Here is a 141,256-nt window from a genome sequence, read left to right as displayed (position 1 = left end):
TATGACTCCCGACGGCAGCGTAGGATCTGTAGCACAAGTCTCTCTGGAGCTCCACCATTATGAAATATAGCATTTGGAGAAATTCTTCGGTTATTTAGTGATTTTGAATCTCTTTCTATTGTTAGTGAGCACAAGCCGAAAACTGGGTCACAGAGAAAGCAAATGAAGTCAGGCCTTCATCAGATAGCATGTTTTCTGGTTCATGTAAAGACGTCTGGTGTATCAGCAGAGACATGCATCACCCTGTTGACGTATAGCATCTGTGCTGAACGCTGGATTTGCAGCCCGGGGGCTTTCACCACCCAGACCTGGTCTGAAGTGAAAGGAACTGGAGTGTTGAGAGGGTAAGAAACAGTGCGAAGGCCAAAAGATATCAGACCGCTTTCTCACATGAGGCCCTACATGAAACCAAAACAAGACTTCAATGTGAGCTTAAAGGATAAAGCGCGGTTCACACTAATAATGAGAACTATAACAATAACTAGATTAGAATCCACACCGACAGATAATGGTGTACTTTTTATTCCAATTGCTATAAATGCTTTTTAAAGTCTGATGTATTCTAGTTGTCAATGTTTTTATCATTCATTAGCGTTTTTCGATTACTACAAAAACATCTCGAACAATAGAGAAGGACTTCTATAGCTATAATATCAATAGGTTCTGATAAAGATGAGAATTTATTGCACTCAGGCTTTCATCCTTACTTCCACAATCCCAATGAAGCAACATCGAGTCCATCGATCAAGTCTTCAATCCAGGATGCTCTCACCAAGTCCAGTGATTTATTAGGACAGCCTTGTGAGACTGATGAACAGCCATGGCATAGTTAAAATCATGGGGCCAGAGATAACCAAGGGTAAAATCATGGCATTGATGTAAAATGCATTCATATCAGATCGTAATGCATGTCAGAACATCTCCATCTGTCCTTGTCATGGGAAGGCTGGATTGTCCAGTGGGGGTTTGGGAGCCTAATCTGTAACTAGGACTGGAAAATAACTTCCAGCTGTCTAATCATTAGGACTGATAAGGCACCCAATTCCCTTCACCTACAGCCCGTCTGTGGGAAAAGGTAAGAGTCCCACTGGATGGTCTGGTCCACCAAGCCACAGCTCCCTCACCTGCATTTTTTCTCCATATGGAAAGTATTGAGTCTTGTGGAGAGCGGCTGTGTGTTACGCAGAGGGTCTGTGCCGTCTCAGGGTCCATCTTTCTCATTATTTGTTGACAGCATGTAAATGTGTCTGTCAAGCTAAAAACCTTCAAATATTTATTTAAGTTGCACTGGATTGATCTCACTTCATGCCCTATGTGAAGACTCCTACTAAACAGTAGTATGATGACTTTTGACTCTGTCTAAAACATTGGTAATTAATGAAAGTCCAAACTGAACACAAGGACTTATTACACTGAACGGCCTGAAGCACAGGTCTTTCTTTTAGACTGTCTCTGTGTTGTTAGTTCATTCAGATCTGTCAGTGAAAAACACAAGGTACTTCTACAAGTGATCTTCATGTTACAAACATTGAGACAGACGGGGAGGGTTTTCCTCCAGTTACCATTTATGTTTATAGCATGTTTTCCAGGACACAAAGCAGCTTTACAGATACTAGAAACTGTACATAAACAGACAAGGAAAGCAGAACAGTACCTTATGGTGACAGACAGTCACAAGGAAAAGATCCCTAGGATGTTCATGTAGATGAGGAAAAAGTTTTGATGGGAACCCTCGTTCTCAAGCTGATACCAGAATTGCATTAACCATAAAATTTCTGTCATTCACCGAATTTAAAAGAACACTTGCAAATTATATTAAGTTTAATCATAAAATAAATCGCCTCATATACCATGCTTAAGGGAAGTTGTGGCCTAGTGGTTGGAGAGTTTGACTGCTAACCCTACAGTTGTGGGTTCGAGTCTTGGGATGACAATACCATGACTCAGGTGCCCTTGAGCAAGGCACTGAACCCCCAACTGCTCCCCGGGCGCCGCAGCATAAATGGCTGCCCACTGCTCCGGGTGTGTGTTCACAGTGTGTGTGTTTTCACTGCTGTGTGTGTGAGTGTGCACTTTGGATGGGTTAAATGCAGAGCACGAATTCTGAGTATGGGTCACCATACTCGTCATTCACTTAAACTTTCATCCTGAGAGTTGTCATGACTGCACTTATGATTTCTTAACAGTTAGCCAAAAAGTGAGTATAACAATTAAATGGGGACACGAAAGATTATATGCATATGCTGCAGTCTCAGCTATAAACCTACAGTAAATACAAATATGTTTCCAGAAGAAATGCATTTTATCTGGAGCTCTGGGATGATTATTTGTTCCCAGACTGTCAAGAACAGGGGTGTCCAATTCTATAATAATTTGCGAACATTAGTTACCATTAATAATGAACAATACTTCTACAGCTTTTGTTAATCTTATAGGGGCCATGAATTGAGAAATCAAATGATCTTTTGATATATAAGAGGTCTTATACTATAAAAACTTACTGCAAATTTCATAACTCAAAACCTCCTTGCTCATCTAAATACAGTTTTTATTGAAACTAAGCTTTTCATCCAGTGATCTTTGATATGTAATGACTCCTGGCAGTCAAATGTCCTCACAGAATCATTTATTGCTGTTAATTAGTCAGTACATCAAGCTAGTGACTAAACAGTCAACATTGTTCAAACTAGTGTATTCCAAAGTGCTATACATATACAAATAAAGAAAACTGACAAATGGACAAGTTGCTTTAGATAAAAGCATCTACCAAATGCATGAAAAAAATTCATGGTGCTAACCAAGGCTATCTGCTCACTGTATTAACAGCGGTCTGAAATCGATGCAGGCCTATCCCTCGACACACAGCCAGCTGTTCTTTGAGGAGTATTGATCTCCCTAAATGTAGGGGTCTGGAAGCCTCTTCCTCTGGTGGGAATGGCAGTCTGTGGGCTGTCTAAACACACAAGCTCCTGCCACAGCATGCCGAACAAGACAGCAAGGAACCTCGGAAGAGGCTGATGTGTGACTTGATGTTATCAATAAAAGCGCCTCCCACTACAGACTGGAGTCACGACCTGCCACTGTCACACAGACTCGCCACAGCAGAGAGCCTCTCTCTAGGATGCCAACACTCAATATCTTGCTGGTAGGTCTGCCCTCTCCATCCATACTGCTCAATGTCTCGCTGTTGTCATTGTTTTGCCGCATGTGTTTTATGCCCTCTGCATTCTAGAAAGTATGCTGGCACTTTTCCTCACTGGCATGAGCATCAAACAAAAATAAGAAATACATGCACAAATTGAAACTGCAATAAAAATAAGTACAAATAAATACATTAAAAAAGTGTATTACAAGAGATGGGCAAATCATTTACATTGGCCAACATGGTGGCTGTAGAAAATGAAGTCCCACCTTGCATTTGAAAGGCCTTGAGTGCTCTATTTGCTCTAGAACACACATTAGCTGGACTAGTATTTGACCGTTTTGAACTAAGGGAACAACAATTTAGGAAGGACACCCCTGCTTAGATGGTTTGCTAACACTTTTTTTTTGATGGACCACTATATACATTCTACTAACTGTAAGTAACTTTACAACCACGTTAACTTGCAGTCATTGTAGTACCCGAACCACGTCTGTTTAATATCTGCTAACACTTTATTTTGATGGTTTCCAAACACATTTTCTACTGACTATAAGTAACTATGCAAATGCACCAACTCATTCTACTAACCCTAATCTAACAGTCTACTAAAACTCTAATGAGAGTTATTTGACATGTAGTTGCAAAGTATTTATTAGAATTAATAAAGTAGAATATCAAAATTAATATTGAAACGAAACCATTACCAGTACATAATGCCATGATTTTACATAACTGTCGGTTTTTACTGCAGTTTTACTGCGGTTTTTACTAGTGGCCTCTGCGTTATGGAGGGATTTCATGACTATACCACTGTATGACAGTATAGGTAGAGGAACAGGTTTACATTATGTAAGCAACATGTACAATATTCAGCATTGTTTGCTTCATCTAACTCCAGAAATGTGTAGTGTAGTTCAGTGTAGTGTAATACTGAAACCGTCTATCCAATCCTGGTTAGTTACTATATACAAATGAACACTCTCAACATTTATGAAAGTTGATGAAAAACAAGATGATTCCCTCAAAAAGATGAAGCATAGCTTCTGTTCAAACATTTCCAGATTATCATGTTTTCCTATAAAACAAAAACAAGCTTTTATGTCAAGCCCAGACATTTTTAATGAGACACACTGCATTCATTCAAGAGCCACAATCACAGACATTTGAGTTTATTGCTGTTCATAGCTGAGACAGTTTGCTGGCAGATTTAGTAGCAGAAAATAGAACAAGTGGCCTTGCGAATAAACACAGCCTTGCTCTATTACACTTTTCTTTGAGCAGAATAGCGCTCTGAAGATTGCTAAACTCCAAGCTTGCCAGTGTTTTCAGAACACCATAGCTATTTTTACAGTGGAGAGAGAGTGGATTGACATTAAGTACATTCTTCAAAATATATTCTTTTGTGCTCAGGAAAAGAAAAAAAACGAATACAAGTTTGGAACATATTGATGGCGAGTAAATGATGACAGTATTTTCATTTTTGGCTGTATTTTCATTAGATCAACAAACTCTTTTCTGTTACACGTTCAAATGGAGCATATGAGTTCACTTTTACAGGTAAAATGAACATTATGCTGTAAGAAGCAACATTATGTGATAGTCTTTAAATGCATTCCAATAAAGCATTTCATAAACCATTTCGATTATATCTCGAGACAAGAACTAAATTGAACTAGTGATAATTTTTGTTATCCAAACTGACTTAGAATTTACAGCTTACAGCAACAAAACACCTGATTTTTTTTTTTTTTCAAGTTTGTTGATCAGGGTTCAAGATTCTTTGTTACATTACAATCAACTAATAAAGGTTTTGTTTGTGAGAAAAAATAATAATTTCAATAAATCATCAATTTCTTATTTCAAGATATCATCTGAAAAAAGCTCATAGTGTAAGATCTTCAGTCATGCAAATCCTGACAGTGTCGTCTATCAGTGATGACAAAAACAAGACTGTGAAAACACAAGCACTGAGGACTCACTGCAGCTTTATCATGATGGATTGGCAGAGCAGCTCGTCGCTGATTGGATGACAGTGATGAGGGTCAGCAGGAATCTGCCAATCACAGGACTGACATGCTGTTCTCAGAGCATACGAAAAATCTCCAGGCGCTTCATTTATTCTGTGAAGTTTATTCTTCTTCTAACTTGGCAAAAGAACCACTGGGAAAAATTCTATTTGTATTGCTGTTTTGTTTGTTAAATATGTGTTTTGTTTTATATGAATGCAAAGAAAAAGAAAGTAGTACACTCAGAATCTAAAACTCCTTAGAAAAGTTTATAATGAAACCATATACACTCATACATACATTGCATTCTCTCTAGTCCATCCACATGAATAGGTCTGTTGGCTATAAAAAGGAAACTTGGCCACTGCCACATTCAAGACATATGAGATTGTGACAGCTTTCTCCTCTGTCTGCTCTCTCCATGGGAGGCTCATATGAAAAGTGTATGTGTGCGTGTCATACTGTGTAAACTTGTGGCAAGAGATCCAGGCTTGGGGAAGATAAAGACCTCTCGCTAGAATGTAAACACTCTGTGAAGTGGCGGTGGGATCAGTGGCTGTCATACACACACATTCGGATCAGGGTTAAGCAGTGTTCTCTTTAAGGGTCGTTTTCCCTCTTAACCCCCTCGGAGGGCAGACTACGGAGAAAGATGTTTGATAAAGAGTGCTGTGGTGCTGGAATGAGTACGCATCAGAGATCATCCTGCACACATACAGATGTTTGTAGAGTTGACTTCTATGGCTGTGTCAGAAACATTTTAAGCCCAAAGTTTACATCGTTTGTCATGTTTCGCTCCATCTCATGGACAGTATGAGTGACGTCATGTTCGATGCTTGACGACATGTTTGAACACTCAAAAAGAAGGTGGCACTAGGTGGCAGCACTTAAAGCGGGAAACTATGAATAAAAAGACTAAAAACAACATGTCCATCAAGTTGACTTTTAAAGGCTTGCACAACCAAAACAATGTTACAGAGAGAAAGCTCAAAATTACCATAATAAGGTGTTTAACTGGGCCGGAACAATGTTCTGGCAAGCTTAATTGAAAAAGGTAAAACAAAGTCTAAAAACAAAAGTCGGCTACCACATAGAATCCAAACCAATTCCTACAAAGTAGTTCAGTTTTTCTTTTCTTTCGAGACACAATTTGTGTAACGTTAAGTGTTCAATATTCATATGCAGAATCACTTAATTGACTTTTTAAATGAAATATTTTTTCATATGCAATTTTACAACCTGAACTAGCCTTGTAATGTCACAAAAAGGTCATATTATCTGATATCTTCAGGTTTATTGTCTACGAGTGAACAGAATTTCATGTTAATATGAAAAAACCTGCATGATTTACAGGTGGAGTCTGGTTATCAGTCGCCATACTGGAATGATGAAACGTTGTCCTCACTGAGCATTAATCAAGAAGCATTACACGGCCAAAACACAAGTTGTGCTTCTTAAGATAATGCAATAAGATTAACTTGATTTAAAACCCACATCTGATTGGTTGAAGAGAACATTTACTCAAAAAAAGTAAACTGAAAAGAAACAGTATCATCCTGTCCTGGGGTTCTTCTTCCTAATCACCAGAGCACCTTGGGAATGGCCTGTTTCAAGCTTTCACATCTGTCATTTAACTGCAAATTGGTCAACTCTACAAAGAACAATTACAGTTTTACATTGTTCAAAGCCCCAGAAATCCCATTTTTCTTGGTTATCCCTGGTAAGCCCTCCACAATCCCAACATTCCTTGGACCGAGGGAGAACTCTGCCAATGGTCAATCATTGTTTCACTGTCTCCAATGCTTTCCACAATGCCATGCTAATATACTCACAGTGAGCACCATAAACTCACAACCACTTAACTACCTTTCTAGAGTGTTATCAAGATCTCTCAGTGGCCTTCAGCAAAATCAAAGCTTCACAACCTCCTCCACAAGACTATGGGATTGTGCCACTGATCTACTGCCAGGTACTGCCTTACCCAAGAGCAAAGTATACCTCTTATCGATACCCCAAACAAAGGCTATAGAAGAAGAATATATCAAAGCACTCAAGACTGTTTTCATCACAACCACTACATACCCTTCTGTGTCAGTGTTTTTCTTTGTTGAGAAAAATTTGCCATATTCCAATCCTAGACCTCCCTGATAAATGACAACCCCAAGACATTATAATGGATCCATGCTAATAATACATCTTTCCAAACACTCAAGACTCAAATTCTTCATTATCCAGACCCTAACAAAACTTTCATCATTGAAGTGGTTACTTGAGACATTTTGATTGGAGCCATACTTTTGCAACATGAAAAACCAGACATGATCTGGTCAAGCTTTAAAGTTCCCATATTGTCAAAGTTGAAATTTCCTGACTTTTTCACGATAACTGAGGTATAGGGGCTATTTAACTACCATATAAATTGCAAAACAGGCAGTCCACAGTAAATTGCAAGGTCTGTATAAAGTAGCTGTGATTTTTTTAAGAACCGTTGTGATTTCCATAAAAAGTTGATGTCAGAACTACATAGTCACCTCCTTCGGTCACCACCCGAGCACTGCCCACCTTGTGCCTTCTATTCCTGTAAACTATCCCTTGACAAGCTAAACTATCACACTGAAGACAAAGAACTACTATGATTCAAGGCTTCCTTAGAAGAATGGAGGTACTGGTTGAAAGGAGCAAATTCGGGACACCTGTTATCAGTCGCACAAATGCCATGGTCAAACTACAATTCTGCTGTCCAACACCATCCATGTTCATCTCCAGATACGTCCAAGGGTACCAGGTATGTGCTCAAACCCATACACCTCAAAAACTCCTAGCAAAACATTTTCAGTTTATTCAAAATCTATGTTCTACCTGAGGATATTGTCTCAGACAAAACACCCCAATTTACCTCCTGGGTATAGAGAGCTTTCTGCCATCAAATTAACTTGCTTAACCTCAGGGTAGCACCCTCAATCTAATGGACAAGTTGAAAGACTTAAACAATAAACTGGCAGATTCCTACTTTCCTATTACTATATATCCCAAGATCAATAGAACAATTTCTTATGGGCAGAATATGCACAAAACTCCACCATCCATTCCTCCACAAGTCTCGTGCCTTTTGAATGTCCTAGATTACCAACATCCATTGTTTCCCTGGACTGGGAAGCTATCTGACGTTCCTGTAGTGGACACTTTACTATGACACAGTGAGGAGGGGTGGGGTGTTGCTCATGTAAGACTCCAATTCAATGTCATGGATCAATGTTGACTGCAGACAATGACCAGCACCTTCATTTCTACCAGGTCAGATGGTCTGGCTTTTAACTAAAGATTGCCTCCCCTGTAAGAAGTTAATTCTTAAATTGATTGGTCCATTTAAAAACATAGAGTCAGAGAGTTACTGGGAAGGATATGGCCCAGAGGAAAGTTTTTGGGTTTCTGTCAATGTCACCCTTGTTGACCCTTCTCTCATAATTGATTTTCCCCTGCACAATGCAGCTCCCAGACCATGAGGACAGCCCAGTAAGACTCAAGGAGTCATCCACAGAAGATAAGATTATGAAACATCCCAACCCGAGCTTCTCTCTTCTAACTTCCAGAGGGTGACCTATTGAGAATATTACATTTTATCCTCATTCTGTCACATGTTCCATATTTCCTATTTAAGCCGCCTGGTCCCCACAGTTCCCTGCAAAGTATTGTTTGCCCTGGCTGCAATTCTAAGAGTTTTCTTTTTGTTTATAATTGACTTGTTTTGGATTATCTGCCTTGCTATCTTTTTTCTCTTGGTTTTGTGTTTTGTATATGGTTGCCTATTTGGATTGCTCACTTTTTGGTCTGACCCTGGACTCTGTTAAATTGGCTTACAAATGTGTATTTTTGCTTCAAAATAAACCTCTGCATATGTACTAGCTCCTTTCTCTCAGAGTCCTCCATATTACTGAAATATGAAAAAAAATGTGTAAACATGCTTTTGTATTTATTTGCTTTGCGTTTATGAAACTTATTTTATGAATATAACCTTGGTTGTGCATTCGCAAATCGTATGCTGTGAATTGAACTAAATTTATTAATTTATTATGTGTTTGCTTAATTCATTTTTTCTAATGAATTAATAGACTATTTAAAATAAATTAGATTTAATTAAAGTTAGACTATTTAAGCACAATATTATAGCACCATGTATTATAGTACCCTGTAATAAAGTATCTAGCTAAAAAAAGTGATCCAAATATGAATGAATGACACCACAAAACACAAGCATAGAAAGAGAGCTGAAAACAACTGCATTAGCATGGAAGAGCATGAAAAATACTGTCAAAGGTGCAGTCTGGTCAACTGACACAAGTGAAAGCTTTTGTTCCCTATCATTTCTGCAGAGTTCAACTCTTCTGGGATGGTATATACAATCACACGCTTATCTCTCAATGTGACTACATCTGAGATTGATGAAAGCACAGGTGGTTGGTCAGCACATATGTTTGAAAAATCCTTCCTGTTCGTTTAGTCTGCCTATGAGGATCAGCCACGTGTGCACATATAGAAGGTACTTTGATGTGTTTAAGAGTCAGTGATCCTGTTATTTTTAGATAAGGAAAGGCAACATTAAATGCTCTATTGGCCAGCGCCTTGGTTGGGGATATTTGTACGAGCACATTTGTTTGACTTTATGTCACAGATTGTTTATTAAGTATCTTTGTACTAATATGCTTCACATTTTTCAATTTTTTCATAAGGTTCTTACAAATAAACCCATTTAATTCACTTCTACTGTCCGGCCCAGTCCAAATAAATCTCAGGCACCACAACTCAAGTGCATCCGTTTGACTCATTCTAAACGTTCTCATAACCAAAGCAGAGAGAAATCCTTCAGTGCACTCGGTGAAGTCATGGACATGCCCATCTTAACATTAGTTCTCGTAGTAATATACACACGGCCTCTTGTGTAGAGAGAGGTGTTTATACTCTTGTGATCAAAGTTTTCAAGTGGTGCACAACATCTATTCTGCTCCCATGTCTCTCTCTATCCTAAAGGCTCCAATCACCAGGGTGATGCTTCTATGTGTCCCATACAACACACTTAACAAGTACTTAACAAAGCAGCTTCTGTGTTGATGAACATAATCCGAAATATGACAGTGGCTGAATGAATGCAACCATGACCAGCTCTAAGACCATCTTTGTTATCTGACGTGGTGGACAGTAAGTAGATCCTCAGGGCAAAAATAACACCATCTGCATTTTGTCAGACTTATCTGTCCTTCAGCATTTGCTTTGGACAGACTACTATTGGGTTAACACTATTTTGGTCTCCAGCCTTGCAGGCATTTCCATATGTGAAAAACCAGAGCGTGGCCAATCATTTTATAAGGTAATGAATATAAAGATCACCATTTGAATGAGTAAATTCTTAAACCAGACAAATTTCACATTTCAATGCCAAATAAACAAAGAAGCAGCTTATTTATTTATGAAGGACACAGTGGACGTACGATCATTGCTGTTCATTTGATCGGTTTACATAATTTGTGGTCTTATTTTTGTTATTTGTTAACATGTGGTTGTATTTATTTTTTTTATTTTTTATTTTTTTACATTGCTTTACTTGTTACTTTTATATGCACATCTGGTTTGCCTAATGTTATGCTCATTAAACCTAGACTAAGGAATATAGTTCCATCTTGAATGTTAATGTTAATATTTTATTGTTTATGCACAAAAAAACTGAATGGTGTTGTTGTTGCTGCATTGTTTTTAACTATTTTTGTAAATAGCAAAAAAAAAAAAAAAAATTGTTATATTCCAATTACGTTCCAATAGGCTACATAGTGAAAGCATGCACTCTAAATGTATGTTTTCTCTCTCTCTCTCTCTCTCTTTTTTTTTAGTGAGAGAAAATGTCAGATTCCACATCATTAAAACAACAATTACGGTAATGTACATATGGAACAGCCCTAATCTATAGGCAAAAAAATCAAAAGAAAACCCCTTCAGCTGAAGTGGATCCACAACATGTGCAAGTGAGTCAAAGCAACTAAAAGTCTGCCCTGTCTGCAACAGATATCAATCCAGGGCACAAAACATGAAAAAACATTAGCTGAGTTTCAGTATGACAAGGTGCAAAATGGAGTCTCACAACCGCCCATGGTTCCACTCTAGTGGATTATTGATTCTGTGATCAGACAAGCAGAAGACAGCGACGTCTCAGGGGAGCTGGTGGCACTTTAACTGGTCCTCTGGAGTACGACAAACACTGTCATACCAACAGTGTGAGGAGATGGCCATGCGAACCCTTTATAAACTGAGACAATAGTCTGAAACAGATGGACTTGTGTCCCAGAACAACTTTCACCTAGGCTGGAGATCCTGCTTCACTGGATCCATTCCCAAGGTTTTAAGTACAGGTCTGCAGTAAGGTGGTATGGATGAGGGCACTCAAGCACAGGGAGCTAGAAGCCACCAGCCATTGGAAATCAATATACAAGACAGTTTTTATCAATGATGGCAGCTACAAGGATGTCCCCATTCAGGTTCCACTGGAGCATGTCGGGAGGAGTTATTCTCATTTTGATCATACATTTGCAATGCAACATACTATCCTAACAGACGAATTAAAGGTGTAAATTGTAGTTTTGTTCAGCAAGCTCCAGTATGTAAAAGCAAAATGCTTAAATCAGGAGTATGATGAACATGCAAAGACACTGAAATCTAAACATGATTACTTTTACTACCATTTTGAAGCCATTTTGGCTTACTTGGGCCAACTAGACAGTTATATGTCCCACTGAAAGATGTGGTAGATCATTCCAGCAGAACAAGAGGCCATGTGACAGGCCAGTGGAAGGAAGAGACAGTGAAAATAAGATGTGTCAAGACAATGCGGGTCAGATTCCGTTAATGGTTGAACAGCCACAACACACAGGCGGGGCAATTAGTTTGCCTCATTATCAGTGGAGTCTCATTATCAGAGTGAACAGGAGCTTAGACTGCTGGAGATCGATGAGGAAGGTCAGTGTAATCATCAACAAAAGGCAAAAGTGCTGCAGAGATAAAAGGGATCTTTCCACGGCCTTATCCTGCTGCCACGCTTGGAATTTGTTGGAGCAAAATTCCTTTCATGAGACACAATAGTGAATGCTCCTGTACCTAAACTGACTTCTAATTAAATTGTCTTGATTGTGCGCAAGAACCAACATACATCTTCTTACTTACAAAAGTGGGTCTCTTCAGAAGGGACACATTTGAAATTGAACTCCATTAAAACGCTTTTCACTCTCTCACGGTTTGTCTCCTTACAGTAGACATGCATGATCACAAGTGAATTCTGAACCCATGAACAAACAATTTACAACACATCCTAAATCATTATTCATTCTATGGTGGAAATGTCATTGTCACAACCTGGCTCATGACAAAAGAGGGAACGAGGCAGCATAAATAATCAAAAGTGATTTATTTAACAAAAGAGTCACCAAACATAACTATTTAAGTGCAGATGGTAAGTCTCTATAACACAAATTAACCTAAAACAAAATATAGTCGTCTGAGTGATCAGGCCATGGATGACGTCTGGATTGCAGAGAAGAGAATGCCTGAGTAGTTTGACCAAGTGGAGCTTTATCTCCACTGGTTCATAGGTTCCAGGTGCACCACTCACAGGTTCCAGGTGCACCCAATCAGCAATCACCTCAACAGAACAAAGATGATTAACAATCACACAAGGGCCGTTGCTGACACTCATTAGACCACACAAACTTTACCTTAGCTTTTAACAACTCAGTCATATGAAAAATAACTGTAGAGAAGTTCTTACAGAAACTCCTGTAGTATCCAACGAGGCCCAAAAATCGTTGTAACTCTTTTTTAGTTGTAGGCCTAGGAAAATGTTCTACTGCCCTGACTTTGGCCTGTACCGGAGCTACATGGCCCTGCCCCACTACACGTCCCAAATATGTCACCGTTGCCCTCGCAAACTCACACTTGGCCAAATTTACAGTCAAACGTGCCTCAGACAACCTGTCAAACAAAGCTCGAATGAGTTTAAGATGAGCATGCCATGTGTCACTATAAATAACCAGATCATCTAGATAAACGGAACAACCTTCTAAACCGGACACAACGCGATTCATCAAACGTTGGAATGTCGCTGGAGCGTTCCTCAAACCAAACGGCATGACTCTATAAGACTAGAGTCCAGATGGTGTAACAAATGCCGACACCTCCTGAGCATGCGCAGACAGCGGAACCTGCCAATATCCTTTAAGCTAGTCAAACTTGCTAACAAATTTGGCAGAACCAGCCTGATCTATACAGTCGTCCATACGTGGCAACGGAAAGGAATCCGGTTTAGTGACTGAGTTTACCTTTCTGAAGTCTGTGCAAAATCTAGGCGATTTATCAGCCTTTGGAACCAAAATACACGGTGAAGACCAACTAGAAGGTGACGGGATTGCAATATTATTTTCCAACATGTAAGCAATTTCAGAGTCTAGATATTTAAGTTTCTCTGGAGACATGCGGTAAAAACGCTGTTTAATTGGTTGTGCGTTTCCAACATCAACATCATGTTCGATCCAATTTGTGCATGTAGGAACATCAAACAGACATGGATATTTCTGTATCAGATCAAACAACTCACCACGCTTCGATTCAGTCAAATGAAACAACAGACTATCAAGGTTACGAAGTGTCTCAGAATTTTTTAGATGACCATATAACAAACTGTCATCTGGTTCTGGCACTCCATCTACCTCCTGTGATTCTGACACTGAACTCACACGCAGAACCAGATGCACCTTTGCCTCTTACTGTCTGGCTTACCTCAGCCTCACGTTTATAATATGGTTTGAGAAGGTTGACATGACATAACTGTGTTGACTTTTTCCGTCCTGGTGTTGATATTATATAATTCAGGTCAGACCTTCTCTCAACAACTGTTTAAGGACCAGCATATTTAGCCTGAAATGGCGAGCTCACAACAGGCATCAGTGCAAGCACTTGATCTCCCGGGCTAAACTCTTGATGCTCAACAGGGCGATCATAGATTTTTTCGTCTTACTCTGTGACACTTGCAATTTCTCCCTCGCCATTTCACCTGCTACAAACAGACGATGTTTAAAGCCATTGACAAAATCAACCAAATTTCTGGGCGGTTCTGCCTCCACCAGACCATCCTTTAAAACAGCCAAGGGTCCACGCACTTTGTGTCCAAAAACCAAGTCATTAGGACTAAAACCTATACTTTCCTGCACAGCTTCTCTTGCAGCCAACATAAGCCAGGGAAGACCCTCCTCCCAGTCTCTATCCAGCTCTGTGCAATATGCACGCAGGAGAGACTTCAAAGTCTGATGGAATCTTTCCAAGGCCCCCTGACTCGATGCATCATAGGCTGATGACTGGTTATGACGGACACGCAACAACTTCAAAATTTGACCAAACATGTTCAAAGAGAAATTGGACCCCTGATCGCTCTGGATGACCTTCAGAATGCCAAAGACCGAAATGAACTGACTTAGAGCTTTCACTACCGCCTTAGTGGTAATTGCCCTCAATGGATACGCAGCAGGATACGGAGTATTTTGACACATAACAGACAGCAGGTATTTACAGTCAGACTTAGAGCATGGTAACGGACCCACACAGTACACAATCAGGTGCTCAAATGGCTCATTCCGAACCAAAATGGGTTGTAATAGAGCAGGTTTAACATACTGATTGGGCTTACCCGTTAACTGACACACGTGACATGTCTTAATGTATGCTGCAACATCTTTTTTCAACCGTGGCCAAAAGAAATGCTTCAAGACACTAAGATAAGTCTATTTCACACCAAAGTGCCCACTCTCATCATGAGCGACTTTTAAGACAAGGGGACGAAATTTAGTCGGTACCACCAACTGAACGATAGCATCCCCAACAAAGTCAGTACCCAGAATCAACCATTTCCTAAGCAACAAGCCTTTTTGTACAAAATACCCACTTGCTACACTGTTGATCTCCTTAGCAGATACAACACAGTCAGTAAACATTTCTTTAAGGGAAGAGTCACTTTGTCAAAAATTTAGTTGAGCACAGATAGTGAAAATTTAGCACAGATAGTGGAAAGTCCGACATCGATGGAGTCACAAACTCTACTTCACTCTCATCAGATTCCCTCTCAGACTCAGCTTTACTCATAGCTCGTGTACTTACACAGGCTGAGAAAACTTGAGGTAAATCAGCAGCAATATGGTCAACAACGGACTTAACTGGGCAAGATGCAACGACTGGCAAGGGAGTAGTGTCAGCCCAAACATGGCTACCGGCCAGCCCGTTACCCAGAATGAAATTAATCCCTTCAATGGGCAACGCTGGACGCACTCCTACATCTACCTCTCCTTTTACCAGTTCACAGTCCAAGATCAACTTATGTAACGGTATGGGCAAAACAGATAAACCCATGCCACGACTTAGTATGCAGTCACCCGTATCAGTTTCTTCTGACAACGACAACACAGATCCCACAATATAAGAGTCATAGGAGCCTGTGTCCCTCAGAATTTTTACTGGAACCCTAACCTCACTTCTTACCAGTGACACAAACCCATCTCTAATAAAAGGGGCATAAGCTGCCAAGACATCCGGTTAAAGCTCCGCTGTAAGTAACTCAGACACACAGTCCGTAAGAACCAGTGCAGCTGCTGCCACAGGATTAACCTTAGATAGTACAGTCGTGGCCACAAGTTTTGAGAATTACATAAATATTGGAAATTGGAAAAGTTGCTGCTTAAGTTTTTATAATAGCAATTTGCATATACTCCAGAATATTATGAAGAGTGATCAGATAAATTGCATAGTCCTTCTTTGCCATGAAAATTAACTTAATCCCCAAAAAACCTTTCCACTGCATTTCATTGCTGTCATTAAAGGACCTGCTGAGATCATTTCAGTAATCATCTTGTTAACTCAGGTGAGAATGTTGACGAGCACAAGGCTGGAGATCATTATGTCAGGCTGATTGGGTCAGAATGGCAGACTTGACATGTTAAAAGGAGGGTGATGCTTAAAATCATTGTTCTTCCATTGTTAACCATGGTGACCTGCAAAGAAACGCGTGCAGCCATCATTGCGTTGCATAAAAATGGCTTCACAGGCAAGGATATTGTGGCTACTAAGATTGCACCTAAATCAACAATTTATAGGATCATCAAGAACTTCAAGGAAAGAGGTTCAATTCTTGTAAAGAAGGCTTTAGGGCGTCCAAGAAAGTCCAGCAAGCGGCAGGATCGTCTCCTAAAGAGGATTCAGCTGCGGGATCGGAGTGCCATCAGTGCAGAGCTTGCTCAGGAATGGCAGCAGGCAGGTGTGAGCGCATTTGCACGCACAGTGAGGCGAAGACTTTTGGAAGATGGCCTGGTGTCAAGAAGGGCAGCAAAGAAGCCACTTCTCTCCAAAAAAAACATCAGGGACAGATTGATCTTCTGCAGAAAGTATAGTGAATGGACTGCTGAGGACTGGGGCAAAGTCATATTCTCAGATGAAGCCCCTTTCCGATTGTTTGGGGCATCTGGAAAAAGGCTTGTCCGGAGAAGAAAAGGTGAGCGCTACCATCAGTCCTGTGTCATGCCAACAGTAAAGCATCCTGACACCATTCATGTGCGGGGTTGCTTCTCATCCAAGGGAGTGGGCTCACTCACAATTCTGCCCAAAAACACAGCCATGAATAAAGAATGGTACCAAAACACCCTCCAACAGCAACTTCTTCCAACAATCCAACAACAGTTTGGTGAAGAACAATGCATTTTCCAGCACGATGGAGCACCGTGCCATAAGGCAAAAGTGATAACTAAGTGGCTCGGCGACCCGAATGTTGAAATTTTGGGTCCATGGCCTTGAAACTACCCAGATCTTAATCCCATTGAGAACTTGTGGTCAATCCTCAAGAGGCGGGTGGACAAACAAAAACTCACTAATTCTGACAAACTCCAAGAAGTGATTATAAAGGAATGGGTTGCTATCAGTCAGGATTTGGCCCAGAAGTTGATTGAGAGCATGCCCAGTCGTATTGCAGAGGTCCTGAAAAAGAAGGGCCAACACTGCAAATACTGACTCTTGGCATAAATGTCATGTAATTGTCGATAAAAGCCTTTGAAACGTATGAAGTGCTTGTAATTATATTTCAGTACATCTCAGAAACAACTGAAACAAATATCTAAAAGCAGTTTAGCAGCAAACTTTTTGAAAACTAATATTTATGTAATTCTCAAAACTTTTGGCCACGACTGTACTTTTTTATTTCTAAAATGCAGCAGCGGACAATCAGCCTTCCAGTGACCCTCTTCATGACAGTGGTTACAGTTAGTGTCAACATTACCTCGCGATACTGCTTCTAACTTCGGTGCACCAGCTCTCCAAGAACGCTCACGTGTTATAGCACGCTCTCTAAAACTCCCTTTATGGAGTAACAAATACTCATCTGCTAATGCAGCCGCACCTGCCGCCAGGAAGCATGTATTTGAACTGCTCCAAAACAACAAGTTCACACAGATGCCCAAAAGTAGTGACCTCCAGCGCATCCAGCCAACGTTTAAAATGACCAGTTATGTCCAGAGCAAACTCCATATAAGTTTGACCAGTGCGTCTTTCCCAGGACCTAAAACGTTGGCGAAACGCTTCTGGTACCAGCTCATACGCCTTTAACACAGCAGACTTGATTATTACAAAGCTAGAGCTATCTTCTGCGCTCAAGGATGAATAAGGTTCCTGCGCTCTTCCTGTCAGCACACACTGAAGCATCAAAGCACAATCTGCATAAGGCCAACCTCTAGCTTTAGCAACACGCTTAAATAATATAAAAAAGTATCCGGGTCCTTTTCATTAAACTGTGGCAGTAGTCTTAAAACTACCTTAATGTTCTCAAATTCTAAGACCGAGTCGAGCCCCCATTTTGTCACAACCTGGCTCACGGGTCATGACAAAAGAGGGAACGAGGCAGCATAAATAATCAAAAGTGATTTATTTAACAAAAGAGTCACCAAACATAACTATTTAAATGCAGATGGTAAGTCTCTATAACACAAATAAACCCAAAATAAAATATAGTAGTCGGAGTGATCAGGCCATGGATGACGTCTGGATTGCAGAGAAGAGGATGCCCGAGTAGTTTGACCAAGTGGAGCTTCCACTGGTTCATAGGTTCCAGGTGTACCACTCACAGGTTCCAGGTGCACCCAATCAGCAATCACCTCAACAGAACAAAGATAATTAACAAACACACAAGGGCCGTCACAGTCATTTTAATTTTTTTTAAATAAAATGGTCTTGCTAAAGCTAACTGTACAGCTAGCATTTTATGTATCCTAGAAATTGATTGGAAATTACTACAAAATGGTCTGTTTAAAAGTGTCACAAAATAGTGAGCTTAATTTTGCAGAATGTGCACTCATAGTGTATTTCAAATATTACTAATTATTACATAAAAAAAACTTTTGCCAATAACATATTAATAATAATATATTATATGACATTAATACAATTTAATATTAGATTAATACAATTTAAATTGTTTTATTAATTCATTATCATTGTTTTATTAATATTTCGTCAAAAACATCCTAAAGTTCAACTAACTGCATTTAATATGAATTTTTAATCTCTAAATTGCAATTAACAAGCAAATTACACTAAAACTGAGGGATGTGTTTAAAAAAAAAAGCTAAATCATCTTCACAAAATAAGTATGTATGTAGTATGTAGTTCTTTGTATATATCAACATCATTTTAAACATGCACATTGCTGTAATGATTTTCTACATTTTAATAATAGAATTGAAACATAAAATACAATTGAAAACACACACGTTCATGGTAAAATGTTTCCAAAACAATAATAAAAGTGCAGCTGAAAAAACACCAAACGATTTAAGTTTGTAGAAAGTTTATGTAAAGATCCAAAATACACTAGTTAAATTAGATGCCTGACATTATGGTAACATGGATTAACAAGAGCACTAGCCTTCATCTCGTGTTCACTACCTTAATCTCCACCCTCTTCCCAAACACACGCGCACACACACTCATCAGACAGTCTGCATGGCAACAGACAGCAGTGAACAGTCGCATAGGATGTGTGAGAGCCCCCTGCTGCCAAGAGGCGGGCAGGAGGAGGAAACAAACCCCTGCTAATGGAGACATAACATGCTCACCAGAGCAGAAACTCAAACAAACGATTAATGGGCAATGGACCCTCTACTCCCACTCCTCTTCACCATCTCTCTGTCTCTCTACTCATCTCTGTTCCTCCTTTCGCTGCTGAGACTGGCATCTCAGAGTCACGGCAGAAACACTCCTCCTTCAGCGGCTAAGAGCATTGCCCACAGGATCAGCGTTACCGAAGATCCAAGAGCATATGAGCCAAACCCTGGGGAACAGCATATTAGAACCAACAAGTATGAAACAAAAACTATAATATCAAACAATTCTGTTACACTTTGAGGAGCATACATGCAAAAATGGACAGCCATTAAACTCATCTGGAGCAACGAGGTGAAGTGGCATTTTCTCAGTCAGTACATTTGAAGAGAAGACGTCAGATTGCTGTAGTCTGTGCAGGATAAAAGGGCAAACATCTATAAGCAGACTCCATGTCTCACAAATCCCTCATGAATCTCCAAGTCGCTTTGCTGCACTCAGATGGAAGAAGTGACCTAATGAAGCAACAATGGCATAGGCAAAATAGGATTAGAGTTGAGGTTATTAGGCCAGAGCTCAAGCCCCAGGCCCCCATCAGGACGGAGGTCCCTTCGAAAGCACATCAGCCACAGAAGCAGATCTGAGATCAGCTCCGCTCCTGAGATAGCAATGACTGAGATGAGCAGACAGTGGAGATGATGGTCTCAGATCAGCAGCTTGGGGCAAGTTCAACTAGAGTGCACCACACACACCATAACACCGCCTCCGATTATATCACACGACGTCGCGCTATGCTTTGCTGTCGACCTTGATTCCACTAGCCAAGCTTTATTCATAGAAGTTTCTATGTGATGAATTCAACTTGCTCAGAAATTTTCTGGCAAATATGAAACTGATTTAACAATCACTAATCGCTAATAATATGTGGCTTCCAACTACGTGTGAAAGAAAAGACAACAAATCCCTCATGAAGCATTCCTGTAGCTCAAACAGCATGGCGCTAGCAGTGCCTATGTCACGGGTTTGTTTCCCAGGGAATGCATGAACGGATGAAATGTGTACCTTGACAAAATGTGTCTGCAAAATGCATAAATGTAAATCTAATAAGATCAAAGAGATTTTTGGAAGATATTTTTGGTAGAACACTTGCTTTTCAAAGGCACAATCTCTGGTGTAGCTAGAGCTAGTGCCGCTTCGCATGTGTGCGGTGGAATCGGCATAATTGTTCTCTGTGTGCTGAGTAGCTCTGATCCGGTAGCTGTCGCCAAAGTACTGCATAAAGGGGGAGCCTCATGCTCATGTGTTTTGATTAGCAGGTAATGATCTTTGATCTAATGCGCTGACTGGGAAAGTGCGGCTCCGATAGAATTCCGGTAGATGCTTGGTCGACCTGGAGCCAGTGTCAGTTCTCATTAGGGCTGCCGTCTCCGTGACCTCCCATCTGCCTGAGCAGGGCCCCTCCTCCCAGCTGGAGAGCCCCGCGTAATGATATCAATAGCAGCAGGGGTGCAATGAATACAAATCCGCGTGCAGAATGTTTGGACAAGAATTCCCTCCGAAGCCCCCCACAAACGAGGCTCTGTCCCTCTCCCCGACACAAAGGGCAGATTCAGTCCTAATCTGCACAGTCAGTCAGTGGACACGAGGACACACTGATGGTCAAACTCCCTCCAGTGGTGGTTCAGTTTGACATCTAGCACAGCATCAAACCTCTGGGTAATCCTGTCAAATGACAAATTTCTGCTGTCCCTGTAAAGAGTTGCTCGTATGAGTTTGTTAAAGATTACTTGCAATTAATAGCATGTATCAATATTTGTTGAAAAAAAAGGTAATGAGACATTAGGCTAGATGATTAAAACATTAAATAGAAAAGGCTTTAGAAGAGCAGTTCACATCCTTTTTTTTATTCCAAAACTCCATTTGTCCAAGACAACATTTGAAAGCCCTGTACCTCTGGAACTTCTGTTGTAATCATACCTGCAAACTCCAGACCGGTGAAAAAGGGTTTTTTTTTTTGTAAAAATATTCTGGTATTAGCTATTATAAACAGTTTTGGAACTGTAAAATGACAGTATAAACCATGGCTTAAACAACTTTATAGTTCAAGTACGAGTTTTTACAGAAACAACGGTTAAGAAAATTCAAAATCTTACAGTTCAGCCTAATAAATGATCAGTCTGAACAAAAACAGTAGAACAGGCTGAAAGAAAATGCAAAGTCTCAAAGTCTTTTTCCAGTCACCAACACATTTAAGAAGGTGTGTCAAGTCACAAAAAGTTTTCAACTATGACCTCTCCACATAATGTTTTATTAAAAAGATTCGAGAGGAGCACACAAGATACTTAGCCTAATTAACACCGGTGGAGCGCACTCAATTTAATCAAGTCAAGTCACCTTTATTTATATAGCGCTTTAAACAAAATACATTGTGTCAAAGCAACTGAAAAACACTCATTAGGAAAACAGTGTGTCAATAATGCAAAATGACAGTTTAAGGCAGTTCATCATTGAATTCAGTGATGTCATCTCTGTTCAGTTTAAATAGTGTCTGTGCATTTATTTGCAGTCAAGTCAGTGATATCGCTGTAATCAACACTGTGGCATAAATACAGCTGACTTACCTCTATCCATTGACGGTTTATCAGCATCCCCCCTCCGCCCCACCTCCTCACTTCGAGTTCTTACTACACTTATACAGGCAGGGGGTACTCTAGGTTCGAGCCATTCCCGAGCTCGGAGCCCTTCCCCGGACAGCACGCCAAATATGCTATATGTAAGCGTGAAAGTCCATTATATTCTGTTGTGTTTCTTCATGTGTCCTACATCTGCACTGACTTGCATAAACATAAAAGTGATATGTAAAGCTTGATTTGTTTCAATGGTGAGAAAATTATTTACAGAGTTATCATAAACTGCACTTAACTGACTCTAATTAAAATATCTGTTTTGACACATAATTTACTGCAGAACACAACGTCCTGTGTAAGAGCGAGCATGCCAGAAATTTGATTTCCGCCTCTGGTATTGACACAGCCGGTTTGGATTCCAGCCACAGATTCTGGTAACAAAAGCATGTTCATAGTCCTGCTAAAATGACCCCCAATTAAAAAGCAATGGTAAAGGGCCACACATCTCTGCATTCATATTACCGTCAGCAGAAACACCATAAAATGTGTCATTGATAGACCTGTTTACAATCAGCAGAGGAGCAGAGCAGAGTCTTGCTGTACCTAAATAAGTTATTCTTGTTAAGTACTGTTACTGGAAAAATGTCTAATGGTTTCAGATGAAAGCCTCGTTAATATATGTCAATATGTATGTGTATGCTTCCACACATGCATATATCTTCTTTTTGGATGAAAGGATTAAAATGATAATTGTTACAAAACTGCATAGCATCTTCAATGGGTATTTCACTTTTAAAAGCAGTTATCGGTATTATTATTTTTTTTTTTTTCTGATGCAGTTTTCATTGATTGATGTATTTAATGCATCTTCAGAGACAGCAGCAAACACAACCATCAGACAGACAGCTGCCAAAAACGTTCACATTATTTAACTCTTAAATAAATTAACTGTCTGCTACCTCATAATTATAGCCAAATATTTTGTACTCTTCACTTAATGCATTATTCATCAAAAAGTCCTTAATCATTTAAATAAGGTTCATTTATAGAGTGTCAAAGAGTTTCAGCAATCATGTAATATGCGTGATGAATGCTTTCTAGAACCATCAAAATCTCACTTATGAGAATCACTTTTTCCTTTTAAGTCACTTTTTAATCAAATAAGATTATTTTAAAACATGGCAATAGCACAATGACACATGTGGTTGCTTGGTCTCATCCCAAAAATAAAAGTTCATTTGTCAGTTCCCTGGAACGAGTAAAAGGCTGCACAACCCTTCTGTGGTGGGATGTGATTGTCATTAAAAATGAACCAAGCTGCATGTAATCACTTCAGAACAGGCCTGCTGGATGTGAACAGGGGTGTGAGGATGTCATCTCCATCACTCTCACACTCAATGGCTCCTCCAACAGAGAGCTTTTTATACAAGTACAGCACAAATGCATTAGCATGAATTAAACGTAGCCCCTTAACCCTTCACAAATAATACATTAGAGGTACACTGACATGCAATGCTAGTGAGTATCATTATGCTCCTCTGTTATTGGAACCTAATAAGGAGACAGACCATTATCAAATCTCTCCAAATAACAAAAAATTAAAATTAAAATAGTTACCAATATTAATCTTGCATATTAAAGTCAGCATGAGATAAAAACAGAGCCCATTTACTGTTGCTGGTTTTATTGTGAGTGATTCATCAGTGCACATTTTTATGTAGTAAGACTCTCTCGTGACTCTGACTTGCTCAGCTTTGAAACAAAGTTAATATTTTCTTCTTTGTCTTTTCTCTTTTTTTGCCTGAAAACTCTACAGGTTGAGAAAATATAAAGATGCCTAATCGAAGATATTTTTAGCATATTATGTATGTAATGTATTCATTTGTGTGTGTGTACATGCACTCATGTTATTCAGTTGTGTTAGTGAGTCTTTCAGAAAGTATCACAGTATGTTGGAATAGTGCCAATGGCAAACACTTTAACTGAAGTGTCTGCTCAAAGCAAAACCCAAAAATGTTGTAGAATAGTGTTATCAGTGACCCATTAGAGCCTTTGAAGTGGCTGGGGAAAGATTCTCATTCATTACACTGCAGCCCTGAGTTTGGGCACTGTCATAGAGAGAGGCTTCCACAGAGGACGCCTGTTCTTCGTCTCCCATCATCCCCGACTCAGAGTTTCGCTAACACACGCCACACAACCGCGAATAACTCGCTGCAGATTTCTGCTTTACAGCTCTACCAGGTTCATCTTCATTTCTTTCTGCTCCATGCTGGCCAGATTTGGAGCACGATAACTCACATCCTGACAGCGTTTGATGTCTAAGTGCCTTGAGAATTGGCCTTTTGTTGTATGATGCCATACGTGCATTGTAATAAGTAAGGCTGGAACAACTAATGATCTGATATGAGGCATGTGTTGGACATCCCGTCGATTCTTCCCAGCCCTCCTCAGACCCACCGCACGAATCTCAGTTTAAACTTTGCCTGAGAAGTTGCATTACAGAAAATTAAGAATTAATGACAAGAGGGTGGTCAAATGCAATGCACTGGGAATGAGATCATACTCTGGCTGGTGTTTGGGTGAAGAGCTCTGGGATGTCCGGTATCCCCAAAGGAACCACTGAAGGAGGAGAGAGGGAAGCCTGGCAATGCAGCTGTCGTGTTCCCAGGAGTGTGGGAAGATGTACTGCTGGCAGATGCAGGGAGGCGGATTCATGCCCCCTGTACACACTCATGGACACATTTAAAAATAAAACAGGATTAACTGTAAATGCACTGGGATGACACTTTAACAGGTTTGAGACCTTTTACAGACATGCTATGGGTAAAGTAAGACAAGGAACATAATCACATCAAATGCTTTCTTCATCCTTCTAGTCGCTTCTTCACAGTCATGTCAGATTTCCATTGAAGCCACTAGGGAGGATTTTCCAAACACTTTCACTGTCCATCTGCCATCCTGAGGTCAGAGCTGTGTCGTGCACATGTTTAGGACATACAGTGTATAGAATAGAATAACCCACCTTTAAAATAATCACGTTTTGTTGCTTTGCAGCCTGTAATTAAGACATTTTTGTTCTTGTTTTATCCAGCTGTATTTACTCAGCTTATAACATCCAAGTGAAGATATAACACCAACATGTCAGAAAGAAAATTATATAATTAAAAAAAACAATAACTGAGTTAGAAAAAGAATGACCCCAGCATATAAGTATTTTGTTAAAACACCTTTTGCTTTAATTACAACCTTTAGTCTGTTGGGATTTGTCTCTACTATCTTTGCACATCTAGCCTTTGCAATATTTGCCCACTCTTCTTTGCAGAATTGCTCAAGTTCAGTTAAATTTGATGGTGACTCTTTGTGGACTGCAGTCTTCAAGTCATTCCACAGAATTTCAATCAATTTGTGATATAGTTGTCCCATGCATACAATAACCCCTCTTTGTCAAAAATTCCTGCAGCTGCCTCTTGGTCACATATCTGACCAGTTTCCTCCTGGCTCTTTCATCCAGTTTGGAGCGAGGTCCTGATCGAGTGAGGGCCTGTTTTGTACCAAATACCTTTCACTTCTTAATAATAGACTTCACTGTGCTTCTAGGCATTGATAAAGCCTTGGAATATTTTTTTTTTAATTCATCTCCTGACTTGTGCCTGTCCACAACATTATCCCAGAGATACTTTTGATACTGCCTTGGTTTCTTCAGATGCACTACCAAGGACTGAAATGCTCCAAGAAAGCTCTTTTTTTTTATGCTGAGCTGATAATGGCCATAGCTGATCACAGTTGAAAGTCAAATGGCTTTGTGTGCCATTGAGAATTAAGGTGATCAGTTTCAGCTGATTTTTTTCCAACGCAACCTTTTTTTTATAATTATTTTTTTTATTGACATGTAGTAAATGCATATAGTCATGTAGTCATCCAGTATAAAGCATATAGTGACCTCATATAGACATCTTTTTTCAGCTCAGAGTTTTTCAGAGTCCAAATACAAAGAAATCTGAATTCCCATGTTAGAGAGTTACATATTGAGCAATACTGATGTATAAATGTTAAGGGTTTTTGAGTTCCTAGTATGTTATAAATCATATTTTTGCTATTTGTCAACTTTTGTTATTGTTTTGTCACTTTTTTGCATTTGTTGACTGTTACCATTCTTGAGTTTTGTGTGTCAAGTGTTGAGCACTAATGTAAAGTACAACTTGAACATTATCCTAAAAATATTTTGTTTGTTAGGTGATTCCTTTCTAGAAATTTAGATAGCACTGTTCACTTCCTGTAAAACTACACATATGGTTATCAAAATTAATTGTAGTTGTCACCACAAAGATGATCCCCAGAGACAGATCCCCAGTGAAGACCTTGTCTCCTAGACTGCCATCAGGACAAGACCATGGAACCAGATGAGTCCTCTGCACAATCTAACTTTTCTGCAGTATGGATCAATCTGCAGATTCGTCTGGCTGGATGAGAACTGGCCCCCCAACTGAGCCTGGTTTCTCTCAAAGTTTTTTCTCCATTCTGTCACCGATGGAGTTTTGGTTCCTTGCTGCTGTCACTTCTGGCTTGCTTAGTTGGGGAAACTTCATTTCCAGTAATATCGTTGACTTGATTGCAAAGATACTATTTAAACTGAACTGGATGATGACATCGCTGAATTCAATGATGAACTGCATTTAACTAAAAATTTAGGTTTAATTGTTGGCATTTTGCATTGACACACTATTTTCCTATTTGAAAGCTGTAATATGTATTTGTATTGTTAAAAGCTCTATATAAATAAAGGCAACTTGACTTGACATGACGTGCATGATGTGCAGGATCTGGACTGGACACTCCTGATATACAGGATCAGAGCTGATAAATGAACTTCAGCCATAAATGCCTCTGAGATAGTTCTGCAATAGTTATGTAACAGCATATGCTTTCAAGAATACGTTTACATTCTTGAATTGTGTAACATTTTGCACAGTCATGTTTGTGTGACAGATCTGTCAGCATATAGCATGACGCTGACAACGGTGCAGCACATTCATCCAAGACATCAGTAGCAGCGTTAATCAGCATCTAGTGCAGTGTATCTCCTCTGTGGCCTCAAGGGGTCCTCTGGATAACTTAAAATAATTTAAAATGGTCATGAATTGGAAAATCAGCTCTTACTTGAACTTTTGATATTTAAGAAATCATCATACTAAAAGAATATCCTGTAAGTTTCAGAACTGAAAACATCCTTGTTACTGAAATAAATGCTTTTATTGACACGAGGCCCAGTGAACGCCAGATCCTGGAATGTGCCTGCCTATGACGTAATAGATAGATTTAACACTGCCTCCACAGAAGAAAATAAACGCCTAATTCTGTAGCCCCGCCCACTGACTCGAGCATGACATAGTAAGGAAATAAGATAAGTGGGGTTAAACCAAGCAATAAACATGATATTGTGTAATGCCTGGTTGTGGAAGAACACAGTCACTGCATAACCTACTTCAGATTCAAGATATTTCAGGAATGTGTTTTTGAACTTTGAATGAAGTTTTACCTCATTTGAGTAAACATTAAGCATTTGTTCGCTTCATTTTACCGTGGATACCTTTGTAAAAAAGACGCAGGTCAACACTGGATTTGCAGAGAGACTGGGATTAAAAAGCAATGCTGTGGCATCTATATTGGATCCGACAGAGTGGCGCAGACATTGACTGTAAAAAAACAGGGACGTAGTGTCTGTGGCGTCACCTGTAGGTTTCCGAAGAGCGTTTTTGAAACCTTAAAGGGATAGTTCACCCAAAAATCTAAATTATGTCATTAATAACTCACCCTCATGTCGTTCCAAACCAGTAAGACCTCCATTTATCTTCAGAACACAGTTTCAGATATTTTAGCTTACGTCCGAGAGCTCTCAGTCCCTCCATTGAAGCTGTGTGTACGGTATACTGTCCATGTCCAGAAAGGTAAGAAAAACATCTTCAAAGTAGTCCATGTGACATCAGAGAGTCAGTTAGAATTTCTTGAAGCATCGAAAACACATTTTTGTCCAAAAATAGCAAAAACTACGACTTTATTCATCATTGTCTTCTCTTCCGTGTCTGTTGTGAGACAGTTCAAAACAAAGCAGTTTGTCATATCCGGTTCACGCACGAATCATTCGATGTAACCGGATCTTTTTGAACCAGTTCACCAAATCGAACTGAATCGTTTGAAACGGTTCGCGTCTCCAATACGCATTTATCCACAAATGACTTAAGCTGTTAACTTGTTTAATGTGGCTGACACTCCCTCTGAGTTAAAACAAACCAATTTCCCGGAGTAATTCATGTACTTTAAACAGTACACTGACTGAACTGCTGTGAAGAGAGAACTGAAGATGAACACCAAGCCGAGCCAGATAGTCAAGAACCGGGTCAAGAACCGGTTGCATCGGTTTTCAGATCACCAATAGTTCTTTCTGACAGTTCGATTCAATAAACCGGTTGAAGAAAACGGTTCACCGGTTCTTTTGCGCTTGACGTAATGCCGTCATTGGCGATGACTGCAAGCCTTCGGTTTACCTGGGCTCATAACATTAGCACAGAATCAGTTCAGAATCAATCACCAAAAGAATCAGTTCGGTTCAGACGCTCTGTGTGTCGGTTTGCTTCATGCTGAATCACACATGCACAGTATCATCAGCTCCTCGGTTCTCGAATCGGACACGTATGACAGAAACATTTCTTGACTCGTGAACGAGTCATTATCTGGCTCGGCTCGGTGTTCATCTTCAGGTCTTACGGGTTTGGAACAACATGAGGGTAAGTTATTAATGACATAATTTTGCAAATTGGGCGAACTAACCCTTTAAGTAGACAGAGCGGTCCATCTCTATCTTGGTAGCGCGTCACTGCACGTCACTCCCGGATAATCGAAAATTGTCAAAAAGGCAGGAGCTGGTTGCTGAAACCACGCCCACCTATCTCGAAGGAGGCGGCAACAGCGGCAATCCACCTGTCACTAAAGTGGCCGCGCTCTTAATTATGCAGAACTGTAAGGCTTAATATAATTTAAACGGATGAGTTATAAAAAAAAATTCACCCCCTCACAGTTGTCATGAAGGGGAAAATTACCTATATAGACAAACATAATTTTTTTAACCATGCTGTAAAGGTTTTTTTTATTATTTTTTTCCGCTGCAAAGGTGGGCATTTTAGCATGGGGAGTCTATGGGATTGACTCCCTTTTGCAGCCAGCCTCTAGTGGCCAGTCGATGAATTACAGTGTAAGTCACTTCCGTGTTGGCCTCACGAGAGAGAGCGGGAGGTTGTATTAATTGAGCATCACAGTCCCGCCCACAGCCGGTGCGGGAAGTAAAAATTCAATACAATTTCTGCATTGACAGTTGGGGTATAAGCCAGAAAAATGTAACCATACATGGTAGACTTAAAACCAGCTACGGCTGTACTAAGCGATAGTATGTGCTCATATAAATGCCAAAAGTTCATGGGGCACTAACCTTGTTTTGAGATAAATGCCTTTTATTCGCGATGTCTTGGATAAGTACTTCATTAATACCCACAATCCTGAACAATCCCACAATCCCACAGTGATGCATCTGATTGGTGGAACTCGTGTAACTGTCTTGTTAAACCCCGCGAAGGTCCGTAAAGACTGAAGATCGTTAATAAAAAAATGAAATAAAATAAAAACCTCTGTTGCGTTTTTGCACGGTAGACTTATCAGTGCAATCATGATCTCCTTGGCTGCCATAATGGCTTTTTTCAAGGAGGAAAACAAAAGTGTTCTAGGGGGTGAAAACCACTTCAGATCGGGTCTTGTAGTTGAGTGTAGCGTGTCCAAGGGTCAGCTTGTGGGTTTTATAAGGGCCAGCATGAGGGACAAGACCTACAAAGTTTTGCTGAGTTTTGCAGGGAGGTTACTAGGCTACTGTAGCCTTCATTTGGTATGAGTCATATCAAGACTGTGAAAATATGTACACAGTCTTGTACCTTTGACTTTTTTTGGATTTTCTCTTCGTTTTTTCACTCGAAATGATATGTTGTATGCTTATGAATTCAGCCGTAGCTGGGTATCCTCAGACATGCTCTAAAACTCTTTAGATACGGATATTTCCAAAAGTCAATGGGAGAAATGAATGGGAAATTTACTTCCGGCACCAAAGCTCTCTTGGGCTGTGGGCGGGACTGTGATGCTCTATATGAGTAAGTGATGACGTAAGAAGCGCTGTTTCACAAATATTTTTTATATATTTTTTTTATATTTATATTTTCATTTTCTGGCTATCTGGGACTCGGTATGGAGTTAAAGGTTAAGATTATAACTTTTTCGCTAGTATTCTATCACATTGTGAGTTTATATTAGCACCTTTTATTGTTTTCTCGTGGTAACTGATCAGGGCCAGCTTTGCCGACAGGCGACACAGGCGACACAGGCGGCCGCTTGGGGCGCCATCTGCTGGACGGGGCGCAAAATTGCAGAATTAAAAAAAAAAAGTTAATTAAATGTATGTATCGTATTATGAAAGCTGCGCACATGCTGTACACTTTTACTGTGCACTGTCCACACACTGCTTGTGTTTGTCCATTTCTTTTACTAGATTTACAATCCTAAAAAACGACTGAGTCACTCTGACAGGCAGCTGTCAAACTCCAAACCGGGAGTGGCGCCAAAACATCTGACAGCTGGTTTTAGCGCTTTAAATGATGGGGTAAATGAAAACACGTAATAAAATGAAAACACTATAACTGCTTCCTTGAGATGAGATCTTAATGCTTCTCTATTGTTTTCTACTGTATCCTTCAGGTTGTTGCTTTTAAAGAGTTGTTGTGTGAACATTTAAAATAAAAATAGAATAACTATGGAATAACCTAGAGCCGGCCCTGTAACTGATAGAGCGTTAGGACCGAGCGCCAACCTCCCGCTCTCTCTCTTGAGGCCAATAAGGGAGTGACTAAAACTGCAATTCATCGACTGGCCGCTTGAGGCTGGCTGCAAAAGGGAGTCAGTCCCATAGACTTCCCATGTTAAAATGCCCAACTTTACAGCAGGAAAAAACATGTTTACAGCCTGCTGCAAAAAATTATTTTGGTCTAAATAGCTAATTTGGCCCTTCATGACAACTGTAAGGGGGTGAATTTTTTTATAACTCATCCGTTTAAATTATATTAAGACTTAAAGTTCTGCATAATTAAGGGCGTAGCCACTTGAGTGACACACTTTAGGCTTCAAAAACACACTTCAGGAGTCTACGGGTGACGTCTCGGACACTACGTCCATGTTTTTATACAGTCTATGGTTAGGACACGGAAGCGCTGCTACGTGACTTCAGACTTAACAAGCGATTATGTGTATTTGTCAAACCGTCACAGAAGGCTCCAACTATGAAGGATGTAGTTTGTCAAACAGATACACAGAAAGTTAGTTAACTATGCAAAACTATTATCCAATCATAGCAGTGGGCGTTTACTTACGAGTCTTTACCATAGACTGTAAAAAAATATGGACGTAGTGTCACCCATAGACTCCTCAATAGCGGTTTTGAAGTGCAAAGTGTGCAGAGCGGGCCGTCGCCATCTTGGCAGCGCGTCACCGCGCGACTCTCCCGGATAATCGAAAATGGGCAAAAAGGTGGGAGCTGATTGCTGAAGCCACGCCCATCTAGCGCGACGGAACTCAAGTGGCCACGCCCTTAATTACGCAGAATTTTAAGTCTTAATATAATTTAAACGGATGAGTTTTAAAAAAAATTCACCCCCCTCACAGTTGTCATGAAGGGCAAAATTAGCAATATAGACCAAAATCATTTTTTGAACCAGGCTATAAACATGTTTTTTTCTGCTGTAAAGTTGGGCATTTTAACATGGGGAGTCTATGGGATTGACTCCCTTTTGCAGCCAGCCTCAAGCGGCCAGTCGATGAATTGCAGTTTTTGTCACTTCCTTATTGGCTTCACGAGAGAGAGCGGGAGGTTGCCGATCGGTCTTGGCACACCCATAAATACAGAGAGCTGGCCTCAAAACCAGGGTAGAAAATATCCTATTACTTATTGATTTTGATGTTTTTGAATGTAATAAAAACACGTGAACGTATAAGTGGACCTCAAACAACAGTATAAAACATTAATAAAAAGCCATGACCCATTTAAAATAAGGCAAAGCATTAAAAAAAGTTTTTAAAAATCAAATGTAAATTTCCCATAACAACCATTTTTCTTTGGAGAACCAAGTTTGACAAGGAAAACCTAGATGAAGAGGCATAATTTTAAAGATTTGGAAAAGTAAACCAAATTAATAAAACAACAAGACACCATTAGCATTTTTATCAAATGTATCCATTTTACAAAAATTTTTAATCAGTAAGAAATTTTGAGTAATAAATATTATTATTATTTTTTTGGTTGTACAGAAACTAGGAGTGGGGACTTTGAATATTTTCCTGGACGATAAAGGGGCCTTAGAGTCCAACAGGATGAGAACCACTGATCTAGTCCATTTCTAAAGACCAACACTTCCATGAATTAAATGTGAGTCATTAAAAGAGTGCAGTTTTCCAGCACATTTACTTCAACTGTTCAGGCAATGTCAGTGGCATGACCCACTTCGGGCATGGACAAAATTACAATATGAAATCAATCAGAACCATAGAAATATCTACATATTTACAAATGATGTTTAATTTAATGCTGCTTTCTGCAGCTCCCCCTACAGCTTATTTTACTGTCTTTCGTGGGATTCAAGTTGAATTCATGACCTTTGGGCCATTTGTCCAGTGGTCAGCAGCACTGGCTGGAGAACTGACCTCTCATCTTTGAAGTGTCTGCCCTGGATGCAGAGGTAATAAGCCACTCCAGTAAATTAGCATCAAAAGACAGTCCTATGATACAGATGTCCAGCTGCAAGAGCAGCACTAATGATCCACAGATCAATAAATGAAACTCCAATGCTGCCAATGAACACTTGCTGATTGACAAACTCTCTCCTGGTGACCATCTCTACTGTAGTGCACTAGGTATGTTTGCACTGCATCCTAGAATGTGCCCGATTTCAGGAGGCCTTCAGCTAATGAACGTAAGAGTCTCTTGATATAGAGGGTGCAAAGTGTTTGATTCATATGCTGCTGGTTAGGGTTTGATCACTGCTGCAGCTCTGGCATGATGGATGCGTACTCCAGCGATTGGCCGCAGGACTTCCTCTCACAGGTCATGTCCTGTCTGCCCCCTGTCTACTGCACACTTCCACAACATGTCCAGGGTCTTTGTCCCAGCCCCCTCGAACCCACGTCGGGCGCCGGACAGCGCTGGTGGTCAGTGGCGTCCGGCCGTGACTAGACTTTATTGCACCAGCTGCAGCTGGCCAAGGTGAGACTGTATATCAAGCCAAATCAGTCCTGTACATCTACTGACCTGTCATCCAAAACCAGCTTGAGCAGTTTCCTGAGATGGTGAAAAATCATGCTAATGCAATGAATCAAGTCTTAAGTCTTAGTATTAATGCAGTTTTCTTACAGATGTAGATGGCAGAGTGCACGAGGCAATGATCACACTGCCACCCAGTGGAACAAGGGTTTCATAATCACCTTGAGCCAAAAAGAGCCAATAGTCCAGAAAAAGTCTAGAAAATATTCCATAAACATTTTAAACATAGTTGGGAAGTAGTTAATCAGTTATCTTCAGCAAAATTTACCAATCAAATGCACTACTTGTACTGAGCTTCATGACACACTTTAATTTTTAAATGGTATGGCTTGCTATGTTTCCAATTAAGTATAATTTCAATGTGCTGTAGCCACCAAGATGACTAAACGGCACTTTAAATTTTAATCACTTTCTTTTTTCATTGTATGTAATTTACATGTTTATGTCAAAATTCTCAATTAATATACATAATAGCAGCATAGTAACTTGTTTAATATCAGTTGATCGTTTAACAGTGTTTAATTGATTAACATTGTTAATTTCTTTAAGGCAGGCTGACTGTATGTACAGAAGGTGCACTTAATGCAGTAACTGGAAACTTCTGATCTGTACTGATGTGGATGTAGTTGTGCGATTATGAATCTATTATGAATTGATTTATTGATAGTTGCATGCATGAAATATTAAGCATTATTAATAGTGTCACATGCTTTACTTGTAATAAATGTTTTTAAGTATAATTTTTGTGTTCCTGTAGCTCAATTGGAAGAGCATTGCGCTATCGAGCGCAAGGTTGGGGGTTCGATTCCCCAGGTACACATGATAGGTAAAAATTTATAGCCTGAATGTATTGTAAGTCGCTTTGGATAAAAGCATCTGCTAAACGCATAAATTTAATTTAATAATTTTAACTCTTGTATAACCATATATGCAGTGTTATGATCATGTAATACACTGAATATTGTTCACTATATTTAAAAGATTATTAAAAATTATTAATACACACTATACACTACCTTATCCATTCACATAAGGCTAACCTAAAATATTGATGCTAAATGTTTGTAATTTGTCCCCTATGTAAGAGATTAATAAAGTCTTAAAGCCTTTAATAACAAATGGTCACTTTGGAATTATAAGGTTCTGTTTGTATTCTGAGCAGTTTTGAGATATCGAGCTTCAAAGTTTTTTGCATTCCATATAGTGATATTGGGAACAAGTCTCTTTAATACATCAGTTCCAAAATATACAGATCTTCAAAAAATAGGTGTCACAGAATAAGAATACGTCGAAAATGGCAAACACGACCTTATAATTCCAAGGTTTTCTTGCAAGGATTTCACCCTCTGGTATTTGTTTACTCAGGAGAAAGTTTACAAATAATAGGAAAAAAGCATTCTTTAATGATTAGTGATGTTTCTTCCACTAATTCTTCACATAATATTTCAAAGTAAACACAGACACATGCATGAAACATGCATTCTTTTACATGCATATAATCTCTTTAAAATAAATAAATAGCTAGAATATAAATAAGTAGAGAGAAGCAAGCCAGAGGAAATAGTAGAGATAAAATATATATGAAAAAATAATTTTAACAAACAACAAGAGCGAGTTATGGCTTTGGAGGTCTGATGGCTGCACTGACATGTACACAATCTTACGAACACAGATGGCCTTAGGGATCAGAGGAAGAAACACTCAACAGCTCACTTATTACACACATGCAGGACGGCCGTCTAACATTCAGCTGAGCCATATTAAAAATAATGAGCCTGAGAACTCAGGATCAAACATATCAATACTTTTACGGTACTGATTACATCATTAAACTGGGAATAATACAAATATGTACTTATCATACTTATATTGATTAATATATAATTAAAAACATATTTGTAATAAAATAGTAAGTATATATATATATATATATATATATATATATATATATATATATATATATATATATATATATATATATATATATATATTAGCAAAATTGATGTAAAAAGGCAGCTGTTCACAATGAAGTCACATGGCAAATTGGATCCAAACAACAGATCTGTGACATGGGGACAGATAATAGATTTGAACCATATTCAGTGGTGGTTTGAACTAATGGCTTCTATTTAACATAATAATTTAATGAAACAATGCAAAATTTAAAGTCAAACTTTTAGACAATCATCCACATCTCTGCAAAAACACACGAGCAAAATAAAGGAAACACTAAGAGCCCATTAACAACACAAGTGCTCAGTGCGGGCCTGGAGAATGCAGCACACACTGGGGCCCTTGATTTCTCCTCACTAACACAAACCACATGCAGATGGAGCCCAGCTTGCTTCCAGGCCTCACATGCGAGGAGAACCCACAAATCCAGTGGGGGCTTCAGGAAGCTTAGGATGGATCAACATGGAGGAGACGGAACGTGTTCAATGCATGCCAATGACTCTCACTTATGAATCACCTTGCTTTAGAAGTTTACAATGAGATGCATTATATTACATTATAAACTGAATCAGAATAACTCAATCAATAACTCAATTATTGTATTGTTTCCATTTTCCATTTTTCCACAGTCAGACTCTTCGAAGGTTAGAACAGCAAAGAAGAAAATCTGGGTTACAGGTGATAATGTTGTAAATAATGTTCAGTTTCTTTCAAAGACCAATTGTTTCACTTTTTTAACACCTCATTATACATTAGGGTATACATTTTTCTGCACAAAAATGATTTGTATTAAAAATTTCAGTCAGGTTTCAAGCCCCACCATAGCACAGAAACTGCACTTGTTAAAATTACAAATGACCTGCTTCTTGCGTCAGATCAAGGCTGCATCTCATTTCTAGTTTTATTGATCTTAGTGCTGCGTTCGACACCAAAGATCATGACATACTCATAGATCGATTACAAAACTACACAGGTATTCAAGGGCAGGTTCTAAGATGGTTTAGATCCTACCTGTCCGATCGCTACCATTTTGTTTACTTAAATGAGGAGTCATCTCATTTATCATCAGTAAAATATGGAGTGCCACAAGGATCCGTCCTAGGTCCCCTTCTATTTTCAATATACATGTTGCCCCTTGGTAATATTATTAGAAAATACGGAATTAGCTTCCACTGTTATGCTGATGATACTCAGCTATATATCTCAACGAGACCAGATGAAACTTCTCAATTATCTAAGCTAACAGAGTGTGTTAAAAATGTAAAAGATTGGATGACCAATAATTTTCTCAAATTAAATTCGGATAAGACAGAGATATTAATTATTGGACCAAAAAACACTACACAGAATCTTGTAGATTACAATCTGCAACTAGATGGATGTTTCTGTTACTTCTTCTACAGTCAAAAATCTGGGTGTTATATTAGACAGCAACTTGTCTTTTGAAAATCATATTTCCCATGTTACAAAAACTGCATTCTTCCATCTTAGAAACATTGCCAAGCTACGAAACATGTTACCTGTTTCTGATGCAGAAAAGCTAGTTCATGCATTCATGACCTCTAGACTGGACTATTGTAATGCACTTCTAGGTGGTTGTCATGCATCTTCAATAAACAAGCTACAGGTAGTCCAAAATGCAGCAGCTAGAGTCCTTACCAGGTCAAGAAAATATGATCATATTACCCCAATTTTACAGTCTCTGCACTGGCTACCTATTAAGTTCCATATCAGTTACAAATTATCATTACTTACCTATAAGGCCCTAAATGGTTTAGCTCCTGTGTACCTAACTAGCCTTCTACCACGGTACAATCCATCACGCTCCCTAAGGTCACAAAACGCTGGACTTTTGGTAATTCTTATGATAGTAAAGTCCACTAAAGGAGGTAGAGCTTTTTCACATTTGGCTCCCAAACTCTGGAATAGCCTTCCTGATAATGTTCGGGGTTCAGACACACTCTCTCTGTTTAAATCTAGATTAAAAACGCATCTCTTTCGCCAAGCATTTGAATAATGTATCTTAAATTGTGAGTATAGTTGTATCTGATCAAATGTGCATTCTTATTCTTTAGCTTGGGTTAAACGAATTAATTTTACTTTGTTGGATCAGCAGCTATGCTAATTATGTCTCTATTTGTTTCTCTGTTTTGCGTAACTATGATATACACAAGCTCCAGTCTGGATCCAGAACACCTGAGAAGAGAAGATGCTGACCCTCAGAGGACCCCAGATGATGGTAACCCTGAATCAACAACAGAACTAACAAATATTGCTACAAGTGTGACTGCATCATATAATAATTATTAATAATATTAATAATGTTCATCATCTGGCTGACAACGACTTGTATAAATTTTTCTACAAATCCTGTCATATGCGCACAAACTGACAGTCACCACTTACAAGCTATTACTAAATATTGTAGAAACATAATTTTCTGTAAAGTTGCTTTGTAACGATTTGTATTGTAAAAAGCGCTATACAAATAAACTTGAATTGAATTGAATTGAATATGTACCATGGGTATATGCACACATTAATACCATGGGTATTAATTTTGTGTTGCCTTGTATGCTTTTTTTGAATCTCAAAGTGATTGTGGCCAAGGACCACAGTTTCAGTTAAAAATCTTCTTTACTGTTCAGCTTGAGAAAAAAAAAAGTCACCTACATTTTGGAAGGTCAGTGTCAGTAAACTATATAACAGCAAATTTTCATTTTTGTGTGAAATATCCCTTTAACTACAATATGACAGGAAAATCAATTAGAACTGAATACGTAACTGTTGAATTCTAGTTTAACTGGCTGTACTAATGCTGAGCTGCTGTTAAACCATCTGAAATAAAAGATCTTCAGTTGAGCTCTGTTTTGAATCACTATCCTACAGTCTCAAATACAGCTGCATCGCTCCGCTGGCCACAAAAGCATTTTGCGTTTGATCTGAATGAACGGCCACATCATAGTTTACTCCGATCTATGACTCGTCACCAACACAGGTTATAAAAGCAAGGCGAGCTCACACTGAAAACCCTGATAAAAAGAGTGAGCACAGAGCGGACGGAGAGGGAAACGGTCCCTTGAGTGCTGAGAGCTCTCTGGTGAGCAGACATAGCACATTCTCTCGCCACATGCTGTAACTAAATGCCTGGCCCTCACATTCACTTCTTCTGTCTAATAGGGTGTATCAGGATTTATCGCAGTGGGACAAAAGACTTAAGCAGGTTTGGCCAATGATTCATGTGTAACTGACAGGTGGTAGCAGAGCAGAGAGCTGGAGTTCAATTCATCCAGCATTATTAGGATCAATGGTGGGATTTCAGTGTGAAGGGAATGCCATAATCACATCATCAGAGAGAAACAGAGCAGGAGATGATGAGACAAGCTCAGATACACGCATTCAGGCTCAGGAATGTTTGGGAAATTGCAAAACAAAAAATTCCTCAAATGCTCACTATGATGAGTCAGAGAAACACTTGTTATATCTGATGCCATGTGCAGAATGTGAATAGTGCAGTAAATGAAGGCTTTCTCTGCTCAACCATCTGACTCTGACAGAATCGCTCACTGATACTCACAGAATCAGAGTTGAGATTGACCTTTGTGTGCTAAAGAACAATTAGCTGACCAACAAGACCACCGACTCTGAGTGAAGGAGAATGTGCAGAAATATAAATGTGTCAGCCAACAACTTCCATTAGCAATGAACCAGACACAAGTCTCCCAACACACCTGACTTGTCATATGTGGTTCTTTGCTCAATACTGCCCTCTTGTGGCCAAATCAATCACACCAGCAAACATTCAAATCAAACTTTGTCAAGCAGCAAGATTGTGTTGGTGAGGCCAGTAAACAAAGAATGTCTGCAGGGTTTAAGCAGACATTTAAAGAAAATGAATGCAGCCTTACTATATACACTACCATTCAAAAGTTTGGGATCATTAAGTTGATTGATTGATTGATTGATTAGAAAACTCAATGTCCTGGCTCTTCCAAACTTTATAATAGCAGTTAGTGTTTTTATATATATATATATATATATATATATATATATATATATATATATATATATAGGAGGGTTTGGCCTCCTGTAGCGAATCGACTGCGTGTGGACAGAGGCATCACCAGGTTTTCGTGTAGTTTAGAGTGACAAATCATACCTGCGTACTTCGAGGTCAAAATGCATACCTGCTATGCTACATGCGTACAAGTTGACACGTCTGTATGAGTACAGTTCTGTCCACTACTAATGTCAATCGAATGTCACTCCTCTTTTACTTAATCACGGAACGATCCAATCAGTGCCGTGTGTCTCTGTGCATTTCACCCACAGAATGATGATAGCAGCCTCCACGCTAAAAACCCAACTGAAGAGAAACACAAGATTATAAAGGGCATCCATTTCTGCTGAGTGCATCAGCTGTCATCAACAATGATCATGTGCCACAGAGACAAATGTCCATGACCCCAGACGATGACTGACAGTCTAATAATGGCTACACTACACAAGGCCATTCTTGATAAGGAGCTCAGTGCTTTAGAACTACGGTCTTCTTAAGAGGATGCTGTGTCCGGCCTGGGAAAGCTGATAAGATGCTCGGTCCTCTTCACTTCAGAGCGACACTGGCCATCTGATTGGAAAGCTGAAAGTGCTGCTCTCTCCGGGATCAGCTGCTATCAGATGGGTTTTAATAGTTCACTTGCTATAGCTCTTGAAGGAAAAACATTCCTCCAGGATTCAACCACAGTCAAGTTAAATACATTCAAGGGCTCATATCATATAATATATCAATCAAATTTTCCTCATACTTTTGAAATACAAGAGTTTACTGGAAATACACTGGGGTAAATCCCCTTTTTTATTTAAACTGCAAAATCAACTTGTTCTGAACTCATGAAGCTTGCTGACTTTTCAAGTAAGAGACTATGGACAGGAATACAAACATCACTCAGTTAAACTTTTTTGATAATGAAAATTTGACTGTGAAGGACAAATCTGGTTATAAAAACTAAAAAAAACTAAAATTATTTTTTTTTGCTATCCCAGTCAAAAGTTTTGATTTTTACTTGCCCTTCCAACATCATCATTGGCCCCCCATAAATGAATGATGCATTTTTTAATTTAGCAAATCTACTTTTATATTTGCTAAAAACATTTGTAATTTTAATGAAATTATCCATGAATTGAGAAATCAAATGTGAACAAATGTTTAAACATTAGGCATGTATAAGTGAATAAAAGCCCAAATGAAGTCTGTTCATCATATAAAGCTGTTTTCAAAAGATTTGGATTAAACCATATACAAAGTATGGAAATTTTTAAATGTCAGCAAGTATATGTGTCGTAATCGTAGACTGTATGGTCGTAATGTATAACATTCATAGTGTCCTGAATTGCACTGAACTATAACATTACTATAATCCTCATTTAACATCAATATATCTCCAGAGATGAGAGGGTCTGTATTGACTTATTTTTGATCTTATTGATTACTCTGATCTCATTTGAGATGATAGTTTTATATTGTTTTAAGATTTTTTTATAGCCTTTGATGCTGTCAAGAATGGAGTATGGAAGCTATTTCAGCAAAAACATGAAAACTCTTTATGTGGGTGGCAATAGTTCAGTAAAATTAAGTCAAGGTACCACATTAGAGTTTATCAGAAAAAAAGTGGGAGGCAATGTAGCCCAGTTTCAGTTGATCTTTTTCTTATTGTTGCTCAGGTGTTGTCATTTTATTAAATCAAGTTAGAAGAGTTAGAAGTAATTCAAGTTGAAGGGAGAAGTGTCTTGATAAGTCAGCTGGCCAATGACACAGTCGGCTATCAAAATTATTGAATTTTTTTTCCAGTGCCTCGGGCTTTGCTTGAATTTACAAAAATACAAATTGTTTGCCTTAAAGATTTGCTATGAGAAATACATTTGTAATATAGCTTTAAAACAGGACTATATTAATCTTACAAATACTACTTTCTCTTATTTGTTGTTTTTAGTAAAGTCTTACAAAATATATTGTAATTTGAGTTTAAATATCCATTAGCCATTTATTTATGGGTTTAGTATTATGGATACTAAATGTAAAAATCAATTTTGAAAGAGTTTCATTGCTTCTAATAATTCAGCTATTAAAGCTTATGGAATATGGTTCATGCTCTACCCAAACGTTAAATTTCAGAAAATATGAACAAGTTTTTGTTTAATAATAAAATAAACTAAGTCTATTTTAAATTATTCATAATTTATCCTTTCACTGAGCAATTAAGTAAATTCAACTGGATTCTCCACAAAATCTCTCACACTACTGTTCTTAAACTAAACACTTCTAGCTTCAGATTCACCCTGATGTTTCTGACAGCAGATGTCCTGGACTTTATTTTTTTATGTTGGAAAAATACCACATTCACAAAGCATTACATTATAAATATAAACTGAACTGTAAAGTATTTGTTTTTGAATTAGTTTACATTTTTCATCACTTAAAATCCCATCCAATAATAATAAAAAAAGTTTTGAAAATATTTCATTCTATAGAAAAAAAAGTTTAATTGTTGTTATTATTATTACTATTTTTTTCTTGCTGTTGTTTGGGTCTCTGATGTTTCTTATTGAAAGAAAAAACAAACAAACAAAAACTAAAAGCAAAAAACAAAAACAACAACAACAACAAAAACACATGATCTCAAAACTTTTTTCAGCAAATCATCAGTGAAAAAAGTCATTGAACAACAACCTCAAACCACATATATTATATAGTGGTTTCACTTATAAATTCTAAATTCTAATCATAAAAGACTCTTATCTCTATAAAAAATTATACTATAAATATACAGAGTTTGATGAAAGTAGGGAAAACTGCATTTTGTGTAAAGCTTGGTAAAATTGAACAATCATCTGTACTTTTCTTCCCACAATGTCATAGATGAGGCTTAAATGATGTCAAGTTCTGTGTTGGCATCCATGGAACCCAGTAAAAAAAGAAGAATGTTTCTTGTATAGTATTGGTGAAAAAAAAAAACCCCGCTTTGAACTGTATTTAAAATGCAAAACACCTGTAAGATTCTCACTAAGTTAAGAACATTTATACATTTTGAATATGTATTTGTACAGTAGTTGTGAAAGCAAGAGTCAACACTTCTGTCATTCATGTCACTGTCTCCATCTGCTGGTCAGTCTTCATGAATTCATCAGGATGATTTTAAAGAAGTATGTGTTAAGGCAACAGGAGGCAGTGCTGTATGATCCTGAACACCTTCATCTGATGCTTCGTCTGCACATTCATCACATTAATTTTTCATTATCATCTGATATCTCACATGTCTCACAATACTTTTTGAATAAGTTCCTAACAATAGATTACTGTACATCTGTCACAGATCAGTGTGCCTCCTTGGCTCCTCTTGTTGTTTGTATTGTCCTGTAATTTTCGGCAGCTTGTGTTCTGGGCAATCAGCACTGATCTTACAGCGGTAGTGCACAGATCATGAGCTGACTCTCCCCCACCTTATTCCCCTGTTCACATATATGCAGGGTGCAAATTACTGGGGGGCAAGGCTCAGGTTGTACCACCTTCTCCCATCCACGAGGGAGCTGTTCCCTGTCATGCTGAACCTTGGCTCAAACCGCCCACTCCATACTCGGGTGAGCCCAACTCATGTTGGTCTTTCCTGTCCCAGTGCTCACTGATTTTTACTTTCCAGCCTTCCTGTTTTTCCCACAAAGCAGTTAAAGGTGGCATTCATCATCATGCTCTTGGTGGGACACGCGAGAGAGTGGGGAACAGCCAAGTGGGACAGCAAGCAAGATTCCTTTGAGGGATTCTCAGAGTTGCACAAGGTGTTCAAGGAATCAGCTCGGGAAATGGAGGTGGCACAAGCCTTGTCGCTGCTATAGGAGGGAGAGCAGTCCGTGTCTGGGTACACAATTGAGTTCCACACACTTACTGCATCCTGTGGCTGGAATGCTAAGGTACTCTGGGATCACTTTCCATGGACTGGCTGAACATGTGAAGGACAAGATCTATTCCCTTGAACTGCGCTCTAACTTGGATGGGTTGATTAACCTCACTATTCAGGTCGACCAGATTTTTCTCCATTCCTGGCACCGGAGAGGAAGGATTCCTCGAGAGCACATTGCTAGTACCAAGTCCGTAGTAGCTAGTGTCACGCCATCTCAATGCCTCGTTTTCCCACAGGAGGAGCCGATGACGTCATCGCCTGGCTAATCAGCTGTGTCTCTACTGCGGGAAGGCAGGACACATGGAAGCTTTGTTCCCTGTAGCGGGTTAACATTTACCACGCAAGAGAGAGAGTATGGGGAGCGTCACTACTAATCGACTGCCATCTGGTGGTTGTTCAGAGTTTCAAGTCTTGTTACAGATCAAGGGGGCTGTTTATCAGTTGTCTGCACTGACTGTCTCGGAGGTCGATCTCATGGATTCTGAGCTGGCCACACCCTAGTCCTTTTTGTTTAGCTCAGTGTTTGGTTGCTGCATTTTTCCCTGTTTGGTCTCTTTCTGTGTTGCAGGAGGAGCCGGTGAGCCTGGCGGATGTACTGGAGGTTTACCATGACTTGAGAGTGGTTTTCAGTAAGTCCTGAGCTTCATCTCTGTCTCTATACCACCTGTATGACTGTATGACTGTGCAGTTGCCTGGCACTTCTCCACCTAAGGGGCACCTTTACTCTCTGTCCGGACCAGAGACGGAGGCAATGGAGAGGTATATATACAATTCTCTGGAAGCAGACATCATCCGTCCCTCTTCCTCTCCAGCTGGGGTGGGGTTCTTCTTCATGGAGAAGAAAGATGGTTTGCTGCGCCCCTGTATTGACTATCAGAGGTTGAATGACATCATGGTGAAGAATCATTATCCTTTGCCTATGATAACATCGGTTTGGTTATGCTGTATGCTTTCAAACTCTCTGGCGGTCTTCCAGGCACTCGTCAATGACATGCTCAGAGACATGGTCAACTAGTTTGTTTTTGTATACATTGACAACATCCTGATGTCCTATAATAACATGCGCGATCACGTCCAGCACGTCAGGCAAGTGCTCCAGTGGCTACTTGAGAATCGTTTATTTCCCAAGGTGGAGAAGTGCGTGGTTCAGGTACTTTCAGTTCCATTCCTGGGATTTATTTTCTTACCAGAAGGTATCCAAATGGATCTCACCAAGGTAAATGCGGCTCAAGCCGCGTTTGTAAACTTAAAGAGTTGTTTAGTTTCAGCTCCCATTTTCACTACCCCTGAGCAGTCTTATCAGTTCGTTGTGCAGGTGGATTTGTCCCATGTGGGGGTTAGAGCTGTTTTGTCTCAAATATTATCTTTGGACTAGAGAATACATCCCTCCACCTTCTAACTAGCGTTCTACAGTGGGGCCACACATCCGAACTAGCTTGCCACCCAGGAGCGACTCATACGTGCATGTTAATCAAGCAGCTGTTTTGGTGGCAGTATGTGATACAGAATGATTGACGGTTTGTGTCGGACTGGCCAATTTGTACTGCGGGTAAGGGCTCCAATCGATCCCTAGCAGGACTACTCCAGCCACTGTCTGTCCCTTCACGGCCCTTGCCAGCCTTTACGGTTCAGCGGATCATTGATGTGAGACTTAGGGGTAGAGGTCACCAATACCTGGTAGACTGGGAAGGCTATGGTCCAGAGAAGAGATGCTGGGTTCCAGCTTGTCCATTGTCCAATCCATTCTGGATTGCGCTCTCTTTGGCCAGTTTCATCGGTGTCATGGTCAGTTCTCATTAGTCCTGTTTCTGATGTCTTATTGTTTGCTACTTGCCCTGACTTTCGCCTGTTTTGTGGAGTACTCTTTTGTCTCACCCTGGATTATACCTGTTTGCTGTTGTTCAACGCTGCTTGTTTTGACAACGATTCAAATAAAAGCCTGCACTTGGATCCACTACTGTTTTGTTACGCCTCTCAACGTTCCACATATGTCTCTGCTTTTCTGTCCTTTGTCTTGAGTAGACTGTTTTGTCTGTTCAGTATTCTGCTGTCTTGTGTTGTTGTGCAAAGCCATCACTTACCCACGTTGTGCCTATTCCTCAGTACTCGTAGAGAGGAGATCTGGCAGCTTGTGTGGTTTGCATTCTTTGCCGGCCAGCTCTGGAATCTCCAGTGACCTGTTCACAGTGTTTAATTATTGTTTATTTTACTTGTTTTTACCTGCATTTGAGTCCTCTGTTATGCCAGGCCATGGCAACATCTAATTTTAAAATTGAACTCATTTTTGAAATATTAAAATATTAGAATTTTAAATAATCGTTCTGCTTATAGCAGTCCTCAGACATACAAACCTTCTAAAACTTCAGTAATGTCACATTAATTAGTTAGTATTTCCAGTAGCCTTCAGACTTTTTCTTTATTAAGATGATTTAAAAACAGTTAACATAATCACAAAGGATGGCTATATTTCCTTTTAAACTCAATTTAAAAATTGGTTCTTTAACAGATATGACAGTCAATAAGAGCAAGAGCATGCTTAAAAAAAATTCATATTGACTTTACTTTGACTCCTTGAAATCTGTCTGTTATATGAAGATCAAATACGGTTTACTGAGCACACATTCACAGAAAATAAATGACAATATATGTGGAAATGTGTGGTAATCAAATTTTTCCAAACATTGTGTTTATACTTTTTTTTTTTTTTCTGATATACACTTGACAAGTTCACAGACTGAACAACAACAGAATATCAGTATTTACAAAGATACGAAGTTCACCTGCACTTCATTTTACAGTATGTGCACTTACAGTATACTGGATACTATAAATTAACAAAACTTAAAAGGGATTTAAAGGGATAGTTCTCCCAGTAATTAAAATTTGCTATACTGGAAATTTAATATCAAAGATGTAGGTGACTGTTTTTCTTTTGTAGAAAAGTAAAGAAGATTTTTAGCTGAAATCATGGTCCTTGGGGATTCATAAAATGCAAGTCAGCAGCTAGCGACACTTTGAGTCAAAAAAAAAAAGCATATCAGGCAACACAAAATTAATACCTGTGGCTCCTGACGATATATTGAGGTCTTATGAAGCAAAATGATTAGACTGTGCAAGAAACTGAACATTATTTACAAAATTGCCTGTAATCCATAGCCTTATACAAACTGGAAATCTGATGCTTTTCTATGAACTGGATCTTTCAGATGGATTATTTCAATGAACTGGTTCAAATAACTGATTTACCAGTTTGTTTACATGTAATCATGTTTGCACATTAATATTATTAAAGCACCCAATAATGATGTGAAACATGAAAAAAAGTGAATAAACTAGTCTTCATCAGTTCAGCTTTTTGCATAAACAAAGAGAAACCATAAAAGCTTTAATTTACCCCTTCATTTAAGTGCTCAGTTCAAACACGCTCAAATCAGCAGCTCATCAGTCTTCGGTGCGGTTCCTCAGTTAGGAGTTAGGACTGTTGGAGGAACTGAAGCACATAATTAGTTCATTCATCAAAGGATTTACTGAGTGACTGTCGGACGACTAAGTTTTGATTAAGTAACTTGAGCTTTGAACAGAGAGTTAAGTCCCATTTAGTTCACTAAAAACTACCAAATCAAAAGAATGATTTGTTTGTGAACTGGACATTACTCTTGACCGTTTGCCTGAGGATCTGAATTACAAGTAATAATGTTCAGTTTCTTGCACATACTGATCTTTTTACTTCATAAGACTTCAATATATTATCAGGTGCTACAGGTATTTTGTGTTGACTGAAATGTTTTTGTTTGTTTTTTTACTCTCAAAGTGTTAGTAGTCATTGACATGCATTTTATGAATCAACAAGGCCAAGTTTTATCTTAAATGTGTCTTTACTGTTTTTCTGAAGAACAAACATCACCTAAATCTTGGATTGGCCTGAGGATGAGTAGATTAACAGCACATTTTAGTTTTTTCTGTGAACGTGAACGGTGACCTTTAACATGAAGATGATCTACATTTAAATCAGTTGGTTCAGTTCAGTAATAGTACCTAATGATTACCAGTTATTGTAATTACTATAATTAGTACATATGTACATGCAGAACAGGACTGTAAAGTTCTGTGCTAACCAGCAGAACAGAACCTATCCTCTGTTATGTTCACATAATCACAATGAACACATATTAAGAGTAATGCTGCTAAGATTTGATGCCTCTGCATCACATCGGGAAGCTGTGTGGAGTATCCGGCTGACATTCTGTCCACTTTCTCTTTCTCAGAGGTCATCATGCAGTGAATCATAAGCACATCCGTGCAAGCACGAGCAGCAGCAGTGTATGCTGCAGTGAATGTGGTGGCCGGTGGGTGGCGCTGTTGCACAGGTCCGAGTCGCAGCAGTGGATGGAGACTCCAGGCAGTTCCTGCTGCTGGCAGTGGCGTGAGGTGGCACAGCCACTGGTGAGGACGATGCCCAGAGCCGCTGCACTCACAGAGAGAGAGAGGGAGAGAGAGAGAGAGAGAGAGAGAAAGAGAGAGAGAGAGAGAGAGAGAGAGAGAGAGAATGTCAGTCATAGAAAACAGCCGCCACACACTTCTGATCTGCGTTGCATCACTGGAGCTTGAGTCTGGAGGCCAAACTCTGAGTCTGATAATTAACCTAATTAATAACGAGGCTCAGGGACTCGTGTCACCGTAAGCATCATGCAGTCACTCATGAATGCACAGCAAAGGTCTCTCCTGATGGCAGTCAAATCTGTTTGTGTGGCAGTGAATGGAACTCTACTGACCTTGTTTTAGGCTAAACTCTAGCTGTTGAAATAATAGCTAGCTAACAAAAATATGCTGGACATTCTGCTAATGTTCCTATTAAATTATCTGAATGTTCAGAATCTCCAGTTTTTAAATGTTTTCAATATTTTTTTTTTTCTTGGTTATGTGAACATTAGACAAAACTTTAACGAAACATTTCATTTTAGGGTAACAGTTTAGTTTAGTTTAGACATCTAGGATTATGATGACTGAAAACCGTTCTGTATCCGTATAGAAATACACTTTAGGTAAAACACTATAATATGGTCAAAATACAGATAACACCAGACAAACAGGTTAAAGTAAATGCATACTGAGTACTGAATTTTAACTATACATGGTACATACGTGTTGTAATGTGTAAAAAATATAATATGATAGATTTAATGAATAAGCTCAAATGCCAATGAAATTTAAATCTATAGAAAACACCTTTTTAGTTTGAAGTAAAAGTTACTATGTGTTGCTGTGTCCTGAAATTAAATATTTCATTATCTATTTGTAGCTTGAAAAAAAAACAAGCATTAAATTATGATTTTAAAAACTGTAATGCTGTAGTTTAGCACTCTGTTAAAGTCCATCAGGAGATGTATTGTCATGTATGGGAATTTAATGTAGAATAAAATGAATTCTCAGTTTTTTCAGTTTTCAGATAATTCCCTACCAACAGCCTTGAGATGCTGGGATACACCTCATCATCATCATCATCATCATCATAACCACAATCATACAGAGAACAAACAACTGGGGAATGGACGGAGCAGTTCTGGAGCCATGAAAAAGCATTTGCTTTTTACTTTAATTTCAGTTTCTCAAGTTATTTTAGTTTTTTTTATTTCAGTTTGCTAAAATGACTATTTTCTTTTACATGTAATTTGTTTTAGTTTTAGTCCACTATAATGTGCATGTTTAGCAGACATGCTGTGAGTATAAGGGTCCAGCAGGAGAAGGACTGTAAACGTGTTACGCAACGGTCCAGGCGAATAAACACTTCCTGCTGGGATTAAAGAAACACCGGTCAAGACACAATTGAAAGCTTCTCTCTGCAGTCTTATTCAACTGAAGGCTGTCATCAGCAGCTCTCCATTCTCCTGAGCTGGTGGAAACAGCGCCTCGTCAGCCATTTGTTCGCACGTCCAGCGCTTCAGATGTCCAGGAGATTGACACGCTTCATTATTGACTCGCTTAGTGCTTGAGCTGCGTCTGTGTTTGCCTAATGATAACAGACTGGCACGTCCAGGAGAGATGTGTTTCTGAACACAGACAAACTGTGAAGCAACAACACCTAGGCCCTATACTTCAACTTAAAAAAAATACAAATTGAGGCACTGCCTTAAAAGTTCAATCAAATTGGCTGTGAAAATTTTGTCTGAATCTCGTCTTTAAAAATGAAGTACAAATTGGTTCTGTAATAATAATCAAATAAAGTGTTGCATCTTATTGTAAATCATTTTTTACACTGAATGGTCTGTATACAAGAGCACCACAGACTAACAATAAAACAGAGTGAGGTTTATAGCTATGTGTGCGTATGTCGTACAGATGTCAGTTATATGAGGTCATTTCCGTCGAATGTCCAAAGAATATCGGAAGATTAAATTTGTAATCTTTGCATATGTGGGTCAGTGTCGATTCATCCACATAAATACTCTCCTCTCACGGACTGACACGCAGTGACCCTGGATTTGAAAACAAGCTCACGGTAAGAAACGCCAGAGATTTTCTCGACTGTTTAAAGGTGGGGAGAGTTAACGTGACTCACTGCTCTCAGTCCTGATGCAGAAGCGATGCTTGAAGCCCTTGTGCGAGTGTGTGCACGTGATGACCTCTGGATTAGTGCAGCCCACGTCCACATACTTCTGTCCGTGGAAGACGTTACAGCCGTAACACTGCAGGCCGGTGACTGAGAGGAGAAACACATCATCATTATCAGAGAGAGCCGCTCCACTATTTCTACTTGATTTTACCCATCAAATTAGCTCAGTCAGGTCAGAGTAAAACAAAATGTATTTACTTTGATTCAGAGAGATTAAATAATATTTAAGACTTGATTTAATAAAACCAGTAGGTGTAGTTGTAATCATTTTTAGGTTACCATTTCAGATTTTCTTTTTGTTATTAGCTTTACAAGAAAATGTGCTATAAAGTATGAAAAAAGAGGACAAATAAATACATAAAACAAAAACACTGTGGTTTATATTTAATATATGTACATCTATAACACAGTCTTGAATTGGTATGCTATTTCTACCTGCTTTCACCCAATTAAAATTTTGATTTGTCAAAATGAAATTCAATATAGTTTGATTCAGCAATATTAAATTATATTTATTACCTGAATAAAGCCGAATTCAGGTGTAAACATTTTTAGGTTACCATTTTAGATTTTCATCCACTGATTTATTTATTTATTTTTGATGCATTCTTATTGATATGACATTAATTCTTTATTTTTTATTACTGCTTTAAAAGAAAATATTTTATGCAGTAATGAAAAAAAAAGGACAAACATAAAACAAATATAGAGTAAGGAATATATTTAAATAAAAAATAAGTGTAGGTTTACAGATTTACAGACATTGATTTTTTTTCTATCTTTTTTATTCCACTGTTTTTTGCTTGTGTGATTCATACAAGAGCGCCACGAGTTAATAATCTTCATTTTTGCACAAGAGCATGCTAATGAACCATTCTATGAGACAAGCTGTCATTAACACAATCAGCAACAGTCTATGTTGTTTTTGACACTCATTATCCCGACCACATGCAGGAAAACATCCATATGTCTATATGCACATCTGTATATGCACCATTTGCTCTTAAAAAAAAAAATTCTAGTCCACTTTTAGAATCCAATTAAATATAGGAAGAAAAAAAAACAATCCTACATACCATCCTAATTTTACAAAAGGTATCAACATTTACTCAGTGATGTTTCAGTCACACAACATTCATCAGGAATGTCTCAATCATGGAATGGAAACATTGCTGATTAAATGTTGGTAACTTTTGCAGGCTGGGATAGTGTGCAGGATTTTTTGTTTCTATGTTTAATTTTGCCATTAGTCTACATCCTAAACACCAATCAGTGTGTTCCTGCAGGCGATCAGTGTAAATCCAAACCAGCAATACTTGTGAACTTGTGCAATACAGAAATATAAAATCATACATTTAATTACCGATACGCTTCAGCACACAAGACTTCATCAGATCCAAAAATGTAAAAAATTAACATTTCTTCAGTTCTGATTATAGATAATCTTCAACAACCATCACAAAAAAAAATGCAACATCATGTGTTTGTGTAAAATGTAAATACGCTGACTAACCCATAGCTACTGTGGAAGAATGTTTACAGAAAGCCAAAACTAATGTTTTTATTTGGATATGTTTTATATGCATAATAAATATATGTTATGAGTGCAGGATGTCCCAGTTCTGGGTCTGGTGAAAGTTAGTGTGTTGAAACAATTGATAATAAACAGTGGATCACTCTCACTCTCTGCTTAACGGACATAAGATAAAAGCTACTAATATATTCACAAAAATAATATATTATTTATATAAAATACTAATACCTATAAGGTATTAATATGTTTCCCTATCTGTCGGTCACTACGAGTTATGTCGAACGACATATGGGGTCTCACTTGGGAGGCCAATCATCTCTGAGTTTAAGAGAAAACGCCAATGAAAATTGGCTAGTGGATTTAACATACCTGAGCCACTCCCCGTGCCAACGGGTATAAATAGGGCAACAGGTGCATCCACTCATTAGATTTTTGCTTCGGAGCCGAGTGGTTGTATGAAAGCTGTTATACTCCACAAAGCCATTCATCTGCTGTCGGAAAGCTGTTCTGGTTGGCGGTACGGCGCAAACAGTGGTGTCCCTTTCAGCGATTCCCCTGGGCGCTTCAACGAAGAGAGCAGATTTCCTAAAAGAGAAAATCACGGACGATTCGTGTCTTTTTAAAGACGCCGTTTCTTCCGCGTCATTCTGGATGAGGTCGTTTCCTGTTCTCTGACAGTGTCTGGGCCTTCAGCACGCTGAAGGCGCGTTTGTGGATGGTTCATGCACGCACTGCGTGTGTGGCCATGGCAACGCTGTGATCGCGTCTCTCCTTTCTTAAAGGGAAAGGAGGAGACCCCTCTGTCACTGCCCATTCCCAGAGAACCGCCGGCTAGTGCTCTGGGAGATTTGAAGATGACAGTGAGAGCTTCTCCGCCGGGCCACGCCCCACTGACCTCTTATCCCTTCCACATTTTTGTTTGTCCTGTGCGGCTGCTGGGTGATTTTGCTGGGTGATTTTGCTGGGCTGTCTTATGGCAGTCCCAACGGGTCATTAAGTTTGCTGCCGGGGATCAGATGTCGATTGCAGCATCGGGGATGGGCTGTTGACCCATGTGGATGAAGATTCTGCGGGGCTGCCCCCCTCGGGTGTTGTCACTGCTGAATTGGACCCAGAGTTGACAGCCATGCTTGGCCGGGCAGCTGTGAGCATCAGGATGGAGGTGAATGCACCACCCAACCCTGAGTGCTCATGGCTGTTTGATTGGTTCTCGGTGTAGAGCGCGGCTCACAACCGCGTTTTGCTCTGGTTCCTTTCTTCCCAGATGTGCTTGGGGAAGTGTCCCTTTGGTGCCACTTGTACGAAGTTTGGGAGCATGCCTTGCGCTGCCCAACCCATCATGCTGGCAGCCCCAGGACTGGTTTGCAGTGATTGACCTGAAAGACGCGTACTTACATGTCTCGATCCTCCCCTTCGGGCTCTACCTGTCCCCCCGTGTCTTTACGAAGGTCGCGGAGGGTGCCCTTGCCCTACTCTGGGAAGTGGGCATCAGGATCCTCAACTATCTTGACGACTGGCTCATTATGGCCCAGTCCCGAGGGCAGTTGTGCAATCACAGGGACTTGGTGCTCCGGCACCTCGGTCAGTTGGGGCTTCAGGTCAAGCGAGAGAAGAGTAAGCTCTCCCCTGCGCAGAGAATCTCTTATCTTGGTATGGAGTTAGACTCAGTGAGTATGATGGCACAGCTCACCAGCGAGTGTGCCCAGTCAGTGCTGAACTGCCTGAGTTTTTTCAGAGGCAGAAAAGTGGTACCACTGAAACACTTTCAGAGGCTCCTGGGGCATATGGCATCCGCAGCCGCAGTCACAACGCTCGGGTTGCTCCATATGAGGCCACTTCAGCACTGGGTGAGTCCCGAGATGGGCATGGCGCCGTGGTACACATCGTGTCACCATCACACCGATGTGTCGACACCGATTCAGCCCCTGGTCGGACCTTGCCTTTCTACGGGCCAGCGTGCCCTTAGAACAAGTGTACCGGCATGTTGTTGTCACAACAGATGCCTCCAACACTGGCTGGGGTGTGACATGCAACGGGCAGGCAGCTTCAGGGTCCTGGACAGGACCTCGACTGCTTTGGCACATCAACTGTCTGGAGTTGCTGGCAGTGCATCTAGCCTTACGGCAGTTTCGGCCACTGTTGCTAGACAGGCACATGTTGGTCAGCATGGATCCACCAACAGGGCGGTCTACGATCACGTCGCATGTCTCAACTCGTCCGCCATCTCCTCCTCTGGAGTCAGACGTGGCTCAAGTAGCTGCGCACTACCCACATCCCAGGGGACAATCATGCAGCCGACGCGCTCTCAAGAAAGCTAACCTTTCCCGGGGAATGGCGACTCCATCCCCAGATGGTCCAGGTGATCTGGAGTCGATTCGGGGAAGCCCAGGTAGACCTGTTCGCTTCCCACAAGTCCTCCCACTGCCAGCTGTACTATTCCCTGTCCCAGGCCCCCCTGGGCACGGATGCACTGGCACAGAGCTGCCCTCGGGCATTACGCAAGTATGCGTTTCCCCCAGTGAGCCTGCTCGCACAGATGCTGTGCAAGGTCAGGGAGGACGAGGAACAGGTCCTGTTGGTTGCACCTTACTGGCCCAACCGGACCTGGTTTTCGTAACTCATGCTCCTCGTGACAGCCCCTCCCTGGCGCATCCCCCTGAGGAGGGACCTCCTCTCTCAGAGGAGGGACCTCCTCTCTCAGGGGCTTGGCATCATTTGGCACCCGCGTCCAGATCTTTGGAACCTCCATGTGTGGCTTCTGGATGGGACGTGGCAGACATAAGTGATGTGCCACCAGCGGTGGTAGACACTATAACTCAGGCTAGAGCCCCCTCTACGAGGCAGACTTATGCTCTGAAGTGGAGTCTGTTGATGAATTGGTGTTCTTCTCACCGAGAAGAACCCCAGAGATGCCCGGTCAGAGTCGTGCTTTCTTTCCTGCAAGAAAGGCTGCAGCGTGGGCTGTACCCTCCACCCTGAAAGTGTATGTGGCTGCCATTTCAGCCCATCACGATGCATTGGACGGCCGGTCCCTGGGGAGACATGACCTGATCGTTAGGTTCCTGAGGGGTGCAAGAGGGTTACATCCTCCTAGGACACCCCTGATTCCCTCCTGGGACCTGGCTATTGTCCTGACAGGACTTCAGAGGGGTCCCTTTGAGCCGCTGGATTCAGTCGAGCTTAAGTTTCTGTCTATCAAGACAGCGCTACTGATCGCGCTCACTTCCATCAAGAGGGTTGGGGACCTCCAAGCATTTTCGATAAGTGAAGAGTGCCTTGTGTTTGGGCCGGCCTACTCTCACGTTACCTTGGGGATACGTGCCCAAGGTTCCCACCACTCCCTTCCGAGACCAGGTGGTGAACCTGCAAGCGCTGCCCCTGGAGGAGGCAGATCCAGCCTTGGCGTTGCTGTGTCCCGTAAGAGCGCTTTGCATATACGTGGACCACACCCAGAGCTTCAGAAGCTCTGAGCAGCTCCTGGTCTGCTTTGGAGGTCAGCAGAAGGGAAAGGCTGTCTCCAAGCAGAGGTTGGCCCACTGGATAGTGGATGCCATCACCTTGGCATACCATTCCCAAGGCGAGCCGTGCCCCCTGGGGGTGAAGGCCCACTCCACACGGAGTGTGGCCTCCTCCTATGCGCTGGCGCACGGTGCCTCTCTGGCAAACCTCTGTTGAGCTGCGGGCTGGGCGACACCTAACACCTTCGCAAGGTTTTACAACCTTCGTTTAGAGCCAGTTTCTTCCCGTGTGTTGGGTAACAGGTAAATTGGCGGGAAGGGCTGGCTGGGTGTCACGCTTGCTGCCCCATTCCCCCTAACACAGGGATGCGAGCGTCTTTCTTCTCCCAGTAGGGTTCCCCGGTCGGCGCACCCTGGTTGAGCATCCTCCAGCACCCTCGGCAGTCAGACATAGCGGAGCAGTCTGTTGCCAGGCCCAGTACTGGTGTTAGCATGCCCGGAGCTCCGGTGTCTTCCCTTGACAGACCCGTTCTGTCAGTCTCTTCTGGCAGCCGTTCTGTCCCTATTCTAAGGTAGGACCTGCCTCAGAGACCCCTTCCATATGTAGTACTGCCCCCTGGGTCAGTCCATATCAGTATCTCCACGTCACCTCCCTACGGGTAGGATGTGGTCTCCGTAGAGACCTTTTCCTAAGGCTCGCTTCCCCATTGTCTTGCCAAGCTGAAAAAGAAAATTTGAAGATTTGAAGCAATCTTTCTCTGAAGGTTGAAATCCCTTCCATTAACTTTATGTGGGTGGAACAGCAGCGTGGCCTTCTCCAGCAGCAATGTACTCACCCTTTGGCCCCTTCGGTACCAAGGTCAGTGAATTTGCGCTGGGGCTTTGGGAAGGTTACGACCTTAAGTGTAGCTTTTGTGGCACGCCACGGCTTGCCGACAATTGCAGCGCCACAGGGTTGTGACAGTGTTCAGGTTGTGCCGTTTTCCATAGGACCCCATATGTCGTTCGACATAACTCGTAGTGACCGACAGATAGGGAACGTCTCGGTTAAGTACGTAACCCTCGTTCCCTGATGGAGGGAACGGAAACGTTATGTCCCCATGCCACAACCTTGAACCGGTCGCTGTTGCCGGGACACATTCTCGGCTCCTCAGCGTAAAACCTAATGAGTGGATGCACCTGTCGCCCTATTTATACCCGTTGGCACGGGGAGTGGCTCAGGTATGTTAAATCCAATAGCCAATTTTCATTGCCATTTTCTCTTAAACTCAGAGATGATTGGCCTCCCAAGTGAGACCCCATATGTCGTTCGACATAACGTCTCCATTCCCTCCATCAGGGAACGAGGGTTACGTACGTAACCAAGAGTACCACCCTCTTACTGCTTAATTGCATAATCAATTTACGGAAAAATTATGTATTCAAATCACAGTACATTATGAAAGATTGTTCTATTACATTTCCCTGCAACATTTCAGTTGAATATTAGAAATGTTATGTTGTGTGTATGATGTTATTAAATAAAAGTTTCTATCATGTGTCATGATGTTCATTAAGTGTAATTTATATGTTTTGCATCATTATTCCATTCATAACTGAAAGCTAGCTTCCTGTACCTCACATTTTCATCACAGCCTCAACGTGACGTTATTTCCCGTAAGGGAACATTATGAGCATCAAAAGGTTTTTTTAGAGAATGAATGTTCCAGTGCACTCTACGTATTTGCAATTGCCTTTCTGAACTAGGGAGCTTCTTAGGACACATCCGACGATTTTTGGCGCTCATTCACTGACAGATTTGCCAAGCAACAAATAATAGAAGAGGAATCTGTAAACAGCAGTGAAGACTGAGCAGCTCTTGTCTTCCATGTGTTCCATGCTGAGTTCTGGAGTGATGAAGTTTTATTTATTTTATTTTTTGCCAACCTGTAAGTTAGCATCACTCTGACAAAACCCCAAAAAGATTTTCTAATAGTTTTTTGGATTATTGCAGAAAAACAGCTCTATGACTAACAACAGTTCATGATTCTTATACATTTTACTCATCAAGATGATCTTCGATTAATATTTTATGTAACATTGTAACATGTAATGTAACATTTTTTAAGTAAAAAGCTCAACGCTGGCCATAAACAAACTACACCATGGTTACATGACTTCAACATCACCACTAATAAGCTTCAACAACTCTTTCAGTCTTTATTTTAAAAAACATTTTCCTTGAAAAACTGAGATAGAATTGTTTGATTATAAATATAATGAGCTGACAGAGACTAGTGAGTAGATGAGTTTACCTGTTCGGTGAGATGATGTTTAATGTCCCATTAGACATATGTTGGTAACCACATTTTTAAGACAAGTAAGCTTTTATGCTGAAGAATAAAATCGGTAAAATGTGAAAATATCTTGAGCTTGTGTTGAACACAGATCTTATTTCAGGTATTAAACCAAAAACCTTTTCAAAACACCAGGTTTCAGGACGATGGAACTGGAATATGATAAAATGACTTGTTTTCAGAGAAGTTTCAGACTACATCTCTGCAGCACTGTATTGACATGAAAAACTCTGGATAGCATTGGTTAAATAGGTGAACTGCTGTATGAAACAGCTGCTTTGTGTATCGTCATATCTCCTCTATTCTATTAGTAACACGCTTACTGTAAGAGACTAAAAAGTAGTAAAGGAATCACCCTTATTTATGGATTTATTCATCATAACAGCATCTTTTGCCAAAGCAATGGGATATGGTGCACGAGAGCATCTATCTGTGAGAATGAAAGAGACAGTCTACGAATGGCCATTCTTGAGCTGAGACGCTCCAGCCGCTCGGCACATTAAATAGCCAAAGCAAATGATCCCGGCCCGATTTCAGATGCCCAATAATCCCAGCAAATGCTCTTTTGAAAATCACTTCAATAAAAATCTGTTGAAATTAGTGTGAAGCCCTGGGCAGCCCATGAGCGCTTTTAGAACGTGTATGTGTGTGTGTGTATGTGTATGTGTGTGTGTGTGGGTCACTCTCATGAAGGTTTGTGTGTGCATCTGTTCAGGTGCTGCATGACAGAATGCCACATTCTGCTGCAGGTTACACAAAGATCATAAGTGCTTGTGTGAGTCTGAGTTAAGTCTGTACTGAGATCTGGTGTGTGTTTGACCCATTTAATGTTAACATTGGAATTATTCATAGATCATAAAGGCTGTGTAATACAGGTGATAATCAGTGCACACACTGTTACAGGTCAATATGACCATTAAAAGAGCTTAATTTATCAATAGAGCTTAAGCAGGATCTTCTGTCGTGATCCATCATCTCTTATTTATATATCCTTGTAATCAACCAAATATCATCATGCTGTCAAAACTGGGATGTTAAGAGTGTGAGTCTGTCAGAGTCATAAATCTAATTTATAAAAGCCTTTCCCTTGAAAAAGTTTATTATTTTTACATTTGCAAACCTACGCAAACAATATTTATTTTCTTGACCAAAATCAGTGCAATAAGCAATCTTATGTTTGCCTCTGTTAAATAGTTAAAGCTTTGTGAATTTGGATAAATCAGTGTCATTAGATTTGTAGCTGCTCCCACTTTTAAGCACATTGTTATTTTTACATATTAGGTGTGAAATACAGGCTGTAAGAATTCGTCATCTGTATTTATTTATTTATTTTTTTGGATGAAGAAATTGACTTATTAAGCTAATTATATACAGTACACAACACAATTTATATATAAGTGGACATTTTGCATTTTAAAATAAAATGTAAATCGTTTTTCCAATTGCCACACATTTGCCCTCAAACTACATCTAAACACACACACACTCGTACACACACACACACACTCACCCTGTGTGGAAAGCTGTGCCGATGCTAAAATGAACCCGAGCCCGTAGAGCAGCAGCGCGTGTGAAGTCATCAGTGACCGTCCCCTCGAGCTCCAATTGCATCTGAGATCCAGTGCAACTCCAGGGTCTGTCAGAGAGGGAGCAGCATCGCCTCCTGATGCTGTGTGTGTGCCTCAGAGATGCATCTGGAGGTGGAAAGCGCGTTCCTCCTGCTCTCTCTCTCTCTCTCTCTCTCTCTGTTCTGTGTGTGTGATCAGAGGCTGATGATGATCACACTAATGTGAGTGTGTGTGTGTGTGTGTGTGTGTGTGTGTGTGTGTGTGTGTGTGTGTGTGTGTGTGTGTGTGTGTGTGTGTGGTTGTGTGTGTGTGTTCTTCCTACTTTCGTCTAGCAGAAACATTCTATCTAATCGAGAATTAAAAATAAATCCTTTCTTAGAGTCTGTAATGCTGTGGATAAGGCAGCTTTGCTGTAAGCCTCCGCTCACAGTGCAACATATGGTCTCTTTCTCTGATATTGAGAGATATATTTATGAACTCATGACATATTTCACCTAGCAGGGCTTTGGCTTCTTCTGATGGGTCATTGAGTGTCAGCACGATCAGATGGAGACTCTGCTGAGTGAAAATGACTCTTTGTGTTTTGTTTTTGTTCCACTTTTTGGAAAAACACAAATTTGAACATTAAAGCTACTTAGTTTGAACATTAAAACATTAGTTTCAAAATCATTCTGATGGTACAGTGACTTATAAAAAGGCGGATGTCTTCTCTTTCTTTTCCAAACGTTTGTTCTGGCAGGTTTAAGTTTGGTGCAAAGATGCTAAGATACTACATAAAAGATACTACATATTATTATTGTTCACACTAAGAAAATAATGGTTATTTTAAAAAAAACTGTTCACTATGAAGTACTTTGGGGAACCAAAAATGGTTCTTCACTGTGAAAACCCTAATTTGGAAGTTTAATTTTGATGAGTCTAGGAGCTTCATTTATACTCACACCATCACTAGATGATGGACTGAAGCTGAAGCTGAATGCAAAGTTAACATTGAAGAGAATTCAGCACACCTTATGCCTGGGTTAGGCTACATGATTTTAGCCTGATTTTGCCATGATTTGCTTTACATAGGGTGTCGTAGGGATTCATAACTGATGGATGATAACTGATTCTGTGTCTGCGGTGCTTCACGACATCATGACAGGATTTTTTTCCTTCGTTCACAATGAGTTCTGTCACACTGGTGACGTTGACCAATAGCAGCACAGAAGCTCTTTCATACACAGTTTTCAAACATAGTGAAATGAAAGAGAGGTAATGGTGCTGCTAGGTGGAATTATGAGATGGAGGAAAGGTTCGTGGAGCTGTGGCAACAGTGCTTCTGCCTGTATGATGTGTCATCAAGACTATCACGACACAAAAAAATGCTGAAGAATGACAGCGGAAGTGCTTTGGCAATGTTTGCTCTTTTTTTCCGGAAGTCATTCGCTAGTTCTGCCTTCTCGATGACATCATGCATGCCGTTAAAGATGGCATTCAATGAATGGTCCAAAACTAATGTCCAAAACTAAAGCCTTCAGTTAAAATAATGTTTTTGTTTTTATTTTTTTCATAATTATCAGTGTAAATTGAAACCAGATTCTTTATGCATTTCAAATGCAGAAAGACGTTGCAAATACTTCTGGAAAATTTGAGAAACTGGCCTTGAGAAAATATCTGGCAAGGCGACCTAGGGCCTGGTTTAAAGGGAGCACGGTTAAACTACAGCAGTTTAATGTTTCATCTACATTCCTGTGTATTGTACATGCATTTAATTCACTGGATTTGTTTGTAATTGCAATTGTTTAAAAAAGGAAAGAAGTCATAATTATACTTGATTATTTTATTGTAATATTGGACCTGTAAACTGATTATTTTCAGTCAACATTTCATTTTGTTCTTACACAAACAATATATACAACAGACATTGAATGAAACAACATTTACAGCACAATTAAAATTATTTTTTGAATTACAAGGATTTTTCTGCAATAGCCTATGACATCAACATTAAGTGGTTGCACATAGATTGACACCGGGAACTTTTGAAATCACATTTATGCATCAACAAGTCAACTCAGGACTTCTCTTACAATTCAGATGGCAATTGTTATTCATATGAACATATGAAAAAATTATTTACATGGCACCTCAGTGATAACTCATGGATTTGATGATTTATTCACAGTGGAGAAGAAAGATGTGTGATCATTATGAACCGAAAGCACTGCTGACATGGCCAGTTGTATGGTTGTCTGCTCTAAATAAAATGTCATACTCTTGGAATAATAGATTTAAATGTAATAATATACTATTTATTATTTATTTAAATCTCCGGTTTAAAAATAGGAAAATAGACCTAATATAGGTGAAATGGTTTTCTTAAATTGTATCTCTCAAAATGATGGGTGTCATTAAAAATGTGGAGATGTCATCACAATTTCACCATCAAGTTAGGCACATCAACCATAACTCCTTCAAAAACTGCCAGAAGCCTTGGAGTTATGATTGATGATCAGCTGACTTTCTCAGACCAAATTGCTATATATGCTATATAAAAAAGACCTCTAACACTAGTTTGCACTATTCTTTTTCTATTCTACCTGTATTCTTTTTATTTATTATATTATTTAAAAGCCCTTGCTACTTTACTGTGTTTAACTGAGACTTGTTATAGCACTTATATATCATTGCTCTTTTTGTTGTTTTTGATTGTTTCCATTGTCCTCATTTGTAAGTCGCTATGGATAAAAGCGTCTGCTAAATGACTAAATGTAAATGTAAGTATTCCCTCCACATGTTCAAATTTCCTAACCCAGCCTCTGCTTCGATTTCATTGGTTGAATCTGTAAACCAATAATTTTCCTTTCTGCCATCAGAACATGTTTGATTAAGTAAAACTCCCATCTGCCTTTTCTTCAGAATTTTCCTCAGCAGCAGAAGAAGCCAGAAATGTTCCCTTATGGCCATCCAGCATTCAAAGAGCAAATTTCTGAGCATTTTCCCTGTGATGTTGTTGGAAATGTCTCTCTGCAAGTTTGGCTCATGCAGGAGTTCCATGAAGACAGGCACAGCGAGTGTGTTGCCTGTCTGGGCAGTGCCCAAACAGAGGCTGCTTTCACTGGGATGGCATGGTCTCACTGCAAGAGCACAAGTCTCACCGCTCTCCGCTTGTGGATCGCCTTCTTTAATGAATGTGATCCTTCTTACTCTACTCTCTCATTTCCTCTTTCCCCTAGGAGAAAGAAACAGTGGAGCAGTGGGGTTTTAAAACTGGCCTTGAGTGAAGAGCCTGAAACCCCGCCTCTGACACAGACAATACGGCCCCACGTGGACAGCGAGCTAATCCATGTTCTATCTAAGGTTATGAAGGATCTCGGCCTAGCTTGGCCAGCTCAAGAAGAGCTCACCCATGGACTCCTTGACAATTGGCACCTGAAGGGAAGCTGTCAACATTACTCCTGCCAATGGCCCGGTCTGTTCCTGCCGGCAGTTCACAAGGAACTCACCAGGACATGGTGTGATCCCTGCTTGGCCCTTGTTAATCTCTCTACTTCCACCAGTCTCACCACTGTTGATGGCGCTTAAGAAAGAGGTGTCTGCTGTCTAGACCCCATCCTCTCACATCTCCTACAACCTATTGTTCCTGCACTTCTGCTATCACTCACACACATCATCAATGCATCTCTTCTCACAGGCAGTTTTCACCCACACTAGACACCTCACTTGTAGAAAGCTACAGGTCTGTCTCTCTCCTCCCTTTCATAGCAAAATCACTCAAATTCACTGTTTTTGACCAAGTGCCTTTCTTTCACAGAACAACCAGCTGGACAATAACCAATCTGGCTTTAAAAGTGGCCATTCAACCGAAACTACTTTGCTGTCAGTCACTGAATTGCTATGGAGTGCAAAAGCTGCAAAAGAAAATGATCAGTTCTCATTCTACTAGATTTATCTGCTGCTTTTGACTCTGAAGAATCATCAGATTCTTCTGTCCACTCTCTTATCACGGGGCATCACAGGAACTTCACTTCGCTGATTTGAGGCTTACCTCACAGGTAGGTCCTTTAGGGTTGCATGGGGAGGGGAGGAATTAAGATCACATCAATTGGTCACAGGATTTCCTCAGGGATCAGTTCTTGGACCCTTCCTCTTCTCTATATACACCGCATCACTGGGACCCATCATATAGGCACATGGGTTTTCCTACCATTTCAGCTATGCTGATGACATGCAGCTCTACCATTCATTTCAACCAGATAATCCAACAGAACCTTCATGGATCTCAGACTGCAAAAAACATACACAGATCACACTTGAAAGAACATCACCTGCAGTTCAACCTGGCAAAAACTGAGCTTTTCGTCCTCCCAACCAACCCATTAGTACAGCACCAGTTTATCATCCAGTTAGGTTCATCAACGATATCCCACTGAGTCCGGAATCTTGCGGTGATCCTTAATGTTCAGCCGACCCTTCAAAAACAGTATGATCATGCAGGTTTGCACTACACAACATTAGAAAAATCAGACCCCTCCTAACAGAACATGTAACATGCAACTTTTCCAGGCCCTTGTAATTTCTAGGCTTGACTATTACAATGCTGTTCTGGCTGGACTTCCAACATGTGCAGTCAGACATCTGAAAATGATCCAAAATGCAGCAACATATCTTGTTTTCCATGAGTCCAAGAGAGCCCATGCCTAACTGCTTCTCATCTCTATGCACTGACTTCCAGTCATGGGTCACATCAAGCTCAAGAGATTGGTGCTTGCATTCTGAACAGCCACAGACTCCACACAATTCCACCTCCACTCGCTCTTACGAGTACATCCCCTACAAGCTTGTGGTCTGTAAATGAGTGGCACCTTGTGGTGCCATAGCAGAGATGCACAAAGTCACTCTCAAGGATGTTTTCTTCCACCGTTTCTTGCTGTTTGGAATGACCTCACAATTTTCAAGAAACAACTGAAAACTCATCTCTTTTGTGAAAATCTAATGGCATCCTTCTAAAAACATTTGGTAACTCTTTCTATGAAGATATAGTTATAATGTATTATAAGTCTCATATCTTGCCATTGTTAACTTGTTACTTTACTTAAAGCAGACAAAGACCACTTATAAATAATAACAACAACAATAATAATACAAATAAAAATACTATTTAGTATGGGTTCATCTGTAGTGGCCGGTCTGAGTGGTGAGGCCAAGGCTACGGAGGCTGTCATGCCATGGCGTCCTGATTTCCCAGCTGTAGTGGCTTGACCGAGTGGTGAGGCCAAGGCAACGGAGGCTGTCTGGTCATGGCCTTCTGAGTTCCCTGCTCTGCCATGGTGTCCTGGTCTGCCTGCTCCACCATGGCTGGCCAAGCACCCTTCTCCTTCATGCCCGGTCGAGCTCCCTTCACCTTCATGGAGGGCCAAGCTCCCTACTCTGGCACCCTGGACTACACAAACCACCATGGCTACTGGAAATGCCTGTCCTGGCATGGCCCCCTAGGCTCCCTGATCTGCCAGGGCTTCCCGACCCCCCTCACTGGTAAAATTGTTACAGTGGGACTATACCGGAAGAGGGGAGTAGCCTAATATCAGTGTTGTGGACTTGTGTTTTCTTGTTTTACGCCATCTTAGTTCCTGTTTTTCTTATTTGGTCTTTCCTGTTCCTATCCTTGTTGTGTGAATTAGTTTCCAGCTTTGTTTGTTTAATTAGTTATTTTTCTCCCAGGTGTGTCCTATTGGTGTCTGTATGTATAGTGTTCTGCCCCTTGTTTCCCATCGGCTGTTAGATTTCATCCCGAAGTTCCTGTGTGTAAACCTTAGCTTGTTGGATTAAAGTCTCAATTGAAGTATTCTCCAGCATAGTCTCCTCGTTCCTTTCCCAGTGTGTAAAAGAAACAGTTCAATTTAGCTCAAAGGGAATTATTTAAGATTTTATAGGGAATTTGGACTGAATCACTGTTTTACAGCTAATCACTGAGACGGCCAGCGATTCATTGAACGAGCCGTATAACATCAACTCTGAAATGGATATTAATATCCAAAGTATAGTGAAAACACTTTTAATTAGCAGAGTAACAAGAACGGCAGTTTAAGAAAATAACTTGTAAGCGCAAAACACAAGATACTTCTCTTTTCAATATGAACAAGGCTTTATTAGATAAATCTAAGACATATAAACTGATCTAACACATAAGCACAAGCACTCACACAAGTTGCAGGACGAGAGAAAGTTAGGACAATCTCCTTTCTTTGTTGGAACTGTTAATAAGTGATAAGTGGATAAATGAATCATAATTTTTTAATCAAGTCATGATCTTATTGTAACGTGCTAACAAAAGACAGAGGCAGAAACATAATAATGACACAAAGGAGACCCAAATAACAACACAAGCATTGACAGCACTCTTATGTTGTCTTATGTTGTATCATGAAGATGAATGTGATTTTATTGATGTGACAGGATTTACCTCTCATGTTAATTGGATGCTCTATTTTAACTTTAGTCAGTTCCATCGTCCTGAGCTTTTAAGAGCTGAAGATTAATTATTAATCTGACACAGATATGACAGGGTAATAGTTAAACATGAATATTTACATCTTAGAGTCATGATCCACTCAATAATGTTTGATTTCCCTCAAAACCTCGGCATGGCCTCAAACAGTCCATTTGAAACGTGCAAGACTGAATCTAGAGAATGTGCAAAGGAAAAGCCTATTCCATAATCAGAGTTCATTTAGTTTCTCAACATTACATTAGCGAATCCTGCACATGTCAGAAGTGGGTGCTAATACCAGCAGCTTTATCCTCCAAATATAATATAATCCTCTGTATGGTGTGGATTTGAATCTACACATGCTCACCAGCAACCCTGAGCAAGTAATTCGTTAGTTTGATGTCTTCAGATGGAGCCAGTGAGTCTCCTGCCTGCATATTGACTCACTTGAAAGAGAATAAATAACACAGCATCGTGTTTACACTCATTTCTTGTGCCAGTTTCTATGAAATTAGGTCGGAGCCCAGAAGAAATCAGATGACTTTTGTAATTTATGATGAACTGCTGTCACATTTAAGATTGATCGCCTCTGATGAAAACTGCATGTCACACACAAACATGTTCATAAAAGGATTTGATTCTTGAATTCACATGATCTCTGCAATCAGAGGAACTGTTGTCATAAACACTAGCTTCATCGTCCATTCAAATGAAACTAATACATGTGGATGAGAGATTACTGGATGAAACACAGCATGTGTTCAGCTATCTAGAGAATAAAGTCAGTCTGTGTTCAAGCATATGCTGAAAGCGACATGATAAGGTCATGATTCTGCCACTAGCGCAGGTCATTCAGGCACACGGGAGCGAGATGAGAACAATCTCATGATGTATTTTCAAATCTCTTTCTCCCATCTACAGAATGGGAAGGACTCGGGTTTTCTGTTTAATCATATGCTGGGAGCGAGGCCAGGGATTTGAGCTGAAAGCTGTGGCTCTAAACATTTACAGGGCTTCAGAATCGCTGGCTGTGATGGACGCCTGGCTTCTTGCTATTGATTATCATTCTGCGCTTCTGTGCAAATAATAGCTTACTGCTGCTTCATTCATACAGCAGAAACGTTTCTGTTTCATCATGTATTGTCATCTGTTTTTCCCCACCCTTTGATTAGTCTCTTTGCAGAGAGCTCTCGTTCCTTTAGTTTTGCATGCATGTCCGGTGCACAGCTGTGCTGATGACTAGTGCTTCTTATTAGCTGATTGAAATGGACAAGGAAGCATTTGAATAAACCGGTTTGTTTCACCTGTTTCTCTTTAGAATGAATGGTTTGTTCACTGAATTTGGACTGATGTTAGTGTCACATCCAGAGGGAACTAATGATTCTTAATGATTACATCTGGATCTGCAAACACCTATTTTTATCTTTTTTTTTTCAATGACTCAACAAGCATCTCTTAAACAGCTTATGTTTTCCTTTGTCACATTATTCATGAAAAATACCTAGATGTGGTATGAATTCACGCAACTTGATTTGTAAAAAATTTACAAATATGATTGTACAAACTCATATGAATATGCCAGTGTCCATAGGCGTCGATTTCGGGGGGGGGGGGGGGGGGGGGCGGGGGGGGCGCGTCCCCCCCAGATTTCGTCATGAGTCATTTTGTACCCAACACTTTTTTTTTTTTTTTAAAGTAAAAGAACTCGAGGGTTTTTAAACCTCGAGTTCTGCTGCTGCAATGGCTAAACGCTTTTCTGTTCATTAAAACTGCAACAACTGTAACATTGGGATACGTTCTAGGTTGGGGGAGGGGGAGTCATCGTGTCACTGTTATTATTTTCTCTATAGACGGTTTCAACGGCAACAACATAAACAAACGTTACTGCGCATGCGCGCTTTTGCGGACCTAACTTAACTTCCGGTAGACTTCCAAATAGAATCAATAACAACAGCCAAGTCCCTCTAGAGTAGATATTTTTTGATAACAAACAAAATATGTTTGCTGCATGGATCAGGCGGACTTAATGAGAATGCAAATCCATTCTTTGCCAATAGGAGATGTTTTAAAGCATAGACATAAAGCGCGAGAAATGGAGGTTTCCCCAGTAACAGCTGTAAACAAAGTACGCTCACACACGCTGCTTTATCAGGCATATGCAAGTCTTCCTTCAGAAATACAGCGATATAAAAAACACCTGTGCCTCGTTTTGATATTTAAACATATAAATGTAAGGGATTATTATTATTAAACGTGCAGTACATAACGTTACTCATGTTTATTCAGCGAAGCCTTTTTGAAAATCGATCAGTTTTAAAATTGTGGTGAGTTTCCAAAAATAAATAAATGTATGGGAAACACATCCCGCAGCACAACCACCTGAGCCCTCAGTCTACTCATCGCCTTGACTTTAACCGCGTTTGTAGAAGGCACGTGCTGCAGCCAGACCGATATACACAACACAGACCGGAAGTTAACTTAGGTCCAGGCGCGTGAGTTTGAAATGGACAGTGAACGAGCGGGAACGAGGCTACCTAGTCTTTGCTGGGATTGGCCAGAATTTCTGGCGAATGTATCATAGACGAGCAAGTCATTTAGCCTTCATACAATATCACAAGGTTGCATCCTAGTGCCATGGACTATAACATATCAAAGTGATAACCTGTAGAACAAATGGATGTTGTTGTACACACAGCATGGGTCTGCAGACCATTGACACAAAGGTAAGACGCGATAACTTATGTTTATTAAGATTTGCTGGTATTATGGCTAGGTCTTGTGCATTTGCACACAAGGGATCGGCTGTTTTAATTCTTCTCTTGCAATTAATGTTACGTTAGACTTCCTTAGCCACCAACTTAATTAGCTAGTTACGGTTTGCGTTCATACAGCAAGTGTTGGGGGAGATGATTGTTGAGTAGTCAGTATCTTGTTTAATTATTGCTTGAATCTATTGCTGAATTCTGAAATAGTTGTGATGATGATGATGATGATGATGATGAGGAATGGATCAAGTTTTAGTCAAAATGCCTGATGTAGATTGGATGGATGCATGTTGTTGTGAATTGAGAGCAGTCAGATCATGGTGTGATAGTCAATAGTGTTCATGTGCTACACGTATTTTTGCTTTTTCAATCTTGATAAAATTTGTAGTGCTTAAGTTGTGTTGTCTGTTATTTCTTGATAATAACACCGTTGCCATGAAAAACAGAGCGTTGCTGTGGACGCGGCAGGATTCTAATCGTAGAGACGGAACTATTTTCTTGAGCGGAAGCAATACAATTGTATACAATACAATACAATACAAATAAGTGTTTGAATCAATAAACTCTTTTTTAAATCAATATTTTGTGTCAAATTATTGATTTATTTGGTGGGTAGCCATGTAATAAGCGGGATAATGTAGAGCGAGGCCCGATTTTGGGTTAGATTTTTTTCCCCGTTTTCAGTGGTTATAACAAATCAACATGAAAGAGAAAATTGGTAATCATTGTTTAGGTACATTAAACCACGTCATGGCCATGTCATATTGTCAACATGGTACTTATATGATGATATGAAGCAGATTAGTGGGTCATATATCATATGTCTAATGCTTTGTACGGCTTTCTTCTTCATAAAACGAGTTGGACATCATCACATTTTTGTATACATTTTTATTTATTTACATTAATAAGATACAGGACGTATTTCAAAACATGACCTGCGCGAAAGAGAAAAAAAAATGCATCATTGTAACCACCACTTCTGAAAATGCACTTCTGAATGCGTCTCTGTCCCCACCACATTTCAAACCAAACTGACGCCCATGCCAGTGTCTGACAGGAGGGAAAATGAGGCTGTGAGGGGCAGAAGGCCAGAGACGTTTCTAGTTGAACGAGGTTTAGGGTGCCACCAGCTGGATGGGAGAAAAAGTAATTTACTGGCCTTCATGCTGTATCAATATGTAAAGTTCTTTTTTCTGCTGAACACAGAATATACTTTAAAGAATGTAGGGAACCAAACAGTTGACAATAGCTATTGACTTCCATAGTATATTTTTCCCACCATAAAATGGAAGTCAACTGTTTGGTAACATTATCTTAATCAAATGGATCAATCGCCACCCCAGCTGTATAAGTTTTGAATTTAATATACTGTGAAGGTCATAATTTCATTAACGCCTATAGAGGCCAGGTTTATTAAACTCCTATTTGTGTAACAAAAACACACTAATATGAGATATTTTTGTTCTGTTTGTTAGTAGGCCTTTATCAAGGTCCGTGTGTCGTCACATCAGCTCTAATTATTATAAAGGATTTTCCACCTGCATCATCATCAATGAACATACGACAGCTTTGTGAACAAAATGAAACTGATTTACAAACCAGATTCAAAAAAGTTGGGACACTGTACAAATTGTGAGCAAAAAAGGAATGGAATAAATTTACAAATCTCAAACTTATATATTTTATTCAAAATAGAACATAGATAACATATCAAATGTTGAAAGGGAGACATTTTGAAATGTCATACCAAGTATTGGCTCATTTTGGATTTCATGAAAGCTATAAGGTTACGTTTCCCAGTTAATCTAGGGCTATAGGACCACGTAACAATAAAAAAAGGTGATGTGGCAGCAAGGTTCGATTCCCAAGCCCAGAGCTTTAACAAAAGCCAACCACTGACTCATATCAAAAGCAAGTTCTTTAATTTAACAGGTATGGGAGGATGTCAAGACTTCGAGAGGGGGCAAGGCCAACATAAACAAAAACCCTCTTACTATTAGGGAGAAAACCAACCAAACTAACAAAAAGAAGAAACAAAAATACAATAAGAATAAACTAACTCCCTTACTAGCATAAACAGGAGAAAACCAATAACAAACAAAATGGCACCCACCTCTCTACTAACTTTCCCAATAAATTAACAATATAAGTTTAATAGATAAACAATAACAGAATTACAAACAAACAAAATAATAACTCTCAGAACAAACCAGATTCCTTGTCACAGGCTCCAGTTAGCACAAGGGTGTTAACACAATAACACTACAGAGGAATTAACCAAAAAGCTGTCTGGGTTGAGAACAGAATCCTCACGATGCAGCCTCCACACACAAACAGCTTGTGCTGTGCCATGGTGCAGCTTAAAACCTCACGGCTTCCTCTCCTCCCGCAATCCCATCAGGTCATCAATTAGTGGAATCAGGTGGCAGCCCTTACCTCCTGCTTAGGGAAAGTAAATGAGTAGAGAGAGAAACTGGGAGAAAACAAAACAAACGTCCTTGGACGTAACATACACATTCCAAAAAAGTTGGGACAAGTAGCAATAAAAGGCTGGAAAAGTTAAATGTACATATAAGGAACAGCTGGAGGACCAATTTGCTACTTATTAGGTCAATTGGCAACATGATTGGGTATAAAAAGAGCCTCTCAGAGTGGCAGTGTCTCTCAGAAGTCAAGATGGGCAGAGGATCACCAATTCCCCCAATGCTGTGGCAAAAATAATGGAGCAATATCAGAAAGGAGTTTCTCAGAGAAAAATTGCAAAGAGTTTGAAGTTATCATCATCTACAGTGCATAATACCATCCAAAGATTCAGAGAATCTGGAACAATCTCTGTGCGTAAGGGTCAAGGCCGGAAAACCAAACTGGATGACCATGATCCTCGGGCTCTTAGACGACACTGCATCACATACAGGAATGCTACTGTAATGGAAATCACAACATGGGCTCAGGAATACTTCCAGAAAACATTGTTGGTGAACACAATCCACCATGCAATACACCGTTGCCGGCTTAAACTCTATAGGTCAAAAAAGAAGCCATATCTAAACCTGATCCAGAAGCGCAGACGCTTTCTCTGGGCCAAGGCTGATTTAAAATGGACTGTGGCAAAGTGGAAAACTTTTCTGTGGTCAGAAAAACAAAATTTGAAGTTATTTTTGGAAAACTGGGACACCATGTCATCTGGACTAAAGATGGACCAAGTTGTTTTTAGCGCTCAGTTCAGAAGCCTGCATCTCTGATGGTATGAGGTTACATGAGTGTGTGTGTGATGGGCAAGGCAATTGGAAAGGCAACATCAATGCTGAAAGGTATATCAAAGTTCTAGAACAACATTTGCTCCCATCCAGACGTAGTCTCTTTCAGGGAAGACCTTGTATTTTCCAACATGACAATGCCAGACCACATACTGCATCAATTACAACATCATGGCTGCATAGAAGAAGGATCCGGATACTGAAATGGCCAGCCTGCAGTCCAGATCTTTCACCCATAGAAAACATTTGGTGCATCATAAAGAGGAAGATGCCACAAAGACCTAAGACAGTTGAGCAACTAGAAGCCTGTATTAGACAAGAATGGGACAACATTCCTATTCCTAAACTTGAGCAACTTGTCTCCTCAGTCCCCAGACGTTTGCAGACTGTTACAAAAAGAAGACGGGATGCCACACAGTGGTAAACATGGCCTTGTCCCAACTTTTTTGAGATGTGTTGATCTCATAAAATTTTAAATCAACTTATTTTCCCCTTAAAATTATACATTTTCTCAGTTTAAACATTTGATATGTCATCAATGTTGTATTCTGAATAAAATATTGAAATTTGAAACTTCCACATCATTGCATTTTGTTTTTATTCACAATTTGTACAGTGTCCCAACTTTTTTGAAATCGGGTTTGCAGTTGGACTTCACAATAAACGTCAATATTTTAAACCGTTTATTTATACTGATGCCCTATACTGATGTATGTCATCCTTCATTTTGATGTGTAACATTATCTGATCGACACCATTGTTTATTTGCGAATTGGAGGCTGATGATGCACAAATGGCCGAGACAACCAGTGACCCTGTTATTCCTACTTCTTCCCCTACCACAAGTTATGTGACGTGAATCTAGAAGTTTCATTTGGAACTGTAACTCTTTCAAAACAGTCATGTTGCAACCCATCCATTTAGAGAGTTTAAACATTTGTTTGGAATAGTACCCTATGACTTTGTACATGTTAAGGCGTAAACCTTTGTTATGCATTGTTAAGTGTTCTTGTTATTGTTCTGGTTTTATGTCAGAATTAAAACCTTTAAAACAATGCAGTTGTTACAGCTGCTGTATAACTTAAGTTTACATTTTATTAAAGTTTTCTGCATACTTTGGGAATAAAATGTCCTGACCATGATTAATTGTAATGTGCCTTGTTAGCAAACTATTCTAAACATTTAAAAATCACTAAACACTTGTAATCCTGTTTACCACATCTACCAACTGAGGTAATACATCTTAAAAGAAAAACTTGAAAATACATTTAAACACGACATCTTCGCTTGTGTGTAACAAAACAGCCATTTTTTTTTTTTTTTTTTTTTATAAACGATGGTTGTTTTTGTCGATGCATAGAATTGCAGGTGATCTGTAGCAGTGAAGGATACACCTCATGCATCCTTCGAATTCCTGTGAAAGAAGGTCGCATTCGAAGGTTGCATCCGGAGTGTCCTACTTGCTTTTCTGAAATAAGACAGCCTCGATGACATGCAATGAACATGCAATGGTCACTTAATGGAGTTGATTTCCATTTGTCATCATAGGTAAGGAGATCTTGCGATGCTTTTTAAATCAAAGTTGGGTTTGATTTTGACCTCACATACAAACATAAGTAGGCTAATTAAATTTGTCTATTTTAATGTAAGACAAAATGTGTTTCATCAGTGATTAAATTTTTTTTATAGGTCAGTAGTGTGAGCAAGTTTAGTATGAAAATGTTTTATAGTAAATAAGACACAATTAGACAGTATTTAAATAAAATAATAAGGAAGATGTATTTGCATTACCGGATGGAGTGATGAATCCTGCACGCAAGCTCAGTGTTGTCAAGGTAACATTTGGTCAGTCATTCCCTTCACCAAGAGAGTTCCAAACACTAATGGGACAATAATGCCCTACACCCTTCAAAGAACACACTTCAAGGGCTCTGCCGTTAGATTAGAACTTATTAGAACCCGGAAGGAATGCATTTGGCACAGAAATATGCAGTCATACATCCAAATCCTTCCAAATCCATTTTTTTTTTTTTACTTTGGCCATGTTAAGCATGAGAATCCAACTCTTTAACAGTGTTTGCTTCCATTGTCCTCATTTGTAAGTTGCTTTGGATAAAGGCGTCTGCTAAATGACTAAATTTAAATAACTTAGAATGTTGAATGCTATTTCATGCATTCATGAGTAAGCTGAACCATGATTATACATGTTTTCAAGATAATTTAAGTAGTTTAATAAAGCATGTTTATTTTTTTCTATCTTTTTATTTATTTATTTATTTTTTGAAAATTAATATTTAGGGTGAATACTGGTAAAGTGGGACAATGGGTAAAGTGGGACAGTTAAGCTTAATAATTTATATCTTTACATGGATATGTTTTTTTACACAAAATCAACACTGAGCTCATCAGTAGCAAGTATGTGATAAAAAAAAAAATTCTGTGGCTATGACATCACTTCCGGGGTGTGGCACATCATATTTAACAACATTGCAGTGAACTGTGATGGTAAGTAAAATGACATAGCATTCTGAGGTAAATAATGTTTAAGGTTATAAAAATAAAACAACTCATGGATCATTTGTAATTGTTATATATTTTGTTATAGGATGTAATGGAGAATCAGAATTTTTAAAAATCACATTCATATTAATCTTCTTGGGGTTTTTTTATGCGATTTTGACACTGTCCCAGTTTGCAAATAGCATATTGTTAAATTGGGACAGGATATTACTGGCAAACTGGGACAGCCATTCAAGTCATTCTAATGGAGGAATTGAGTTCCCTTTTTATATGTCCCTCATACATTTAGTTAGTTAGCTAGATATTTCAACAAAGACTGACTTAAACTATGCCAACTCTCACGCATTTACTGTGAGACTCACGCAATTAACACTTTTCACACGCTCTCACGCCACAGACTAGACAGAAATGAAATTAAGCCTGTGAGCAATCAATTAATTCTTACAAGAAGAGATGTTAATGAAGGTTACTTTTTTTTATTATTAAATTTGTATGAAATAAATTTAACCCAATATAAAATTTTGTGGGCAGGCAAGGGAGGGGGTGGGTTGAATCTGCTGTATCGCACCCCTTCTTAAAAAAAGTGATGTTTATATTATTGTTGTTGTTGTTTATATTGTTATTGTGTATTTAATTTATAAGGCCTACACTTGAGTAACAATTGAATGTGTTTTAAGTGTCCCAGTTTGCCAATAAAGGTGTCCCAGTTTGACAGTAGCGCCTTGAAAAATGTGGTTTGGGGTCATTGTGTGTTTGAGGAAGAGTCATCCATCCTGTGTTTAATGTTTCTTTCTTTTTTATTGTCTATAGTATAGTAGAGCTCCTAAGCTATTTAGAATAGTATCATGTGAGCGGCTAAGACATTTGGATCATAATAAAAAAGTATGCAGAATATAAATTATCAGAAAGTGTCCCACTTTACCAGTATTCCCCCTACTGTTGCATTACTGAAAATGAAGAAAAATAATACTGTTGTTTTGAGATTGGCTATCTGGCCCAGGGTGCCGAAACTGAAAAGTACAGTGTTCAGTGGCTTAAATTGTAGTTTAAACCTGATTTAATACAGTATATGTTAAAAACATACCTACTGTTCAGCTGACAAAACATCTTCTTCCCGAAAATAATGTTCTCGTAGCAGACAAAAACTCTCAAAGTTGTGAAAATTACGTGATGTAAGTTCTTTATTTAGTGGCTGTCATAGTTAAGACTGTAAGTCCGTCCCTTGGCGCTACATAAGGTATATTATTAGCCACAAATACAAATTCTCTTAAATGTCAACTAGTATTATCACGCGGTCATTGCATTATTGCTCTGTTGGCTCTAATGAGGTATCTAATGCCGCGTTTCCACCGAAATTACCCGGAACATTTGTACCAGGAACTTGTTTCCCCCCAGACCTGTTGCTTTCTGCGTTTCCACCGCGGTGTAAAGTACCGGGAAGATTAGGCAAATAGACTAGTGACGTAAGTCTGATAGATTTGCCTTTTTTATTTTCATTTTAACATATAGATAAATTGAATACAGACCAAAGATAACCTGTTAGATTTACACAAAACGAATTATATTTTATGTTTAACCACTAAAGAGACATCAGAGCAGAGAAGGTCTAGCCGAGGTGAGGCTGCTTCTCGGCGGATAGATGATCACTGAGCTCCCGCTGATCGCGTGGAGCTGACCGTCTCTGAGATCGGCGAAACACATTTTTAAATAGGCGCTGTCTTTATAAATAAACCACAGATTTGAGTTTTAAACAACTACATTCTCGCCTGAAATACTTTTAAAATTACATTTCATGACACAATAACAGTAATATTTTGAAAATGTTGATCCGAAAAAATGGTGGTTGAACTCAACCAATGCTGCGTGAACTCAACCAATCAGGATGTTTAGCGGCTAAGTCCCGCCCCCGAAAGTTCAGGAACTTTGAAAAAGTACCACCTCGCCAGCAGGGACTTTCTGAGGGGCATTTTTTTACCCGGAACTTTATTTAGTTCCTGGTTCCTGCGGTGGAAACACACCGAGTACCAGGCCAAAGTCCCTAGTTCCTGGGTAAAGTTCCTGCGGTGGAAACGCGGCATAAGAGAAACAGGATTGATAAACAGAATATAGTTTAATATGAAAGTGTGGAAGGGGATTTTTTTTTTTTTTTTTTTACTATTTATTTATTTTGAATATTTGCTTCACTCAGTTAACGCTTCACACTCCTGTCCAGTTGGTGACGGTAAATGGACCTTTTAGCTGGTTTGCCAACCGCCATAAAACTCCGAAAGAAGAAGAAGATTGCTCTGTTGGTGGCGCCAACGTGCGCCAGCTCAGCGAACTGCAGCGTCCGGCTCTTCGTCGTCATCTCTGGGGCAGTAACGTCTTGACATGTGTTTCCAAACCTCTCCTGTGTTTTCATCTCACGGAGCGACTGCTTTCTTCAAATAGAAATAGCGACGTTTCTTCGACAGCACAATTCGTATAACGTTAGCTCTCGGGTTTGTAGAAGTCCACACGATGGCGCAGAGGAAGAAGAGCTCGAAACATATATCACGAGCTACAGTCTGACGATGAAGAGTTTGAAGTCGCTGCAGGAATCAAAGATGATCAGGACACAGTGAGTCACAACAATCATTAAACATGTTTGCTCAGTTCACTTTCCTTCAATCACTGTTTGTGTCCCTCAGATATGAAAACATGAAGCTGATGATATCATGCCCATCAAATTTTCCCACAGTATTTAAAGTATGATTTCAAAAACCCTGTTAACATGATTTTAAATAGTTAACAACTTAAAAGAGGATGTTTGTAAGAATGTTCTTAGTTTTAGTCTGACGAACTATATGAGTTAGATGCACCTTTTACAATCAATTCAGTTTCCTTTACAAATGTATAACGTTAATTATAAAGTGTAAAATTAAATGTATTAAGTGTGTTCATTTAGCTTTAGATGACACAGTGCAGTTTATATTAAGACTTAACCTTCATAGCGCATTCAGGTTTATTGATCTGGAAGACATACATAAAAAACATAGTTGTTTTGTTAGGGAACAAATAGTTTCAAATGTTACCTTAAAATATACATAATAAATTTTTTTCTGATATGGAGTACCATAAGGTGTCAAAAATATGATATGTGAAATTATTTATGAAGTTATATTTATGAAATGTCAATTGTTTTTTTGTAAAATATGTTTAATCTTTTTACCCTATTTCTCAAAAAAAAAATTATGAAAAATTGCCCACTTTTTCAACTGAAAGTGAGAGTTTAAAGTAAAGTTTTTGTTTGAAAAATTTTCAAAGTAATAATTATTCTGCTTTACCAGAAATCAGTAGGTTTCACACATTTTGACTTAATTGAGCAATCATGTGTTAAAGGGTTGGTTCACCCAAAAATCTAAATTATGTCATTAATAACTCACCCTCATGTTGTTCCAAACCAGTGAGACCTCCATTTATCTTCAGAACACAGTTTAATATATTTTAGATTTAGTCCGAGAGCTCTCAGTCCCTCCATTGAAACTGTGAGTACGGTATAATGTCCATGTCCAGAAAGGTAAGAAAAACATCATCAAAGTAGTCCATGTGACATCAGAGAGTCAGTAAGAATTTTTTGAAGCATCGAAAATACATTTTGGTCAAAAATAGCAAAAACTACGACTTAATTCAGCATTGTCTTCTCTTCCGTGTCTGTTGTGAGACAGTTCAAAACAAAGCAGTTTGTTATATCCGGTTCGCGAACGAATCATTCGATGTAACCGGATCTTTTTGAACCAGTTCACCAAATCGAACTGAATCGTTTGAAACGGTTCGCGTCTCCAATACGCATTTATCCACAAATGACTTAAGCTGTTAACTTGTTTAATGTGGCTGACACTCCCTCTGAGTTAAAACAAACCAATTTCCCGGAGTAATTCATGTACTTTAAACAGTACACTGACTGAACTGCTGTGAAGAGAGAACTGAAGATGAAAACCGAGCCGAGCCAGATAATGACTCGTTAAAGGGGGAATTCCCCCCATTTTCCAAAATAAAATTCAGGCCCTCATTTACTCTGTTAAAACAGTAGTTACATTACATAATTACCCTAAAAATGTAACAGAAATATAACAAAGGCAACATTTGTAGTATTACGTTATCTGAAAAAAGGTTAATGTGATCAGAGAGCTTACATCAGTTATATAAAGATTAAAGCCTCAGAAACGGGGTCGGTATTGGCCAATCACCATGATAAGAAATCGGTATTCGGTATCGGCTGCAAAAATCAGTCAGTGAAAAGACTGCATTGTGCCCCAAATGTCTGTTTGAAACACACTAACCTTGAGATGGCTCCACAGGCGCAGACGGGGGCCCGGGCTCTGGTCCTCACGCCCACCCAAGCACTCGCCCTGCAGACCATGAAGTTCACCAGAGAGGTCAGTACTGTCACCGCTTTACTCATGCTCACCTGCAGGAGAGTTCATTCATTCATTTAGACTATTTGTGTGCTTTCAGCTGGGGAAGTTCACAGGCCTGAAAACAGCTCTTATTCTCGGTGGAGACAGGTGAGTCAAGTCTCAATACGCTCATATTCGATAAGGTTTATATCTGAATTGTCTCTGTGTTGTAAAAAGTGCTATAACAATAAAGGTGACTTGATTCATCTGAAGAAAAATTTTGTCTTGTGTTTCACTAAAATCACCTTCTGTGTGTGTCATTTCTGTTTGTCAGCATGGATGACCAGTTCGCTGCCCTTCATGAGAATCCAGACATGTAAATTCACACTTGATGCTTCACCTTCTCCTGTGTGTGTGTGTGTGTGTGTGTGTGTGTGTGTGTGTGTGTGTGTGTGTGTGTGTGTGAGAGGGTGTTAGTAAGAGAGCAGTGTGTATACTTATTTTCAGCAATGATGCAACACGCATGCAGCATGAGTAGTTTTTAATCTAAGTTAGACTGTATAATTTCAAAATTTGAAGCAAAAGCAGAATGGTCTGATCTTAGTTTTGTGAAACTATACTACATAAAGCATATCTGAACGAAATGGCAGACGAGCTGAATGAGACGTAGATTCACTCTCTGACAGCAGGTGGCATCTATGAACCGCAATTATACAATGTTTCCTGGGTTACTGCTTTAAAAAAAAAAAAAAACAAAGCTGTGCTGTGCTGGTCCTTGCATCTTTTGGTCATTTGACTTTCTACTTAAAAAGAAATAAAGATAAAGGATTGATTTTCGTTTTTCTGTTTTGTTTAAAAAATGGGAAACGAAAATTTAGCTGGATTTTTGTTTATGGGTATAAAATGAGATTATGCTTTAATATTTGTTTGAATGTGTGGGCGGCGCTGAAACGCCCCTTTCAACTCTTCTGTATTCTGCGAGCTCAGTTCATCTTCAACAGCAGAGAAGCGGCAGACAGCAGAGCTTATTAATCCTGCCGCTTCTTTGCTAGTGGTGCTTGCAAAATAAAATAATAATAATAATAAAAAATATTATATTTTCAGGCTGCTGCATGTTATTGATAAAGCAGACTTGACAACTTTATTCATAAAACGCCATTTGAATTTTACTTTAGCCTGTGATCTACAAGGACATGGAATAAAATATACTACAAATTTTTTGCCTACTTAATTTATTCTAGGCCATTCAAAAAAAATAAATAATGGGAAAAATCCAACCCACATTTATAATAAAATAAGTTAAGTTTTCCCCATAATTAGTCTACTTTAAATAAGCTATAGCCTACTTAGAATTATGAACTGAATTCACTAATTCCGTAGATTACAGTATGAATATAGTGATGGTGTGACATCATTACAGATAATGAGTTCAGACGGGAAACACTGCACCTCTCTTGGTTTCATATGAATTACATAGGCCTAAACATAAAATTATTATTATTACTTTTCTATTTAAATGGCTTATTTTAAAAGTAGACATGTCCAGCTAGACATGGTTCTGGTTCTATGCATGGTCTGATGCATAAACATGGTTAATTTCTGACGTTTCAGAAAGAAGTTCATGCTAGACTGAGATGGCAGAAAGCACAGCGTGTTGAGTTTTGAGTCTTATGACCAAAACTGACGGAGCTGAAGCTCTTTCCTCTGTTATCGGGATGCAGCAGACTACACTCTACAAGATAAAGCTTCAGTTGCTGTATGTAATAGTGAATGAAAACATGTTATGCTACATGTGAGGTTTTTCTTAAATAGGCATAGAATAAAATTAGTAGGCTAAAAATCAGCATATTTCATGTCGTTGTAGATCATATAGGCCTACAGTAAAATTCAAATGTCACAGAATAAACTAATTTCTGTTTTGTCAAAAAAAAAAAAAAAAAAAAAATATATATATATATATATATATATATATATATATATATATATATATATATATATCTTGCAAGCACCACTAGCAAAGAATCGACAGGATTAATAAGCTCTGCTGTCTGCCGCTTCTCTCCTGTTGAAAATGAACTGAGCTCTCGTTGCTGCTTGTCGGTGCAGAACAGAAGGGATGAAAGGGGCGTTTCAGCGCCGCCCACACATTCAAACAAATATTAAAAGCATAATCTCATTTTTGACCATAAACAAAAATACGAAAAATCCAGCAAAATTTTCGTTTTCCGTTTCTTAAACAAAACGAAAAACTGAAAATCAAACTGTTTCTCATTTATCTTTATTTCTTTTAAAATGGAAAATCAAATGACCAAAAGATACACGGACCTGTGCTTATGATCATTGCTTTAATATGCATATTTCAGAGGCAAAATGAAAAGAAAATATAATGTAAACTTTTCTAAAGCCAGTCAGTTCCCCTCAGAGATTCATTCATATAAGCTCCTACCCCAGTGTTTTACGATTTGTTTGGAAACTCAACTGATTTGAATCGTCACATATTTAAATCGTGGTAGTACAAAGGTGTTTTGCAGCCAGAACAAACTTTTCCAGAAAGTTGAATTTGTTATTGGTAAGTCAAGTCAAGTCACCTTTATTTATATAGCGCTTTAAACAAAATACATTGCGTCAAAGCAACTGAACAACATTCATTAGGAAAACAGTGTGTCAATAATGCAAAATGATAGATAAAGGCAGTTCATCATTGAATTCAGTGATGTCATCTCTGTTCAGTTGAATAGTGTCTGTGCATTTATTTGCAATCAAGTCAACGATATCGCTGTAGATGAAGTGACCCCAACTAAGCAAGCCAGAGGCGACAGCGGCAAGAAACCGAAACTCCATCGGTGACAGAATGGAGAAAAAAACCTTGGGAGAAACCAGGCTCAGTCGGGGGGCCAGTTCTCCTCTGACCAGACGAAACCAGTAGTTCAATTCCAGGCTGCAGCAAAGTCAGATTGTGCAGAAGAATCATCTGTTTCCTGTGGTCTTGTCCTGGTGGTCATCTGAGACAAGGTCTTTACAGGAGATCTGTATCTGGGGCTCTAGTTGTCCTGGTCTCCGCTGTCTTTCAGGGATGTAGAGGTCCTTTCTAGGTGCTGATCCATCATCTGGTCTGGATACGTACTGGATCCGGGTGACTGCAGTGACCCTCTGATCTGGACACAGACTGGATCTGGTGGCTACGGTGACCTCAGAATAAGAGAGAAACAGACAAATATTAGCGAAGATGCCATTCTTCTAATAATGTAGCAAGTACATAGGGTGTTATGGGAAGTGTTTCCGGTTCCGGTTTACCTAATTAATGCAGCCTAAAAATCCTTTAACGGATTTGGATATTAAAAGCATATTAGTATGTTATGTGTAAGCCAGGTTAAAGAGATGGGTCTTTAATCTAGATTTAAACTGCAAGAGTGTGTCTGCCTCCCGAACAATGTTAGGTAGGTTATTCCAGAGTTTGGGCGCCAAATAGGAAAAGGATCTGCCGCCCGCAGTTGATTTTGATATTCTAGGTATTATCAAATTGCCTGAGTTTTGAGAACGTACGGACGTAGAGGATTATAATGTAAAAGGAGCTCATTCAAATACTGATGTGCTTAACCATTCAGGGCTTTTTAAGTAATAAGCAATATTTTAAAATCTATATGATGTTTGATAGGGAGCCAGTGGAGTGTTGACAGGACCGGGCTAATATGGTCATACTTCCTGGTTCTAGTAAGAACTCTTGCTGCTGCATTTTGGACTAGCTGTAATTTGTTTACTAAGTGTGCAGAACAACCACCCAATAAAGCATTACAATAATCTAACCTTGAGGTCATAAATGCATGGATTAACATTTCTGCATTTGACATTGAGAGCATAGGCCGTAATTTAGATATATTTTTGAGATGGAAAAATGCAGTTTTACAAATGCTAGAAACGTGGCTTTCTAAGGAAAGATTGCGATCAAATAGCACACCTAGGTTCCTAACTGATGACGTTTCGAACTCCCAAAGCGAACTTTGTTTTGGATGGATTCTGTTTGAAATTACTTCTCATCAGTTCATTCTTCGATTTCTCTTTAAGTACATCGGGGCCGTAATGTGTTAAAAATGTTTACCACAATTAACAGAGGTTGAGCCAGGGTTGGTCAGCCCACTCACAACTGCTGCTTCTGTCTTTACGACTTGAAACGGGGACTATTCAGAAGCACAGTCCAACATTGCCTCAGTGCTAGGCACCAGTCAAACAAGCGTGGAAAAGGCACAGGTGATGAGGAGTTTCAGCAGAACAACAGTGAACTGTGGTCAGATGAGATGTTGTCAGGCCATATGTCAGTAAAATCTATTTATTTCTGTCCTGTCAGCCAGTATACTGTGCTCTTTAATTACAAGCACAAATGCAATGGCACGTGCTATATATAACTTCATGCAATGAGCATTCAATGTCATAGTTATGTCATCAGTCAAGTCATAAAGTTTCCAAAAAGGCAATTAAAGCTGCCTTAAAACTGTGCATGTAAGTATTTGTTATATATGAGTCACATTTAAGAGCATGTTTCTGAAATGCAGTGGTTTTAAAAATTGTGTTGGAGCAGCCGATTCAACTTGTCAGCTCATTAGTAGAGACTTTAAGACCTGAAGTGTTGTGAGAAAATAAGATGCATGTCAGATCCACGTCATGTTCAGCAGCTCTTAAAGCAGTCAAAATAATATAATAACCAGCTGTTTGAATGTCTGTAAAATCAAAGAAGAAAAAAAGAGGAAATCAGCCACTTTTCTAGCTTTAAGGATTTGTCTATATTTCATTTAGAATTTAGTTTCTACATCAATTTGAAGATTGAATGTGAAATTATTGCAATATATAAGGATATTTAAAAACTTGAATGTTAGATGGGATTAATTGCAATTAAAGAAAAAAAATATGAATATGACTTTTTTTAATTGATTGACAGCACTATGTATTTGATAAATATATACATTTATACAAATATAAATACAGTACAAACACATTTATGTAAACAAACTTGGTTTGGATGCGATTAATCGTTTTGACAGGCCTAAAAATAATAATAACATTAATTTATTATTATTTTTATTGACTGAAAGTATAAAAATTAAGTAATATTTCACTGTAAAACCTAAAATGAGATATTACTATTTTTTTTTTTTTTTTACTTTGCTACTGTAAATTTACAATACTAGTATCAACGGCTGTCTTAATTTCTTAATTTTCAAATGTTAAACAATGGAACTTCAAAGAAAACCTCATGAAGTTTTGATTTGATTTGAATGAGTCCTGCACCTCTGGTGTGAGCATGACATACTCTTGGTGTCTCCAGCATCATCGGTTCTCCTGACCGTCTGATGCACGTCATCAAGGAGATGAACCTGAAGCTGCAGGCTGTGGAGTACGTGGTGTTCGATGAAGCCGACAGGTGAGACCAGACACATATCTGCTGAATCCAAGATTTAGTGTGCATTTTACTCATTAATCCTAATTTCAGGAGTAAAGTTTATATGTGTTCAGTACGCTTCTGTAATGAGACATTTCTGCTTTTTGAGGCTGTTTGAAATGGGTTTGCACAGCAGCTTCAGGAAATCATCAGACGTCTTCCAGACACTCGGCAGACGCTGCTGTTCTCTGCCACACTGCCCAAAATGATTGTGGATTTCGCCAGAGCTGGTACTCGCAGTCTAGATGTTAATACATGCGATTATATCCCATTATAGCACATCACAGGCATGTTTTGAGAGCTCCTCTGATATTTTGATCCTTGTGTTTTCTGTGACAGGCCTCACAGAGCCAGTTCTCATTCGTCTGGATGTGGACATGAACCTGAGTGACCAGCTGAAGGTAGAGTTGATTTTATTCACGTCGAACTAACTGAATGGTGAAATGGGTCTACAAAAATAGGGATTGACAATGTCAAGTGAAAATTGTTTTAGAAGTGGGGCTTTGATGGAAATTTTCTGAAAACATGCACTGATAAATCTTTCACAATAACTGTAAGGATATGTTAAACCAGTAATGTAATACTTCCTCTTTTTTCCCCAGACATGTCCTGGTCTAAATTGCCTGAAATGTCTGGGTTTTTGCTTTGTTTTCGTATTGTTTTCATACTTGCTGGTGGTAATGACTGAAAAGCATTTTGACCAATAGCATGCAGTAGAGGTCCGATATTTGTCATTTTTTAATATATCGGCATCGGCCGATATTCGTGTTTATGTGGCGTTACGGACTGGTAAGTTCTACAGACTACGCCACCCGGAGGCTATATCCGGGACTACCCTTAACTTTAAAGCACACCGGTTCGTCACGACTGGGTCAGGTATCAGGCCAGAGTTAAGTTAAGACAACTTTATTTGAAATGGATTCAAATTTTATTCAGCATATCAAATGATTAGAAACAACAAAACGTCCCACTTCAAGGAGGGGGAAGGCCTGGCATCCTTTGAGCAGAGGAGATAGCACTCACGCGTGCACACACACACACACAGACACACCCCAGCACGGCACACTCCACTGTGATCACTGCAAATAGGTAAAGGGTAAAGTACACTGCTGCCGGCGGCCACCCCACTCCTGAAGGGAAAAGAAACAGAATCACAGTTCAAAAACACATAAATTAAAACAAGCATCACATACAGCAACCTGGTTCTCAACAGTCACATCCAAAACTACTGGTTCCATAAAGTGGCCCAGCTACTGGGTTACCAGCAGACAGAAAGAAGCAGAACGCCGGTACAAAGAACCACCAAACACAGGTACACAAAAAGAACAACAATAATATAATAATAATGAATCCACTGGATTGATCAAGAACCAAAAGACATACTACAAAGTCAAACAAATAACAAAAAAAAAAACGAAATCATGAAAAATTATAATAAACAAAGGAGAATAATACAAAATACACAATTACATCGAACACAATAACCCCAGACGGAAGAGAACAATGCTAGTGACAGTTAGATAGCAATTACCCTGTTGCACGCCACGTTTCCATCAGTTACTCACAGTACTGGTGGGAAATAAACGCCATACCCCGAGTCCAGACCGCAGACCAGCTGACCCTGCAAGTTCTCAGTTGATGCAGCAATACACAGTCGTCACCCGACAACGTTATATTAACGTCAATATCAATCCGCTGTTAATGCAGCCGCATGAAAGCAGATGGAAGAGCGCAGTTCCAAAGTCCAAATGTATGGAATGAGATGCGCAGCTGAGCAAAACGAAGCAAACAAATTAGACAAAGCGTGAAGCAGCCGTAGTTGGATAGAACAGGTAACAATTAGTCGGCGAAACATAAAAACTATTAAACGATGCACAGTGCAGAAAAGCCACCCAGCAAACGACAAGCCCACAACAGCAGCCCACTGCGACGTCCCTTGCACGTTGACCTGCACCTTAAATAAGGAAAACACACTTTACTTGAATCAGCCGACCATGAAAACTTTTAAAATTGATAATAAAATTGCGTCACACATACCTCTACTGCGACTCACGAAGCACAGATGTAGCTGTACAAAACGACTGTCTCCATAACAGACCACGATTAAAGGACTTCCCGAAAAGCTCCTCAGTCCACCTAAGTAAAATCGGTTCGTAAACCCAGTGCAAGACCATCAGCATTTCAAAACACTCACTGCAAACGCTCCTACCTCGTCACCATGCACACAAAAGCCCGGAAGTAAGGTGACTCGCTCGCTTACACCGGACGAACTCACATGCATAGCACAAACGGAAACGATTTTATAGGCAGATAAACAACCCTAACCAGACACGCCCTCAATTTACTAGATGACATCAGGGGAGAGCAGATCGTACTGCTACATTCTACCCCCCCCCTTCTTCGTCGTCCCGACGGTGAAATATTTAAACACGAGACCCTACTTCCAAGGCCTAAACCATGCCATAACTGCATTGGCCCCACAGGCTGGAGGATTCACATTTCCAGCTCCTATCGTCCATGGTAAACGGTGCACATTAGAATGTTGACCTGCCCCTACTCATCCCGTCCGGCGTGGAACCACCTCTAATGGATTAGGAGACTCCAAGGGGAGGGTTCTCTCTTCAGATACCAACTCCCCATGGGATGCTTCTGTGGGTGCTGGGGGATCAACCAGCACTGTTCCAGATAGATCTGGTCTCAAGGTGCTCCCTCCAGGAGCTGACGATGGGACCTCGGAAACCACATATGCCAAGTCCCCATCTTCCAATTCTTCCTCAGGTTCTGAGGGCACGGGTGAATCGACTGAACTTTCGGAGAGGTCCTCCGCTACTGCCTCCCCTTGAACTCGAGATTTCAATGCTGACCGATGGACATGCCGGACTTGAGTCAGGTCGTTAACCGGAGCCACTGTATACCCTGAACCACCAGACAGAGGGGCTTTTACCACCTGATATACAGTAGAGCTACACAGGTCATGAATCTTATGTCGACCCCGGACCCCATAATCTCGCAGATAGACCCGCTGGCCCTCCCGTAACAGCAACTCTCTTAACCGTTGATCATGTCCTGCTTTACGCCGACTTGCCGCAGCCTGCAGCCGCTCTAGGGCACCATCAACCGCCATCTGCAGTCGTGCTTGATGCTCCTCAATCCACTGGTGGACTCGACCTGACACTGGCTCTCGCACCTGACCGAGCAAAAAGTCTATGGGCAACCTTGGCTCTTGCCCAAACATCAAAAAGAAGGGCGACTCCCCAGTAGCTTGGTGAGGGGATGGTATTATAACAAAACACTACCTGTGCTAGGCAAGATGCCCAATCTCTCTTCCGATCTGTGGGCAAGGTCCGCAACAAGTTGTGTAAGGTCCTATTGAACCTCTCACACTGGCCGTTACCGGCCGGGTGGTATGGAGTGCTGCGTGACCTTCCCACCCCATACAGGCTACACAACTGTTGAATCAGGCTGGACTCAAAATTACGGCCCTGGTCGGAGTGAATGCGCCCAGGAACCCCAAATTTGAAGAACCACTCCTCCATCAGGACCCTGGCCACAGTACTAGCCTGCTGATCCCAGGTGGGAATTGCCACCATAAACTTACTAAACACATCGGTCATTACAAGCACACTTTCTTGCCCTGCCTGAGATGGCTCCAACACAGTAAAATCAATAGCCACGATATCATTCGGACGGGATGCCAATAAATGCCCCATGTAACTTTGAGGGACTGGTGCCACATCCTTAGCTTGCTGACAACGCTCGCACTCCTGTACCCACCGAGCCACGTCTGCAGACATGCCTGGCCAGTAGCAGCGCTGTCGCACAAGTTCCAAGGTACGTTCAACACCCTGGTGTCCATGCTGCTGATGTAAAAGAGTTAGTACCTCTGGCTGCAAGACAACCGGTAGGACTACCTGAAGCACTGTCTCCCCTCCATCAGGCCGGATAGACCGTCGGTATAATATGCCCTCTTGCTCTACCAACCGGTCCCATTGTCGGAGGAGCATGATCACTGGCTTAGCCAAAGTCCGTCGCTCCTGTGGACCTGGCCGCTGCCCTTGATACCAGAACCTCAAGGCTTCCCCTACCACTCGGTCCGCCTGCTGTAAAGTGCTAATATCAGGTGCCGAGCAACCAGGCCAAGCCTGCATCGCATGCGAAGTGGTGACCTCTGCTGGCCCTACCGTCACTCGCCGTAACAGCTCGGGTACGACAGCCCCTAATTGCCCATTATCACTGACCTCAGATTGCACCGTAGTTAATCGGGACAGTGCATCGGCATTTTGGTTGGTTCTACCCGCCCGATACTGAATCACAAAATCAAAGGCAGCTAACTCAGCAGCCCACCTTTGCTCAGTAGCACCTAACTTGGCTCTAGCCAGATGACTCAACGGGTTATTATCAGTGCATACGACACACTTATGTCCCAAAAGGTATTCACGAAATTTCTCAGCCATGGCCCATTTAAGAGCCAAAAATTCGAGTCTCATGGAACTATAAGTGGCCGTATTCCGTTCTGCAGGCCGAAGGCCGCGGCTAGCGTACGCGATGGGTCTAACCTTGCCTTCGTCCTCCTGTGACAACACAGCCCCGAGCCCTGCATAACTGGCGTCGACCTCCAATATAAAAGGCCGTGTGAAATCTGCATATGCTAAGACTGGCGCAGTAGTCAGCTTTCGCTTTAACATTTTCAATGAGTCCTCACATTGTGGGGACCAAGCTGCTGCCAACTCTAGACTGTGCCTACCTACCTTACCTCGTGTTAGCACTGCCACTGTTTGATGTAATGGAGCCGCCAACTTTGCAAATCCCTCAACAAACCGCCTGTAGTAGCTAGCAAACTCCACTTTACCTGGGTCTGTAGCTATGCCCGAGGCAGAGATTACGTGCCCCAAGTATGTTACCTTTTCCTGAAAGAATGCACATTTTCCTAGCTTTACCTTGAGGCCTTCGGCCCTTAGTCGACCCAGTACCATCCTTAATCTCTCTAAATGCTGTTGCACAGACGAGGAGAACACAATGATGTCGTTCAAATACAGCAAAACAGACTGGTGGCGCTGGTCAGCAAAGAGCTGCTTCATCAGGCGCAGGAACGTACTTGGCGCATTGCACAAACCGAACGGCATACGATTCCACTCGAACAACCCGAACGGCGTGCAAAAGGCAGTTTTGGGGCAATCGGGTTCAGATACAGGAACTTGATTATACCCACTAGCTAGATCTAACGTGGAAAACCAGTGGGCACCTGTCAGTGAATCCAATGTCTCCTCAATCCGAGGTAACGGGAACGCATCCTTGTGCGTTTTAGAATTGAGTTGACGGTAGTCTACACACATGCGTAAACTACCGTCCTTCTTTTTAACTAACACAACGGGGGAGGCATATGGGCTGCAACTCTCCCGGATAATTTGTGCGTCTAACAACTGACTGATATGGGTCTTGACCACTTCATACTCGGACGGTGGGATACGTCGATACCGCTGCTGGACTGGAATGTCATTGGTTAAGGGGATCTCGTGGGAAAGCTCCCCATCGCACTCCCGTGCAAAATGACCCGGTTGCTGACAACGTCGACAGATCAATTGAGCCGGACGAGGAGTACGACCATGGGAAAAGGTAGTCTGATTCCGGGCGATAGTTTGCGTAAGTAAATCTAGCTGCTGTTGCTGCCGATGCAGCATTTCTCTTAGCTCGCCTAACTCAGATGTACGCCTCCCCTGAGCACAACCTATCTCAGGACTTCCCCGGACCTCGTACTGAATTCCACTTACCAGGGAGACAGACTGACTTCTACCTCTTACACCCCCTGGTAATCCCTCTCGTTCCCAATGGATCGCTTCTCCCCGAACCCCTAGCAATGTTACAGTGGGCTGACGGCGTATTAATGGTTTTAATTCTCGACGAAGTGCATTCGACAAATTGATCCCTCACAATTAAGTCACCATTTAAAACTTTGCGTGGCGATTGGCTTTTTACCTTCTCAAACAAACTCAATAACACCAAGGAGAACTCCAATAATGTTTCTCCTTCGTGCTGCCGGCGAGAGAAAAATGCTTCTTGCAGTGCGATGTATGACTCAGCACAACCATACACCTCACGCAGCGCTGCAATAATTTTATCTGGATCGCTTTTCTCAGCACTAGAACGATATTTAATCTCATTGCGGGGCTCTCCGTCAAGATGATCATACAAGAAAAACGCCTGCTCCACAGAGGTCATATTCCGAACTCGCATACGTGCTTGGGCCTCCTCAAGCCACTCGTCGATACTGATACCAGACCTGCCATTAAAATTTGGGCAGCGTCGGTCCCTCGGAATAAATACAAATCTTTCAACTGTACCAGCACTTACATCAGCTGATCGTGGTGTAGATGGGCATGCTGCACCAACAGAAGGTGTGCCAGGATCGGGAAGCTCAACTGCCGCACGCTCCTGTCGCAACCTCTCATTATCCATCCGTAATTGGGCTATCAAATCCCGCATCTCCTGCAATTCACTATCCATGGCGTGCCACAAAAGGTACTCACCAACCACTACTCTGCCACCAGGATACTACAAAAAAACAAAGAAAAACAAAACATCTCTTCTCAAAGTCTGAATCTGATAAGCAGTCGAAAGACCCTGCCGACTACGCCAAATGTGGCGTTACGGACTGGTAAGTTCTACAGACTACGCCACCCGGAGGCTATATCCGGGACTGCCCTTAACTTTAAAGCACACCGGTTCGTCACGACTGGGTCAGGTATCAGGCCAGAGTTAAGTTAAGACAACTTTATTTGAAATGGATTCAAATTTTATTCACCATATCAAATAATTAGAAACAACGAAACGTCCCACTTCAAGGAGGGGGAAGGCCTGGCGTCCCGTAACAGCAACTCTCTTAACCGTTGATCATGTCCTGCTTTACGCCGACTTGCCGCAGCCTGCAGCCGCTCTAGGGCACCATCAACCGCCATCTGCAGTCGTGCTTGATGCTCCTCAATCCACTGGTGGACTCGACCTGACACTGGCTCTCGCACCTGACCGAGCAAAAAGTCTATGGGCAACCTTGGCTCTTGCCCAAACATCAAAAAGAAGGGCGACTCCCCAGTAGCTTGGTGAGGGGATGGTATTATAACAAAACACTACCTGTGCTAGGCAAGATGCCCAATCTCTCTTCCGATCTGTGGGCAAGGTCCGCAACAAGTTGTGTAAGGTCCTATTGAACCTCTCACACTGGCCGTTACCGGCCGGGTGGTATGGAGTGCTGCGTGACCTTCCCACCCCATACAGGCTACACAACTGTTGAATCAGGCTGGACTCAAAATTACGGCCCTGGTCGGAGTGAATGCGCCCAGGAACCCCAAATTTGAAGAACCACTCCTCCATCAGGACCCTGGCCACAGTACTAGCCTGCTGATCCCAGGTGGGAATTGCCACCATAAACTTACTAAACACATCGGTCATTACAAGCACACTTTCTTGCCCTGCCTGAGATGGCTCCAACACAGTAAAATCAATAGCCACGATATCATTCGGACGGGATGCCAATAAATGCCCCATGTAACTTTGAGGGACTGGTGCCACATCCTTAGCTTGCTGACAACGCTCGCACTCCTGTACCCACCGAGCCACGTCTGCAGACATGCCTGGCCAGTAGCAGCGCTGTCGCACAAGTTCCAAGGTACGTTCAACACCCTGGTGTCCATGCTGCTGATGTAAAAGTTAGTACCTCTGGCTGCAAGACAACCGGTAGGACTACCTGAAGCACTGTCTCCCCTCCATCAGGCCGGATAGACCGTCGGTATAATATGCCCTCTTGCTCTACCAACCGGTCCCATTGTCGGAGGAGCATGATCACTGGCTTAGCCAAAGTCCGTCGCTCCTGTGGACCTGGCCGCTGCCCTTGATACCAGAACCTCAAGGCTTCCCCTACCACTCGGTCCGCCTGCTGTAAAGTGCTAATATCAGGTGCCGAGCAACCAGGCCAAGCCTGCATCGCATGCGAAGTGGTGACCTCTGCTGGCCCTACCGTCACTCGCCGTAACAGCTCGGGTACGACAGCCCCTAATTGCCCATTATCACTGACCTCAGATTGCACCGTAGTTAATCGGGACAGTGCATCGGCATTTTGGTTGGTTCTACCCGCCCGATACTGAATCACAAAATCAAAGGCAGCTAACTCAGCAGCCCACCTTTGCTCAGTAGCACCTAACTTGGCTCTAGCCAGATGACTCAACGGGTTATTATCAGTGCATACGACACACTTATGTCCCAAAAGGTATTCACGAAATTTCTCAGCCATGGCCCATTTAAGAGCCAAAAATTCGAGTCTCATGGAACTATAAGTGGCCGTATTCCGTTCTGCAGGCCGAAGGCCGCGGCTAGCGTACGCGATGGGTCTAACCTTGCCTTCGTCCTCCTGTGACAACACAGCCCCGAGCCCTGCATAACTGGCGTCGACCTCCAATATAAAAGGCCGTGTGAAATCTGCATATGCTAAGACTGGCGCAGTAGTCAGCTTTCGCTTTAACATTTTCAATGAGTCCTCACATTGTGGGGACCAAGCTGCTGCCAACTCTAGACTGTGCCTACCTACCTTACCTCGTGTTAGCACTGCCACTGTTTGATGTAATGGAGCCGCCAACTTTGCAAATCCCTCAACAAACCGCCTGTAGTAGCTAGCAAACTCCACTTTACCTGGGTCTGTAGCTATGCCCGAGGCAGAGATTACGTGCCCCAAGTATGTTACCTTTTCCTGAAAGAATGCACATTTTCCTAGCTTTACCTTGAGGCCTTCGGCCCTTAGTCGACCCAGTACCATCCTTAATCTCTCTAAATGCTGTTGCACAGACGAGGAGAACACAATGATGTCGTTCAAATACAGCAAAACAGACTGGTGGCGCTGGTCAGCAAAGAGCTGCTTCATCAGGCGCAGGAACGTACTTGGCGCATTGCACAAACCGAACGGCATACGATTCCACTCGAACAACCCGAACGGCGTGCAAAAGGCAGTTTTGGGGCGATCGGGTTCAGATACAGGAACTTGATTATACCCACTAGCTAGATCTAACGTGGAAAACCAGTGGGCACCTGTCAGTGAATCCAATGTCTCCTCAATCCGAGGTAACGGGAACGCATCCTTGTGCGTTTTAGAATTGAGTTGACGGTAGTCTACACACATGCGTAAACTACCGTCCTTCTTTTTAACTAACACAACGGGGGAGGCATATGGGCTGCAACTCTCCCGGATAATTTGTGCGTCTAACAACTGACTGATATGGGTCTTGACCACTTCATACTCGGACGGTGGGATACGTCGATACCGCTGCTGGACTGGAATGTCATTGGTTAAGGGGATCTCGTGGGAAAGCTCCCCATCGCACTCCCGTGCAAAATGACCCGGTTGCTGACAACGTCGACAGATCAATTGAGCCGGACGAGGAGTACGACCATGGGAAAAGGTAGTCTGATTCCGGGCGATAGTTTGCGTAAGTAAATCTAGCTGCTGTTGCTGCCGATGCAGCATTTCTCTTAGCTCGCCTAACTCAGATGTACGCCTCCCCTGAGCACAACCTATCTCAGGACTTCCCCGGACCTCGTACTGAATTCCACTTACCAGGGAGACAGACTGACTTCTACCTCTTACACCCCCTGGTAATCCCTCTCGTTCCCAATGGATCGCTTCTCCCCGAACCCCTAGCAATGTTACAGTGGGCTGACGGCGTATTAATGGTTTTAATTCTCGACGAAGTGCATTCGACAAATTGATCCCTCACAATTAAGTCACCATTTAAAACTTTGCGTGGCGATTGGCTTTTTACCTTCTCAAACAAACTCAATAACACCAAGGAGAACTCCAATAATGTTTCTCCTTCGTGCTGCCGGCGAGAGAAAAATGCTTCTTGCAGTGCGATGTATGACTCAGCACAACCATACACCTCACGCAGCGCTGCAATAATTTTATCTGGATCGCTTTTCTCAGCACTAGAACGATATTTAATCTCATTGCGGGGCTCTCCGTCAAGATGATCATACAAGAAAAACGCCTGCTCCACAGAGGTCATATTCCGAACTCGCATACGTGCTTGGGCCTCCTCAAGCCACTCGTCGATACTGATACCAGACCTGCCATTAAAATTTGGGCAGCGTCGGTCCCTCGGAATAAATACAAATCTTTCAACTGTACCAGCACTTACATCAGCTGATCGTGGTGTAGATGGGCATGCTGCACCAACAGAAGGTGTGCCAGGATCGGGAAGCTCAACTGCCGCACGCTCCTGTCGCAACCTCTCATTATCCATCCGTAATTGGGCTATCAAATCCCGCATCTCCTGCAATTCACTATCCATGGCGTGCCACAAAAGGTACTCACCAACCACTACTCTGCCACCAGGATACTACAAAAAAACAAAGAAAAACAAAACATCTCTTCTCAAAGTCTGAATCTGATAAGCAGTCGAAAGACCCTGCCGACTACGCCAAATGTGGCGTTACGGACTGGTAAGTTCTACAGACTACGCCACCCGGAGGCTATATCCGGGACTGCCCTTAACTTTAAAGCACACCGGTTCGTCACGACTGGGTCAGGTATCAGGCCAGAGTTAAGTTAAGACAACTTTATTTGAAATGGATTCAAATTTTATTCACCATATCAAATAATTAGAAACAACGAAACGTCCCACTTCAAGGAGGGGGAAGGCCTGGCGTCCTTTGAGCAAAGGAAATAGCACTCACGCGTGCACACACACACACACACACACACACACCCCAGCACGGCACACTCCACTGTGATCACTGCAAATAGGTAAAGGGGCCACCACCACAAGAGGCTACACTGCTGCCGGCGGCCACCCCACTCCTGAAGGGAAAAGAAACAGAATCACAGTTCAAAAACACATAAATTAAAACAAGCATCACATACAGCAACCTGGTTCTCAACAGTCACATCCAAAACTACTGGTTCCATAAAGTGGCCCAGCTACTGGGTTACCAGCAGACAGAAAGAAGCAGAACGCCGGTACAAAGAACCACCAAACACAGGTACACAAAAAGAACAACAATAATATAATAATAATAAATCCACTGGATTGATCAAGAACCAAAAGACATACTACAAAGTCAAACAAATAACAAAAAAAAAAAAAAAAAAACGAAATCATGAAAAATTATAATAAACAAAGGAGAATAATACAAAATACACAATTACATCGAACACAATAACCCCAGACGGAAGAGAACAATGCTAGTGACAGTTAGATAGCAATTACCCTGTTGCACGCCACGTTTCCATCAGTTACTCACAGTACTGGTGGGAAATAAACGGCATACCCCGAGTCCAGACCACAGACCAGCTGACCCTGCAAGTTCTCAGTTGATGCAGCAATACACAGTCGTCACCCGACAGCATTATATTAATGTCAATATCAATCCGCTGTTAATGCAGCCGCATGAAAGCAGATGGAAGAGCGCAGTTCCAAAGACCAAATGTATGAAATGAGACGCGCAGCTGAGCAAAACGAAGCAAACAAATTAGACACAGCGTGAAGCAGCCGTAGTTGGATAGAACAGGTAACAATTAGTCGGCGAAACATAAAAACTATTAAACGATGCACAGTGCAGAAAAGCCACCCAGCAAACGACAAGCCCACTACAGCAGCCCACTGCGACGTCCCTTGCACGTTGACCTGCACCTTAAATAAGGAAAACACACTTTACTTGAATCAGCCGACCATGAAAACTTTTAAAATTGATAATAAAATTGCGTCACACATACCTCTACTGCGACTCACGAAGCACAGATGTAGCTGTACAAAACGACTGTCTCCATAACAGACCACGATTAAAGGACTTCCCGAAAAGCTCCTCAGTCCACCTAAGTAAAATCGGTTCGTAAACCCAGTGCAAGACCATCAGCATTTCAAAACACTCACTGCAAACGCTCCTACCTCGTCACCATGCACACAAAAGCCCGGAAGTACGGTGACTCGCTCGCTTACACCGGACGAACGCACACGCATAGCACAAACAGAAACAATTTTATAGGCAGATAAACAACCCTAACCAGACACGCCCTCAATTTACTAGATGACATCAGGGGAGGGCAGATGGTACTGCTACATTTAGTAGCACCGATTTAAAGTCAGGCACGTCGGTGGGCAGCCCCGTGTTATTGGTGCGGGGAAAAGTGCTGCTGCCGCTGCATGTGAAGCACCCCAAGCCAAAACTTTTGGAAGATTCAACAACATTCCTGGGAGATAAAGGTAGTCAGGGAATTTCACTCTGTAAAATGGGTTGGAGAAGTTGTCAGCTCTAACAAACACTGCAGCGTGATGTTACCAAAGTAAACTGTCTCTGACGTTACTCCGCCCCGCTCACAGACAGCACCGCGCTCGGAGAGACAGCTGTCCTGGAGCTGCCCAGAACCGTGAATCACATTTGTTCGGAGGCATGGTTTGATGCAGACAATAACCAGTTTTCCATCCAACTCATTTGTATTTAGAGGTGTCAATATTCGATAATTTCCATGATCGTCGTGTAAATTAACGATCAATTAATAACCTTAATGCTGCAAAATGCGTCTGCAGCGGTATTATTATTATTATGTGCAAAAGCCACTTGGAAAAAAAGCTTTCTGACCCAAATTAAAGGGGTTTTAGTCTGAATAAAATGCTAGTAGCAGGACTATAAAATGAATAGATGTGATTATGATCATTTGATAAAATGAAGAGAGCGCGCCATACGTTGGAGATCATTTTACTTTGTTGACTGTTTCTCGTCAAGGAGACCGCTGAATGCGTCTCTTTAAATGGTTTCGTGGTGCTCGTTGTTGTATTTTAAAACGCAACTGCAATGTTTTCAAATGACACTATAGTAGTGGTGCAACGGTTCATCATTGATCCGTGATCCGTTCTGATCAATATCTTCGGTTCGGCACACACGTGACCCGCGGATTGATTTATGAAAAAAAAAGTTGTGCATGTTCAGTCCACACTCAGTGGTCATGGCGAGCAGAGGAACGGAGGAGCTTGAACGCCCCGCGCATTTTGGCTTCCCTGTCAGATATAATGATGAAGGAAAGAGGTTAGAGTGAAAAGATTGTGCCAGATCTTTATGAACAGGAAAAGAAAAAAGTTGTGGATGAACTATCCAGGCATCCTCTGTTGCGCTCACGACAGACGGGTGGACGTCCAGGGGGACGGAGAGCTCTGTGACGATAACTGCTCACCATCACAGCAGACTGGGAGATGAGAAGTCCGGCTATTATGTTAAAAAGAAGATATTATGCCATGTGCACTTTAAGTTGATTTCATATATTTTAATGTAATAATTTAATGTTAATAAAAAAAGACAAAACATATACTTATTTGTCTTCGCCCTTTTTTTTTGCTGATCTGAAAAATGATCCGAACCATACGAGGACGAGCGAGCGCGGGTTTGACGAGATGTATTTGGAGCTTATTGCTCACGTCTCGTTCTGCACATATCTAAATGTTCCCATATTCGCAATGTATCTGAATGTTAAACTATAATATTTTTTATTTATTTAATGTAAACTAGACGGAAAAGATCATCCTCTTCCCATTAGCAAAAACGTGCAATAACAGCAGAGTGGACCGGTATACTACGGTCTATTTAAACTGACCAGTGTAACCTTTTAAATGTTTGGTTGACTGTACTTTATTTTAATAATGAACAGACTGCGATGTAAGTTTGAAATTAGAATCCACTTTAGATGTTCTGTGTCATTTATACCAAACACAAATGTTGCTGGTTGCTAGTGTGTTTGCAGCACTACTGTTATCTATTTTTTATCTATTTATTTTTTTATATTTTTCAGTTTAATTGATTTTTATTTCTAAAATTGTATTTATTTACATGTATATATATTAGTGCTGTCAACGTTAACCAACGCATGCGATTAATTTTTGTCTGGTTTAACGTGTCAAAATATTTAACGCAATTAACGCAGCATCCGTATTTTCTGCCATCTGTTGGCTAGCTTTATGATCACGCTCTTATTCATTTAAATGCTTTTAAACATTTCAAGCGCGGCAAGACAAAAGAGAATGCGCTGTCTGTGAATGCCCTTATGTGACACATACACACGTACACACGTAGACCACACACACACACACACACACAATGCATAGACAGGGCGCCAGAATCCAGTTCTCTTAAGCGCTTGAACTAACAATAAACATCCCAAAGTGCCAGTTTTGTCGATTATCCTCATAAGAGCAATCTTAAATGATTTATATACAACCCGAATTCCGGAAAAGTTGGGACGTTTTTTAAATTTTAATAAAATGAAAACTAAAGGAATTTCAAATCACATGAGCCAATATTTTATTCACAATAGAACATAGATATCGTAGCAAATGTTTAAACTGAGAAATTTTACACTTTTATCCACTCAATTAGCTCATTTAAAATTGAATGCCTGCTACAGGTCTCAAAAAAGTTGGCACGGGGGCAACGAATGGCTAAAAAAGCAAGCAGTTTTGAAAAGATTCAGCTGGGAGAACATCTAGTGATTAATTAAGTTAATTGATATCAGGTCTGTAACATGATTAGCTATAAAAGCTTTGTCTTAGAGAAGCAGAGGCTCTCCAATCTGTGAAAGACTGCGTAAAAAAATTGTGGAAAACTTTAATAAAAATGTTCCTCAACGTCAAATTGCAAAGGCTTTGCAAATCTCATCATCTATAGTGCATAACATCATCAAAAGATTCAGAGAAACTGGACAAATCTCTGTGCGTAAGGGACAAGGCCGGAGACCTTTATTGGATGCCCGTGGTCTTCGGGCTCTCAGACGACACTGCATCACTCATCGGCATGATTGTGTCAATGACATTACTAAATGGGCCCAGGAATACTTTCAGAAACCACTGTCGGTAAACACAATCCGCCGTGCCATCAGCAGATGCCAACTAAAGCTCTATCATGCAAAAAGGAAGCCATATGTGAACATGGTCCAGAAGCGCCGTCGTGTCCTGTGGGCCAAGGCTCATTTAAAATGGACTATTTCAAAGTGGAATAGTGTTTTATGGTAAAACGAGTCCAAATTTGACATTCTTGTTGGAAATCACGGACGCCGTGTCCTCCGGGCTAAAGAGGAGGGAGACCTTCCAGCATGTTATCAGCGTTCAGTTCAAAAGCCAGCATCTCTGATGGTATGGGGGTGCATAAGTGCATACGGTATGGGCAGCTTGCATGTTTTGGAAGGCTCTGTGAATGCTGAAAGGTATATAAAGGTTTTAAAGCAACATATGCTTCCCTCCAAACAACGTCTATTTCAGGGAAGGCCTTGTTTATTTCAGCAGGACAATGCAAAACCACATACTGCAGCTATAACAACAGCATGGCTTCGTTGTAGAAGAGTCCGGGTGCTAACCTGGCCTGCCTGCAGTCCAGATCTTTCACCTATAGAGAACATTTGGCGCATCATTAAACGAAAAATAGCCTACGTCAAAGACGACCACAAACTCTTCAGGAGCTGGAAATCTATATAAGGCAAGAATGGGACCAAATTCCAACAGCAAAACTCCAGCAACTCATAGCCTCAATGCCCAGACGTCTTCAAACTGTTTTGAAAAGAAAAGGAGATGCTACACCATGGTAAACATGCCCCGTCCCAACTATTTTGAGACCTGTAGCAGAAATCAAAATTGAAATGAGCTCATTTTGTGCATAAAATTGTAAACTTTCTCAGTTTAAACATTTGCTATGTTATCTATGTTCTATTGTGAATAAAATATTGGCTCATGTGATTTGAAAGTCTTTTAGTTTTCATTTTATTCAAATTTAAAAAACGTCCCAACTTTTCTGGAATTCGGGTTGTAAAGTCTAAAATGAACAAAAAGAGTTGTGAGAGAATGAGGCGAGATCCATAGACAGTATATAAACGGTGAGATCCGCGTGTCTGTCTGCTCTTAAAGGGACAGCAGCCAATAAAGCTTCCTGTCAGTAAAGTTAAAGAACAAAGGGAACAGAGAAAATGACTCGCTGCTCTTGGCTAAATAACTTTTGTAGCTTTAATAAGGATTAACTATTTAATTTATAGTTTATGCAGTGCAGACTGCATATAACTTTGATAACTTTATTAAATTTCTGTATATTTCCTAACTGTTAAGACAGGAAGGGCAGGAGTAAACATGACATTTATTATGGGTTTATGTTAGCATTGTTTTAAGTTTACTTAAATTAAAAACTGTTATATTTTTGAAGCCTAATAATAAATGTAAAAAAAAAAAAAAGAAATCAGTAGCTGTATTAATATCAGTAATACTGGCCTTCATTCATAAAAAGATGAATGAAACTTAAACAAGTATTTAAATTTAACTGTGAAATTATTACATTCAAAAATATATTAAAAACGTACAAAAACATTTCTTTTTTTATTGTGATTAATTGCGATTAATCACAGAAAAAATGTGTGATTAATCTAGTTAAAGTTTTTAATCGATTGACAGCACTAATATATAATATATATATATATATATATATATATATATATATATATATATATATTACCTGTTTTATATATTTAATACTTGGTCAGCTTATTGATTTGTTTGCTTAACTTTGGATACATTTTTTATTTTAATACCGTGCAGTGCACAAAATTAAGATTCGAGAGATGGTTCAAGTCAGTGCTCAATAAATGATGATAAGGATGTTGTGAATCCACTTATTATTAGTGTGACATTTTAGCATGCAAATGAAGAGGAAAACTTCAAGATATCGGCCCTAAAAATCGAGTATGGGTCACCATACTTGGCTGAATGTCACGTCACTTTTTTTCACTTTCAAATGTAATTTATTGGTGTGATTTAAAGCTAAATTGTCAGCATCTCAAGTGTCACAAGAACCTTCAGAATTCATGTTAATATGCTGATTTGCTGCTCAAGAAACAATGCTGATTGTAATCAATGTTGAAAACAATGGTGGAAACCATGTAACATTTTGTTTTTCAGGATTCTTTGATGAATGGAAAGTTCAGAAGAACAGCATTTTGTTGAAATGGAAAACTTTTGTAACATTATAAATGTCCCTCCTGTCAATTTTTATTAATTTGATGCATCCTTGAGGAATAAAAGTGTATATATATGTGTATATATATATATATATATATATATATATATATATATATATATATATATATATATATATATATATATATATATATATATATATATATAGTATTATTATTATTATTTTTAATCATTTTAATAGTATTAATTAATTAATAACATCCATGATATTTTTTTCCCCCTTTCTTCATCAGCTATCATTTTTCCACTTCTGCATCTGCTGAGAAATGTGGTGAAGCCGCAAGAACAGACAGTGGTGTTTGTAGCCACCAAACATCTTGTGGAGTATCTCAAGGAGGCGCAAAATGTTCTGGAAAATTTGCTTTACTGTGTCTTCACGTGCTGATTGCAAACTGGACTGGATGCTTTAGTAGCTCCTCAGTGATTCATCAGTCGCTCCTGGTTTTGATCTGTTTCTCCTTGTGTCTGCAGCTCTTAATGGTCGAGGGTGTTGAGTGCGTCTACATCTATAGTGCTCTGGACCAGACGGCACGCAAGATCAACACAGGCCACTTTGTTCGATGCAAGGCTATGGTGCTGCTGGTCACAGATGTGGCGGCCCGTGCCATTGACATTAGAGGTGGGTAGTAACAAGTTACATTTACTTCGTTACATTTACATGAGTAATTTTTTGGGGTAACTAATACTTTTTGGAGTTTATTTAAAGATGGGTACTTTTACTTGAGTAAATTTTTTTGGGGAAAAATCTGTACTTTTACTTCGTTACTGTTGGCGACGCTCCTCTCGTTACTTTATCTTAATGCAATAAATGTTATAAATGCTTCAGTTTATTCCAAACGCGCCGTCTACTTTTCTCTGGACAATGAGCGATGCCCATTCACAAATGATTCATTCTTTTGAGTCAACTCTGTTCAAAGGCTTGATCAAACCTATTGGCAAATGAGTGAATTGGTTCATGAATCAGTTTGAATGATTCAATCAGTTCCCTGCCGCACACGCTGAGCGTCTGAAGTGGTTCACTCGGAGTTGTAACGTTTAAGAACAGAAAGAGCATTAAAAACGTGGCTATGCAACTGCACTGAATTGAAAGCAAATCTGCAAAGGCTATTATTTGCTTGCGATGGAGATCCTTATTAGATGAACACCGCGTGTGCTGTCTACTGTTCAACAGGTAATAACTTGGGCTACATTCGATTACAGTACACGATACCACTGTGACATTAGTTTGTTGTACATGTGACTTATAACAGAAGGGAGTCAAGTTGAATGCAGCTTCTAAAAGAGAAAAAATAGCCGATTAAGATTTAATTAATTTTAATACAATCACACTGGCGTGAGTACGTTCAGTGAGTCATATCATCAGCTGCTAAATTCAGATCTGTGATCGCTTGCTGGCGCTGAGCCAGAGATAGATGCGTTTTTACAGCACTGCGCATTATAACCAATCACACAAGATTCTGTTGAGCTTTTGAATGCAATGGCCAATCAGAGGCGTTCAGATGAGTCATCGCTAAAATGCCGGTGTTTCCTTCACTCGCTCACTGACTGGAGACAACAAAGTGCAGATGTGTGTACGAATCTTTAATTAAGATATTGATTTCACAGTGTTAATAGTTTCAGTGATTTTAATGGGAGTTTCTGAGAGTGATTGAACTCTAGACTGTCAGTGAAAATGATCTTTGATAATGTAAATGTTATTTGCTCTCTTTCTGAACAATGAAAGATTAATAGCAATTTTTATATCACATTAACTTTCAATTTTAAATTCATATTTAATATAAAGTCAGTCTTATTAAAAATATGTTATGGCATGACACCTATATCTGTTACTTAAGTAAACAGACAGGGTTTTATAATAAATTACATAATTAGGCTACTTTGACCATCACATATTATCATTATTAAAAAACTATTAAATGTGAGAATCGAGATATTTCATTATATAGTTAATGCGTCTGGGAATGTTTCTAATAAAAATGAAAAAATAAATAAATAATGCTTAATAATAATTTGCCAATATGCTGTTGTGGCTGCTGTGTGTCACATGACGACCCCCATATGCCTAGACACAATTAATTATGATATTTCCACAATATTTACGCTTGCAGAAATATACTTCTGCGTGCAGACAGAAGAAGATCCGTCAATGTGCATTTGGTTCGTTATGTTCGGTAACTTAGCGGTCATGTGAGGAGTTTTCACTCTTCTCTGTGTCAGAGGTTATTTATACATATATAATACACACTTTAAAATATAATTTATTTTGTGATGCAAATCCGAATTTTCATCAGCTGTTAATCCAGTTTTCAGAGTTATGATCCTTCAAAATATAATTCTAATATATTGATTTATTACCAGTGCTGGAAACAGTTTTGCTGCTTAATATTTTTTTGGAACCTGTGAGATTTTGTTTAGGATTATTTGATGAATAGAAAGATAAAAAGAACATCATTGATAGTAAATCAACATATTGGAATGATTTCTGAAGGATTATGTGACATTGAAGACTGGAGTAAAGGCTGATGAAATATGTATATTTATACACACACATACATTTTATCTATATATCTATATAAAAATAAGCTCCGTATATATGACCCAAAGTAACTAGTAACTAACTACTTGAGTAGATTTTTTATCCGATACTCTTGTACTCTTACTCAAGTAACTATTCAGATTAGTACTTTTACTTTTACTTGAGTACAGTTTTTGGGTACTCTACCCACCTCTGATTGACATCCCGATCCTGGACAACGTAATCAACTACAACTTCCCATCGAAGGGAAAACTCTTCCTGCATAGAGTGGGTGTGTGACGGAGCAGACAGAAAGTTTTCCATTGGCCCCAGGTGGAGAGCTGGACCGCAGACAGAAGGCAAAAGGGCCAACAAGTGCTAAGCATCTCTCGGGGAACTCCTTCCAAGACTGTTGGAAGACCATTTCAGGTGACTACCTCTTGAAGCTCATCAAGAGAATGCCAAGAGTGTGCAAAGCAGTAATCAAAGCTAAAGGTGGCTACTTTGAAGAACCTAGAATATGACATATTTTCAGTTGTTTCACACTTTTCTGTTATATATATAATTCCACATGTGTTAATTCATAGTTTTGATGCCTTCAGTGTGACTCTACAATTTTCATAGTCATGAAAATAAAGAAAACTCTTTGAATGAGAAGGTGTGTCCAAACTTTTGGTCTGTACTGTATATATATATATATATATATGTATACACCTATATATATATATGTGTGTGTGTGTGTGTATATACAGTACAGACCAAAAGTTTGGAAACATTAGTATTTTTTATGTTTTTGAAAGAGGTTTCTTTTGCTCATCAAGCCTGCATTTATTTGATCAAAAATACAGAAAAAATGTAATATTGTGATATATTATTACAATTTAAAATTATAGTTTTTAAATTCATTATACTTTATCATTTATTTCTGTGATCACTGTTAAAAAAAAACTGTCAAATTTACGATAAAATACCGGCAGCTGTGGTTGCCAGGAATATACCGTGAAAAAAATATGGAATCTGTAAAAGACAATACGGTATACTGGTTTTGTAAACCTAAATTTTACAGTAGACAAGGTATTTTTTTTTACCAAAATCATGGTAGAAAAAAACAAATATATTTGTCAATTATACAGTAATTTTATGTAAAAAATGCTACTTTCCATAGCTTTTTACGGATATTTGCAGTAAAAAATAAGTTATAATATAATAATATATATACAGTAATTTGTTGTTAATTTAACAGTAATAGGATAGACCCTATTATGGGAAATAACTGTAAAAATAACAGAAATATGCTAAACCTTATTAAAACCTTTGACAGTAAAAAACACAGTGAAATTGTATAACAAATTACAGCATTTTATTTTGACCAGATACATTTTACGGTAAATTCCTGGCAACCACAGCTGCCGGTATTTTATCGCTAAAAATACAGTACAATATGAGGAACATAAATAGTTTACCGTACATTTTACATTTGCAACCGCTAAATATAGAAAAATCTAAAGATGCTCATATATAACCAAGTTAGTGAATATTACTGATAGACAATGAGAAAATTTGACATACCATTTGAAAACAGACTAAACATATCATTTTCTCTATTCCTACCAAACAGCATAGATCTTGAGAATACAGCATGTGTCCATATATATGGCTGGTAATCCATGGAGAAATGAATAAACATGAAACAAAAAATGACCTGCCCCCGACCGATCAACAGTAATGAGTCACTGGGTCCTGCCTTTAAGGAAAGCACTCAGTGGAGTTTCTAATGCGCATGGTGTCGAAGATACAAGCTCTGCATGAGTACTTCAATGTCCATCAGGAGTTCACTTTGGACTGGCAGGATCCCCTCTGCAGCAAAAAAAATGGACAAAGTTTCAAAAGTTTGATCAGTGCTTGAGCAAAATGCACAGAAATGAACAAAACGTGCTGTCAAAAACAGATCTAATGATAAATGATTTCTTAGGTGTAAAGTATGCAGTTCTTAAAGGATTAGTTAACTTTTTTTTAAAAACTTTGGCTGATAATTTACTCACCCCCATGTCATCCAAGATGTCCATGTCTTTCTTTCTTCAGTCGAAAAGAAATTAAGGTTTTTGATGAAAACATTCCAGGATTTTCCCTATATTATGGTCTCCAATGGGACCCAAATGGTTCAAGGTCCAAATGACAGTTTCAGTGCAGCTTCAAAGGGCTTTAAACGATACCAGACGATGAATAAGGGTCTTATCTAGCGAAACGATCGCTCATTTAAAAAATAAATAAAAAAGTTTAAGTTTTAGAAGCACAAATGCTCGCCTTGCTCTGTTCTGTGATGCGCGTTCGTGATGTCGCGTAATACGCAATTACGTTTAAAAGGTCAAGTTGACGTGTTTACAAATGAGCGGAAGGAGGACCATATACACCACATATTCAAATGTACTTGTGTCAGTTTATCGTTTAAAAGCCCATTTCGTGTGCGTATCCTGGGTGCTTTAATATTAAAAAGCCTAAAAGAAAATTTTCTTCAGGACAGAAATTTTTCAAGCATGACCTTTTAAACGTAATTGCGTATTACGCGACATCACGAACGCGCATCACAGAACAGAGCAAGGCAAGCATTTGTGCTTCTAAAACTTAAACCTTTTTATTTATTTTTTAAATGAGCGATCGTTTCTCTAGATAAGACCCTTATTCATCTATATATATTCAAACTGTCATTTGGACCTTGGACCGTTTGGGTCCCATTGGAGACCATAATATAGGGAAAATCCTGGAATGTTTTCATCAAAAACCTTAATTTCTGTTCGACTGAAGAAAGAAAGACATGGACATCTTGGATGACATGGGGGTGAGTAAATTATTAGCAAAAGTTTTTTTTAAAGTGGACTAATCCTTTAAATCTACTTATGTACATTGACAACGTAGCCCTAATCACAATCATAATTTGTTGGAAAACATTGTATTTAAGTTTCCTATTGATTTATCATAGAACTTGAAGTTAATGACTGAATGCATGGTGATGGGACCTATCATTCAATCTACATTTTATAGCGTCAGTTTCCTTCATCGTATGAAACTGCTCACCTGGACATGAACCTGAGCTCGGCTGATTAAGATTGGTGTCTCCTGTCCATCTTTCTTTTGCAAAACTTGAATAATACCACTGCTTACCTCTTATTGAATCTTTGGGTGCAGACTTAATTGAAGAGCCTCGTATAAACAGGGTGTGATGTTTAGGGAAACCAAAGAATACAGGCGCCATCATTTCTGCCAGAAGACTCAAAGGGGGCCACGAAGCTTTCATTGTGGACTGGCTAGATCCCTTCTGCATTCAGAAAGAAAACAAAAAGGGCATACACCATAAATAATAATAACTGACAAAAATAATGAAACAAGAAATTTAAGTAACAAGAAAATAAGTGCAAAACAAGTTTCCCTGTGTTGCAGTGTAGCTGAATGTTTATCAACAATTTGATTTACGGTAAAACACATACCAAATATTTCCAGCCAAGGTTTGATTCAATCTTCAGCATGCTTTTCCTGCCATTGTCTTGAAACTGTTTCACCTGTCACTCTCATTTGATGCTGTTTACAAAAACAAAACGGCAATATTGTAAAGGGACAAAGGAAAATTAATTTAATGAAAAAAAAAAAAAGATTAAGACCTGAAATCTCACCATTTCCTGAGAGTCACAGGTCCTTTGAGTATCCTTATGGTTTCTGCTCAAATTCAGTGTGTGAAAAGGGCAGGAACAAAACAAACACTTTTTATCATAATAAAGACAAAATAAGATTTAGAGACAACAGAGAAATGTGTAAAATATCTTCTAGAATCTGTTTACTTTACTAACCTTGAAAGAGACTCTCGGGTCTTAGCTGTGTCACCACCCTTAAACCTTAAACACATGCATCAGAAAACCACTGCAACAAAATCTCAGATGTCCTTCACTGACATTTTTATTGTCTTGAACATATTTTGACCTCCACATACTTGCTGCTAGTAAAATATATTGCTTTAAACAAATAAAGGCAAAACAAGTATCTAAAGCTTCTCCAAGCATTATGAAAAAAGAAAGCCAAAACTGCTTAAGCTCTGCACTTAAAGTCAACTAACAAATGTATATTAACCATTTTCAGGAAAACATTAATTGCATTAATTTCCTGAATTCTTTTAGCAAAAACAGAAAAATGACTGCCTCAATGAATAAATGACAAGAAATGCAATAGCATCATTTTTAAAGTATGACTTTACATAAGTAATCAAGCACATAAGCTTGTGACATCAATTTTGCAGAACCTTACAGCTACAAAATGCTATAATAACAGTTAAAATCAAGTAATGTTTGTAACAGACAGTGAGTGCTGTTTAAATTTCAATGTTAACAGTTCAGTCTCTGCAGCCATAGACATCATATGATGTCTATGTCTGCAGCATTCAGCGTGATGTGGGAGTACTTTACATTGAGCCTTTAAAAAAGAAGAGTAACCTGTAAACTCTGCACTACTGCACTGTTTAAGGGGACGTTCACATATCGCGTCTTTTGCGCGCTCAAGTTCGTTATTTCCAACACCGCACCGCATCGAGTTAAAAACATTTAAACTTTTCAGAATGCAGCAACCGCACCGCGGGTCATGTGACAAGAACTAACCAATCAGCTTCATCCTTTCCCGTAACAACGTTAAATGCTCAGTCAAGATGAAAGGAACAGCTGATCATAGTTGTATATGGATTTCCATTTTGAAATAAATTTAGTAGCAGAGCTACTGCAAGCGATTTTTTTGACCTGCAAATCCATTTATCCTTTGCTGAAATTTCCACGTCTTCAAGGAGAGAGCACGTCATGGTTGCTTAGCAAAGGCAGACGCCTCAGGGGCGCTTCTGCGCGAGCGCTTTGGAAAGAAGGAGAAAGCGGTGCGCCTAGCGTTTTCCACGCGTTTTTAGGCGCGATTTGTGAACAGCCCCTAAGACTTTCATTTGTGCAGATTCTCCAGTACAATGTTGTTTGCAAATGTTTAGTCGTAAAAGCTGAGAACATTGTTTTTTAACAGTTAACATTTAAAGCTTTACAAACATGTTCTGTGATCAGTTTGTCGTTTACCAGTTCAAAATTCAGTCGTGCAGCCTAATTATGACTGAATGAGAGAGGTAAATGTTTAAAGATATTTGAAATGCACTTTTTTTTCTAAGTATTCACTGCTCTTTTACACACAGCAGGTTTTTTGTGTGTGTCCTTTTTTTTTTTTCTGGACAACCTTCTGATGGATTTTACTTTAAATTGTGAGTTCCATTCAGGTTTCATGCCATTGGCACTTTTTTTGAAGGATTGTTTACAATTTCACAGCAAAAGCTATAAAGCTGTTTCCCAGTAAATAATAAAATACAATGCACTGCAATTTTATTCTGTTTTATCCTTATTCTTCGTGAAAATATGTTCTGAAAGATTCCTTAATAAGCTTTGTTCAGGATGTTAAACTACTTTAGGAGCTCTAAGGACTGCCATGGTGAAAACATTATTTGAAATCTCCTTGTGAAATTTGCTAGAGTATGGGTCAGTGTTCTGATTGCAGAAGAGTTCGACAAAGGATTACTAACACAATAAAACAACTCCAGGTATATTTTTGATGAGGATATGACAGTGCAAAATGGTTAAAATCTCTTAAATCTATGCTGAATGATAAAGACCATTTATTAATAATTTACTTGGGGAAAAAATGGAAAAAACTACAATATAAGTACATAAACCGATTAATCGATTAATCGTAAAAATAATTGACAGATTAATCGATTATCAAAATAATCGTTAGTTGCAGCCCTAAATAAAACCCTATACAACGGGGGAAAAAAAAGGGAAAGGCAAGGGAAAAGTAAAATAAATTACCTCTGAAGGAATTCAAGTGTGGAGCCAAGTTCCTGTGGATAGTGGATGTTCAGGCAGTAGTAGCTACCAAGCATCAGACAGATTGCAGAGATGTTATTTGGTCATTCACGACTTTGTGGTCAATGCTGAGCATGAACAGTCTCGATGCAAAGCAGGAGGATCCTTGGAATGAAATACAAGTTTAAAAGAATTAACTGTAAAACCCCCTTTACCATTCAAATGTGTCTTAAAATAGTGAAAGTGCAGACATTTAATATAGCGTATCCTTGCATTAGCTTAGGTTCTGTGCAGTTGTACTGATTTTCAACTCACCACAAACAATGATACATGGTGTCACAGGCAGGCTTTCCACATGGACTTCTTTTGCCAGACATGTTCCATCAACATAGTGGAAGAGAGAAGGAGGAGCATCATATCTTTCACGTCTTCTGAGCAGCCCTTCAGCTGTCCCCTCTGCATTCGAAGCTTTATGACAGCCTCCAAGACACGCTTGCTCTTGTCTACACAAGTGTTTTTCAGAAAGTCCAGAAGCCGTTTTCCCTTCTTTTCCAGACTGGTGAGGAAAGTCTCTTTCAGCGGTACCCCAGTAAGTTCTTCAAAGTGGACTATCATTCCAATCGCCTGAAACAAAAAAGGCCACTCTTCTATGATGGTTTGCATGTCTGCTTCGCTATTTATTGCTTATGTGCTAAGAGTAATATGTGCAATTCATTAGAATTTTTACTTCTTCATGACGGAAGCTTGTCTGTTCACTGAGAATCTTCATACGTGCTTTCTTCTCCTGCTGGGTTTCCAGTGTCTCAGTGACTGGCAAAAACTTCATGTCCCACTTTATGCAGCCATATGTGTCTTGAACAGATGCTCGCTTTTCAGGTGTGACTTCATCTGTGTCATCTGATCCTCCCAGGTTGCGCTTCTGTAACACTGGTGAAGTAGACCTCTTCACATTTTCAATTCGTGCCTGAATCTGTTTTACCAAAGAGTGGTACCCCTGTCCTACCACATCCCCCTCGATGACATCCTGCAGTGACTTGGGATACATCGCAACCAGTTTTTTTGCAATTTCAGTGGAGACTCTTTTAGTTGGAGAGGCACAGGCTTTCATCATCTCCTTCACAATGATGCAGATCATCTCCCTCCGCAATCGAGGCTTTGGTCTTTTCTCTCTCTGAAGACACTGGATCAAGTCTTCTGGAAAATCTTCACATGGAATTCTAAATTTATCTACCCAGTCTAGAGAATATATTGGACTGGGTGAGGGGGAGGCAGAAAATGAGGAGCAAAAAGATGAAGTTGATAGGCTGGCCTGGCTTGAAATGTCCGTATTTGGTGCTGTAAAACAAAATCGCAAACGATACGATTAATTGTACTTTTTGGACCTTGGCCAAAGTATAATAGAAAAAACAGAAAGCCCTTCATGGCTATTGTGCAATGAAATCATAATACTTACTGTTTTTTTTCCAGGCAGCCAGCAGTTTTCTTGCCTGAATTGGTCTCAGGACAGAGTTCAGATCAGTCTCGCTGATAAACTGCAAGTCCTCAGATGTCTCCACTCCTAATGATTGTAGTGCCTGCAGTACAATTTCAAGGATTGAGGCAGACAGGTACGGCAGCACCTTAGTAATTTCCGAGATGTCTGATAAAATAATGTGAATAAAGGTCAATTTACACCAAGTGGTACCTTTGGTGTTAAAATATGAAGCTGATCTTGCTTAATACTACACTTTTATACAGTGTTTTGTAAGTACCAAACTAACAGCCCCATTATTGTGACAGCACACAAGTGTTTCAATGGAACCATCTGGTACCCATACTTCATGTAAGATGTTAATGGATAGAAATCAATTAAGTCAATGATGTTCACACACTGTATCTTTTCTTTTTCCTTTCTCACTGAGTGCAGATGGTACTGAGAATGGTATTCTGTCACGTGCACCGATACCAGAAAATAAACACTGTCATTCTTAATCAAAATGAGAAATACTTCACCAAACTCAACAGAGTCAGAGCCCCCTGTGACAAGGAAGTGTCCTTTCTTGTACTGTGTTTCCTTGTACATCATTTCTATTGTGACCTTTGTATTGGTTTCAGTAAATTCAAACATTTGGACTGCATCTTGAAAGAAACAATGTGGCTCATTCCGATGTAGTTTACAATGAAGCACGTAGCCCCTTGATGACTGAACTACCTTACCACAGAAATTACAGGCTGGGCCGGCCCGTGGCATAGGCAGTATAGGCAAATGCTAAGGGCGCCGGCGCCCTATACCCTAGACGGGGCGCCAGAGCCGCGTAAGGAACTTTCCGCTTTTATTGTACTTCATTAACACTGCAACGAGTGGAGCAATAATGGGAGTTACATGGCATTGACTTTCTTTTTTTTTTTTGTGATCAAATTTTTCTAATGGCATGGACTTTCTCTTATAACTTCTTCCTTTAACGTGACCGGGGGGGAGTTGAAGGGATCATACACTTCCACCAATCAGACTTCTTTTACCCGCGGCCGCCATTCGATTTTCGTTTTTATTGCGTCAAAAAAAGTTAATATGTCAAAGCGTCCCAAATTATCTGGTGTCCAGGGGAGGAAAAAAAGAAAAGAAGAGGAAAAATGCGACAAAGACAAAGGAAATGTTACAGTAAAGATGATCAATAAAGCCATTAGTCATTAGCATACATGGTGGTTAGCTAACGTTAATCTATAAATAACCAGCGCTATCTGCTAGTTCTAACCAAAATAAAAACAGTCAATGGTTCTAACAGATAAGCCTAGCGCTATTATTATGGAAAATAGTTATATGAGTACCTTTCTCGGACAAATGTGTAAATATTAGATCTTTATCTGACATCCTTATCTCACGTTTTCCCAGCTTGTAATAATTAATCAAAATACCATTAATAATTATATTAATAATTCCATAGTTGTAACGCCAGCTGTTAACTGTGTTACAGCTCATATTGTCTATAAAGTGTGTTTATCATGTTAAAATTTACACCTCTGTTAAAGTGCACATCATTAATGTTAGAGCATAACTTAGCATTCCCACATGCAATATTATACTGCAGTTTACTGATTCTTTTGCATTCTGCTAATTAGAATTTCATTGTAATGACAATAAAATTTAAATTATTACTAATATATGAATTACTAATATAATTTGTATCTGAAAAAAATACATTGTATATTATACACTATAGCAGGGGTCTCCAACCTTTTTGTGAGTGAGGGCTCCCTGAAGGGATAAAATAGTCTTGAGGGCTACTTGTTTGATATAGGCACACACACACACACGCACACACACACACACACACACACACACACACAGTTTCAAGTTTTGAAAAATACAACAACAAACAGTAATATTGTTAAATATTATGACTATTGAAAATATTACCGTATATACCCGAATATAAGACAAGTTTTTTTGTCCTAAAAATAGGCGTTTTTGTCCTAAAAAATGGGGGGTCGTCTTATATTCGCGATATAGACAAAATCACGGGGGAAAGGGAGAAAGAACAACGGTATAAATATGAAATAGTGACTGAATGATATACTTTACATACTTGCATGTAAAATTAGAGAAGCAACATAATATCTGTGTTTAACTAAATTAAAACGCTGCTCCTCTGCCGCGTGATACGCAGAGAGAACAAGAGAGGTGCGCGCACGAGACGCAGAGCGAGCGAGAGACAGAGAGGTGCGCGCGAGACGAAGAGCGAGCGAGAGAGAGAGGTGCGTGCATGAGATGCAGAGAGAGAGAGATAGAGAGACGTGCAGATTCTAAATATTTTAAATTATTGAATTATTTTATTATGTTTTAATGGTATATGAAATGTCACCAACAGTTATTTTCTCATTTTATAACATTATCATAAAAAAAAATGAAAGATTACATTTCAGGCTATTTATAGAACGTGCTCGGCGGGCGACTCAGAGACTCCCGCGGGCACCATGTTGGAGACCACTGCACTATAGTCTACATCATGTATTTATATCTAGGTTTCTCATTTATATTATTTCATTTTATTGTATTTTTTTTTAAATATTGTGTTTATTATTAGTCTGGTGTCACATACTCCTCTTCTGTCTTCAGATGCGCTGCTGAGGTTTCTCAGTCCCACCCTTGCCAATCCCTCTGTTCCCTCCACCTCGGCAGCACAAACCGGCAGTGATGCAGCTGCATCAAGCGCTCCTCCTGTCGCCTCCACCTCAGCTGCATCAAGCGCTCCTCCTGTCGCCTCCACCTCAGCTGCATCAAGCGCTCCTCCTGTCGCCTCCACCTCAGCCGCATCAAGCGCTCCTCCTGGACCTGTTGCCTCCACCTCACCTGCATCAAGCGCTCCTCCTGTCGCCTCCACCTCAGTTGCATCAAGCGCTCCTCTTGTCACCTCCACCTCAGCTGCATCAAGCGCTCCTCCTGTCGCCTCCACCTCAGCTGCATCAAGCGCTCCTCTTGTCGCCTTCACCTCAGCTGCATCAAGAGCTCCTCCGGTCGCCTCCACCTCAGCTGCATCAAGCGCTCCTCTTGTCGCCTCCACCTCAGCTGCATCAAGAGCTCCTCCGGTCGCCTCCACCTCAGCTGCATCAAGCGCTCCTCTTGTCACCTCCACCTCAGCTGCATCAAGCGCTCCTCCTGTCGCCTCCACCTCAGTTGCATCAAGCGCTCCTCTTGTCACCTCCACCTCAGCTGCATCAAGCGCTCCTCCTGTCGCCTCCACCTCAGCTGCATCAAGCGCTCCTCTTGTCGCCTCCACCTCAGCTGCATCAAGAGCTCCTCCGGTCGCCTCCACCTCAGCTGCATCAAGCGCTCCTCCTGTCGCCTCCACCTCTCCTGCATCAAGCGCTCCTCTTGTCACCTCCACCTCAGCTGCATCAAGCGCTCCTCCTGTCGCCTCCACCTCAGCTGCATCAAGCGCTCCTCTTGTCGCCTCCACCTCAGCTGCATCAAGCGCTCCTCCGGTCGCCTCCACCTCAGCTGCATCAAGCGCTCCTCTTGTCGCCTCCACCTCAGCTGCATCAAGCGCTCCTCCTGGACCTGTTGCCTCCACCTCACCTGCATCAAGCGCTCCTCTTGTCTCCTCCACCTCTCCTGCATCAAGCGCTCCTCTTGTCGCCTCCACCTCACCTGCATCAAGCGCTCCTCCTGTCGCCTCCATGTCAGAAGCATCAAGCGCTCCTCTTGTCGCCTCCACCTCAGCTGCATCAAGCGCTCCTCTTGTCGCCTCCACCTCAGCTGCATCAAGCGCTCCTCTTGTCGCCTCCACCTCAGCTGCATCAAGCGCTCCTCTTGTCGCCTCCACCTCAGCTGCATCAAGCGCTCCTCCTGGACCTGTTGCCTCCACCTCACCTGCATCAAGCGCTCCTGTTGTCGCCTCCACCTCTCCTGCATCAAGCGCTCCTCTTGTCGCCTCCACCTCACCTGCATCAAGCGCTCCTCCTGTCGCCTCCATGTCAGAAGCATCAAGCGCTCCTCCTGTTGCCTCCACCACAGTAGCATCAAGCGCTCCTCTTGTCGCCTCCACCTCAGCAGCACAACCTAGCAGGTATGCAGCAGCATCAAGCGGACCTTCTGTTGCTCCAATAGACCTAGCTGACTGGCCATCTCCTCTAACTGATAAGGTACGAACAGAGTTGGTTCACAGAGGTCCATTTATAATAGAAAACAGCTTCACATTCCCTAAAACAAAAGACGGACGAAGATGTCAGCATGACCATTTTTACAGACTCTTAATCAATGGAGAAAAAGTCAGAAGAAGCTGGCTTATGTACTCTAAAAAAGATGATATTGCACTGCTTCTGCTGCAAACTTTTTTCTAAAAGAGAGTACAAACTTAATAGGGAAGGACTAAAGGACTGGAAAAATGCAAGTCACTTGCTCAAGGTCCATGAGGATAGCCAGGAGCATAATTCTCACATGGCAACATGGAAGGATTTGGAGGTCCGTTTTGCAAAAGGGATCACAATAGATAAACAAGAGATGGCACTTGTTGAGGCTGAGAGAAAAAGGTGGCGTGACGTTCTACATCGATTGGTGGCAATAATTCAGTCCAAAGAAACATGGCTTTCAGGGGTTCCACAGACACATTACATAAACCAGACAATGGAAAATTTCTGAAAGAGGCGGAGCTCATTGCCAAATTTGATCCAGTGATGAAGCAGCATGTCAGTAGGGTGGAAAGTGGAGCTGGCAGTCATGTACATTATCTTGGCAGAACAATTCAAAATGAACTGATAGACTCCATCAGTTCTAAAATAATAGAACGCATCGTGACAGAGATAAAAATATCCAAATATTTCTCCATCATTTTAGACTGCACCCCAGATCGGAGTCATAAGGAACAGCTCTCTGTCATAGTCAGGATAGTGTCACAAGAAGACATTCCTCAAGTAAAAGAGCATTTCTTAGGCTTTCTTGTGGCAGCGCAGTCAACAGGAGAACATTTGTCATCTCTAATCCTAAAAAGGCTAGAGAAACTTAACATCCCATTTGAGGACTGCAGAGGCCAGTCCTATGACAACGGCGCCAATATGAAGGGGAAAAATAAAGGTGTTCAGGCAAAGTTGCTTCAGCTGAACTCAAGAGCTTTTTATGTCCCATGTGGTGCGCACACTTTAAATCTGGTAGTAGCTGATGCTGCAAAAAGCTCACCAGATGCCCTTGGCTACTTTGGGCATTTGACAAAGCTATTCAAGCTCGTCTCAGCCTCCACCCAAAGGTGGGATGTCCTCTTGAAATATGCAAAAATCACTCTGAAATCATGGGCTGAGACCAGATGTGAAAGCAGGGTGAAAAGCATTGAGGCAGTAAGGTATCAGGCTGGGCAAATCCGAGAGGCTCTTCTGGAGGTGAGGGAAAAAACTGCAGACCCTGTGGTGAGAGTTGAAGCCCAGTCTTTGGCTGAGGAGATTGGATCCTATCGCTTTTGCATTTGTACAGCCATATGGTATGACATTCTCTGCAAGATCCAGCATGTCAGTAAACTGATGCAGTCACCCTCCATGCAGCTTGATGTAGCTGTCAACTTGCTGAAGAAAACAAGAGATTCCCTCACCAGTTACAGAAACACTGGATTTTCTGATGCACAGACAATTGCGAAGGAGATGTGTGAAGAGATGAACGTGGAGGCTGAACTCAAACAAAAGCGCTTGAGAACCACAAACACACACTGGCTATGAGTCTCCAGATGAGCTTATACAAGATGCACTGCGAAAAATAGAAACTACATTTTTTTATGTGGTCGTGGATACTGCCATCTCTTCACTTGATGAGAGATTTCAGAATCTTGGAGAGGTGAATAACACGTTTGGCGTGCTCCTTGATTTCCCCAACTTAGCAGAAGAGGACCTGCTACAGAAGTGTCAAACCCTAAGTACTGCTTTGACCCATGACAGCCAGCAAGACATTGATGGCATTGAACTTGCAAGGGAAATGCAGAATTTCCCACCATTGCCATCAAAGAATATGACAAACATGGAACTTTTGACCTTCCTGCATGTGAAGAAGCTGGCAGAAATGTACCCCAACATGTGGGTTGCTTTGAGAATCTCTGCCACTTTTCCTGTTACAGTGGCTGCTGCTGAAAGAAGCTTCTCAAAGCTCAAACTGATTAAAACTTACCTGAGATCTACTATGATGCAAGAACGTCTCAGTGCACTTGCCATCATAAGCACCAACCCTGTGGTCTCTAATCAGTTGTCATATGATGATGTTGTAGATGACTTTGCCTCAAGAAAATCCAGGAAAGTCAAGCTGTAGCAAGTCATGTTAGATTAAGGAGGTGGTGGTGTAGTTTCTGAAGTAATTTAAGGCAGGACCAAAAACACCAATAGAGCTCTTTTTAAGATCATCTTTTCATTTTTTTTTATTCAAATCCTTGTAGTATTTCTGTGCCTACGTAAAGATACAAATAGATAAGATATATAAGATAGATAAGATAAGATAGATAAGATAAGATACTAATGTCTTATTTTGCACAGTGCCGTATTTCTATTGTATATAAGTTAATGTCACTTATTTACACTTTTCATTTCGGGAGTCTTAAAATGTAATACTTTATCTAAGCTATCTATATTGTATTTCATATGTTGAGTTCATCTTTTTTATTTGTTTCTTTAAGTATTATTATTATTATAATTAGTATTTTGAATGTGCAATTGTTTTAGTTAAATAAAAGAATGTCTAAAACAAAGCTATTAAGTTTCTTGTGAGTATATGTACACTAACAGTGCAAGTACTGTACTGCGATGCAAGGGGGCGCCACTTAAAATCTTGCCTAGGGCACCAAATTGGTTAGGGCCGGGCCTGATTACAGGTTAACATATCTCCATGTACTTTGGTAATTCCTCCCTAGCAAATTAAGCACGCCAAACATAGAAGCTAATCAAGAGCTATGCTTCCCTCGCCACAGTAATGCTAACTAAATTCTCTTTCAGCGGTACCCCAGTAAGTTCTTCAAAGTGGACTATCATTCCAATCGCCTGAAACAAAAAAGGCCACTCTTCTATGATGGTTTGCATGTCTGCTCCGCTATTTATTGCTTTGCGCTGAGAGTAGTAGGTGCAATTCATTAGAATTTTTACTTCTTCATGACTGAAGCTTGTCTGTTCACTGAGAATCTTCATACGTTCTTTATTCTCCTGCTGGGTTTCCAGTGTCTCAGTGACTGGCAAAAACTAATGCTAACTAAATTCACAACCTAACTCATAAAAAACGAACTCCTAAAATTATCTATAAAAGCTGGGCTGGTGGGTTTTTATAACAGAGATAACTTGAAGTTGCATGTACTCACCTCACCTCGAATTAATTGTAAGTTGCCAGGATGTCTACAAATTCCGAAGATGCTGGTCCAAGCAGCTATAAATGGCGATAATACGTGTTAATAAGGCTCTGACTTTATCTTATGTTTGTGTTATTATAGTTATTATCTGGTTTACTGTAGTTTCACTTTCCACTTTCCACGTGCCCAGCAACAGTTAGGCCAATCAGCAATCCCCCTTATTTTTCTCCACCAATCAGACAGTCTCTACTAGCGCAACGCCGAACTGTTGTCAGTATGCATGTAAATTTCATCGGAGACACTCGCTCCATTCCTGATCCGATATATCTAGAGAAAATATCTTTATTCTTCAGTTCTGTTTCATGCGTCCATGAGAATGTGAGTCTATGTAAATATTGTTATCTTTTCCTTGCTTAGATTAATGGTGTATGTGTACGATTCCGTACACTTTACATTGCCTATTGATGTGTGTTTTCCTGGAGCTAAATAACCAAACCAAATTTAGGCTACATTATAGTTTCACACTTTCCCATTTCTTTGATAATGTTTAGGCAGTTTAATCATTATATCTGTGCAATTCAAGATAGTATTGTATGTGCCATTTGTATATGTACTAGTTGTATAATGTTTGGCACTGTTGAGATTGTTCATTGTTATATTCTATCCATTGTAGCGATTTAGAAATCTTCTTTTCATACCTCAACTGCATTTAATGTTACAAGGATGATGAATACTTATTATTCATGAGTCCACTTTGATTTTCTGTTTTATTTAGAAAACATGAACAAAACCATGAACAAAACCATGGACAAAACTCACATCGTCTATGTCAAACTGTTTCATTAAAGAGTGGCATGAGAGTGTAAAATTCGTCCTCATTATTGTTCTGACCGGACAACCTGGGGAGATTGAAGATTTTGTATCAACCCTAAGTACAGTCCTTCTCAGAGGTCACAAGTTTGGGTCTCCTCCCTGACACCTCTTTTATATGGTCCTTCGAGCCGGATCTTCAGTTTCCTCAGCTCTACAATGGAGCACACTCGTCCTCGCCGTGATATCCGTCGGCCTCGCTACCTCGATGACTTTCTGGTGAATATTCCGCCACGTCATCCTTCTTCTCTCACACTCCATGGCCACTCCAACGAGGGAGCAGCTTTTCAACCTCATGCTCCAGTCATCACTCCAGATCCAGTTGGACCTGCATCTCAGAACCTCAGCTCTGAAGCAGTCATGTCAGCTTTGCAGGAGATGAAAGAGGAGAACAACCAGCTCAGGCGAGATATGCAAATCCTCTTCAATTCTCTCTCCCTGAGATCAGCGCCTCAGCCTCAACCCCTCGATCCAGGGCATTCTGCTCAGTTTGGGGATAGCGCCACCACATATATGCCTTATCAACTTCCTGAGAGAACATCCACTCCTAATCGCAATCTTCAAGCAGTAGTGGATGATCTTCCGCCCTGGCCTGACGCTGTACCAATTCCTCCCTGGATCGAGCCTCTACCTCCTCCACCTCCAGATGACGTGCCACTACCTCCTCCGCCGCCTCCGATGTCATATTTGCCTTCATATGAGGGAGGGATTCACTCCACTCCAGCGTATGTAGAGCCGTATACTCTCCCTCACAATACATACTCTGTGGAGGCGACATACAGAGGTCCAAAGCCGGACATTCCATGTTTCACACATGATGATCCACGACAATTTGCCCGCCTCAAGATAGCGCTTGACAACCTCTTGCCTAGAGATGCAACTGAGCGGTTCAAATACCAAATACTAGTTGATCACCTCAAGTTCGAAGATGCGCTCCTCATTGCAGACTCCTACTGTAATAGTCCAACCCCCTACTCGAAGACAATGGCCTCACTGACTGAAATGTATGGGCAACCTCACAAACTAGCCCTGCAGCGCATCAATGAAGTCCTGGCCGAGCCTCCAATCAGAAGTGGGGATAGTCGAAGTTTTCGCATCTTCGGCCTCAAAGTCAGAGCTCTGGTCGGTATGTTAGATCAACTGGGCAAGGAGGGCAAGACTGAGCTGGATTGCGGGTCACACACCTCCCGACTTCTGTCCAAGTTGCCGCATGAACTCAGAGCACAATTCAAGCGTTACATAGACCCCATCCGCACTCCGATACCTACCTTGGTGCACTTCTCTAATTGGCTTGAGTACGAGGGCCGTGTTCAGGATGAGGACTATCAACCTTACCATTCACGGTCTCCACGAGACGAATATCAGAAGGGCTTCAAGCCCAAGTTGCAGAAGTCCAGTGCACGCCCTACCACAGTTTTGCTTGGCTCTGATCCTTCTCCTAATTCACCTGAGTCTCTGTCACAAGTTCGACCTCACGTCAGCACTAAACTTGAGAAACCTAAGAAGTATTGCCCCTTTTGCGACGACATTCAACATTACTTCAATCAGTGTTCAGAGTTTAAGAAGTTTTCCACTGATCAGAGAGCGTCATGGATCAAAACTGGCAAGCGCTGCTGGAGATGTGGCAGAAGTCACCTTGCTTCTCAATGCTATCTCAAGGCTAAGTGTCAGCAGTGTAATCAGACACATCTTGATATACTGCATGAGGTCAACACTCCCGCAGCCAAATCAGCCCATCCAACTGCAGCGACTGGACAACCAGCTACCTACTACCTCGATCCAGACCTCAGGAGTAGCTGTGTATTGCTGAAGATGGTCAAAGTTCTTCTCCACAATGGCAAACGCAGACTAGAGACTTATGCCATCCTCGATGATGGCTCTGAACGCACCATCTTGCTTCACAGTGCCGCTCAAGAGCTACATCTCAAGGGACAGAGTGAGGACTTAGCGCTCAGAACTATCCGTCAAGATGTGAAGACTGTTTCAGGAAAGTCAGTGTCATTTTCCATATCCTCATCTGCCCATCCTCAGAAACAATTTCGCATCCACAAAGCCTTCACTGCGGTAGAGCTTGGTCTTTCCAAGCATTCTCATCCTGTTGAGGCCCTACGGAAAACGTATCGTCATCTCAGAGGCCTCCCGCTACATTCAATCAGCCAAGGGCATCCACTTCTCCTCATTGGTTCAGACTACCCCCATCTTCTCTCTCCAGTTGAGCCTGTGCACCTAGGCCCACCAGGGGGCCCCGCAGCATTGAAAACTCGTCTCGGCTGGACTCTGCAAGGTCCTGCCAAAGTCCTGCTGCACCAGACGTCCACCCCCCAGTGTCTCCTTATTAACACTCCCACTTCCTCTAATGACCTTCTCAATCACGTGTCCAGATTATGGGAGATGGACATTCTTCCCTATCGTAGCGAAAGGCTCATCACCAGGTCAAAACAGGATAAGGCGGCCATCAAACTGTTGGAGGAGAAGACAGTCAGAGTTAACATTGACAACGTGCAGAGATATGCCACCCCACTGCTCTGGAAGGAAGGTCTTCCTCCTCTCAGTGCCCCAAAAGAAGCTGTCCTGAGTCAACTACGAGGCACAGAGAGTCGTCTCGCCAAAGACCCAGTCAAGGCTGCATCATACAGCCAAGAAATCAAGAAACTGGTGGATTCGTGTTACATCAAGAGGCTCACATCACCTGAAGACCAGAGCAGGCAATCGTGGTATATCCCCCATCACATGGTCCATCACAATGGAAAAGACCGCATTGTCTTCAACTGCTCATTCACCTTTCAAAACACCAGCCTGAATGAACATCTACTTCCAGGGCCAACCCTAGGTTCCAGTATTCTTGGTGTCCTGCTCCGTTTCAGGCAATATCCCACTGCGGTGAGCAGCGACATTAAGGGCATGTTTCATCAGGTCCGCCTCCTGTCTGATGATCAGCCCTTCCTCCGCTTCCTTTGGAGGGACATGAACCGCAGCAACAAGCCTGACATCTACCAGTGGCAGGTGCTCCCTTTCGGCACCACCTGCAGTCCCTGCTGCGCGACCTTTGCCCTCCAAAAGCACGTCATTGACCACAGCAGCCATGATGAAGATACTCGGTTTTCAGTGGAGAACTGTTTTTATGTAGACAATCTTCTTCAAAGCTTCCCAACCATCTCAGAAGCAAAGCAGCTCATTCACAAACTTCAGACTCTGCTCCAATCAGGTGGTTTTGAGCTGCGTCAATGGGCCACCAACGTTCCAGACATCATCAGTCATCTGCCACCTGAACTCAAATCCGAGAGCAGAGATCTGTGGCTATCAATGGAGGGTGCAGATCCCCCAGAACGGACCCTAGGGCTGCACTGGCACTGCAAAACAGATACTCTCACCTATCGCCTTCACCACACAAAGCAATCTGAGCCCACAATGCGCAACATTTACCGAGTCCTAGCTCAACAATATGACCCTCTAGGACTGCTCATTCCCTACACCACTCGGGCCAAAATCCTGGTGCAGAGCCTCTGGGGAAAGAAACGGGACTGGGACGATCCTCATCTTCCCGAGGATCTGCTCCAGCTGTGGCAGGCGTGGGTGAGTGAACTTCCATTACTTTCTAACGTTACTGTTAATCGTTGTTATGTCCACTCAGATACCGACCTCCCAGCGGCCTCCCAGAGCATCCACATTTTCTCAGATGCATCAGAGAGGGCCTATGGATCGGTCGCCTACCTGCGTACTGTCAGCGCCGCTGATGATGTCCAGGTAGCGTTCCTAGCGGCCCGTTCCCGTGTTGCTCCAGTCCGCCAGCAGTCCATCCCCAGGCTGGAACTCTGCGCTGCCCACCTCGGGGCCCAGCTTGGTGCAGTCCTGAAACGAGAACTCACAGTCTCCATCTCCTCCGTCACCTACTGGACCGACTCCACCACCGTGTTGGCTTGGTTGCTGTCTCCTTCCTGCCGTTACAAGGTGTTCGTCGGTGCCAGAGTTGCGGATATCCAGGAATTAACTGAGAGCAGCTCATGGCGCTATGTCCACTCCAGTGAGAATCCCGCTGACGATATAACTCGCGGACTGACCCTCTCACAGATCCAGAGTCACAGCCGCTGGAGATCTGGACCTGCCTTCCTTCATGAAAGTGAGTCAACCTGGTCTTCCTGTCCAGACATTACATGCCTTGATGATTCAGCAGAGCTGCGCAAAGCCAAGTTTTGTGGTGTCATCTCTACTTCCCCTCATCCACCTTTACCCCACACTAGCCAGTTTAGTAGCTTCCCAGAGCTGCTGGAAGCCACAGCTCGAGCATGTCACGGGGCGGCCACCGACTCTAAACCCACAGCTGAGTCGTTCAGACAAGCTGAACTCTCTCTCTTCAGACAAGTGCAAAGTGACTGTTTTCCAGAGGAGTTTGCTCTCATCTCATCCCAAAAGCCCATTCCATCCAGCAGTAGGCTTATCACTTTGGCCCCAGAATACGACCCAGAGACTCAGTTAATCCGTGTCGGGGGCCGACTAAGACACTGTGAATATCTCAGCTCAGGCACTTTGCATCCCTTTGTCTTAGACCCTCATCATCCTATCACAAAGTTGATCATTGCTGATTACGACAGCAAGCTTGCACATCCAGGCCCAGAAAGAGTCTTCGCTGAGCTACGCAGAAGGTTCTGGATTTTGCGAGGCAGAGAGGCTGTGCGCAAGCAGCAACACCACTGTCCAGAGTGCCGCAAGTGGCGTAGCCAACCCATTATTCCCAAAATGGCCGACCTCCCGCCTTCCAGTCTAAGGTTACACCATCCAGCTTTCTACTCAACTGGCATGGACTGTTTTGGTCCTTTCCTCATTAAAATAGGGAGGCGCAATGAGAAGCGATGGGCCATAATATTCAAATGTCTCACCACACATGCAGTCTACCTAGATCTGCTGGCCAACATGGACACTGACTCGTTCCTCATGAGTCTACGTCGTTTCATCTCTAGACGGGGAAAGCCTCATGAATTGCTGTCCGATCAAGGTACAAACTTTAAAGGTGGCAGCTCAGAACTTCAAGAGGCCTTCAACTCACTTGCCCCCGCTCTGCAGTCACAACTCGCTAGCCAGCAAATCCATTTCCGCTTCAACCCACCTAGTGCCCCTCATTTTGGGGGTTCCTGGGAGCGAGAAATCCGCACCATCAAGTCAGCGCTGCATGCTATACTGGGATCACAAACGGTCACCGAAGAGGTCCTCAGAACCATCCTTACTGAAGTTGAGAGTATTATCAACTCCAAACCGCTTGGTTACACCTCTTCTGATGTGGCAGACCCAGATCCAATCACTCCAAATGTGCTGCTGATGGGGCGGCTGGACCCATCTACTCCGCAGGTTGTTTACTCAGGTACAGAGCTCCTCAGTCGACGCAGATGGCGACACTGCCAGGTCTTAGCGGATCATTTTTGGATCCATTTTATCAGGAACTACTTACCATCCCTCCAGAGCCGCTCCAAATGGCAACAAGACCAAGAAGACATCCGTATTGATGACATTGTTCTTGTTGTTGACCAGCAGCTTCCGCGTGCCTTGTGGCTTGTTGGCAAAGTCACAGAAGTTTTCCCTGGAGCGGATGGCAGGATTCGTATTGCTCAGATTCAGATCAAAGACAAATCCTACACCAGACCTGTCGCCAAGCTCATCAAGCTGCCTGCACTTCCTCGAGACATTCCTGACTGACTCGTGTTCAACTTTGCTGCCCAAAGTTGGGGGCGGCTGTTAATAAGGCTCTGACTTTATCTTATGTTTGTGTTATTATAGTTATTATCTGGTTTACTGTAGTTTCACTTTCCACTTTCCACGTGCCCAGCAACAGTTAGGCCAATCAGCAATCCCCCTTATTTTTCTCCACCAATCAGACAGTCTCTACTAGCGCAACGCCGAACTGTTGTCAGTATGCATGTAAATTTCATCGGAGACACTCGCTCCATTCCTGATCCGATATATCTAGAGAAAATATCTTTATTCTTCAGTTCTGTTTCATGCGTCCATGAGAATGTGAGTCTATGTAAATATTGTTATCTTTTCCTTGCTTAGATTAATGGTGTATGTGTACGATTCCGTACACTTTACATTGCCTATTGATGTGTGTTTTCCTGGAGCTAAATAACCAAACCAAATTTAGGCTACATTATAGTTTCACACTTTCCCATTTCTTTGATAATGTTTAGGCAGTTTAATCATTATATCTGTGCAATTCAAGATAGTATTGTATGTGCCATTTGTATATGTACTAGTTGTATAATGTTTGGCACTGTTGAGATTGTTCATTGTTATATTCTATCCATTGTAGCGATTTAGAAATCTTCTTTTCATACCTCAACTGCATTTAATGTTACAATGGTGATGAATACTTATTATTCATGAGTCCACTTTGATTTTCTGTTTTATTTAGAAAACATGAACAAAACCATGAACAAAACCATGGACAAAACTCACATCGTCTATGTCAAACTGTTTCATTAAAGAGTGGCACGAGAGTGTAAAATTCGTCCTCATTATTGTTCTGACCGGACAACCTGGGGAGATTAAAGATTTTGTATCAACCCTAAGTACAGTCCTTCTCAGAGGTCACAAGTTTGGGTCTCCTCCCTGACACCTCTTTTATAATACGAGTTCAAAACTGCGTCCGTTAGCGAAGCCAACAAGTCTCCTGCAAGAAAAAAAAAGCGCGCGGCACACAGATCAGCAGCGTCATTTTCAGGTGACGTCATCCCGTAATCGCTCTTTGTTTCTTTAGGAGGAGGTTTGATCAGAAGTCACGTCTGCAGACTATGGAAGGCCAAAAGGGCCAAAACGTGTGAAACTGTCATGTTAACACGTATTTACGTGTTAAGACGCAATTTACGCATTAACACGTAACCGCTGCAGCCACGTCTTGCCTTGCTTCCCCTTTTTTCGGTGAAATGGTTCGCTCATACTGCACAATGTTGCTACCAGAAAACATTTTTTCTCTGCAATTCGAAGGTAAAACGTCTGTACACAGTTTACCAGCAACCAATCAACAGTGATCACACAAACTCAAAATTTAAGGCGGACCCACTTAAGGTGGTCTGATAATATGGCGTGAAACATATAAAGTTGTTTTAAAATAATAATTAAAAAAGATTATTGAAATCAATTTTATTCACAACCATGAACTTTATTTTAAACATCTTCTTTTGCTGTTGATTTTTTTTATCAGAAGGTTAATGATATACTGCAGGCCTAACTTTTAATCTGTATATGAGTATCTGAATTTTAAAATAAAAAATACTATCAATTTTATTGTCTTTTACTGCTGATATTTGCTTTTTTTTAATGGTATTTACTGGTTGTATTATTACGGTGGACCCTATTTTTTAACATCTTGCTTCTGTAAAAATGAATGTTTTTGTTTGCTTAAAAATCTACAGATTTGTACTGTGAATTCCAATGTGCACAACCCCAAAAGATGTAGTTTTACTCAAATAATACCGTAAAATCTAAGGTTTTCAGACATTTTCAACATTACTATATTTAATTGTAAAATGTATGCATATTTATTTGTTTTCACAGAAAAAATTTATAATTTCAGCATTTTATTACAGTAAAAAACAAAGTTTTATCCAGTCTCACAATTAACGGTTATTCAATCTATTTAGTACAGTAAAAGGAAGTTTTTGGTTTTACGCTCCATTACCTTTGGAATTTGACGGTGTTTTGCTGTATATTTTACTGACTTTTTTTTACAGTGATGCAAAGCTGAATTTTAGGATGCAAACCATGTTTCTGCAGGTTAAGAAGGTTATGAAGATAAATTTAAGACTTTAAGACCTTTTTAAGAACAAGTAAAGAAAATGTAAGGACACAGTACATCAGTGTGGTTTCTTAATGTAGCAAACAATGATTTGTATTTGCAAGACTTCAAAGTTTGAAAAAATCATCTTCCAACAGATCTCCTTTAATTTGACAAAAAAATAGTTCTGTTTTCAGAATATTTTCTAGAATATGTAAATAACTTTTACTGTACCTCCTGTTGATTACACTGCAAAAATGTGATGTTCTTTCTTAGTACTTTTGTATAGTTTCTTAAATCAAGATACATTTACTGGAGAAGCAACATTACTTTAAGAAGTTTCATCTCATGGAAAACCAGTTTTCATACCCTATTGACAGAGATTTCTATTTTTTTTCAGTTTCTCTGAAAACAAGACTTCACATCTAAATTTTGCATCTTCACTAAATGTATCTTAATTTAAGAAGGTTTAGATGTTTGTATTGAAAAAAAAAATCTTGAGGACGATGCATGCAACATTTAATACCATGACTTTATGAATTTATGATTTATACTCTGATTTAAAGGGATAGTTCACCCAAAAATCAGATTATGTCATTAATAACTCACCCTCATGTCACCCTCTGTGTTCATCTTCAGTTCTCTCTTCACAGCAGTTCAGTCAGTGTTCTGTTTGAGTACATGAATTACTCTGGGAAATTGGTTTGTTTTAACTCAGAGGGAGTGTCAGCCACATTAAAAAAGTTAACAGCTTAAGTCTTTTGTGAAGTAATGCGTATTGGAGACGCGAACCGTTTAAAACGATTCAGTTCGATTTGGTGAACTGGTTCAAAAAGATCCGGTTACATCGAATGATTCGTTCGCGAACCGGATATAACAAACTGCTTTGTTTTGAACTGTCTCACAACAGACACGGAAGAGAAGACAATGATGAATAAAGTCGTAGTTTTTGCTATTTTTGGACCAAAATGTATTTTCGATGCTTCAAAAAATTCTAACTGACTCTCTGATGTCACATGGACTTCTTTGAAGATGTTTTTTTTACCTTTCTGGACATGGACAGTATACCGTACACACTGCTTCAATGGAGGGACTGAGAGCTCTCGGACTAAATCTAAAATATCTTAAACTGTGTTCTGAAGATAAATGGAGGTCTTACTGGTTTGGAACGACATGAGGGTGAGTTATTAATGACATAATTTTGATTTTTGGGTGAACTATCCCTTTAAGTCTTTTAAATGAATTAACACTGCTTTAGACCCACAGAGTGAGGATGATCTGCATATATTTGTTGCCTCAAGACCAACATCAAAATGAACGTCAGCGAGGTGATGCGTGCAAAACGCTCACGAGACGATCGCTTGGTCGACAAGTTTTCTGAAAATGCAACACTACGAGGATGAGCAGATGGACGACAAGCAATGACAATCCTGTAGTGCTCCAGATATGCAAACATCAGGATAGTTTCATGTACTTCTAAATATCTTGCTTTAAGGGTCTTTGTGATTAAGCAGAATCTTAATAAATGCAAGATGTAAATATGCACGATTTCTAAACCAAAAGCACAATCTCTCAGAAACATGGGATTTTCTCACATATTTCCTTTTTTATAAACACTATCCACTGAAAACGGCACCAATTTTAAGTTTTCTCACCTAGACAACTGTTATTAAGAAAAGTTTAGCATAAAACTTTATATTCTGGGCTCGTTTGCTTGCCTGTATGTTTTATTAATAAACTACACTGAATTCTGTCTTACATTTAAGTGTTATTTTTAAAGCAAATTCTCTGAAAGGAAATCGCTTAACTTTAAACTTTGCGAATTGTGTTCATTTTCTGGGTTCAATATCTTTCCCTTTAGATGGTATGTTTTATTAAGAAGGTCTGAATTTGGTTGTTTAATTTCATTAATTCAAAAATATGGTGTCTGTGAATATTGTCAATAAAATCGGCTTACAAAAAATTATTGCCATCACAAAGTTATTTTTCAGAAGTTGCCTTAACTGAGCTGTATTCCAGTTTCTTTTGCATTATTTCTATTCAAGAAACATTATGTTCATACTTACTGACTTTTGCATTATGTCTGTTTTAGAGATTTTGCATTTCTATTTAATGTTTTTTTGTGTGTGTTATGTCTGCTCTAGAGACGTCGTGGTCCTATTAACTGATTTTTTTTGTGTGTTATGTCTGTTCTGGAGATGTAACAATCATACTGATTTTTATTTTTTTGCGTTATGTCTGTTCTAGGGACATTGCTCATATTTACAGATTTTCTTTTCTGATATGTCTGCTCTAGAAATGCTACATTCATACTTATTGATTTTTTTTTTCGATGTCTGTTCTAGAGATGTTGTGGTCCTATTAACTGTGTTTTTGTGATGTCTGTTCCAGAGATATTACGTTCAAACTGATTTTTTCCCTTATGTTCTAGATAGGGATATGCAGGTATCAAATTTTCCTGTTGCGATTAATTGCTCATGCTTTTATCACGGCAAACAGTATTATCATGGCATTGAAATTTAGTTTTTAAAAAAAGTGCTCATAATACAGTATAACCGGTTAAAAAACTGTTTTTCTTATAACAAAAATAACTGAACGTTTAAATACAATAAAGCAATACAGAAAAATATATAAAGTTAAAAGTTTTGCACCGATTAAAGTGCAAAAGAACTATAAAGACCAATAGGTATCACTTTACAATAAGATCTCTTTAGTTCACCATTAACATTCACAATGAGCAACAGCTACAGAATTTATTCATCTTTGTTTAAAAATAAAAGTTTTAGTTCATGTTAGCTCATTAAATAATACAGTTGCAACTTTAGATTTTATCAACGTGTTATTAAATATTGGAATACCTAAGATGAATGAATGTTCAGAAGAACTTTTCATTGGCAGTTTATAATAACTAATGAATTAACTAATGTTAAAAATGAAGCCCTAATGTAAAATTTAAATTAACAATAAAAATAATCTAAACACTTTCAAACAATTTCTATTTCATGTTGTATTCCAGATTAAAATAGCCTATTAATACTTAAGTATTTGGCACTGTGATGAACATCATAGCAAATACACAAATCTAACTGGCTATTTAAAATAATTAAATATGTTTTAAAAAAGTAGGGCAGCTGGTTTATTTGTGGTGTTTCAAGGACTGCATTTTCTGCATTTTAGCGCCATCTGCTGTCAGATAGTGAATGTGCTTTCATTCAGCGCGTCCAGACCTGCCAACATGTACGCATTTTTCGTACTCTGCACGCATTTTGACCCATAAGTACGCTTGTACGATTCACTGCTCTCTAGGTACACATTTTGTTGCTTCTCGCATTTCGCCGTTTTCAGTTTCTATGAAATCTATGACACTGATTCTGCCGCTGATCCACAGCGTGTAAGTGGAGTGAAAAGCTTTCGGCCAATCAGAGCGCTGCATGTTAACCCGCCGCCCACCTGCCCCTCCTATCCACAAGCTTAGTTGGCAGTTTGGAAAGTGGTGGAATGGCTTAAAATCTAGAAGGTTTTAGACAGGCCAGTTGCTGATTAACGTAAAATAAAGGTAACAGTTAGGCTATGTTTAGCCTAATTGAATTTATGAACATTAAAAATGACCTTGACATCATAACAAACAGTCCAGCTGTGACGAGCTCAGTTCATTTCACGAGTTCATGTAGGCTAACATGTAAGGGGGGCGCTGCCAACAACGCACCTAAAAGCTGTCACAAAGAACCGGCAAAAGTAATGATTATGAATATTTAATATTTTATGAATATAATTATTAATAAACAAGTTTTTTCTGTATCAATGTCCTGTCGACTGCAAAAATAAAGTTGACGATGCTGTCTCGCGATCTTCGCAGTAGTGAACACGTCACAGAAATGCGGAATGGATTAACGTTACATAAGCAGAGAGCAGTCTGTTCCCTCTCGAGGCGGTAACTCAACATTACATCAGCTAAGACGTATATGGGAACTCTTCCCTTCTCCACTTTCACTGAAATCTTATTGGCTAACGCCAGCTGGGGACAGCTGGCCAATTGACGCGAAGCATGCAAATACTGACAGGTCAGCAGGCAGTATAAAATGCATGGGCGCGAAAATTACGTCAGAATCTCTTTCTTCACGCTAGAAGTCTTATCTAAGTCATCGTGGAAGTTGCAAGGGAGGACTCCTCACCCTGTTTTTCCTCTCCGCATCCGATGGCTGCTAATGCTAGATTCGGACCTTCACCAGTTCTGTGTGACCTGCCTAAAAAAAAGGGATTCTCACATGGACCACACATGCGCCCACTGTGCCGAGCTGCCAGTGCGCGCCCTCAGAGCCAGAGTGGTTCGGAAAACAGCGGGAATGAGGCCAACTGCCGCCAGCGAAGACGAGTTTGACGTCAGCGTGGTGGACGATAGCTTCCGCCCCGCAAACTTCGTCCTCTTCGGAGCTGGCGAGGAAAATGACTCCATGTCGCTTTCGACGTCGGAAAAGGTTTGGGCCTCTCAGTAAAGAGGGATCGCCCCGACCAAGAGGGCCCTGCAGACCTCCAGGAGGAGCTCGTCAGGGTCTTCGGAAAGGCCGTCATGGAGCTGGGTCTCGCTTGCAACGCACCTGACGAACCTGTGAAAGGTAACTGGACTCGTGGCTCCTCCAGTCGAGCTGCTACCAGACGGCATTAAGGAATGCAAAAGCTCGTGGTGAAGTCGTGGGCTGCAACCCAATCGGCGCGCACCCACTTTGCTACGCAGGCCATGTTCACGCACGTGGACGGGCGGAAACCCTCCCCCCGTCGAGGAGACTGTGCACCTGTGCCCGTCTCCCTCTGCATTTGGTTCGGACCACAGCCTGCCTTCCAAGCCGTGCGGTTCACGGCCCTTAGACGGACAAAGCCTATACTTCTGAGGGAAGGCAGCTTCTGCTCTTCATGCCTGGAAAGACGCGGAACGCAGGACGCTCCTAAACGTTCCAGTTGCTCCCTCCGGCCTCTTTGGTGACGTCATGGAGCTTTTCTCAGAGATGCAGAAAGCGCGCCAAGGCGATGAGCCACATGATACCCCGTCGCTCACTCCAGTCTTCATCTGCGAGGTTCCGCTCTTATGCACCTCGTCAGGCTCTAAGACCAGCTAAAATAGCCCGCCGTGACACCCCGCTCTGAACCGGACGCTCGTTTCGGCCGAAACCAGCAGTGGTAAGAACCTGGGAGGAAACGTCAGGGTCGGTTGAGGACCCCGCGCCGCGAGAGAGCCAGCGCGTCATCGAGCCGTCTCCCTGACTGACCAATAAAGTGGAAGAGTGAGTGCGCGGGAGGCCCTGCCCCCAAGTGCCATGTTCAAATGCATCATGTCCCCCATTTCCTTCGGGCGACGATTGCTATGTGTGTTTAAATGCTGTTTTTGTGAGTTCCACAATAGAAGCATGTACACAATCAACAAAAGAGCTTTTTCTTTCTCTTACACTCAACACGGTGTCACTCGCCCTGTCTCATAGCAGCGCTGAGCCACAACCCATGATTATAATGGCCTCGCGAGGGAGCGAGAGTGCCAACCCCACAAAAACACGGTGTCACCCTCCATGTTCAGATGCATTATGTCCCCCATGTTCCTTCGGGCGACGATTGCTATGTCTGTTTAAATGCTGTTTGTGTGAGTTCCACAATAAAAGCATGTATACAATCAACAAAAGAGCTTTACTTCCTCTTACACTCATCACTGTGTCACTCGCCCTGTCTCAGAACAGTGCAGAGCCACAACCTATGATTATAATGGCGTCGCGAGGGAGCGAGAGTGCTAACACCACAAAAACACATGCATCATGTCCCCCATGTCACTATGGGTGACAATTGCTATATGTGTTTATATGATGTTTGTGTGAGTAAAAATTTTACTATAGAAGCATATATCCAAATTCTTGCACCCAACATTGTGTCACTCGCCCTGTCTCTAACAGCGCAGAGCCACAAACCCATGATTATAATGGCCTCTCAATGGCGCAAGAGTGTCACACCATTACGCGACCCGCCCTCCCGCCAGTGCTTCTAGCCTCGCTGGGGCGGGGCCCAGGTCAAAATAAGCCATCAATGGCTGTAGAGGTAACGCGTCCACGGTGTCATTTCATGGACGCTAGGAAGGCTATCCCGGGCGTTTCACCGTGGATACTGGGAATATTCACGATGGATATTCTCTCTAATTCAAACGCAGACCTCCCCGCTTCAATGGCGTGGTCCCGTCACTGACTTTGCCCCAGAACCGTCCTGTTCTGCGACAGGAAGTTCTCAGTCTGCTCGAGAGGGAGCGATAGAGCGAAATTTCCCCTCAGATCGAGCGGAATGCGCATGTTGAATTATCTGGACGATTGGTTGATTTTAGCCCACTCAGGAGATGTGCTATCAGTCACGTGAAAACAATGCTTCGCCGTTTGGATACGCTGGGACTGCTTGTGAATAAGCAGAAGAGCGTGTTTTTACGAGTCAGACTGTAACATATCTGGGAATATGTTTGTACTCGATGGCGATGCGAGCCCATCTCTCTCTAGAGCATTTCATCGACTCTGCGCTGTTTCAGACCAGGCAGGTCGTTTACACTGAGGGAATTTCAGAGGCTTCTGGGACTGATGGCGGCGGCTTCTTCAGTGCGCCATCTGGGTCTGCTACATTGCGGCCGCTACTGTTTTGGCTGTAACTTGAGTTCCGCAGAGAGCGTGGTCTTCGGTCCTCAAGCACATACGGTCATTCACAGTTGCATCAGCACTCTGAGACCGTGGAACAGCCCGGATATGTTCAGCCCAGGAGCTCTTTTCTCTACGAACGCGTCTACTTCAGGCTGGGGAGCAGTGCGTCTGGGCGTACCTGCCTCAGGCCTGTGGTCGGAGTCACAGAGAAGGTGGCACATACACCGTTTGGAATACACCTTTCTGACGAACATGGAGTGGCAACTTGTACTGATTCAAACCGACAACACGTCTGTGGTCTCGTACATAAATCGCCAGGGCGGCGTGCGCTCCAGAGCTCTATTCAAACAGGCAGCGAGTCTCCTGTTGTGGGCGGACCGAGACTTAATCTCCATAAGAGCGTCGCACATCCCTGGTACTTTGAACCGTGGAGTGAGCATGCTTTCGAGGAACGGGATTCCTCAAGGAGATGGAGGCTTCACCCAGGATCAGATCTAATGATTTGGGAGGGAGGAAGTGGATTTGTTTGCCACGAGCGAGAACACACACTGTAAGACGTTCTTCTCGATATCTCACTCCCCCCTGCCGGGAGATGCTCTGACATCGCGTTGGCCGGAAGCCAGGCTTACACGTTCCCTCCGGTGAAGATTCTGCCTGTGTTGTGCAAAATCAGGGAGGAGAGAGCGTCAGTTATACTCGTGGCCCCGAACTGGCTGAATCAGCCCTAGTTCGCGGACCTGAGAGAGTTAGTGATGGCTCCCCCATGGCGAATCCCCCTCAGGCAGGACCTGCTGTCTCAGGCGAACGGCACAATAAGGCACCCCAGCCCCGAGCTATGGAACCTTCATGTGTGGCCGCTGCGTGGACCATAATAAGCGGGACGATCTGCACTCACAAGTGCTAAACACACTTACAGAGACGCGAGCACCATCAAACATTCGCTGCTACGCGCAGAAGTGGGGAGTTTTCACAAAATGGTGCGAGGACATTTATGTTGACCCGGGGACCTGTTCCGTGTCGGATGTTTTGCGCTTTCTACAGCACAGTATGGATAGCAGGAGTTTGAAACCATCCACGCTGAAGGTGTATGTGACCGCTATTGGCGCTTTTCGTTCCCCAGTTGACGGGCAAACGATCGGTAAGCACGCTCTGGTAATCAGTTTTCTCAGGGGAGCAAGGAGATTGTGTACTTCATGGCCGCCCTCTGTGCCGCCTTGGGATTTAGCTCTAGTTTTGAGGGCTCTATCTCTTACTACCATTCGAGCCCTTAGCTTCGATTGTGGTTAAGGAGCTTCCCTGAAGTCTGCTTTGCGTTTGGTGAACGATATTGCATCGGTTTCGGACCTGGCGACTGTAACGTCACTCTCCGGCCGAGACCGGGTTTCGTTCTGAAGTCACTCAATACACCGTTTTGTTTCCCTACCCGCCTTATCTGTTGAGCCGTCAGCCTCGCATGACGCTGATACTCAGAGCGCCGGGACCCTGTTAGGGTTTTACGGATGTATATGAATCGCTCGGCCGCCTTTCGTCAGTCGGACCAGCTGTTCGTGTGCTTGGTAGATATAATAAGGGACGTGCTGTTTCAAAACAGAGACTTTCTCACTGGATCGTGGACGCTATCGAATGCCAGGGGAAGGATTATCCCCTCAACATCAGAGCTCATTCTGCGAGGACAATATAAATGCTTCCTGATGGGCCTGGTCTAGAGGTATGTCTGTCCAGTATTTATGTTTTGCTGCTGGCTGGTCTTCCCAGAACACAATTGCCAGGTTTTACAAGCTGGATGTACCCTCTGTAGCGTCACATGTACTTTCGGTGAGTTAAGTTTTATTCATTCTGTTATAACCAGCTATACAGTAGTTACCATGGCTGCTAACTCTGTGTTATGGTTTAAATGGTTTATGCAGTAGTCACCGCAAACGCCGTCGACTCTGTTTAACTCTCATGCTTGAGTACTTATTGCGTTGTGTCTGCCCTGGTTAGTGCAGAATTCGATTTATTGCTTGAAGTTATGCAAACTTTGTTAGGGTCGGAGCAGATGTCTCATTGGCCTAGTTACGCCTATCAGATGCAAGCACTCTTAGCGACACGGCCATTGGCTAGAACTGTCCTGCTTATGTGTGGGGGTGATTGACTCCGTTCAGGGTTTATCTTCACTGCTCTCACGGCGGGATTTTATACAGTTCCCATATACGTCTTAGCTGACGTAATGTTGAGTTACCGCCTTGAGAGGGAACGTCTCCGGTTACTATCGTAACCTCGGTTCCCTGAGAGGCGGGAATGAGACATTACGTTAGCCGCCGTGGTCTCTGTTTGATCAGCTGTGCTAGCGATCAGTCGTGATTCTGACGTAATTTCCGCGCCCATGCATTTTATACTGCCCGCTGACCTGTCAGTATTAGCCAATAAGATTTCAGTGAAAGTGGAGAAGGGAAGAGTTCCCATATACGTCTTAGCTGACGTGATGTCTCGTTCCCACCTCTCCGGGAACCAAGGTTACGATAGTAACCAGAGAAGTTTTCTTTCGTTTTGAATTGTTCTGTTCAACCCTCTTGAGTCGGTTAACGCGTATACGCGTTATGAGTCATTTTCTCCTGATAACCCCGAAAAGAACTTAAATTACACTTTCAGTTTTGATCGTACAGATAAGATCAATACATCAATCGAATCTGTAAAGGGTCTACTTTTATTTGTATAAAGACATAATAACAACAAAACTTTGTGCACTTATAAAATAAAGATAACAAACAAGGTGTGCTGTCTGCAGCCTTTGTCTGCACTGATCTTCATTTACAAACATGTCATTAAAATGAACTGTAACTCCGTGAATACTCAACGAAGAGACACGAGAGAGATATCTATAAAAAGCCTGACATGTCTACTTTTAAACTAAACAAGTGCTGCCGAAAATTATTTCTATTGAAAAATATTCTGAGATAAAGTAATCCATATGAAAACAACGCGATGTCCGTTTTTCTTCTATTGTGACCACGCCCCCGCGCTGAACGCACTATTCAGCCCTTACGAAAATTAACCATGGTTTTACTACAAATAAAACCAAAAAACCATGGTTACTACAGTTAAACCATGGTAACCACAAATTAACCATGGTTTTGCTAAATTAACCATAGTTTAACCATGGTATTTGTAGTAAATCTGTGGTTATACAAATGGTAGTCAACACGCCAAAAAACCATGGGTTACTACAGTTTTGCTATAATAAAACCATGGTTATTTTTCGTAAGGGAGATTCTAATGTTAAATAAAGTTTTTATTTTTATTTTACTGTTTGCTTCGTGATGAGAGGAATAAGATATAATTCACCCAAAATTTGATTTGGTTGAGTAATTGAGATTTGGATTTCCTCAAAAAAAAAGAATGAAGCACTTTATTCAGTCTCTTATTATTTATTAATATACCTGTACTAGTTTTCACATAACGTGTAAACATTTTACTAGTTACACTTTTTCCAAACTATAATTCCTGACTAAATGTATAATCAAGTGAAACATTATGAAGTTTCAATAACAATATGCAATACTAAAGGCTACCATTCAAAAGCTTGATGTAAATAATATAAATTTAACAAATAAATGTAACTGTAACAAATGTAACAAACAATGCTGTTCTTTTAATTTATCCCCCCGAAAAGACCTGAAGAAAAATATTCTCTGCTCTTTTCAACATTAATAATAATCTATGCATATCACTATGCATATAAAATTATTTAAAAAAAATTGTTTTTAGCAAACTGATTTTGATATTGATAACTGCTAGTTTTGCACATTTATTTAATGTTTTGATTTATTTATTTAGAAAGAATGTCCTCAGTTTACTTTTATTTCTGACAAGATTTTCAGGTGGAAGAAGTTTCCATGGGCTATGCCTCCTGTACAAAATGTTCGAAAAGATTGCAGTAATTGTATAACATTTATGGTCTACTTGTATATGTTATGGAGTAACTTATAAATCTTAATTGGTGAATGGATATTATGTGTATAATATGTATTATAGTGTTAGGTATCTCATAGGTTTCTCACAGGTGTGCGTGCAACGGTGGAGCATACATTGGCGGTGGGCTGTCAGGTTCTCGCGTGTGTGCGTGGGGGAGGGGATTGTAGTACTCATAAAATTTCTTCAAGGTTGACAGGTATGCGTTCTCATGTGTTCCCTCATTTGCTTCTCTTATGTGCTTGTTTACATCAGAGCACACACGTGTCTTTCAAGCAGCATACAGCAGTGTTCAAAGTCAAAGTCACCTTTATTTATATAGCGCTTTAAACAAAATACATTGCGTCAAAGCAACTGAAGTACATTCATTAGGAAAACAGTGTCAATAATGCAAAATTGATAGTTAAAGGCAGTTCATCATTGGATTCAGTTATGTCATCTCTGTTCAGTTAAATAGTGTCTGTGCATTTATTTGCAATCAAGTCAACGATATCGCTGTAGATGAAGTGTCCCCAACTAAGCAAGCCAGAGGCGACAGCGGCAAGGAACCGAAACTCCATCGGTGACAGAATGGAGAAAAAAACCTTGGGAGAAACCAGGCTCAGTTGGGGGGCCAGTTCTCCTCTGACCAGACGAAACCAGTAGTTCAATTCCAGGCTGCAGCAAAGTCAGATTGTGCAGAAGAATCATCTGTTTCCTGTGGTCTTGTCCTGGTGCTCCTCTGAGACAAGGTCTTTACAGGGGATCTGTATCTGGGGCTCTAGTTGTCCTGGTCTCCACTGTCTTTCAGGGATGTAGAGGTCCTTTCTAGGTGCTGATCCAGCATCTGGTCTGGATATGTACTGGATCCGGGTGACTGCAGTGACCCTCTGATCTGGACACAGACTGGATCTGGTGGCCACGGTGACCTCGGAACAAGAGAGAAACAGACAAATATTAGCGTAGATGCCATTCTTCTAATGATGTAGCAAGTACATAGGGTGTTATGGGAAGTGTTTCCGGTTCTGGTTTACCTAATTAATGCAGCCTAAAAATCCTTTAACGGATTTGGATAATAAAAGCATATTAGTATGTTATGTGTATGCCAGGTTAAAGAGATGGGTCTTTAATCTAGATTTAAACTGCAAGACTGTGTCTGCCTCCCGAACAATGTTAGGTAGGTTATTCCAGAGTTTGGGCGCCAAATAGGAAAAGGATCTGCCGCCTGCAGTTGATTTTGATATTCTAGGTATTATCAAATTGCCTGAGTTTTGAGAACATAGCGGACGTAGAGGATTATAATGTAAAAGGAGCTCATTCAAATACTGAGGTGCTAAACCATTCAGGGCTTTATAAGTAATAAGCAATATTTTAAAATCTATGCGATGCTTGATAGGGAGCCAGTGCAGTGTTGACAGGACCGGGCTAATATGGTCATACTTCCTGGTTCTAGTAAGAACTCTTGCTGCTGCATTTTGCACTGGCTGTAGTTTGTTTACTAAGCGTGCAGAACAACCACCCAATAAAGCATTACAATAATCTAACCTTGAGGTCATAAATGCATGGATTAACATTTCTGCATTTGACATTGAGAGCATAGGCCGTAATTTAGATATATTTTTGAGATGGAAAAATGCAGTTTTACAAATGCTAGAAACGCGGCTTTCTAAGGAAAGATTGCGATCAAATAGCACACCTAGGTTCCTAACTGATGACGAAGAATTGACAGAGCAACCATCAAGTCTTAGACAGTGTTCTAGGTTATTACAAGCGGAGTTTTTAGGTCCTATAATTAACACCTCTGTTTTTTGAGAATTTAGCAGTAAGAAATTACTCGTCATCCAGTTTTTTATATCGACTATGCAATCCATTAGTTTTTCAAATTGGTGTGTTTCACCGGGCTGCGAAGAAATATAGAGCTGAGTATCATCAGCATAACAGTGAAAGCTAACACCATGTTTCCTGATGATATCTCCCAAGGGTAACATATAAAGCGTGAAGAGAGCGCCCCTAGTACTGAGCCTTGAGGTACTCCATACTGCACTTGTGATCGATAGGATACATCTTCATTCACTGCTACGAACTGATGGCGGTCATATAAGTACGATTTAAACCATGCTAATGCACTTCCACTGATGCCAACAAAGTGTTCAAGTCTATGCAAAAGAATGTTGTGGTCAATTGTGTCAAACGCAGCACTAAGATCCAATAAAACTAATAGAGAGTTACACCCACGATCAGATGATAAGAGCAGATCATTTGTAACTCTAAGGAGAGCAGTCTCAGTACTATGATACGGTCTAAATCCTGACTGGAAATCCTCACATATACCATTTTTCTCTAAGAAGGAATATAATTGTGAGGATACCACCTTTTCTAGTATCTTGGACAGAAAAGGGAGATTCAAGATTGGTCTATAATTAACTAGTTCTTTGGGGTCAAGTTGTGGTTTTTTGATGAGAGGCTTAATAACAGCCAGTTTGAAGGTTTTGGGGACATATTCTAATGACAATGAGGAATTAATAATAGTCAGAAGAGGATCTATGACTTCTGGAAGCACCTCTTTTAGGAGCTTAGATGGTATAGGGTCTAACATACATGTTGTTGGATTAGATGATTTAACAAGTTTATACAATTCTTCCTCTCCTATGGTAGAGAATGAGTGGAACTGTTCCTCAGGGGGTCTATAGTGCACTGTCTGCTGTGATACTGTAGCTGACGGCTGAATGGTTGCAATTTAATCTCTAATAGTATCGATTTTAGAAGTAAAGTAGTTCATAAAGTCATTACTGCTGTGGTGTTGGGAAATGTCAACACTTGTTGAGGCTTTATTTTTCGTTAATTTAGCCACTGTATTGAATAAATACCTGGGGTTATGTTTGTTTTCTTCTAAAAGAGAAGAAAAGTAATCGGATCTAGCATTTTTTAATGCTTTTCTGTAGGATATGTTACTTTCCTGCCAAGCAATACGAAATACCTCTAGTTTTGTTTTCCTCCAGCTGCGCTCCATTTTTCGGGCTGCTCTCTTTAGGGTGCGAGTATGCTCATTATACCATGGTGTCAAACTGTTTTCCTTAACCTTCCTTAAGCGTAAAGGAGCAACTTTATTTAAAGTGCTAGAAAAGAGAGAGTCCATAGTTTCTGTTACATCATCAAGTTGTTCTGAAGTTTAGGATATGCTAAGGAATTTGGATACATCAGGAAGATAACTTAAAAAGCAGTCTTTTGTGTTAGAAGTGATGGTTCTTCCATACTTGTAACAAGAAGTATAATTTACAATTTTGGCTATATGAATTTTGCACAGAACTAAATAATGATCTGAGATATCATCACTTGGCTGAATAATTTCAACACCATCAACATCAATTCCATGTGACAGTATTAAATCTAGAGTATGATTTCGACAATGAGTAGGTCCTGAAACGTGTTGTCTAACACCAATAGAGTTCAGTGTTGTGCATTTTGACCAGTTGATGGGAATACTATTCTAAAAATGCCTTTCAAATTCTGAATAATTTGTAATATATAATTATTCACGGTGTTTAGAAGTGCCCACGATAACAATATTGTGCATATTCATTACCATGATATATCGCAATACCGACTACTGGCACAAGTCTAGTTCTAGAGTCACTGCACTACTTATTGATTGTTGCGTTATTTCTGTTCTACAAACATTACATTCATGCTTTTTTTTTTGCATTAAGTCTGTTCTAGAGACGGTACAGCTTTTTTGATAAAGCTCTAATTGGTTTCCTTTTGAAATAAGTTTTGAATTCAAAGTCATACACTGAAATGCATAGTATGTGTGGGTGTAAGGAAATATTGTCAAAATCAGGATTAAAAACGTAAAAAAAAAAAAATTATATTGCAATATCTATTTTGTGTCCATATGCTCTCCAGACTGTGTTCTCAGAGGTGGTTGGAGGGAAAAGACAAAAGCAATATAATGAAGCAGACAGACTGAAGGCAAAAAGAACAGAAAATCAGGAAAAGATTAGGAGTTTTACATCCCATACAGACCCAAAGACTTCAACTCAGAGCCCGCGGGTAAGACAGCACCAGTGCATGATTCTTCATGTTGAGCTGGGAAGCACAGATGTTCATTCTGAATGTGTGTGTTTGGGTTTGTTCAGGCTCGGTCTCGGCGGTGACGGCGGTGATGGCTTTCGAGCAGCAGGCCTCTTCTGCGGATCTGGTCCTGATGGGAGATGAGAGCTTCACTTTAAGCCAGCACAAGAACCTGATGAAATGGTGAGCAGCACCTTCTATTATTACATATTCAGTACTGACCGTATA

At 40.7% G+C, this 141,256-nt stretch overlaps 1 protein-coding gene and 3 long non-coding RNA genes across 6 annotated transcripts; 1 reads left to right on the top strand and 3 right to left on the bottom strand.

Moving 5' to 3' along the window:
- Nucleotides 1-18,917: 18,917 nt before the first annotated feature.
- LOC132129340 (uncharacterized) lies at nucleotides 18,918-21,579 on the bottom strand. The gene is made up of 3 exons (XR_009428491.1): nucleotides 21,465-21,579; nucleotides 19,624-19,826; nucleotides 18,918-19,540 (listed from the first exon to the last, which is right to left on the bottom strand). It is a non-coding gene; the product is annotated as an uncharacterized LOC132129340 (long non-coding RNA).
- A 56,495-nt stretch (nucleotides 21,580-78,074) lies between these two features.
- Nucleotides 78,075-140,998, top strand: ddx54 (DEAD (Asp-Glu-Ala-Asp) box polypeptide 54). The gene is made up of 5 exons (XM_059544172.1): nucleotides 78,075-78,164; nucleotides 78,244-78,293; nucleotides 78,460-78,501; nucleotides 83,443-83,538; nucleotides 140,861-140,998. Exons 1-5 carry the CDS (start codon nucleotides 78,075-78,077, stop codon nucleotides 140,922-140,924), a joined length of 342 nt encoding a protein of 113 aa, XP_059400155.1. The 3' UTR covers nucleotides 140,925-140,998.
- Nucleotides 93,319-95,606, bottom strand: LOC132129321 (uncharacterized). Of its 3 annotated transcripts, none has more exons than XR_009428481.1 (3): nucleotides 95,309-95,606; nucleotides 94,218-95,225; nucleotides 93,319-93,932 (listed from the first exon to the last, which is right to left on the bottom strand). It is a non-coding gene; the product is annotated as an uncharacterized LOC132129321 (long non-coding RNA). The 3 variants fall into 3 exon arrangements; XR_009428482.1 differs by having other exon boundaries at nucleotides 94,284-95,225; XR_009428483.1 differs by having other exon boundaries at nucleotides 94,218-94,393.
- LOC132129317 (uncharacterized) lies at nucleotides 104,324-106,800 on the bottom strand. Its single transcript, XR_009428480.1, has 5 exons — nucleotides 106,770-106,800; nucleotides 106,587-106,677; nucleotides 106,257-106,417; nucleotides 106,177-106,226; nucleotides 104,324-104,961 (listed from the first exon to the last, which is right to left on the bottom strand). It is a non-coding gene; the product is annotated as an uncharacterized LOC132129317 (long non-coding RNA).
- Nucleotides 140,999-141,256: the final 258 nt, after the last annotated feature.

The sequence above is a fragment of the Carassius carassius genome, chromosome 4 (genome assembly GCF_963082965.1).
Source record: "Carassius carassius chromosome 4, fCarCar2.1, whole genome shotgun sequence".
In the NCBI taxonomy this organism is placed as follows: Eukaryota; Metazoa; Chordata; class Actinopteri; order Cypriniformes; family Cyprinidae; genus Carassius; species Carassius carassius.
The sequence above is the reverse complement of the archived record's forward strand: the minus strand, read 5'-3'. Positions and strand labels throughout refer to the sequence as shown.

Coding starts and splice junctions, on each gene's coding strand:
- ddx54 (XM_059544172.1), top strand. CDS start 78,075: ATGGCTCCACAGGCGCAGACGGGGGCCCGGGCTCTGGTCCTCACGCCC. Junction 78,294..78,459: donor CTTATTCTCGGTGGAGACAG/GTGAGTCAAGTC, acceptor TCTGTTTGTCAG/CATGGATGACCAGTTCGCTG. Junction 83,539..140,860: donor GTGTTCGATGAAGCCGACAG/GTGAGACCAGAC, acceptor TATGCTCTCCAG/ACTGTGTTCTCAGAGGTGGT.